Source organism: Stegodyphus dumicola, chromosome 3 (assembly GCF_044657685.1).
Source record: "Stegodyphus dumicola isolate Sdum_Otavi_A_Nest chromosome 3, ASM4465768v1".
Taxonomy (NCBI): Eukaryota; Metazoa; Arthropoda; class Arachnida; order Araneae; family Eresidae; genus Stegodyphus; species Stegodyphus dumicola.
Genome location: NC_140770.1, coordinates 143,078,124 through 143,222,302, shown reverse-complemented (window position 1 = coordinate 143,222,302; position 144,179 = coordinate 143,078,124). Strand labels below are relative to the sequence as shown.

The window sequence follows — 144,179 nt, the reverse complement described above, 5'->3', positions numbered from 1 at the left end:
TCTTTCAAATTTTCATTTTCACTCAGCTTCATAACCTCTTAACTTTTGCCAGCAAGATCATATAATATTTAAAAACAGCATATCTTCAGAATTAAAAATACAGTGCTATAGAGGGTCACCATATATATTTTTGTATCCGCTATATTACCTCTTTAAAACTTAGCTGCTCGCGGCCATTCACATAGAACAGTTATTACAAAAAATGAACGTATGTAATGATTTCAGCTTGTGCCGTTTCATAAAAGCTAGTGCAAGTTAATGTAAATTCATAAAAATATTGATTATTTCTAATTAGACACCTCATGATTTTAATACGTGTTTATTTAAATCCAACATATTAAAAAGGTAGAAAAAATGTTCTTAAGAATTATGATTTTAAAGCTCGTTTAGTTACTTTTAGTTTTTATAAAATCGCTCTCCTATCTTCCACATTTCCATTTTCAGCCAGAATGTCAATTTCTAGCTCGCGTGGTATTCAATTGAAGTAGAAAGAAAAAGGAGAGTAGTTAAAGGAAGGTTTTAGAGTGTAGAATTAGAGTGCGTTCTGCCTGCCTGAAGGCTTCATTGCTAATTTGATTCTCTTGCTAGTATTCTGCGGCGCTGTGTTATTTTCGACGTTAGGCTTGTTACACTAATCCTAGGTCAAAGCCAGCTTGCTCGTTATTCCATTTATGCAGTCCTTGGCTAACTGACTTTAGTTCATTCATTATCTTTGATTTAACCCTTTGCGGCACACTGTGTTCGGGTTTGGACACACCTAAAAATTTCCTTCTGTACGCACAGAAAAATTAAATGAAAAAGGATTTATAGGTTACTATAGGTTACCCTGAAACTTCTTTGTTTATAGTAGATGACAGCTCAACACAAACCAGTCCATATATTTTAGCCATGTCTAGTTTTTTAAGACCCTCAATTTTCAAAGAAATCTTACAGATTTTTTTAGGGTATAAGAGGAATTGTTTGAAAAGAAATTTCTATGTTATTTTTTGGCTGTATTCTAATCTCCTTATTCTATATCAGTTTTAAATTTTTACCTTGAAATCTTGCCTAAAATCAAACGGCGAACCCTAAGTGTGCCCAGACAGGGCTCACCGATAATCTAGGACAACTGAGAGTTTGTATTCTTTGTTTCTATGCATCTCATCGGTCAGTTCATTGACAATAATGCTCGTTTCAACGCTGTTTTCGAAGCTCTATTCAATCAGTGTGCCACTTTGGGCACACCCACATAAGTACTATCTTCATAAAGTTTTACTTGTGTACTCCTCTAGGCCTAACTAGACTGCCTACTTTTTTTTTTTTTTTTTTTTTTTTTTTTTTTATCAAATCTCCGACTTTAAAATTTAATTTTGCCGGAAAGGATTAAGCCATAATTGTTGTCTTCCGTTAGCACGAGTGGTGCTGTCTGTTAGCTTTTATCTGAGTTTAATAGAACAGTCCTTTACAGCCTTTTCCTATCTCAGTGGTTCTTAAAAGACACAACGATAATTCCTTTTTAGTCTGTAGGGTTTATATTTATTTTAACTAACATTTATTTTAAATTTAAACTATCTTTCCTGTCAAGCCTTACTTTCCCCTGGAACTGCCAATGCCAGAATATGTAAATTTTAGTAGAACGCGCAAGGATTCAAATTATCAGCGGAAGTATTCTGATTTAAATAGAAGGAAACAAGTTCGGTGAGAGTGAGATTCTCTTACTTAGCGAGCGCGGAGGTAGTTAGCGAGAATTGAAGAACCCCGCGTTGCGGCCTATGTGCTTGGCGGGAAGTAGTGGCAATTGTTCCAGTGAGCTTCAAGTCTGCTGAATTAGCAGCGGTATTGTAAAACGCGGTGAGTTAGTTATTTTAGAGAGCCTCGTAGTTAGAATCTTGTCTTTACTTTCTTTTCAGGTTATTATTTTTATTTGACTGCCGAGTTGGCACCGTTTGTAAGCGTCAAGAGAACGCAATTGTAATTCATTACGTTGAATAAAAAGGGACTTAAACCCTTCACAAGCTTCTATCTTTTATACAAGTTTTCACAGTCACCTCTTGGTTGCGTGCAAGTTGGAGGCGCGCAACGTTATATTGGCGCCCGAACACTTATCGAACTGAAATGGCCGAAAACTGGATGGAAGCCGCTGGACAACACCAAGAAATGACAACGCAGTTAGACGGATTTGGATACCTGGTCCAGACTTTGAGAGCATCAATCAAGCCAAACGTCTATTTCGACGGAAAAAATTCGGTGTCCGTATTTTTAGAAGGTATAGAAAACCACTTTCAGTTCTACCCTGTGCCTGAAAGACAAAAAGTTGCCATCGCCACATCAGCACTAAGAGGACAGGCCGCGCTATGGTGGAAAAACATAGGAAAATTTCTTCTAGGTGAATTTGGAAGCCCGACGTATACATTTGAAAATTTCAAAAAATTGTTAGTAAAGGCCTTCCCCATAGTGAAAGATCGCGCACGGCTGGAAGCCGAGCTATATAGTTTCTCTCAACGGGATACAGCAGGTTTGACGGACCTTATTTTACGAAAAATCAAGCTAACGGATATGCTGTATGGGAAAAACCCCGATGCGGAGATTATTGAAATAATATTACCAAGATTGTTACCCGCTGTCCAAGACTACTTTGAAATTAGAAACCCAAACACATTGCAGGAACTTTTCGAATTGGCGGTGAAGTTTCAAAATCGCAGAATAGCGGAAAAAGCGAGAGGGGAAACATATTCTCAACATACCCGAAGGAAGGAGGAAACCAGAAATGGAAATCGCTCATATGGGGGAAAGAACTATCAAGCTAACGCATCGAAACTCGAAGGTCAAGGCCCAAAAAGTAAATTTGAAAATAAGCATCCGCGTACCCAGAAGACACAGATTGAAAGGAAAGCTTTAAACGACTAGAGGGGCCTGTGAAAGGGAGGGTCCAGACCCCGGAAGTTTAAAAAAAACCCTCAAATAGACATTTAAATACAGTCATCGTAAAAAACTCACAGCTACCAATTATACAAGTCCTGGTTGGCGATGTACCAGTAGAAGCCCTCATCGATACAGGAGCAGAAGGAAATTTCATGAGTGAAAAGTTCTTCAAAAAGAATTTTTATAGGATACGACTCTTTAAAACCAGAAATACGGAAATTATAGCGGCGCAAGGAAAAACATGTCACTGCATCGGGAAAGTATCATTAAACGTACAGGTAAAAGAGGAAAATCTCAAAGTATTAATTTTTGTGGTGAAACACCTGCAACACTCTCTTATTTTAGGTATGGACTTTTTAAGGGCCGCGAGGGCCAAATTGAATTTTCAAGATAGTTCCCTGGTGCTGGAGATGGACCAGAGGGTGGTGGAACCTGTGGAGACACCTGAATTGGACCTTAGCCATTTGAATGACCAGGAAAGCAAAGCAATACAGCAAGTGGTGAGTAATTTTTCTCATTTGTTTTCAGAAAAACCAGGAAACTGTCAAATCGTGACTCACAAGATTCAATTAAATGCCGAAAAACCTTGTAGGACTAAACCGTATCGCTACGATAAACAAAAAGACTTAATCATCGAAGAACATATTCAGGAGATGTTAAAGAATAAAATAATAACGCCTATAAATAGTGAGTACGCGAGTCCAGTCGTACTATGTAGGAAAAAGAACGAGTTTCCTCCTTCGGATAAAAGGGCTTGGAGGTTTGCTATCGATTACAGAAAACTAAATAGCATTACTAAATTTCCAGTTTACCCTTTGCCGGTTATAGACGAGATCATTAGACAGATCAAATCGACAAGATATATGTCTACTTTGGACTTAACGTCTGGCTACTATCAAATAGCTATGAGACCCGAAGATATACACAAAACCGCGTTTATAACAAAATCGGGCACTTATGCATTTTTACGCATGCCCTTTGGGTTGTGTGGGGCCCCATCAACATTCCAGAGAGCTATGGACATTGTTCTAAAGCCTGTCCTAGGAAAATCAACTTTAATTTATCTAGATGATATAATTATAACGAGTAGTACGTTGGAACAACACATTAATGACCTCGAACAAGTTTTTAAATTATTAAAAGAGGCCGGTCTTACAATTAACGCCTCAAAATGCAAGTTCGCAACTAAAGAACTTAAATATCTCGGTTATAAAATTTCGCAAAAGGGTATAGAAACGCAAGATTCAAAAATAAAAGCTATTAAGAATTTCCCACCGCCCAACACCGCCAAGAAACTTTCGTCTTTCCTTGGATTATGTTCTTACTATCGATCTTTCATAAAAGATTTCGCTAATATTGTTGAACCACTCTTAGTAATCAAAAGAAAAAAGAGTAAATTTACGTGGACAGCGGAAGCTAACACAGCTTTTGAAAGATTAAAAGAAGCGCTTATTAATGTCCCTGTTTTAAAATTCCCTGAGGGGGACGAAAACCTGGAAATTGCGGCAGATGCGTCAGACTATGCGGTGGGTGCGCTTCTTATGCAAAATAACCATCCGCTGGCATTTTTTAGTAAAACATTGAATCAGACACAAAGGAATTATACAGCTACAGAAAGAGAAACATTAGCCGTATTAATGGCTGTACACAAATTTCGAGTTTATTTCGGCAAATCGCCAGTAACAGTCTTTTCGGATCATGCGGCTGTTGGTAGACTTTACTCGGGGAAAAATCTAACGCCCAGGTTAATAAGATGGGCTTTAAAACTCCAAGAATATAATATCACAATAAAATATAAACCGGGTAAGGAAAACAATGTAGCTGACGCACTTTCTCGTATAAAACTGGACGATGAAGGAAATGAACTTAAATGCGCTGTGTTGACTTCAAAAATTTTAGATTCTAGAGATACGGTTATTACTGAACTGAAAGCTGATCCTGAATTTGGAAATATCTATGCTTATTTGAAAGACCCCGAAAGCTTTGAGAACACAGATATCGATGCGATAAGAAATAGAGCAAAAAACTATGAAATAATAGATAATTTATTATTCTATACGAAAACAACAAACGAAAATCTTGAGTATAAGCCAGTCATCCCAGCCTCGCTTCGATTAAGCATTTTAAGGGAGTTGCACGAAAAAAAAACAGCGGGCCACCTCGGGGTCAGAAAGACTATAAAAAGGGTACGCGAGGCGGTATATTTCCCGCAATTATACAAAATAGTAACGGCGTATGTCAGGTCCTGCAATCAATGTCAGTTAATAAATGATATTAATTACAGCCCGGCCGGGTACTTAAATAGCATTCGCGCTACATTTCCGAATGAAATTTTAGGAATAGATCTCCTTGGTCCCTTCCCCCAGAGCGAGTTAAATAAAAATCGTTTTCTTTTAGTAATAGTAGATCATTTTTCAAAATGGATAGAAATTGTTCCTCTTAAACGCGCGTCAGCCAAAACAGTCGCAGATGCATTCTTACACAGATACATTTTAAAATACGGTGCACCGATAAAAGTCATTAGCGATAACGGAAAACAATTCATTAGTCAAGTATTTGAAAACATATGCAATGGACTTGGCATACGCCATATCAAAATGGTTCCGTATAGACCACAGGCTAACATAGCAGAAAGAGTTAACAAAAACATAGTAAAAATAATTCACAGTTACGTGAGCACACATCACAAGCGCTGGGATGGCTACATAATGAATTAGCTTATGCTTTAAGAACGGCACATCATGATACTACGGGAAAAACTCCAGCAGAATTATTTTTAGGCAGAAAGTTAATTACGCCTTTAGATAAATTATTCTTTGTGCAACAAAGAGAGCAAGAGTTTAAACAGAAAGATGTGCAAAAACTTATCAGGCGCTTAAAAGCTCGGATACGGCAAGAAATAAGGAAAACCTGTATTACGATAGAAAACGCCGTGAAGCAGATTTTAAAGTTGGGGATACAGTATTGAAGCGGAAATTTTCTTTATCAAGTGCCCCAGACAATTTTATGGCAAAGCTAGCTCCAAAGTGTGAAGGCCCCTATGTAATTCAGGAAATCAAAGGGGTAGTATTATATCTTAAGAACGACAGAGGGGAAATCTGTAAAGCAAGTCCCGACCAGGTGAAAAAATACTATAATCCAAATGATTTTGAAATCCTTAAAAGTTTCTTGCAGGACTCAAGTCTAAACGAAATAGAAGGGCCAGAGACTGCAACAACTATTCCACCACCCAAGAAACGGAGAACTGAAGAGAGACCTAGCACTTCTACAACCCGGACGTCGGTTGTAGAAAAAATGATTTTCAAACTCCGGCGTTTAAGAAAAACAAAAATACAGATGAACCGGGTAAAGAAACCGTGGTAAAGACGAAAACACCACCTACAAAGGATGGCAGGAGAAATTACACATCAAGGAGAACAGAGTCAGGTGCCAGCAAGGCCGCCGTTCCGGAAACTGAAACGACAACAGGAGGCACAAAAATACGACGAACAGAAGAAATTCAAGAAGGACTCCAGACCGGAGGACGTCAACACCAGCCGTCCCAGGCAGAAACGCAAAGGCCAACAACCAGACGATTACTCCGTCAAGAGGCCAGCATGTAGAGGACGCAAAAGAAAAAGCAACGGGGACGACACTCGGAGATCAATAAGGAGAAGATTGACATCCATGAAACCTCTAACTTGGGATCAATTTTGCCAAAAACGGATGACGGAATTTCAAGCATCGAAAACTCAAAGATAAGTTAAAACCTTCTATAAATTTTTCTTTCTGTTTTGTTCCGAAATGTTATGCATAAGTACGAAGTTCTATGTTTTGACGAAAGTCAATATGTCTCGGTTGAGACTTAGTTTTGTTTTACTTTATTTAGCTAAGGCAAAAGTATTATTTTCTTTAAGTGTAAAAGCTAAAAACAAGCATTTTCTGTTGGTCGAAAGACTAATTCTGTTATGTTAAAGCCAAAATTTGGCCGAAGATAAAAATAACTTCGTATTCTTGTATTAATAAGAATTTTAGTTTCAGTGCTGCCAGCTTGGCGAAGAATGAGTAAAGTAAAAATTTATTTTCTCTTATTCATTTTATGGTAAATTGTAAAAAGCATATGTATTAAAATTTTGTAAATGTATGTAAATACTTGAAGGTTATGTAAAAGTAGAATTTAGTCTAGAAGCATAAAATTGTAGATGCTAAAAGTGAAGCTTAAAAGCAATGAAGTCAAAATTTAAGTAGTAAATTGTAGATAAAGTCATGCTTTAGAGCGAAAGCCTGCATATTTAAAGATGAATGAGGGGGAAGTTAGAATGAATGTGTTTTGTAGGGTTCTCCACCTACATTTGAATTTTTAAGACTATTAAAGTAGCTCATTGAGTTGTAGAATGTCGAGTAAGGTGTGTCTATTTGGTTGTTGAATTCTAACAAATCATGGTGGTTAGGGGAAGTGTTGTAAGACTAAAACACGAATATTCCCGTTTGACACCACACACGGTGGAGAGCCAGGGTAAAGTTAAATTAATGCTTGAAAAATTGAATGAATGTGAAGTGAGCAATAACTAAGAAAAACGAATCGTTTAAAAACAAATTTATTGTGTCAAGAAAGTGTAAATTATAATGTATGTAGAAAGATACTGATACTTATTCCTTCCAGATGCTGGAAGGAAAGACCAAGATTGATTGATGAAGTCCAGGAAAAGTTGCTGTAAGAAGAAAGCTTTGTAACGAGCAAAAGAATTTTAATATATAATTGTTACATAAGATTTTTTTTTTTTTGTGTAAACGAAGCTTTCGCCAGTTAGTTCAGAATTAGATAAACTTACAACAGGTCGTTTGTAGGACCTGCTTCCAAGTTTTCCAAATTCTGGCAGCGGCAAATGTAGGGTTTATATTTATTTTAACTAACATTTATTTTAAGTTTAAACTATCTTTCCTGTCAAGCCTTACTTTCCCCTGGAACTGCCAATGCCAGAATATGTAAATTTTAGTAGAACGCGCAAGGATTCAAATTATCAGCGGAAGTATTCTGATTTAAATAGAAGGAAACAAGTTCGGTGAGAGTGAGATTCTCTTACTTAGCGAGCGCGGAGGTAGTTAGCGAGAATTGAAGAACCCCGCGTTGCGGCCTATGTGCTTGGCGGGAAGTAGTGGCAATTGTTCCAGTGAGCTTCAAGTCTGCTGAATTAGCAGCGGTATTGTAAAACGCGGTGAGTTAGTTATTTTAGAGAGCCTCGTAGTTAGAATCTTGTCTTTACTTTCTTTTCAGGTTATTATTTTTATTTGACTGCCGAGTTGGCACCGTTTGTAAGCGTCAAGAGAACGCAATTGTAATTCATTACGTTGAATAAAAAGGGACTTAAACCCTTCACAAGCTTCTATCTTTTATACAAGTTTTCACAGTCACCTCTTGGTTGCGTGCAAGTTGGAGGCGCGCAACGTTATAAGTCTTTAGAATTCTTGCAAATTTGATGTTACTTAAGAACACAAGCTCTACATGTTTTTAAATCTCTTCGTGTATTATTCAGTAACCTGCCAGATTCAATTTGAAAGTATCGTAGGCTTTAATGAATGATATATGGAAGATATATTTCATTTACGGTAGCGGAAACATATTGTTTTCACAGAGCCGAGCTTGCTAATTAAACTTGAAAGATAAATATCTTACGTTTTTCCGAATGGCAAGAGTTTCGCGGACTGGAGTTAAAAACGTTTAATTTCGAACAGTGTCGCTTTCGAATTGTGGAGTTTGCTAATAACAAACTCATTAAATTCTTACGAAATGTGAAATAAACAATAAAAAAACGAAATTTAAAATTCGGGCTTCCAGATACACATATTCGGATGGAGGACTATGTTATTACAAATTTGATGGCTCTAGATACCTTCGTTTTTCATAATGCGAGGAACATATATGGAGATTTTTCATTATTATATTTGAGATAACAATTTGAAAGTGATACGTTGGTTATAGTAAACCAGCCCAAAAGGCCAATTCAGCACTAATAGTTCCTTTGGGCTAATAATTAACGATTTATTTTGATGAGCAAATTTATTTAAGAATAGAAGACTTACTTTTGGGCCTCCCAAACGGTATAGTGGTTAGCGTCGCTGACAGTCGTACCGAAGGGCACGGATTCGAATCCCGGAGAATACACGGATGTTTGTAAAAGCATAGCATCCGTGCGGCATGTGTGCACCGTAAATAAGTGGAGAACCGAAAGTCCTCTCGAGTGGTTAGTGGTAAGGAAAGGGGGGTGGAAGACCCTCGGACCTGTGCCCCGGGGCTCTTTTCATCAAAATTGGGGGTGGACCTGAGCTAAATCGCCCTGTCACCTGCAAGGTGCTCAAGGCTGTTGCCAATATATCTTGCACTCTTTCACACAAGAAATTTCGTGGGCTTGGACTGACTATAGCTCAGACAAGTGAGCATTAGTCAGCAACAACAGGACTTAATTTTAATGAACGAATTATTGTAGGAATTACACATATACCGAAGAAAGCTAACATATTCAATTATTGTCAGGACTTTTCAGAATGATACTGAAGCCTCTATTATTTGTAATCTACTCACGAAGAAAAAAACATTATGCGAAAAATCGGGCTTTTTTCCTGCTGGTTATTGACAAAAACAAACGCGAGTTATTTGAAATATATCACAATGTTAAAGAGAATAATATTAAACAGACACAAACAAAAAATACATCCTTCTCCGCAGGTTATTCGGAGCTATTTCACTTACAGATTTAAGTAAATTGTATTCTGTAGATTTAAAAGTCTTCTATAAACGATAATGTATTTAAAGAAATGATGGATTATAAAATAACTGTAACATTACTACTCTCAGCAACAGTCTGCAAGTCGAAAGCAGCACAGCGGAACAACATCCATCATGGCGCAAGGGTCGCCATTACACTGTATAGAGCTTTTTTTTAACATCTATTAGGAAATACGTAATCCGCGAATGCAGCTCTCACAGCTCTGTTTACAAGCTTGTACATTAATTAGAAAGATAGGAAATACCTATTGCTAATGGATTCTGACGCAATAACTCCTGTATGAAATATGAAAGACGTCTGAAATGGAGTAACACTAAATCGAAGCATATAACATTAATTTTATTTTTAATGCGCGAAATGCGTTAAAAATAATTAGTGTATCATAATACTTATTTTTTTCGTTTTTAAGTTTTAATACGCGTGCTGAATTAGTTATTCATACATACCAGAATTTTCGAACACAACCGCGTTTTGTAACTTTGCTGTTTTTAATCACATTGTATGGTTCAGTTATGCGCATTGAATCACACGGTATTTTCTTAGCGTAACTATTCTTTTGAAAGCTGGGATATGCGCAGCTCTAGAATGGATTAAGTTTGTTGCAGATATATGTTAAAGTTCTGAGCAGCTTAGTAGATATATGACTCAGTATTAAAATTAAAAGTTAAAACTGTTTTGAGAGATGTCATACAGTAATCCCTTGCATAAAACAATTTTATTTTCTACAAAAAAGCGAATTTTATAGCAATTAATTTTTAAGCAAAACATATACGCAAAAGTAATGTTACCCATCCAACTATATTTTGATCTATTTTTACTTCCTTGTACGAAGTAGAAAGGAAGTATTGTGATCTCGAAAAATTTCGGGTATCATATTTCAAAGAAAATATTCATTTTGACGGCTATCGAATACAATTTAACGATGTTTTTGCTTGACATCTGCACGTAAGGACAGAATAAAAGACTCTTTTCCCCAAAAAATTATAAAACTGATTTAAAATGAATGCTGAAGAGAATTTTTCGTAGCGTTTGTGCTTACGTACGTACGTATCTCGCATAACTCAAAAACGAGTAGGTGCTATAACATGTAGATGTGCACCTGGTATTTTGGTTGCAATTGACCTCACCAAAACTGTATAAATATATGTATATATATATCCATTCTGTTATTCGGCTCAGTGAGCTCACTTTCTTTATTCTTATATATTTATAAATTGTGCATTTTTTGCTTTAAAAATGATTGAATTATGTTGTTCTTATCTTCCGGTTAAGGCTTTCATGCCTTTAGTAGATCTGCATGCAATATTTATAGAATTATCAACAATATTTTAGTGCGGCTAAGCCTAAGTATTTTTACCATGGCGGCTATGTTTGTTTACATTTCAAACTTGGCAGAAGAGTGGGTTTGCTTCCAATCCAGAGAAACTAAACTTCGCAATAACAAAGATAACGCCTTCATTTATTATTGCGGAATAAATCATGTTTAATCCATTCTTGTAAATATTCTCACAGCTCTTATCCAATAAACTCCAGTAAGAATTTATTGGAGGAAATAAGTGTTTAAGATTTACTTCGTAATTTTTAATATAGATATTTTGAGTTTTTATGTATTTTTGACTTGTCGCGAAGTGAGAACTGAATTAATTGAGTGAGAAATACTGAATCGTCTCTGTAAAACTGTTTCTTGTTTTTGTTTGTTTAATTTTTTTTAAACATCGTTTTAGATTTATTATAGTATTTGAATAGAACATATGGCAACGATTAGATAATTCTTCAAATGATATAAATTTTGTGCATTCTGAGTCATAAAATGAATGAAATGTAACGCTGTTAAGTGAACCTAGCGCCAGAGTGTCGCTATGGTAAACAAATATAGTTAATTTTATATAGTGCATTTATTCTGTTGTGGTTTATGCGCTATCGACGAAGTAGATTTAATTCAATCCAACATGTTTAAATGAAATGCAAGAAAAAATGGGTATAACTTAATATTCAGTACAAGGAAGTCATGCGGTGCACACATCATATTTTTATATTTTCTTCAAGTATGTAAGGTATTTTCACCCTTCTTTCGGAATGCCGTTGTTGTGTAAATGGGAGCATATTAGAAGCGTATTGCAGAGTTCGAGGCCTGGTGAAGGCATTGCACTCTTTTCACATCTCTTACTTCAATACTTATGCAAATATAAAATAAACTAAGATGAAACTAGAGATTTAAAATTTTTTACTACACAAGGAAAATTTAATCTACAACTTCTTATTTTATTTCTGTGTTTTGGACAAAAGTATATCTAAAGTAGTAAACAATCTTTCGTTTTATTTTCAGACGTTTCCTTACAACAGTGCTAATCGCTCGATGAATTTGATTATTTGTTATCAGATTTCATTTCAATTTCATACGGTGTAGTATGCTAATTGTATGTCCATAGAGCTTCTGCGCATGGGCTAAAAACTCGATCCATTTGCAATAAAGGGGTAGTCAGCTTTTTCGCGATGCGTCTCTTTAGTTCATGTTTTGATGAGATGTTTTAATTTTTTAATACTGCACAGCATACAAGCAATTATAAAGCGTGAAAAAACGCTCAGAATATTTCCAGTGAATAATAAAGAACGGATGCCAGTGTTTACATAGGAGGGGCAATCTTAGAAATATTCCTTTTTACTTTGAAATGGGAGTCGAATTTTTGTGGCACCGCTTCCAGCAAAAACTCTACCATCAGTGGGTGAACTACAGTTTGCGTTTTCAACATTTCAGATCTCGAAACATTATCTACAGCTGTTTTAAATTCATTTAACTTCTGGAAGAGTTTTGTTTTCCATTTTCTCGGCAGGTGAAATGAACTGCTTTCATCTACCGATTTTAACAGCGCTCAGTTCCTCTCAACTTGCTTTTCCCTTCCTTTTAAATTCTTCAGGACAAAGTTTGAATTCTTTTTTTTTTTTCTCTATGGAAATATTTCCGAGTATCACTTTGGGATATTAAATATTTCCTTTAATTGCGACTTATTAGGTGAAAACGTATAGACAGATATTTAAGTGTACAAATGGGAAAATGCATGCTGACCAACCGTAACTGTAATCTCTGTAATATATTGATTCCGTGGAGGCACTTAAAATGTACGTTAAGTCTCGTGGAGCTTGGTGATCGATGTAGAAGGGTGGGAGATCTCCGAAAGGATCTCCTTCAAAACTGCGACTCAGTTGCCCAAAGTTATTCTCTCACCTAAAAGTGCCCAAGTCTCATGCCAATGATAGAAACAATTTTCGCCATGAGAAAAGTAGTGGACTTGTTCTAATGTTACTGTCATGAAAGTCACAACAAATATTGCCAACGAAATTTGCTCCTTATTATGTAAAAATGGGTTGCTATAAATAAAAACATGTTAATTCAAAACCATGTAAATAAGGGATTTCAGCACAGACTTACACTATATTTCAGCAGGAAAATTTCAAATATTTTCAATGCATGAGTTTAAGAAGCAAGGTGTGACTTTCAAACGAGTATTTGTGTAACATATGTTTTCCCAAATTTTAATTTTTTTATAAATAATTCTATAGGTTAATATTTTGCTAATGTATCGCTGCGATGGTGCACATCATTTATTGTAAAACTGAAAATAACTAAAATATAAAGTATATAATGCTATAAAGTAAGAAATTATATAAAAATAAAATTATATAAAGTAATAAAATATGTAAAGTAAAAATGTAAGATAAATGCTATTTATAATAATATTTGTAAGATAAATAGATTTGATAGGGTTGACAAAATAAAATTCTTCATGAGTTACTTGATACTAATGACACTTGAAGGCTCGATATACTTGGATTGTACAGAAGTGATTGACACAACGGCTCTCACAATGAAACTGTTACACTATGGGAAGGGAAACAAGTGAAATAGACAGAAGGGGATGTGAGCTACTCAAAATGCATAGATGGAACTGGGCGCAAGCCAAACGGTATACGTCAGAGCTCGTCCCTTTCGCCGTCGTCATAGAGAGCGTGGACAGCAATGATGGAAGGTGATTATCACGATCAGCGTTTGGACATCGTGGTTCCTATGGAAGGAAGGGATACAGGTTAGTGAGATCCATCGTTGCATAGTGTCGACGTGCGGGAACAAAGCACCCTCAAGGCGTACCGTATCCTGTTGGTTGGTCAAGTTCAGCAGTGGAGCGGAGATCGCAGCCAAAGGTGTCAGCGCGGGACGACCAGCAACATCGTATACAGCAGCAAATGTGGCAACCGTGTCGGATTTGATCATAGAGAACAATCGCATAACGTTTAATAAAATGCAGAAGAGACAGGGCTTGCGCAAGGAATATTGCAGGCGATTGTGCATAGTGATTTGGAGATGACAAATGTGTGCAAGTGGTGCAACGTGGGTGGACCTCAGGTCTCGAACCAAGACCTCGGACTACGCCTTGCTTAACAACATGAAGGACGCAGTCAAGGGTCGACATGTTGAATCTTTTGCCTAATCGTATGCAATTATCTATAGGTGGTGCAAAAACACCCCCACAGACTGGTTTATCAAAGCTCTTCAGGACTTCCCAGCCAGATGGCATTAGTGTATTGACATGGGCGAGGATTATTTCTAACTGATGTGCTATCAGTGTTTTGTTAATAAATTGTATTCCGCTCTGTGGCAGCATTTGTGTCATTCATTTCTGTACGACCTAAATATAAAACATTCACTGAGTTGGTATTTAGAGAAGTTCTTCCTGAAGTTCTTCCTGAAGCAGAAACTGATAATAATTAAGATAACAACGGACATATCGACTTGCTTACTAAGCATTACACTTTCTCTTCTAAATCTCAAAGAAAAGAAGAGATAAGAATCATCGACCTACCAAAGATAAGAATAAAATTTTAAAGTGAAAATTCTAATAGGAGGTTTTACTAGTAATAGTAATGTAAATAATGTAAAAACTTGTAATTACGTAATAATTGTAACTGTAATAATCTAAAAAATAATAAATAAGCATATCGGCGATTTAAACATCCATCTATGGTTCTGCGTTACGTTGCCAGGGTGTTCTGTGGTTCGACTATGGTTCTGCGATATGTTGATATCAAAAACCTGAGTTTTAAATTTAGATCTATAATTTCCTTACACAATATAAAATAATTTTTTAACTTGAGGTTATTTTTGAACAAAAGATATTTTAAAGACTTTAATAACAATGTTTTTAAGTAAAGTTTAATTTACTATTACATAATGCGATTAAAAGTTTACACAAGTTTTGCAAAAGAGATGCGTAGAACTCTAAAATTTTATTTATGGAGTTACTATTTAACGTATTTCCAAGGATATGCTTTTAAAAGAAACCACATGTTGTGCTTTTAAGAAGAATATTGACTTCCTGCGTTACATAGAAGGAAGAATGCTCAGGGCTCGTTCGACTAAAGAATCGTTATGCAAACGAGGAAGAAAAAGAATTGTAGTAAGATTTAGTTTCAAAAACATTGCGGCAATAAAGAAAAATTCAAGTATGTATTGTGACACAACTTTTGATGCACGAGGATTCTAATAGCTAAATTCTCCTTGAAATTTTCATAAAGTTGCGAAAAATGTCTTAAAAATAATTCCTCAAGTGGAAATTAACCTTATTTCGTTTTCTGTTGCCTATGCAATAGATCATTGTTGTCAACCTGAGATACAAATCCCAAATTTCGCAAGAATTTCAAGATGCATAAATTAAATGTTATAAAGGAAGTTGTTGACCGACCGTATGAAATGGTAGAAAAAGACAGACGGCAAGGAGGGAAAAAATTAGATTTAATAACAATAATACTCCATTATACTGTATTGCACAAACGTAAAAGATAGTTAATTGTGGATGCATTAAAATTATTCCCTTGATTCTACAAAATATAGTTCAGTTAGTAAACCGCAGTTTCTTAAAAGCAGTGTTCTAAAGATTTACGTTACGATTTACGTTTAAAATTATTACACTTATATTTATAATAATTTTTTAAATAGGAAAATTTTTAATATTGGTTGATCTTTTAAAATTTTATTTTTAAATAATTATGAATCCGAATATCTTATTGCGGAAAATTAAAAATCACGAATCAGAAACTATTAGAAACGATTCAAACAAAAGCACTGCTAATAATAGACGTTATTATAAACGGGAAATACTAAAATATTATTAAGAACATGAAAGGATAACATGAAAGGACTTACTTTATTAAACAAAAATGATTAATCATTAATATTTGAAAGGTAAATGAAAAGTTCTTATAAGACGTAGAGTGGCAATATGGTGTAATTTATTCGGTCCGTCAATTTATCGTGACGTATTGGAGAATTTTGTACAAAACATAACCTGACTAAAAATGCTTCCGCAGAATATTTTTATTTATTACCAGATTTCTTCAATATTTTACCCGCAATTTCATTCATTTCAAAATAATATTGAATATCATAATTAAAGGTTATTTAGTATTGATTGAAATTTTAACAAGTTGTAGAGACATTAGGTATTTTTTGGAAGCCAAAGAGATGAAAATATGCAACCGCCTTCGCCGGGAATCGAACCATGGATCTCTGGAATACCTGCCCAGCGTGCAGAACCACTACACCACGAAGGCACGCTATGGAAGTGGGAGAAATACCTTATAAAGTAATAACGAATGTCAAAATATCAGCTTCTTGTTCATTAAATGTTCTTACTTTAAAACTTTGATGTAGATGTGATTTATTCCAGAAAACAAATACAAAGGTACTTTATAGTATTCAGGTAAAAGTTTATTAATTTCGAAATAAACTATTTCCGTAATTTTATTTCTTTTTTAAATATCATATTTAAAGAGAATGTACATTTAAGGGTAATACCAGCTGTTCCGATGGGCTACTCCGAGGAGGTGGAACTGGAAATCTCGTAAACAGTCGGCACTGATCGCAACTTACTAATCGCAAAGAAGCTAATTGGTATAATAGATGCCATGTCAAAGAATTAAATCCCAGATGTCATGCATGTTTGTTATTTTAATCCTCCCAAGTCCGGGTATTTGTTACTACGGTCCCAGGTACGGGTTTAATATCTCCAGGCATAGGTGGATCTTGCTGTAAGGTCTCCAGGTATGGATGTTTGTTACTGTAATGTCTTCAGAATAAGTAAATCAAACGTTTATTGGTAAAGTTCTGAGAAACAGCAGAGAATGGATAAAGAGCATGAAATTTTTGGATCGATCGAAACTAGGATAAGCTGATTATAAAATTGTACTGCTAACCATTGATGTTCAAGACCTTTGACCAATGACAAGCCAGTTTCTTGATTAATCTTAAGGTTTATTTCTCGTTATTCAACAATCTAATCATTGATTGGGCATGAGGCCAATAACAACAAAAGTAGTATGCATTAAAAGTTTAATTAAAATTAGGACCATCAGCGGCCGAGCAGTAAAAAAGCTAAATACTGATAGTTTCGTCACTTTTCGTGGTTTTCTCCATGGGTAACTTGTATACGAGCCAGTTGCCCTTAAAAAGTCCTTCACGAATGCCTCCCTCTACTTAGGCAGATAGCCCTTCACTGCTTTGCTATAATTAAATAAACCAAATTAATTAAAATTCTTTAACTATTTTCAACTGAAAAATATAAACTGTAACATTAAACGAATTTAACTTTTCATACTGAGTCGATCTTTAAGATGGTCAACGAATTGGAACATTTCATTGAATCCTCGAGATCGGAAGGCAGGAAAGTCAAAGGTTTAACTCTCTTGTGAAACAATGAAAAATTATGGTGACGAAGATTCTTTTCCTGTAATCCGCCATCCCTTTTTTTTTTCGGGTTTCCTGATTCTCGGATGTTTTTATTGCATTTTCATTTGTGGATTTCATACTTTTTAGACATTTCATGAGAAAACTAAATTGTTTTAAATCTGATTTTAATCTAAATGAAATATAATCATTTATAAAGAAGGAAAAAAGTTTTATTTTTTGCATTTTGTTCTGCAATGTCGTCGTTTGTGTCGGTCCTTTGACCTAAAAACTGAGAACTGATGTTCTTTCCAGTCTTATACAGTTTTCCATCGATTTCTTGTAATATTTGGAAGACATATACAGATACAGTTATAAATAGGGCCGGATTCAGTTACATGTAGGGATCATTATAGTTACTTAGGGACCAGACCATACAGTTATGCAGGAACTGGTCGAAAACGTCTCTAAATAATCGCCAAGTTTTTGGACTTTCGGCGACTTTTCGCTAAATTTGGCGACGAAAATGAGTCGCCAGAAACATCGTCGGCTTGATGAGATAGTTATTTATCTCAGTGTTAAATGGATCTTCCCCTGTAATCTTATTTTTTCGGCAGAGCTTTGTTGTCTTGAGGCATTTCGTATTACAGAATATACTACGATTTGCATATAACTTAACTAAAATTATTTGCATTTATGCAAAATCCGTAATAATATGATGCACTGAATACTACAATAAAAAAAATCATTTATAAAAGAATAATAGCTATTTTCTTTACAAAAGAATGTATTTTAATTGCAATAAAAGAATTATACACCTCCTGTGTTCCTCCGTTCCTATAAATATTTAACTTAAAAATATTAACATATAAAGAAGTTTTTCTGAATTCATGCGATTATTTTCGACATTTCACAGAAGCAATGCAATTTCCCAGGTAATCTGTCAAATAATTCTACGGGGGAAAAGTGCAGAAATAAAAAAATTTCTTGCGGATGTTCCTTCTCTATAACTGTTCCATTAATGTATTCTCCTAAGCCAGTCTACAATAGGCTAAGTAGCTGGAAGGATTATTTCTATTTTACCAAGAATAAAACGCTTAAAAATTAAAATGATAAATAATTTTCCTAGCTTTTTTTAATTGACAAAGTACAAATTAACTAAGCACTTTGTTTCACGTCACCTCTAAATGCATATAGCATAGAACTCTTAAATCGTTCTGAAAGTTGTTCACAAGGTCTTTCTGTAATTAAACAGGGAAATATTACAGCAACAAAAGTGTAAACAAACAGTGAAGCAGTGAAAGCATCTGTCAGATCTTTATTTAGGGCGACCTAGAATTTCCGTAGGGTTAAACGGCACTCGTGCACTGGGTCAAGTTCGAGTTCTTGTGACCGACTGCCGGTGACGGAGTTCATGAGCGGAACGTAACGTGATGAAATTGGTAATCCGATCCGCTTCCGACTCGCAGTTTGCAACATCAGGTACATTTTGTGAGAAATCCTAGTGGATTTTGAACTCACGAATAAGTTATGACTAAAAGATAATCTCTTTCCTTCAAATTGAGATGCCATTTATGTGCTTTTGTGAGGAGTTATTTTATAAAAAGCACATACAGGAAAAAATGGTTATCACTTCAGTACAACAAATCGTAATATGCAGGGTGGTCCTCGAAAAACTTCCCAGATGTAGAAACACCTATCGGTATATCCGCCAAACCAATCGAAATGAAATTTCGGATATCGTTATTTAAAGGCATCAGAAGGTCGAGATTGGGACGAATTAAAATAATCGAGCAATGACTGTTACAGTTACAACGAAAACATTTCCAAATTTTCGAATGGCAACATTCCTTTTTTTCCAGCGCAAATTGATCAGCGCATTAAAAAACCATAAAAGACGTTGAAGCGACATGCATATGATGAATAATGTCGGTGTAAAAGATCTGCAGAGAAGAACATTGTTCAGGACAGATGGCAACACAAGAGACAGAGAGAGAAAGGGGGAAAAAACTTTTATTGGCGTTACAAGTCTTCAACTTTTACAACGTATCAAGATAGAGCCATCTCCCGTAACTTTGCAGTTTCGTGACCACCACGATCCCCCGACCTCGCTGAGAGGGATTTATGGTTCTGAGGTTATCTGAAATATAAGCTGCATACATCAAATTCACGAGATTTGTTAGGATTAAAGGATGCTATAGAATGTGGAGTTATGCAGATTCCTCCTGCAGTGTTTCCTTCGTCATTGTTTCAAACATTTCCAGCATGCAGTGCAATTGGTCAGAATTTTTGTTATTCATATTTTGTGCTTTTATGATATTATGAATAAAACAATTATTCATATTTTTAAATGGGTAATTCGAGGGAAGGACTGGAACAGTGACATTTATGATAAGTAATTTCTCATGTAAAATTATTAACGTACAGTGAAGCTTGAATCCACCTTGGTAAATCTAATAATTACGCGTAATAGTAATTGTAAATAAAATCTTAATATGATTTTTAAAAAATTAGATTATCATTCACTTTCTCTTGTAGATCTAATGACAGATTTTTTGTTCAAACGGACAATTTGCACTGAAGGACTATAATTTTCGTTTCGTTTTGGCATTTTGCATTGATTCACTATAAATGTCCAATTAACTCAGATTGTTGTCAAAAAATATTATCGCCTTGTATTATATTTAAAGAAATTAAGTAATAAAGAATCTGTATGTATGTATGCTTCTAGCATTGCGATAAAACAGCGGTACCTAGAGCCATCCAGTTTTGATTAACGTACGTTTCCACCCGAATATGGGCATCTGGAAGCCCAAATTTGGAATTTGTTTAATTATCGATTTCATATTTTGTAAAACTTTAATAAAATTTAATTAACAAACTCAACGATTTCAAAGCTAGCAATGGCAACACTACTGGGGGGAAAACCTTTTTATCTTCAGCAGCGGGGGGCGCGGAACTGTGTATGAAAAATTCTAAAGATATGCTCATTTTAAAACTATTCTGCGACATTGCTACTGAACTGAATTTTATGGTTTAAGTGCAAAGAACATGATATTTAATAAATAAAGGTACGTGAACAAAACGCCCCTTCGGGCGTAATTTAAAATCTGAAACCTTGTTCCTTTTCTGTCAAATTCTTTAACTTCAACTTACTACTTCTGGCCAGAACGAAGTCTTAGAATCACTCTGAATACATAATGAGGAAGAGCAGTATTTAACTGCGAAGTTCTACTTGATGAGGGAGAGAGAATCAGAGTTTCTGGATTGCGCGGGTCTGCCTTTTGGCTACTCTCTCTCAAAACACATTATGTTTCGGCTACGCGGGACTTGACGTCTGAAGGGACAATTCTCAGAACCCGTACAATTCCGGGAAACACACGTAGCTAGGTTACCATTCTCACTTACTACGAAGACTTGAACGCCAAACAGTAATCGATTATCGCTCAAATTGGGATCACGTGATCCTTCAGAAGCAGAACTTTCGCCTGATTGGTTGTCTCTACCCGGGACCCGAGACATTTTTAGTGAGGATTGAAAAAATCACGCTTAGCCGCAACATTATTTCAGTAGCTAGGCGGGACTTCGCTTCCAGCGCGGCTCTCGGAAAAGTCTCGTCTAGCAGGGACTGTAGCCATATGTTATAACTTCTTGACAAACATTCATTCCGAGATTCCAACCTGGGCCCTTCGGCACGGCAGTCAGTGACTCTAACCACTATACGGTTGGGCGGCGATAAAATTCGGTGTCCGTTTTAGATTTTAAAGAAGAATGTTTTAAGCATTAATCCTGGGTAGAAAAACTATTTCAGACTGTAAATCTCATGTTATAGGATATTAACTTAATACATTATTGTTCAGAGCAGGAGATATTAAGTATGTTAAAATACTGTAGAACCATTAGGGTTTTGGACGCTAGAGAAGTAAAAAGTATGCAATGCTCTCGCTGGGCTTCGAACCCTGGACCTCTTGAACACGCGACGAGTGTGCTTCCAGTTGCATAACGAAGGCATGCGGAAAGGAGGGAGAAAATACCTGATATACTTCCCCTGTTAAAGGGCGACTGGGGATCAGGGGATCCAGTTGCTAAATCCTGGTGGTTACGAATTATCATCCGCCACCTGTTTAGTTCAGGCCCCACTGCAATGGCATTAGGTTTTCTTTTTCTGCTGGAGAAGCGAAAAATATGCAGTGAACTTGACGGGACTCGAACCGTCGAGTAAACTAATCGTCTAACTTATATTCAAGCTCTCTGTATGAGTCGAGCCGAACTCATACAGAGAGTTTGGACTTAAGCGGTCACAAGATGCTTTAGGACAGTCCCCACCGAGGCTGTGTTTGTCTTGGCCGGATGGCCGCCCCTTTCAATTCTCTACGAATTCTTTCTGGACAAATTCTTATTACGTACCAACCGAACTGATTTTAAAACATATAATGATTATATTGTTACAAAGTATGTTTTTGAGGGTTGTTATATTCAGCTTTTGCACCCGTCGAAAAGAATTGGCTTTTCTTATGACAAAGAGATTGTTGATTCTAGTGCATACGATGTATATACAGACGTGTCTGGGATTAAGGGAAGGATTGGAGCAGCATTGGTTGTATATTATTTTGGTGTCGAATTCGAGTGTATGAAATTTAGATTAAATAACCATAACTCTGTCTTTCAGGCAGAGTGCGAGGCTCTACATCAAGCCTTAATTTGGATTAACAGATGCGTTGCTTTTCAAACTGCGATTAATATTGACACAGATTGTTCGTCGCTGCTTCAGTCTCTCTTCCGCCCAGAAAACGCCAATGCCATCATCTTGAAAATCAAAAACTGTTTACAAACTTTGAACGGGTATTTAGATGTAAAACTGCACTGGATCAAAGCTCATGTGGGGCATATTGGAAACGAGAAGGCCGACTGTCTGGCCCAGGAGGCAGCCTCCGATATGGATATTCCCTTTATTGAAATTTCAGGATCTAAACAGATGGCCATCACACACATGAAGAAATTTTACATTGACAAATAGAAATCCTGTTGAAAAATTCACCAAAAAATAAAGGATATTTGAAAATTATCAGAATTTCTAACAAAAGGGCAATTTTTAACAATACTGATTGAAACAAAATCCTTACTGGCCACGGAAGATTTCCCTATTATTTTATGAGATTCAACTTGCAAAATAATGGACTTTGTGCTTCTTGTAATGAAATTGGAGACGCGAAACATTTTGTGGAGGATTGTTCTATTTTCGCCGATCAGAGGAAGCTTTACAAGATTGATAATGCTATATATAATGATAATTATGATACCAAGGCTTTTATATCTTTTGCACAAGATTTCCTTAAACTTATTAATGCAAATCGAGGTGTAATTGGATTTCTGATCTGATGTTGTCCTTTGGTGTTAATTTTTGTTTGTATGTTCGTGAGTGCTTTTTATATGTTTTTCCCTATTTTTATTTAATATTTGAGTAATTATTTGTATCTTATTTATATTTTTTATTATGTATTATTTATTTTATATCTGATGTTCTTTTTTTTTTTAGGGTCACTCTTTTTTTGACCATGAGGCTACTTCGTGGCCAGGTGGGTCTGAGTGTACCTATAATGCATTACAATGTATTACGGGACTCGAATCCTATACCCCTGGCATACGCTTCGAGTATGCTTCCAGTTACACAACTAAGACCTTCGGGAAGGAAGGAGAAAGTACTTGATAGACCTTTGAAAGCAGTAGGTTGTGCACAAATGAATGAGATATTTTCAAATTTGATTTAAAGATCAACTATTGCCTTGCTTTGCAAGTGAGCTTTGATTTCATTGTTTTAATTAAATTGAGCTTTTCCTTTTAATTGGGATGATATTTCAATCTTTCCTCAAAACTATTGTGGGTGATGAATTTGATAAAGCCAACATTAGTTCGAATATATATTATTATAAAAACAAACATACATATTATCTGTTTAGGAGCAAGGAATAATTTACATTTCGGTAAGTTGATAAGAGTTATTTCCATTCACTTAACAGTCGTGTAATTAAGCTGCAAAATACAATACATATACAGAATGCGAACGAAATACAAATTGTATTTACTGAAGACAGAATATTAGAATCCTATGCACTTCATTCAAAAATCATTCGAAGCTGGAAAATTTAATGTTAGCTTTTATCTCGATATTCTAATAATTTAAATCCTAATTTTAATAAAAAAAATCAGTTAAAAGTTTTTAACTCAGAACTGTTGAAAGATTTTCTGTTGCATACAACTCAAAATTGTGGAAATCCTGTAGAAACAGTCATTAAAAAGAAACGCAATTGTTGCAATTTCAGTGGTATTTCCTGAGTATTCCATTTTAAATTATCTCGAGAGAATATGATATTTTATGGTTAGTGTTTATCTGTGTGTGCTTTTGAAAAATTACTTTCTTTCTCTATTCTCTTTGATTTAAAATGATTCCATGAAAAAGTAAAAAATTTGAGTCTAAGCAGAAAAACATTTTTTGAAATTATCTTGAAAATAAGAAGTTCAAGACGTGCACACTCTGCGGAAAAAAAGGGAGAGGGGGCAGTTCTATATCTCTCGTTCTACAGGGACGACTTACGATATACATTAGATTTATACGTAGCATTGTTCTAACACAGGTATTTGGGCACAAAATCAAACTTTCTCTGAAATGACATACCTATGCTTTTCCATACTTTGATTTTAAGACTCAAATTATGCCTAAATGTCAAATTTTGAAAAATTAGGTGAGAAACTAATAATAAACTAATAATAAATTTCATATATATCTCGAAGTCGCACTTTCGAGACATGAAAAACACGAGTTAAATTTGGTCCATCGGTCCAGTAGAACGAGATATATAGAACTGTCCCTATTTTGCGTATGTGTGTAGAGAGTACATATTAAAATATTTCTAAATTATTTCTCTTTCTATTTCTTGTATTCTAAGTAGTTTTATATATGATTGAGAACATTTTTGTGTTCTTATTACTATTTCATAAATTTCAAGATTCGTCCAGATTTTCGCTGAATTTCCAATTATAGAATAAAACTATTCTGTCAGAAAATCTGATCTTTACCCTGCGAAATTCAGAAAATAAATTCGAAGTTCAGATTCTTAATCTTCAATGTGTTCGTAAATTACGATACGCGGACTTTCAGAATAAAATTAAGGTATGACAAAACGGATTTGTGGAATCCTTTTCTTCCCTTTTACGAGCTTTTTTTTCCTCGAACATTTTGTGCTCTACCATGCTTGGATAATTTAATTCACTTCACGTTTTTTTTACGTCATTTAGACGCATACGTAAAGCTGTTCCTATAAATTACGTTGTATGCTAATAGACGAAACTAACATAATGGAAATCAACGAAGGAAATAATTTTCTTCCTAAAATGTTTTTTCAACTGGAAACTTTTACCACTTACTTCTCTGTATTTCATTAGTTCTAGTCTTTTAAATAATTAACGCATTACTTTGCACCACGTAATGCTCAACAAGCAATACCCTGGAATAGTTAATTTTTTTCCATATTAAGTTTTCTTTGCATAACAATTATCCTCTTTTGGTTTCTTCAATAATATTTTTCTTACATTAGCTAAGAAATGAAATGATAATTAGGAACAAAGCTTAGTTCTTTCTTCGGAGCTATACTCATTTAAGCGTAAGAATAGCATTGTAAAGATAAACACAGCTGCATGACAAGAACCATTTATAACCCAAGAAAATTAGAATGAGTATGTATTAAAATGCATAGTCTACTTTAAACAGAATTAGATGTAAATTTTTAATGATATATTGCTTGGAAGAAAGCAGTCTGTTTTGTAAAACGTTTTGCGTCATTAATTGTTATTACGAAATTCCAATATAAACAATAATTCTTAACATTTTTTAAGTATAGGTAAGAAATAGCTTTGCGACATATTAAAATCAGATGTAATCAATGCGGACTCGAGTAAATTTAAATAAGGATGAATGCTTTGTTAAATGAAGCGAGGCAAGTGTTATGTAATAAACCCGTGTCACGTTGCATCACGTCTGTGTTTACACCTTACCTCATTTTGGTACTCTGTTAACAAAGATATTACTACATTGTTTATTATACGATTATTGAATAAGAAATGCAGTCATCTAAACACAACTGAAATCAAAGCTGGCTTATGCTTATTAAAACGACGATGTCAAATTTGCTTAATGTGATAACATATTTGAGAAACATGCATTGCGTCTATACAGTACACTAGTGTTTGTGACACTAACCGGCTCACACTACAGTCGAACATCCATTATCCGAATAAACTGCACCGAGGCCAATTCGGATAACGAAAGCTGGGCTGATATCCACTTAGAATCTAACCCGCATGCGGATTATACACAAACAAACATAGATAGGTTTAAGTTGGGTTGATTTAACTGAGAAAAGCAAAGTAGTTAGAAGGTTTCTGGCCGATGGCAGGGGATGCCTTCGGGAAGAACATTTCAAGAAAAGTTGGCTCCAGAGCCTTATTGGCTGGCAAATTTTCAAGTTTCATTTGCTTTGGTTTGTTTAATTACAGCAAAATACTCGAGGGCTCGTTGCCTAAGGGAAGATATGCCTTTATGGAGAACATATTGAGAGAAACTGGCTCGCTCGCATACACGTTACATATAGGGAAAGCCATCAAAATTCCCATTCTCCGGAATTCAAACCTGGACCGAACTACCAGTGTTCAGCGACTTTCCCCTCAGACATTGGGGCCTTAATGTGCTTTAATCAGTTGTTTGACTTCATATCGGCATTTCCATCGGGAAGCAAACCATGTAAATTACTATAAATTCATCATACAATTCTTCGAAAATTCTTTAAAGCGTTTGCTCATAAGATAGGTCCAATCGAATGACTGAAATTTTCTCTCATTTGTCGAAGCAACAAAAGTAAAGCCTCAGACGTTCATTCCCATTTTTCGTATTTCATATTTTTTTCTCTTCTTTCGAAAACGATTCCCGAATACCCACTCAATTCCTCATCCGACTTCTTACAGCAAAAGTATAAGTTTGTGCATTACTTTTCCTATTGCTCATGTGTATACACATACATACATATATGTGTTACACTGTATAATATAGTGGGGTGCGTATTGCACGCATATGTGTGACATTTTTCGATAAACATGTTTTTCGATTATTAGTTCGTATCGAGCAATAAAAATTATATTCAACTACAATTATATTGAATTATATTCATAATTATACTTATAATCTAAAACTTATATTCAACTCTCTAACTACACAGTAAAGACTTCACAGTATTGTAATAATGCGCAGAACCATCGTAAATCCTTTGTAGCCTATTACAAGTATGCTATACAGTGTGTGCATATATATTCAGGTAGGAAACGAAATATTGTAATTCCAGATTAATATTCTCAATCGAACAACTGTCAACAAATTATAGAGCTTTTCTTCATCGTAGAATCAAATGGCATCACCCCTTCCTAAAAGTATTTAATATTATCCAACCATTAACACTTTTTTGTGAATATGTGTGATGTATGGGTAACTGCTTCCTTCTCTGAGATATCAGGATATTTATGAATTAGAGTCACTGAAATATGCAGGAAAAAAAAAGTCTCTCTTTTGAAATTTTTCAATCTACAGCATTTTCCCAACTAGAATACAAAGTTTCATGTGACATGTGATGTGTAAATAAAGACAGATTGTATTATAAAAGTTATAAGAAGTCTTTGCCATCTTCTTGCAAAGGAACTTGTCTGGGCTTTCGTGTCCTCAGTACTTGGGTCTTTTCATTCGTAATTTATTCTCCGGAAGGTATTTTGTGTTTATCTTTCCATTTGAAAAGCAAATCATTGATAACCTTAAATCTGAACTTCATCAGTTGCTCGGCTTTTAGTCTTGAGACTTACAAACTAATCGGGGCATTATGTCGATTATGAATGTCCTTTTTTATGATGCCTCTTTTCATGCTTTCTTTCAGTCTCTTCTCTTTATTCTTTCTTCCAATGGCTTTTTTCTGCAGATATTTTAAACAGTATTTTCTTTTTCAGATTCGCTTCAGCTACATTTACGCTTCCATATAAATTTGCTTTAATTTTTTATTCTTATAAAACGCTTCCTTTTCTCTATTAAAATTTATTTACCTGGACTTTGAAACGTTACCTGGACTTTAAACGTCTCAGCAAGATCTACTTGAATACATTATTTTAACTTGTATTCTAAGTGACATTTATTTTTTAATTTAATTGGAGATCTTTGAGTCTCAACACCAACGATAAATTAAAAATAAAATACGTACTGTAAAAATAAAATATGTATGTGGCAAAGCCACGAGGGCTGTCTCCTTAAGAGAAGGAAAACCTTTGTGGAGAATTTTATAGAGAAAACTGGAAACCATGTAAACGTATTCATGTTATACATGGAAAACCCCCTTCGAAAACCAAGCGTGCAGCCAGCTCGCTGTCTTTGAATCAAACCCAAACCAAGTTGAACTACCTGGTGTCAATGAACTACTTGGGGTCATTGGGAATCAATCGAGGGGTCAATGGTCTTAACCACACGCGTTAGATGACATAAATATATCCAATGTGGGGATCATGGACACTGAACTTCTAAGGGCATTCTTTATGTGATATTACCGCTGCAATGTTTTAATGTTTCATAGCAATGAAAATGATTGCCTCTGTGAAGATAAGTTTACTCCAGATTTTTAGAAGCCCTATGGAGCTCACCGTCACTTAGAAATATGATAAAGTTCTACTTCTAAACTGTGTAGATAGTTACGATTTTTGTTTACAGTTTCTTAAACAGTTTACAGTCTATTTAAAGGTTTTCCTTTGTGCAGTGCTTTTCTCATTTGTTCTAGAAATTCCATGCGATTTTTTAAATGCCCTATATTAGACAGTACCATTGCTTGTATGTCGGAGAAGCATCTACTTTTGAATTTGAACGCAAGAAAATCGATAGTGCAAAAATGAGACAAAAGAAGATTAAGAAAACTCAAATTTACAGTATAAATATCTTCTGGAAGAATTGCGAATGTTAAGGGATGAAAAAATTATGAATTTGTTTCTTATCACGGTAATCATTTATTTTAAATGTATGCATAGGTGAGATTTCGATACGCAGCTCATAATATTTTTGGGAGATATTCCATTTTTGGTGCCCCTTTGAGAATTTGTTTTAGCTCCAAATATTGCCTCACCTAACATTGCTATCTTGCAGAGTGGAGGGCAATAGGATTCAGATCCTCGTCCGCTACCTACAGCAAGAGATACTGAAACAATCCAAATAAGATCAAAATTAAAAACGTTTGATAAACAATAGAGCAGATAAAAATACTCGAAAGGAAAACTAACGGTCAAGTTGATAGAAGACGGAATTGTCTACAAATTAAATATTTGTAAACATATTGAAATTTGTTCATGTCCGGTTTCATTGAATACTTCTTCGTGTACTGTTTAAGTAGGCGTTAGCTATATGCGGGCGGGATGTTGTCCTCCATAAATATCGCATCAGTCCTACTGCAGCGATAAAAAGACAGAAGAGGGTGTAGAATTTCGTCGCAATATCGGATGGTTGTGACGGAACCACTCGAAATCACGTAGAATCCAGTGGGGTCGTTCGTTAGTATTCCATCCCATGCAAGTAAGCCTCGTTCTTTGTAATGGTCTCTTTCCGCGATGTTTGGAGTCTGATTTTTGACTTTCAGTTTTGAAACGTATCAAAAGCACTATTTTAAAATTGCCGATATAAAATGATAAAAAGGGCGTCACATTCCTGCGCACTGACACGCTGGCATTCTCTTTCTTAGTCGATTAAAAGTAACCAACTCAGAAACGTAATTAATTATTAACGAATTAATATCTGAAGTGGGCTAGAATAATCATTATTACATTATATTTCATATAATTCAAACTCGTTGTTTTCGCTTTATATTTATATAAATACATCAAATTTATACAAGGCATAAATCATTGCAGGGGTTAAAACTATATGCCAATTTAATTAAATCAGTTTAACAGTTTTGTGTATGATTTCGTGGAATTTAATACTGCAAGAAAAGAAAAAGGTATATAAAGCCTTGCGATTAAAAAACTTAAACTGTACATAAAGCTGCACTCTTAAAAGAGAAATCGATATAATATAAAATTTCTGCGAATCGGTTTACTGCATGGAGTTTTTGTAATTTTCTATACGTATGACCTAAATACAATAGAAATTTCACCACGAAGTCATCCCTCTCCTTAGGCCTAATGTGCGAGGCGGCAGATTACAGCAGATTGCAGCTTAGCATTTAGGTGTCTAAATCATATAAATGCTCTAGATATTTCATTAGGAATACCAAATTTTAAAAGCTGTGCTATTTTAAAAATTCTGGTCGATAGAGTAGGATCAGATATTTAATTATTTAAATCAGAATAAAGTTTAATTCAATCATATTTACATTCAGAATTTGTGTTAATATTTTAATGTTGCAATTATTAGTGCGGAAGAAAGCTTCAGAAAATCTTAAAATAATTAAATAAAAGTTACGCAAAGTCTTCTATATTAATTGTATTATTACTATATCAGTTCAAAATTATATTTTATTTTAGTTCAAAAGTTATTTACTATTTATAAAAAAGGTACTTTAAATTTTAAAATTATAAAATATTACATGAATCATTTCGTAACATTATTTGCAGAAATTAAAAATTTTTTAAAATAAAATAAAATTTGAAAGCTTTCAGATTTTATATTGCGCCCAAACGGGCATTTATTTTCTTTTACGGACACATACACGTTTCGATGGACAAACGCCGTTTTGGGCTAAATATATTTAAAAACAGCATATCTTTAGAATTTCCGGTAGACAGTCTCGTGCACTGGATATAAAAAATGTTTTATTCCCTAAAGTGTTACCACTGCTCGCTTTGAAATTGTTGAGTTTTTTAATCAAGAATTCGTTTAAAATTTTACAAAATATGAAATAGGCAATACAAAAAATCCTTTGGCGTACGTACCCGCTACGTAATTTAAAATCTGAAACCGTTCAAATTTTCTTTCTGTTGTTTATTAATCTTTGGAATTAATTTAATTACTTTTAGTTAATGTTTAGTTTTTATTAAATTGAAAATTACAAGACATGAAATCTTCTTCATTTAAAACACGTTTTTGATTGGAAGTATATGTCTAAGAAGAAAGGTTAGGAAAGTAATAGCCGGAAAGGGCTTTTGCGGATACGTTTGGTATGCATTATGCGTCCAAAATATTCAGATTGAGGTAAGTTTATTGAAATTACCACTCTCCGACTTAGGGTAAAACCAGAAAGCGCATCTGGAGGAAGTCGGAACTAATTGGAGAATCGAAACTGCAAACGGAGCTCTGATTGGTCTACCTAAGGAAATTCTCTCCATTACGTATACAAACTTTCACTTGGATTTCGCGGAACCTTAACGGAAATCTCCTTGTTACGACTATTTCTCGCAATATGTTTTACATTTCAACGAAAACATCAGAAAAACTGATACAGCTAGTTGTCACGTTTTCTTTCTCTCTCTCTTTTCAACTGTCATTGAAACATAATTAGCTTGAATGCTTTACATAAAACTAAAGGCAATGGGTTTGTTATGGGTGATTGCTTCTGCTCGCGATTCAACATCTTCAACGAATCAATTCAATTTGGAATCGAAGAAAAATTAAGATAGGGTGACGAATGATTATTTTGAAACGGTGAGTTTAAAAAAAAATGATCTTTGGTCATTAAAGAGTGGAAATTTAATTTTTTTGGTCATTTCATTTAATGGGATTAAGAGAACACTGTTTTAATTTGTTTCGGATTTCTGGGAAATTACAAAATTGCACTTCTAAATTTCATAATTTTCTTAGTACATAAGTAACAATAGTAAATAGAATCGATATTGGCTGAGTGAGAAATTAAAGGAAGGGGAAAGGGTGCCGGAGGGGTGATCAAGGAAATTAACAATTTATAAGACAATAAAAATATCTATGAATTAAGAAGCTCTTGAAAGTAAGAATATTAGGAACTTACAGAATGGAACAATAGTGTCAATAATTTAGTGTTTAAATGGCATTCTGTATCCTTTATTTTGGCAGACACCCTATCTCCTTCGAAAACAGGAAATCGTCCAAACGCGAAAATAATCTTTTTTTATCCTGAAAATAAATTTTGATTCCTGAAAAATATAAATAACACAAAATATATTTCTCGAAAAGCTAACTGATACACTAATTCTCCATTAGGCTTATGGAAGCAGGAACCGCGAACAACTTTTGCTGGAACTTGAATTCCTGACTTTCCGAATACTAGGCAGACGTGCTTTCCAATTACGCCACAAAGACGAGCGGTAAAGAGGGAAAAGTACCTTACAACATTATGTATAAAGGTTTTCAAAACGCTAGTATCATATGTACAGTATGCATCATACTTGCACATTGCGGATATATATAATATAATGTATGTACTAATGTAATATTGTGTATTGTAAATAAACTGTATGACATTAACTTAATACCTACATATATACATCCATATATTCTAATGTTACATAATATTACATATACTATATATATAAAAAATCTCTGGTAACTGGCAACTAGTTAACTAGTAATATCAAAATAACGGCCTTTTTTTGAAGTTCTAAGTCCCAAATTTAAGCCTATAAAATTAAAAAAAAATAAATAAATAAATAAAAAAAATGAAATAAATGAAAAGAAATCTGGAGGGTTTCAGATTTTAAATTACGTAGACCTTTTTTTTAACGTTTTGTGTGCTACCTTTGTTTATTAAATATCATGTTCTTCGCACTTAAACCATATAATTCACTTCAACAATATCGAAAAATAATTTTAAAAATGAGCATGTCTTTGGAATTTCTAATACACAGTTCCGCTCGCTGGAAATACAATTTTTTTCTTTTTAAATCCCTTACAGTGGTACCATTGCTCGCTTTGAAATCGTTGAGTTTGTAAGCCAAAAGTTCGTTAAAAATTTATAAAATATGAAATACTCGTAGATAATAAAACAAATTCCAAACTTGGGCTTCCAGATGCCCATATTCGGGTGGAAACGTATGTTATTCAAAATTGGATGGCTCTAGGACCGTTGTTTTACACAATGCGAGAAACATACATATATTTATGCGGGTTCTTCATTATTTAATTTCTTTAAATATAATACAAGGTGATTAAAGTAACCAAAACTTTTGGCCTTAGTAGTGGTCAACGGTTGGAACGGCTAGTGCCCGCCTTTAAAAATAATATATATATATACATATATATATATAATTAAATTGGTAAGGCCTTTTCGAACAAGTAAAATATCACAATAGGAAGAAAAAAATTCAAATAAGAGATTTGTATAACATATATCGATCATATTCTGGTTAAGTGAAAAAGATCAAAACAGAGGGTTGTTGCAAAAAGGGACGACAAAACGTGGGAAACGAGAACACTTGTAATATATTATTAGCACCAGGTAATTCATCAAGATTACAACACGCTAAAAATAGGAAAGCACAGTGATTTACAATTTATTTGAAATCAATTTAAGTCATAATTACCAAAATGGAAGTAACGGAAGTTAATATTACGACGTCTTTATAAAAATTCTAGTTTGTTGTTTTATTTGTAAAAATTAATTCGAGAAACAGAATACTTTCAGCTTAAATATTATTGAAACATTACCGATGAATGAAATTGTATATATATATATATATATATATATCCTGAAATATCATTGTGTATAGATTAATTCATATTTTAATGTATAAAGTATAAAAGTACCATATAATATCCACGCAGTAAAACATATTCTACATCTTATGCGACATTAAAATTTACTTGAAGTACTTTAAATTTCTTTATTACCTCTTCTCGTCATAGTTTATATCTTTGATGGGAGGTTCGCAAACAACACCTAGTTTATATCTTTGATGGGAGGTTCGCAAACAACACCTAGTTTATATCTTTGATGGGAGGTTCGCAAACAACACTTCGAAAAAGGTTTAAGTGACATTAATCATAAATTTCAGAAAAAAATAATTTTTGTTTCGTAATAAATTGCAAATTATGGAAAACCCCACTACGGTGTATGAAAAATAGAATAACTCTAAACCCAAACACTATTATTAAATTCTTAAATAAAAAAACTGCACGACATACCTGTCAGTATCTCTGAGATGTGACTGTTTTGAAACGAAAGTAAATTCTTACTTTAAGTGTCATTGAAAGATTTCTTCTAACTAGGCAATTTTTTCAAATCCATTGAAAGAATATATCTTCTATGTCCTTGTCGACTATTTGTATAAATTTGATGTGAGACAAATCCTAAATGTCCTCGAATTCGAATGCGAATTCTAAAATGTTCTAAATTTTTCAAACTGAAAAATTCATGAAAGAATAATTATAAGAAAAGAACTTTATATTAAAACCATCTAATGAAAGCAAAATTTAAAGTTCTCGTTTAGTAAAATTAATTTAAAGATACTTTTGAAATTTTACTTATATGGGTTTAAAATATAAATGAAATTTAGTAAATTTAGAAATTTAGTGTTGAGACACATTTTTACAATGTAACTTTGTAAGTCATTAGGTTAACTTGAAGAACCAGGAGACGTGAAAAATGAGCAATGCATTCGCCGGGATTCGAACCTTAGTCCATTTCACCACTAAGGCGTGCGGAAAAAAAGGAAGAAAATATCTTATAACTTGACTTTTTGAGCTTTTGCAGCTGAGGATGGTAGTTCGGTAAAACCATCGAAACTAGTCCTGTGAAAATTTTAAAATATAACTCTGCTTTTTGTTGTTTGATTTCTGAACTGGTATTTGTTCGGCGGGTTATTGTCGGAAATATTTGGAAGCTGGAAACTGTAAAGCAGTTTAAGAGCTTTACAATTTCCAGAATATTTCTAAATTAAAGCGAAAGTTCAGTAAGGATGATTACTTCAAAAATTAACATAGATAAATTGTAAAGTTGAAATTGTTAATGTTGTATAGAGGTAAGTAAGAGTTTAACACTCACAGTTGCTAAAGGTAAATATAATAATGATCAAAATTCCATTACTATTGCGGAGAAGGTTTGTCCTAATAAATTCTTCAATTAGGCGTCAATAAAATCAATCTTAAGTTTCTAATTAAATTGCGCGAAGACTTGGGATTCTGTATCTGGAGCCTTTCGAATAATTCCTAAGGCTGAAAGTAATTCATATTCAAGAACCATTTTAGTGCTCGAGAAAGCTTAATGAATGATTGTGGATATACGAGTATAATAATATACAATTGTGGGTTTTTTTTAATGTCTTCTTTTATATATATACGAGGTGTGACACAAAAAAACGAGACTAAGTATGTAGCTTGAAAAAAGAGTGGATTTGGCAACAACTGTTTTGATGACGTCATCCGACACATCTCCTCTATCCATGAGGTCAGTTTTGACTTAACCGATCACACCAGTTGGGAGTATAGTGTCATTGAGTGAACACGTGCAACTGCATTCTGACGGGAAAATGTCTAATATAAAAAACGAACAGCGAATCAACAACAAGTTTCTTGTGACACTTCGGAAATATTTCAGATGTTAACTGAGGTTATGGAGATGAAACTTTATCTCGTGCACGTGTGTTTGAATGGTATAAGCAGTTTTGAGGGGGAAGGGACAAAGTGCGCATGTCAAGATCAAAATTTAAGGCAATGCTAATTGTCTTCTTCGAGATTATGATTGGAATTATAATGATTGAGTGGGTTCCTAGAGATCAGACTGTTAATCAACATTGCTACACTGAAGTACTAAAAAGACTTCGTGAAAAAAGGCTATAGTTGTGGAGTGATGGATAGCTGTTGCACCAGGACAATGCACCCGCTCACGCGCGCCCTATCTGTCAAGCAGTTTCTGACCAGCAGAAAGATTACTGTGATTGAGCATCCTCCTTATTCACCTGATTTGGCTCCATGCGACGTTTCTTTATTTCATAAAGTTAAAAACTTGCTTAAAGGGAAGCCATTGTACCTCAGTTGAAGAGATTCAGGCAAAAAAGGTGAATCTCTCGAAGGGCCTTCCAAAACCCTCGTTCCAGAACTGCTACCAGCAATGGCAGCACCGAATGCGGACGTGTGTGAACGCTGAATGGGATTACTTTGAAGGTGATAATATCACGGGAAACTGATTTTGTAAGTACAATGATTTATTGGAGCAGTCTCGTTTTTTTTTGGGTCATAGCCCGTATGTCAACAAATACAGAATGTGTTATTAGAACCGGCGCAAGTTTAAACAAAATACTTGCAAGTAATATATGAGTTTCCTGATACATGTTTTTTGTTTCCCATTCTATCTTATCGATGAGGTTTCAAAGAATGCAATGCCGAAATAGATTAGATTATAAAAAAGGGGCCATGAGAAGTGGAGAAGGAATATGATAATCTACTCCAGTTATTTCAAACGAAGACTTACGGGCCGTATGTGGCCCTCGAAGCAATTTTATGAATCTCTCCAAAGCATCTCTGTTTTGTATTTGTTGCAAATACAGTTGTGGGAAAGATGACAAGATTTTAGTTATTTAAATCCGAGTTAAATTTTTTTTATTTCCATTAAAAACGAATACAAATAACGCATAAGATAATCTATAAATGGAGCTAATTAGAAAGTATGTTTAGACAAATATGCAACAAGCAAAATTTAAATTTTAGTTTAAATACTTTTGTTTTGTTGTTAAAAAGATTTCAATTTTCTAATAAAACAATCAAATATCTGTCCCGTCAGCTGTTTTCAGATCGTGCAGTCGACCCGCATACAACTTGAGTTTAAGACCCTTGGTCTACTCCATCTGTCCCGACCCCTTGATTACCCTTTCAACAAAGGTCCTTTTCCACATATGTTAATGCCTTTCGTTCTTCTGTATAAGCTTTCGTTTCTTAATGGAGTTAATTTGTGAATATTTTATATTTGAAGAAAACTGCATAGTTTAGAAGATATTTCTTGGACCATTTCTTCCGAAATATATCCAACAAATCTTTCTGCATCCTCCCCCATGCACGAATGGTCGGCTGTTCAGGGCAACTTCTACCCAAACTAATGCAACAGAAAATGCTTTCTCATCCTTGGTCAAAGGAAGACAAAAAATTTCTTAAACATTGTTTAGCTAATCCTATTAAACGCTCCATTACCAAGCCGCCTGTGGTCAATAAATTTCCAGTAAATACAGTTTGTAGCATAAAACATTTGGACTGTATTAGCGAGAACAATTCCTTGTTGGAATGGAGATGTGGAAATCGCGGAAGGGGGTGGGGTTGCTAGTATAGATGGTATGATAGATTCCTCGTCGACCGATAAACTTCTGAAGTGGTACCATGAACTTATCAGTTGTCAAGTCTGAAACGAGCTCGAGATGCAAACTCGAGCGGTTTAAACTCCTGAGTACCATAATTACGCTGTATTCAAAGGTTGCGTATTGCGTGAAAAGACAGGGCCAACATAATCTATTCCAGTTGTAGTGAATTATTTGGAGGGTGTCACTTATTTTGGCGGCAGTGGAGTTTCTGTTTGTTTACCCGGTAGTGCTTGTGACAGTTTAACGTGCATGCAATTGTCGAAGTGTCCGTTTAATGACATTACAACCTCGCAAGGCACAGTAACTACTAGTCTGGGAAGAACTACTAGAACACTTACATGATTTAGACGAATATGGATGTAGTGAATCAGAGGGCAAACATTTGGATGGGCCCCATCATGTAACAGAGAATGTCATATGTTCACAGATCCTGCTGCAAACTAAAGTATGCGCCCTAAGCGCTAAAGATTATCTTTCAGGAATGGCTTGAAACCAGCAATTTTTGATTTTGTAGGTATGTAAGGATCTTAAGTTTTACTAACGTTTATTTTATTTTAAATCTTTACTATCACTTCTTATTTTCTACTTCCGGCCAGAATTATTTTTATGCAAACGTATTTTTGCGTTAACGTATTTTTATGCAAAATTTGTCTGGCGTACGCCAAGTACTTAAGTTGTGGCTTTTTGCCAAGCGAAAGAGAGGAAGCAGTAAGTCGGAGCAGGCAGCTTACCTTAGAAGTTTTACTCAGTTGCTGGTTGCCTTCCAGGCCAGAGGTTTAATCCTCTTGATAACTTTAAACGTATTGTACTGTTAGCAGTTCTCTGTACTACATACGGCTGCCTGTTAATATAAGGCCAATCTTCCACGTTATTATTTCAAAGTTAAGTTAGAGTTTAGTTCTATTTTTATATTCTTACGTTTAGACCACAAGTAGTGGATCTTTGTATTCCGAAGTACGGAAATTATTGTAAATAGAGAAAAATAAAGGGTTTTGTATACCCTTCTTGTGTATCCTGTCTACTTCCCACAATTATTGAACATAGCTTTAGTAAGCTCTCTGTTCCGAGTCAGGTCCTTGCATGTTCCCGAAGAGGGTAAGACGGAACATTGAACCTGATAGTGGCGCCCAACGAAGAAGAATAACCATGGCCGAGTTTCAAGAAGAACCTGTGCTGCCTGCAGAAGCGGCTCAGAATCCAGAAATGCCAGCTGCCGCCCTGGAAGGATTTGGTTACATCGTCCAGACCATGCGCGCTTCGATGAAACCAGAAGCAACATTTAATGGAAACTCACCGGTAACCAGTTTTTTGGAAAAATTGGATGACCACTTCATGCTCTACCCCGTGCACGAATTTCAAAAAGTTACCTTAGCTACCAGCGCTTTGAGGGGCCAAGCGCTTAATTGGTTCAAATGTATAGGCAGAAGTCTCTTGGGTCAAGCAGGAACTCCCACCTATACTTGAGAAAATTTCAAGACTGCCCTACTAAAAGCCTTCCCTGTTGTAAGGGAACGTGCGAAATTAGAAACGGAACTTTTCAGTATATATCAGAAAAGAATCGAAAATCTCTCAAGCTTTATTTTAAGAAAAATTCACGTGTTCAAACTCTTGTATGGAAACCGTCCGGATCCTGAAATAATTCAAGTGATTTTGCCGAGGTTACTGCCCCAAGTGCAAGACTTTATCGAATTAAGAAATCCGACTACACTGGAAAAATTATTTGAGCTAGCAATCCAGTTTGAAAGTAGAAGAACGGCGGACATTAAAAGAAGACGCCAATATCAACAGCGAAACCAATTTGGTGCGCCAAGACTACAGCAAACTCAAGCACACGGCTACGGAAGCAAAGCGAATCAGTGGGCAAGGAAACCCGAGCATTCAAAAACAGCCGGCGAACGTCGACAGTTCAATAGCAATCCAGGAAAAAAGTCTCAAGACCAGTGGAAAAGAAGGAAAGCACGGAAATGAAAAATAATTTAAACTAAAACGGATTTCTGCTGACGGGAGGGTGCGGAAATCTGAAGGCCAAGAAAACCCCTCTTCCTTCAAGTTAAATACAGTAATGGTGAAAAATTTGACTCTTCCGAAGATTGAAGTGTTGGTGAATAATATCCCAGCCACCGCACTCCTGGATACAGGCGCGCAGTGTTCCTGTGTGGCAGAAAATTTTTTTAGGAAGTATTTTCGGAAATACCGCATATATAATTCGGATAATACGACAGTATTAGCGGCGCAAGGAGAACTATGTAAGTGTATAGGTAAACTACCGCTGTATGTCCGTATCAAGGACGAACAAGTAAAAGTTATGTTTTTCATAGTAAAGAATCTGCAAGCACATATTATCTTAGGGATCGATTTTCTTTCAGAGGCACAAGCAACGCTAGATTTTAATGAAGCATCCCTTAATGACAATGAAACCAGTTCGTGAAGAAAAGGCTGAACCGCCGATGTTAAATCTTGACCACCTGCCTAATGACGAAGAACGAAGAATCCGACAAGTGGTAAGTGAATTTGCTTCGTTATTTAGTGATATTCCAGGATTTACTCAGGTTACTAACCATAGTATTGACACCGGAGATTCAATGCCAGTTCGCCACAAAGCATACCGGTATGATAAGAATAAGGAAAAAATTATAGAATGGCATATCACCGATATGCTACGTAAAAAGATCATAACGCCCATCTCAAGTAGTTATGCTAGCCCGGTGGTTTTATGTAAGAAAAATAATGACTATCCATTAACACATCCAAAAAGGTGGCGTTTCGCGATTGACTATCGTAAATTAAACTCCATAACTAAATATCCGGTATATCCGTAACCTATTATTGAAGAAATTCTAAGGAACATAACATCCATCAAATATATGACGACTTTAGACTTAACGACTGGTTATTTTCAAATAGGGGTTAGGCCTGAGGACGTGCCTAAGACTGCTTTTATAACCAAGTCTGGCACTTATACATTTCTGCGTATGCCGTTTGGCCTTTCAGGGGCACCGGCAACATTTCAGCGATATATGGATATAGTGTTAAGGCCTGTTCTTGGAAAGTCCACATTTATCTATTTAGACGATATCATTATTACTATTGATAATTTCGACCAACATGTACAGGATTTAAGACAGGTGTTTTCTTTATTAAATGAGGCCGGTCTGAAAGTTAATGTCGAAAAGTGCAAATTTGCAGCCCCTGAATTAAAATATTTAGGTTACAAAATATCTTAAAAAGGAATCGAGACAGATGAATCAAAAATAATCGCTGTACAAAAGTATCCGACTCCAAACACGGCAAAGAAGCTCTCTTCTTTTCTAGAACTTTGTTCATATTATAGGTCCTTTATAAAAGATTTTGCAGCTATTGCTGAACGATTGTTAAAACTAAAGTAAAAAGGCAAGATTGTCGTGGACGGCCGAAGCCAATAGTGCGTTCGAAAAATTAAAGCAAGCATTAACGCAAGCCCCTGTATTGAAATTTCCTGAAAAGGATGAGAATTTAGAAATTTCAGCGGATGCTTCGGATTATGCGGTAGGAGCGGTACTTTCGCAAAATCAGCAGCCCGTGACATTTTTTAGCCGAACTTTAAATCAAACACAAAGAAATTATTCCGCGACCGAGAGAGAGGCACTTGCAGTTCTGTTAGCAGTGCAAAAGTTCCGAGTGTATTTTGGAAAGGCGCCAATAACAGTGTACTCTGATCATGCGGCGGTAACTAGATTGTACTCAGGGAAAAACTTATCCCCAAGGTTAATAAGATGGGCACTCAAGCTACAAGAATATAATCTGGTAATCAAGCATACCCCCGGAAAGGAAAATATCGTAGCAGATGCCCTATCAAGAATTAAAATAGATGAACAAGGTAATACTGTAAAGGTGGCAATGCTCACAGCATGTACAATAAATTCCCGAGAAACTGTAATAACCGAACTGGGTAAGGACCCTGAGTTTGGAAGCATTTATGAGTATTTAAAGGATCCTGAAAATTTTAGCCACCAAGATATTGTGGCGATAAGAAATAGGGCGGCCCATTACGAACTAATAGATGGTCTATTATTTTATACAAAAACTACGAATTCCAACAACGAATTTCGACCTGTTATCCCAGCTAGTCTTAGATTAAATATCCTGCAGGAGCTCCATGACAGCCCTTTAGCTTCTCATGCTGGTATTCGAAAAACTATCCAACGCGTACGCGAGGCAGTCTATTTTCCTGAACTGCAAAAGTTAACAAGGGCATATGTTCAGTCCTGCCCAACATGTCAAGCAGTTAATTATATTAATTTCCGCCCGGCCGGGTTTCTAAATAGTATGAAATCCGAATTTCCGAATGAAATAATTGGCATCTATTTATTGGGCCCTTTCCCAAAAAGTCAGTTAAATAAAAGTCGCTATCTCCTTGTTATGGTTGTTTATTTTAGTTAATGGACCGAAATTGTTCCCTTAAAACGAGCCTCCGCGAAATTAGTTACTGATTCTATTTTAAATAAATATATTTTAAAATACGGGGCGCCCCTAAAAGTTATATCGGATAATGGTCCTCAATTTGTATGTAATATATTTGAAGACATGTGCCAAAAACTGGGCATACGTCATTTAAAAATGGTCCCGTATCGGCCGCAATCAAATATAGCGGAACGGGTTAATAGAAATATAGTGAAAATTATCCGTAGTTATGTTAAAAATTTTCATAAAAGCTGGGATAACTATGTGAATGAATTTGCTTTCGCCCTTAGGACCGTAAAACATGATACAACGGGCAAAACTCCTGCTGAGTTATTTTTAGGCAGAAAGATTATAACGCCGTTAGATAAATTATTTTATGTGCAACAAAGAGCCCCAGAATTTAAAATGGGTGATATAGAAAAACTAATTAAGGAAGCAAAGAAGAATACTGAAGTAGCACAGAGAAAACAAAAACTCTATTATGACTTGAAACGACGGGGAGTAACCCGGATAGGGTTACTCCCCGTCGTTTAGGGATAGTAAGTAGGGGATGAAGTTTTAAAAATTAAGCATTCACTTTCTTCAGCACCAGAAGATAAAACCGCCAAATTTTTTCCACGATTTGAAGGACCATATGTCATAGAAAAAATAACTCAGGCTGTAGTGGTGTTAAAAGCCAGGAATGGTGAAACATGCTCCTCAAACATTGATCAAATCAAACCGTACTATGATCGTAATAAAATGCAAATATTCAAAGATCTTTTGCAGGATCCGGCACGGCAGGCACGGCAGGCACAAGCTCCAGAGGTGGAACAACGACAAGTACAAGGCCAAGCCATTAGGAGGGAGGAGCAATTGAAAAGAAAGTTTTGCCGTTGGAAAATTGAAGGTAACAAGAAAAAGAAGCCGTTCCACCGACCACAAAAGAGAGCGCACGACCACCCCCAGAATGAAGAAGGGAGAAGTACGACGAATGCAAAGAGAGCCAGGAGAAATAACGGCAACTATAACCCGGCTCCCAAACGGAAGATCTACTCATCCGACAGGACTCTCCGCAGCAAATGTCGCCGAACTGCGGAAGGGCCACCAGCGACGGAGGAAAAGTTACAAGGAAAATTTGAACGGCCAGCAACGAGGTCCAAGCAGGAACGCGAAAGAAGTTTCCCGGTTCCGCCAAGACCAGCTGCCATCAAACGGCCAAGACCACAGGCAGAGGCGAAAAAGAAGGTATTCAAGGGTGACCGAACTGGAAAAAAAAGAAAGCTTCTAGAGGAAGGCACTGAAGGGCGAGCCCGCACACGAAGGAGGATAAATCAAACAACAATCTACGCTACTTTCCTGGACTGGGCTCAGAAAAGAATGTCCGAATATCACAAAGATAAGTAAAATTTTATGTTACTTTGCAAACTTAAATTAATCTTTCATTCTTACTGCAAGTGGCAGGTTTCAAGAAGGTTTACCTCATGCGAGGTCTACCTTTATCGCCAAAAGGGCGAGAAATGAGTTGTTACCGATTTTGGTATTATGTTTTTCAATTACTCGCGCGTAAAATTAAAGTTGATGTATAATAGCGTTGTGTAAAGACTTAAATATTGTAAAAAGTTATGGTATAAATTTTATTTAAATCATTCTAGCAAGAAAGAAGTTTTAGTCTGAAAGACTTTTTGAAATGTATTATTTCAATGTAGAAAGAATTGGCACTTGCTTTGAAAAGAATAGACGTTAACCATGTACTACTAATGTATGTTTTCAAGTGTATAAAATTAACGGCATGTTAATATGTTCTTATATACAATGTGAACTGCTATTTTAAATGTTAAGAAATACCGTGATATGGTAAAAGTGAAAGTAATGCCAAAAATTGTTTTTTATTCGTGTGACTGTAAAAAGACCAAATCATGGTGAATATGTGTTAAAGGTTGAATGAATATAGTTAGGCTCTCTGACGCTACACTTCAGAGTTAGCCACCTTCAGAATAGTACCTCAGGGTTTAGAGTTGAAATTAGGGTGTGTTACGAGGTCTTGGTATGTTGAATTTTTAACACGTTAGTGTTTTGATTGTAGGAGGAAGTGTTGAACACGTACACATCAACACATTCGTGTTTGGTGTTCTTTTACAACACATGTCAGAGAGCATGGGGAGAGATAATTAAAATAGTCATGAATGAAATAAGAATTTTAAGAGAAATATAAATATGCATGTTACTTGCCATTTCATTGTGTAACATTTCACTGGAAGGAACCAGATTTGAATAAAAGCTCCTGTTTAGATGCAGTACAGATGAAAAAATTGCGTGTCCTGGGAGCTGCTATTGTAAAAACAAATTTCTTTCTTTTAAATTTCTAGTTTCTAGGCAGAAATGTTTGTGAAAGATTGGCCTCGCGTTAGATTCTAGAGCTAAAAGTTTTCAACAAGGTCGTTTTAGACCTCAGTTTCAAACTAATTAACTCTGGCGGGAAGTATGTAAGGATCTTAAGTTTTACTAACGTTTATTTTATTTTAAATCTTTACTATCACTTCTTATTTTCTACTTCCCGCCAGAATTATAAGCATTAACGTATTTTTATGCAAAATTTGTCTGGCGAACGCCAAGTACTTAAGTTGTGGCTTTTTGCCAAGCGAGAGAGAGGAAGCAGTAAGTCGGAGCAGGCAGCTTACCTTAGAAGTTTTACTCAGTTGCTGGTTGCCTTCCAGGCCAGAGGTTTAATCCTCTTGATAACTTTAAACGTATTGTACTGTTAGCAGTTCTCTGTACTACATACGGCTGCCTGTTAATATAAGGCCAATCTTCCACGTTATTATTTCAAAGTTAAGTTAGAGTTTAGTTCTATTTTTATATTCTTACGTTTAGACCACAAGTAGTGGATCTTTGTATTCCGAAGTACGGAAATTATTGTAAATAGAGAAAAATAAAGGGTTTTGTATACCCTTCTTGTGTATCCTGTCTACTTCCCACAATTATTGAACATAGCTTTAGTAAGCTCTCTGTTCCGAGTCAGGTCCTTGCATGTTCCCGAAGAAGGTAAGACGGAACATTGAACCTGATAGGTAAAGCTACATTGTTTTGTAGAGCCGTATTTCAGTTGGGAAATATGTTTTCTGAGCATAATTATCTTCTTTTAGTTTAGCTGCAGAGGGATCAAAGAATGGAAGTTGCTGCGATTTACAGTTGCGAATAATGTAGAAAACCTAGGCTGTCACATTGAGTAGTTTGATGTAAACGCTGAATCGAGTAACTTCTATGACAGGATTAAACTTAGTGATACACAGAGATTGGAATTTTCTCTTTTCTTTTTTCCACTTCAGCAGATAAATGATGGTTCGTCAATAAGGATTTCGTAGGTCAGGCATCTTTATAATGCGTTAGGTAAGGTGCTCCTTTCCAACATATTGCTAATCTGGAGAGCTCTGTTGTTGAAGTACCATGTGAAAGGTGATTTGCTGAATTTTGATTACCTGGGCAATGACGCCATTGTACTGAGGGAATATATTACAGGATTTCATTAATTCGATTATGGACAAACATTTTCCAGCAGTTGAGATCCCTAGAATATTAATTAGGCTTTTTAATTAGGTCGAGTTATTCCAAAGTGTTGCTGTACTATAGTCTAAGATAGTTTCTTTACAGACGTAGTGTAGCATAAGAGCTTTGATCACTATTACCAACAGCTGTAGTCCAGGAAGAGTTAGTGTTTCGAGAGGGGTAAGCCTGTTACGATTGCATAATAGTCGAACCTTTGTGACACTTTGCTCTATGAAACGGACGTATAGCATTGCTCCATATGCTCGTTCGAATGCATTGCAAAATATATAAATATTTATCTAAGAAGAAGATGAAACTTCAGTCCATCTTGGAATGCATATGGTGTTTAAAAGTAGTAATTCAGTGGTACATTTGTAGCATTGTGTAGCGATAGCAGGGGAAGAATTCCATCCCACAGCAAATCCATACAACCAGGTATTCTGAAATAGAATTTTTCCTACAGCTGCTGCTGGGGCAAAAAAGGCTAGTGGTTCGCCGAATTTGGAGACCGTTCTAAAAATAAACATTTTCTTGTAGTCTTTTCTGTTAGATCATAGACACTACTTTGAACGTCTTGATAAAATGCGTCTTCTTCTGTATTCCAATTGAAACTGAAATCTTGTGCCCCAATTTTGAATTCAATACCCTCTTATTTCCAAATACTTTTGAGTGTTTGTGAATTTGTGGCCCGTTTCGCTAATGGCAAACTAATAAGAGGCATGAAACCTTAAAAATAATAAAGAATGATGGTTTCATCTTTAGAATTAACTACATTACAAAGTCACCAATGAATACGTTTTTTGAAGCTGTTTTGCTGGTGTAGGATGAGTGATTAAGGGCGTACTTGCCAATTCGCATAGAGTAGCAGACGGCAAAAATGGCGCTTGAAGTTAATCCAAAGCGCAGTCGTGAAAACCTGTAAGAAAGAATTTCTTCTCACAGAGGTCTTTCGCTATCAGCTTCATGTTCTGTTCTGAACCTCCTCAGATAAGGTCAACCGCATAAAAGCTTGACATCCATCACATGTGAGTACTTGTTTGTGAAATCGAAATTGTAGTAATATAGCTAAAAATATCTGGAATTAAATTAGGACTATCTTCAAGGGCTTTATTTTGAGAAGGATTTCCTTGTGTTTGAGAAGATGCATCGAATATATAGTAACATTGTTGCAGTTGTGTAATTTTGTTTCTCCATTTTTCCGCTTTCGAAGTGCAGTAGGATGTAATGTTTAGAATTTCGGACAAGCGTATTACAAACTAATTCGACTGAATCAACAGACAGTTTTCTGCGTGAGATATGCAAACGTACTAGAGCCACATCATAATTCTAGGAAGATAGAGTGGCATCTTGTTTCCATGGTAACTTGCCAACTGGACGTCTGTCTGTTATTTTGTAAGAATCGAAACTTATCAAAATTTCTATATAATTAGCGGACATTTCTTTATTTTTGAGAAAGTTTAATGTCAATGGTGTCTGAATCCCAAAATCTTCGAACATCTTCACTCATTTTATGAATGACAATTGATATATTAACATTAGGAATTACGGATAAAGGAATAACAGCAATTTTGGTAACTACAATCCACTAACAATTCAATCAAAGATCGAAAGCTCCATGGAAAGGGTTTCTGTTAATTTGACAGGTTGCCCGAAATTTACAACACTGTAACAGAAATCTGCACCAGTCAATACTTTAACAGGTTACTATGTTACTACAAAGGCAAAGCCTCTACCTCCCCCCGGCCGATGATTAAGCAACAAAGCTTTTAGAGGCCAGCCCGACAAAACAAAAACGAACTGAAAAAAAAAAGGAATAAATAGTTGAACATGTAATAAACACATAAAGAAAAGAAAACAGATACACATGATTCACACATCTACTCCAGCTAAGTACCTCTGTGCGTTGATAATATTCATTATTTCTCCGGAATAAAGCATTATTTTACTATAGTCCTTAAGATCTCTTGGAAATTCGATTTTCATTTTATCTCTAATACTAACAGTCAGGCCGCAGGTTTCAATGAAGTGAACATTATCATCTCTTACTCACATAGCCGACCAAGATTGTTTTCATGTAAGGCAAATCTATTCAAGTACATGGGAAAACTCCCATGTGCCGTCAAAACCTGATTCAGATATATATCACTATAAATCTGTATAGTACACATATAAATTTCCCTTCCTCCGAAGATTTCCGATTGTTTTTCCATTTTTCACATATACTATTGTATAAAATTCCGATAGTCTTTCTTCTAGAGGCCTGCAGTTTAATTTCTTCACAGTTGCCAAGTGTGACTCCTTTTGCCAGTGCGTCAGCGCTCTCATTACCATGGAAACCTACATGTGCCTTAATCCAATGCATCTTCGTATTATATTTTGTACGTAGATTTCTATATTTAATTTTGATATTCACAGTAAGTTTGTAAGGATTATGTTAATTTCATTAACAGTTAAATTTTAAGTTAAAGTTCCTTTTCTGTCAAATTCTTAACTTCAACTTACTACTTCCGGCCAGAACGTAGTTTTGGAATTTTTCTAAATACTTAATGAGGAGGAGCGGTATTTAAACCGCGAAGTCTACTTACAGAGTGAGAGAGACTCAGAGTTTCTGATTTACGCGCGTCTGCCTTTTGGCCACTCTCTCTCTCAAAGCTGTAATTACGCTCGGCCGTACTCAGGCCCTTGATAAGCTTCGTAGTCAAATAAATTTAAGGGGTTAACTCGATTCGAATCTTGATAGCTTAGACTAGATTTCTTTAGTTAATCTTAGTTTTAGTTTAATTTTTAGTCTTTTAAGTTCAAGCCCAAGTATCGGCTTTGATTGTACACTCCAAGACATAGTTTTGTTAAATCTTATTGAAATAATAAAGGGTTAGTTACTCTTCCATCTTGTTGTTTTTTGTTACACGAATTTAAGCGATTATTTGCTAACTACTTCTTAAGATTCGTCACTTTCTACGGTAACTGAGAATTACACTAGTTAAAATCTTACAAGTTAATTATCAAACCCAAGTCCAGAAAGTGATGGCAAGGCCGATAGTGCATCAGAAAATATATGGACACATTGACCACCAGATAATTTATTTCGATCCAGGTCAAAGCCAGGTATTGCATATTATTCAAGCTAGTACACTGTATTCGTGAAATTTAATAAGAAGTTTTTGTGGTCAGTCTCAGTTCCGTAATAATACACTACAAATGCGCAACCAACATTTCTTCCTAGGCCCGAACCATGAGTATAAATATATTTTTTTACAATACATAACAATCGATCATAATTTAGTCCAAATTTATCTGCAGGGTAAATCAATTCAAAGCAAAGTCGGGGGGGGGGCACGGGATAAATTACTTGAACGAACCGGGTAAAATGGAAGCAGGTAGTAAATTTAACTTTTTCTTGTTCTTAGTGCGAGTGGTGAACAGTGTGATTACGAGGTACATTTATTAACAGAGTACAGATAACAGTTCTTTTTTCCAAAGCCAAATGGGAATGAGAAAGAATAATTAGCATATTTTACTTGCTTCATGAGTTCAATTAAATAATTATTAGTAGGAATATGAATACAGCATTTAGGGATCGAACGATAAGCTTAAGTAGTGTTCCTCCCTTTCATTCTACTAAACTAGGTGTAGAGGAACCGCCGGAACTACTAAACTAGGCTACTCCCTACACTCCTGCAGGTCGCCTCCTTACCAGCTGTTAGCCGGTGAGGGGGTGTACCTGGGCGGAACAGGCGAAGTACGTCGGAAGAGTATGGAGTAATCTCCTGGAAGGATCACCCACGGCTATTCCATTATGCTCAGCAAAGACCTGCAGGCAATGGAGCAAAGACAAACTTCTTCCCTTGGACTTCATCTAGGGGCACCCCTAGGTGAAGTCCAAGGGAACCCTTGCGTTTTTGACCAACAGAAGCTGCTCACTTCCACCTTCTTTTGGTTTTGTTGGCCAGGTTGCATCGGACTTTCTAAGAAAGAATTAACATCCGATCCTCACACTGTTATTAATATTGATTTTTTAACGGTCAACAATCTTCTGGAGCTGATCTGACATACGTCATATCTTTCGGGGATAAGCAGCAACACAACACAACACAGGAACCTAGTGAACCACTAAGCGAATAATCGCTCAAGTCCAGGAACAAAAACGTAAACTCAAGAAGGGTTTAATTACCCTTTATTTGCTTCAAATAAAGATATAGAGTCGGCCCCTTTCTCAGGGTTTACAATAGAGCCTCCACTTGGGCTTAAGCACAAATGTAAGAAATAAGAACTAATCACTAACTAAAGCGATTTAGCCGAAGCTAACATAACTCTAAACTAGTTGGCTCAAGCGAAAAGACACGTTCGCTTACGAAAACACACGTAAGCGAAAAGACACGTTATTACACGGGCCGAGCGTAATAACAGCTTAGAGAAACGTAGGTCAAAGGCAACCGCGCGCTGTTTAGGAGTCCTAACTCTCTCTGGCGAAATCAATTGAACCTTTGACTTAAATGTTTTCTACTAATTTGCATCTAACGCGATTCTAAAAACTCATTCTGGTAAGGAATTGTAAGCTGAAGCTAGAAGACATAGGAAAGGTGCATAAACTTAACTGTTATAAAATTAGGATATACCTTACACAGTATCAACGGTAGTTCCAGAAATTCCGAACTGGAAATTGCAACTTAGAAGAGAAGCCTCTTTCTATAAGATCTTACCAAATCCTGGTGAAACAGAATCCCATCGCAACTAGAGGAGGTAGCAGAGACGAATGAAAGTCTATTTTAAATTAAAAAAGTATTTTGTTTATCTTAATTTTGAAGATAAAAGAAGTATAAAAATGCCGCATTATTTATGGGTTGATCCAAAATTTTATTATTTTATTCTTGTATATCTTTGGAAATCAAACCATTTGTTAACTGCATGATTATTTGTATTTGATTTATGTATAAAGTTTGGTCCTTTTCCAGTAGTTCTTTCAGGGTGTGGCATTTTAGCTGTTACGCAATATTTACCGCTTAGGAAAATTTGAATTATATCTCGGATAATTGCAATTGTATGAGAAAAGTACTTTTAGTTTTGGTTCGGTAAAACGTTTCCGTTTCCAAACGGACATTTTTTGCTATGAGATTCATAGAAAATTTTAATTTTCCCTTAACCTTGTTGAAAATTATGATGTGACAGGTAATTTTGTTATTCTACGTTGTTTAATCCATTGTTTAGACAAGAAACATATGACTATCACGTATCGTAAATGTCTCATACACACTTTATACAAATTTCTTTGGTTGGCTGGGAGAAAACTATATGAGTGCGGAGAGAGTATCAGTTTCTGAATTGTTAGTTCAGGAGCGACTTCGGAAGACTGACATATCCGTGAGAGGTTTTCCGCTTAGATGCGCTTTGCATTACATTATATTTAATGTTCTTAACAATTCGAAGTGTATTTTGAATGTAAAGTGTACAAATGATTGTACTCAAATGACGAAAATATTCATGTTTCAGCAATGTCAAATTAAAAAAATAATAATAATTCTTGACAAATAATGAAATCTGACTACATATATAATAACAGCTTACATATGTATTTAGTCTAATAATAAATATCTGACAATATTTAATGTCAGTTTACTGCTGTAAATATCTAACAATATTGAACAGCAGTTTATTTTTGTAAATATATAACAATATTTAAATTAGTTTTTTGTCTTAAAAGAAATATTTAATAGGCTGTACAAGGAAGTCACCTCATCCTCAAGATGTTAAATTACGATGTCCTCAGGCCATCCTAAGTATGTCCCGGGATATTGCGACTTAACTAGGACATTCTGAGGATGTTTTGTGCTATGGGGGTGGTGTCCGCATCAGATATTTTAAGAATTAAAAAAATCAAGAGGAATCGCAACGCATTTTCAAAATTATAAGAAAACTTCAACCGTTATCGTTATTTTAAGTTATCGCATGATTTTAAGCAAACTAAGCTGCTTTAAGAAAATGGACATTTTTAGACAAACTGTAATTAAAACCTGTTTTTCGATGCAAACAATTATTAAATTCTACCTTTCTTTTATAAAGCGGGAAAACATGGAAATATTTAATACTCTCCAGTCTCGCTAAAAATGCTTTTATTAGTAAAAGATACAAATGATATTCGAAATCCTTTTAATTTCTGAACTAAAAAACTTAATAAAAAAACAGTCCACCAAGAAGAGACATTCAAAGAAAAACAGGCAGTAAAACTGAATATTAAATAATCTGACATCTCAGTCCAACCGGATTTGCCCGCCAGCGGCCAAGCGGTAAATTCGCTGAATGCTGGTAGCTTCATCCGGGTTCACAAGTCGACTGCAGCTTGCCGGAAAGGAACTTTCGATGTTTCCCCCACGTGTTTTAAAAACAACGCTCGTATGCTTTACTGTAATACTAAAAATCTGATCCATGCGGAGACTTCAAAAATTCGGATAATGGAGTTCCCTTTTACTTGCAACTAAATTTTATAGAACATGATTACTCTTTTCATTTTCCGTTCTTCTTATCATTCTTCTCGACAGATTTCAGTCTTCCCGTCTTCATTACCAAAGACAGAGACATAATTCACATCAATTTTTAAATATTTCTTTTGTATGTGAAATCGTCGCCATTCTATCCAATTCATTTCTTCAATTTCACTATTTCTCACTTTGTTAAGGATATTAACTTTCCTTTATTGTCAAAACAATCCGATTCCTATTGGTCGTATACTAACTACTTAAGCATATCGCACTATACTTTTGAGGAAATGTTACGCATTACATTAGAAAGTTAATTGAGTAATTCATTAGGAACTTCACGCAAAAGTCCCTACGACGTGCACCAAAAGGCTAAAAGAGAGTAATTTAACTGTATTATTCTGCATGTTAAAGGAAAAAAAATATAATTAGTTAATTCAATTAACTTAAAGACAGCTCATTTATTTAATCTATTTTTAGAAAAGAAATCCGTTTTAGGACTGAATTACGATTCACGGAATAAGCAAAGAATAGTTAGCTTTACAACAGCTAAACCATTTTTCTGTTAATGGTTTTGTCGGACACCACAGACCCGTGTACATACTACACACACTGATCTAAATAAATGTTTTTCCTAAAAGTTATAGAGTCATTAGGTTACACGTGCAACTGGATCGTGAAAATGTACAATGCCTTCGCCAGAATTCGAACTCCGGACCTTCCGGATACGCGTCGAGCGTGCTTCTAGTTACACCTCGAAGCATGCGGAAAAGTGGGAGAAGATACCTTATAAAGTATATACTGGAATATATTATATTTTTATATTACCGAAAATCTGCATAAAATATTAAAAACATCAATAAATCAACACAATTACTTTTTAAAAAAAGTTACCGTTAGGCCCAAAAGGAAAATAAATTATTCGGATAACAACAACTCCGGACATCTGAATTCCAGATAACTCTCATTCTATGATATTTATAAGCTCAAAAATGCAAATAAAATAAAAATAAAGTAAAGCTGCGGATAAAATATGGTAATACACAGAAAAACGTTCAGATGTTAGGCGAATTTTTCAAGTGAAAAATATCTTATACTATCGTTTATATTTTAGTTGTGTTTCTATTTCGTATATTTCTAAGTGCTTTACATTATTTATAGCCAGTGACTTGCCGGTCTTGCAATAAGAAATTTGAAAAGGACGTATTTTATTTTTACTGAGTTAGTCTCTAAAACTATTATATCACAGACTTAAGAAAATTAACGGAAACGGCAAATGTACATGCATGTAACACATTAATACGCATTTTTAATTTCTTAATTCGAGGAAAATATTTCCTCCATAAAAGTACAAAAGGTTAATTTTCTTACGTAGATAATCAGATAATCACAAAAGAGCGGAATAAATAAGTTCCTCCTCTTCTGGAAATCACTGACCTCAAACCACCAACGAGATCAGTTTCGGTAATCACTGTCAACAGTTCGCGAATCCATCATTAAACATTGTTAGAGTTAATCTCTGTTAACTGATTCTAAAAGTGTCGCTAGAGCGGTGGAAGTTACAGTTAAAGCACGGGCTACGGATCCCTACACATTGAAGACGAATTGCAAAATCCATACACACTTTCTCTCCGCTGAGCGGGAAAATAACAAAAAAAGTTCAATTCTTACGTTATTGCTGAGTGGTTGGACAGGGATTGTATTATACGTCGTTAGCATACGCCACCTGGTGGCTGAGGTCGGTTAGCTATGACAATTGGTATAAAAAGGCACATTTCTGCCTAATTCGATTCTTATCGAACAATTTCTGTGGATTTATTGCAAGTTTAAATCATCAGGTACGTGGATGTTACTTTCAATATCAGGATGTATTTTGCATATTTTGTGGATATCTCGATTTAATTAATTTAATTGGTTAATTTTCAATTTCTGCTCATATTTGGTGATTAGATTACTTTTATTGAGAGTTAGTAATTAAGCTCTTAAAATTGAAGTTTTTAAAATTTTTAAGTTTCTGATCGTTTTGTACTTTTGTTGTATATTTAAAGCATTGTTTTTATAAATGTTTTATAATAGGTGTAGTAGCATGACAATATTTATCAAGTTTTGTTTTTAAAAAATATGAAGCTTTTAAAATGCAGTTTCAAAATTTAACCTTGTTTTTTCCCTTAAAAATTCAACAAAAATTCTTTAAATTTTCGAATTAAGGAAAAGAATCTGCAAATAACGGCAAAGTTAAAAAAATATTATAGTGTTGGGATGATTAATTTATTGATAACAATTACATTTATTTCAATATTCTTATGCTTGGTATAAATCATTAATTAATTATTTTATACTAAACTAACTAAGTTAGTTACACAATAATGATTATTTAAATGGAAGCTTTATTCATATGTAAAACAATAAAAGTACCGTATTCAAAATCTAAACGAAAAAAATTATAATAAAATATTTTTATACGAGGACTAAACAGGAAAATTTCTCCAGGAAAAAATTTAGCAGTGTCTTTATCGTTTGACAAAACCTTCCATTTTTAGAATAATTTCCTTAAAACCGCCCATTTTATAGTGCCCATTTTATTATCATGATATTTATACGAAATGATTTTCCTTCAACATTTCTCTGAATTTTTATTTATCGGCAAAAAGTAATTCGTGTTCTTAGTTTTACACTCTTTGAATATTATTCTTCATCTTTTTAAAATAAAGAATCTGCATGCATGTATTTGTATGTTCATCTTATGTATAGAAAAGGCGGCTATATCTAGTGTCACTACATTTTAAACTCTTCATGATCCTCAACCCGAACATGTGCACCTCGAATCTCGAATTTAAGTTGTTTTTCATTTATTTTATGTTTCGTGCAAATCAATGAAATTTTGATTAAACAACGCAGCAATTTAAATGCAATGTATTGTCACTCTTCAAAGAGTAAGATATTTATTTTTCGAATTTAATCAACAAACTCAGCGATTTAAAATAAATGTTTTGTCTCTTCCCTGAACAAAATACTTTTATCTTCCACGCGCGATTGTGTTGCCATTCGGTAATGCGTAAGATATTTATGTTTCTTTTCGAATTTAATTTTTTTATTGTTGATTAAAACTGAGTGATTTAAAAGAAATAAATAGAATCCGTTTTCACTGCTATTATTAATTATTAACGGGACTTTTAAATTATATTAGTTACTTTCATTAAGATCATTATCTTAGCGGCCAGTTTTAAAAAAGTCCGGAATCAAAACTTCCGTGAACGTGTTTTTGTTGATGGAATCAATCAAGCTCATATTTATTTTCCTTCTTTTTTCCTTTCCATTAATTACATTTATTTACTTGTCACGTAAAACTGGGGTTTCGAAGTGTTTTGGAATGTTCATTAATGTAGCACTTTCACAGATGTAGCATATTTCATAAACATAGCACATTTCTGGAAGTTAATGTGTGAACTTGGAAGATTGTAATGAAAAGTGAAAGTCCGTTTTAAAAAATGATGTTTACCTTTCACAAACACTCAGACTTACTATATTTCTTTTAGATTGCGAATTATAACTTTAGCATTTTTTTGTTGTTGTTGGAGATAAGAATGATATCCGTAAAATGAAACATAACGGTCTACAAGGAATGTGGTATAAGACTTTAGAGAATGTGAATACTTGTAGCTGAGAAGGTGGGTATGCGAGAAATGACCTAATTCAAGTCTGTTGGAAGGTTAAGAGCTTGGCGTAATAAAACTTCGGAAACATGTGTTTGTTTTTAAAAATGCGACAGAACAAGGAAAGTCTTAAAAGCATGTTAACCTGTCATCCAAATTGTAGACATTGCTAAATTTTCATAGGATTTTAATTCGCGGATTGATTAAATCTTCGCGAATGAAAAATACGAGGCCTATTTCATATGCCTTTAATTAAGTATCATATAAATCAAACTGTTAACAATATTTAGGCATAAAAAACATTATCAAAGTAAATAAAAGTTATTTTTTTCTAATTATAGTGTTCTAAGTTCCCATTTTAATTATACATTTCAGTTTTATGATTTGGAGATCACTGGCGGTTTGCAAATGACTACCAAAGTTGATTCCACTGCAATGCGTTTGGTTATATGCATAATGTATGCACATAAAAATGCAGTATAGTTTATTAAATACATATGTATTAAATATATATGAAATGTATATGTAATAAATATAGTTTTAAACACGTATAAAATGAAGTGAGCAAAACTCATTAAGGTTAGATTGGGTTATTTGAATATATCAAAGCACACGAGGGCTATCTGCCTAAGAGGAAGGGACAGCCTTTATAGAGGACTTTCTAAGGGAAATTAAATTAACGTTACCCATGCTGAAAATTATGAAAGCAACCAACTCGTTCGTCTTGATTTGAACCCGGATTAAACTACCAGCCTTCAGCAATCTTAACCGCTCGGTTACAGGTGGAGCAAAATCATTAAGGAACTGACTCAAGTTGATTTTATTGGTATATCAGTTTTAGAGTATTAATTTCTAGAATTGAAAACGCTGCTCTTCAAGGAGGATTATATTACTGCAATGTGAGAATTAAAAAATTTTCTTGTGGATGCAGCTTTGAGTTTTTTTATAAAATGCTTCTGTATGATTACACCAAAAATATTTCATAAATACAGTAACTCGGTTTATTAAAAATAAAAAAATCAAGAAAAATAAAAGGCACGCATTGATGGGATCCTTCTAAGATCTACATCGAGCATAAAAAAAATTGAGGAAGGACAACTGTTTAGGAAATTTTTCTGTTTCGTCACATGATATAAAACAGCCAATCAGCAAGTCGTACTTTTGGATTATAAACACAGAGAGTGCTAACAAAGATCTTCCATTCGAGCTCTTTAGCTCGATCCTGGTAGCGATCTGGTTGAAAAACTTACAATATGCATTCTTTTTGCCGAAGGGAGGAAAACATCTCTCTTTCAGTGTTACAGCTCCCCCCAAACAAATTGCAAAAATTCTTCCTCCATAGCAGATGGACATGTGTTAGTTCTGTTAAACAAAATGCCTTGTATTCGCATTACACACGGGGACACCAAGAAAACTATATCCTTGTTTTCATCAAAATCTGAGTGGACTACCAGTATTCTGCGGTTTTATCCACTCCGCCTGTGATAGTCGTTTTCCCTAATGTAAAGTAAAGGGTCAACTACTTAAACTTCGTTGTTGGTGTTGTGACTCAACTCACCGGTCCGACAGCAGCATCAGAACAAGTCCACGAAATTTATCGTGACAAGGAATGCAAGACTGCGGCTGTCGTTGACAAGAGCCTTGCGCATCATACACGTGACAGCACGACTTCGCTCAGTTCAGCCCCCAATTTTAATGGAGAGCATCCCGGGGGTAAGATGGGTCCGAGCGTCCCCCCCTCTTCTCCTACCACTAATCTCTCGAGAGGACTTTCGGCTTGCCGCATATTTTGAGTGCTTCAATGCCGCACGAAGACTATAAATTTACAAAAATCCATGCCTTCTTTCTGGGATCTGAACCATGGCTCTTCGCTATGCCAATCAGCATCACTAACTATTATCCCGGCTGGGCGGCGAACAGACATCACGAATGCACTGCATAACGATGAACACAAATGATCCTTTTTTTTTTTTTTTTTTTTTTGATAGCATGTCTTTACGAACAACATTTTTTGATTACACCAATATTCCTGTTCTTTGCTTGATAGCAGAAACCCTTTTTACCTCGTATTTAGACGTTATTAAAACAGTCAATTAGCATAGGAAAATTCCCAACATTATAAATTATATATTTGCTGTTTTTTATAACCTTGTGGAAACTCTAATGACTACCTATTTGACATAGATTGTAATTTGAGACCGTTTAACACAATTATTTTATCTAGATGTAAGAGAAAATAACGATCCTATTGAAAATAAAAGAGGTTTTACGTTCTACCAAAATCTGACAAATAAGCTTAAACATCTAAAGACATTTTAACTCTAAAACTACGGTAACAGTAACTTCAATATTCTGTAAAGAAATCGAGACGCTAAATTCAAGGTCTTTCGCTGCTTAACCTTCAAGGAATTCTTTTTTCTCTCTCTCTTTTTTTTTTAAATCTTTTTTTCACGCTCATACCATGAATTCTTCAGACTCCGTAAGTTATCTGAATATTAAGATTTCAGAACAAGAATGTTAGCTAGAACAGCTTAGCAAGTACAGTCAAAACATTTTCGCATTTTGAAAAACTGCAAATGGTAAAGCTCCCAAGAATGCGTACGTCTTCAAAGAATACATATAAAAATATTCTAAGCTTTGCAATTAAATATATTCTCAAATAGCATAAAATTCCAAATTCATTTTGAGAATATATTTTAGAAGAGCTAACTAATAAAATTCCTTGTTGTACTGAACTCATGTGTTCATAATAATCTTGAATTTTAAATGAAATATTTTGAAACTGTATTGAGCACAGTAAAACATAGGCTTATGAACATAATTTGTTCCTAAAGATAATTCGTCACCCGAAATATTATTTGTAAGCCGAAACACTTTTCCTCATAGGAATTTAATGCAAATTGAATCAATCCCAAATGATTGCTTAGAAAATAATACTCTGAATGTATTCGTATGCTTGAATATCCTTCAAGCTCTCTCAGGACCTGATCAAGACAACCCTTTAATGGTAGATATTAGAGAATTATATAAAGACTTGAGGGAAGATCAAAATATTGTGTTTAATTGGGTGAAGGCACACGTTGGACATTTTGGAAATGAGAGGGCGGACGCACTGGCCAAGGAGGCAATTACCGACGTTAATGCTCGTGATATTGATGTACAGGGATCAACAAGGAAAGCTGTGACTATTATGAAAAATTATATTTATGATAAATGGAGGGAGGAGTGGGAAAGGTCTGATCGAAATAAAGGTTATATGAAATTTGTTAAACTTAAAAAAATTTATGTTATTCAGACATTGACGTTAACCAAATCATTACAGGTCATAGCCGTTTTCCTTTCTGTTTTAAAAGGTTTAAATTACAAGAGTCTGACCTCTGTGATATCTATAAAGAACCGGGCACTGAGGAGCATTATGTGGAAACATGTAAATATTTTACTGATATCAGGAACGAGTTTAAGAAAAATGATGTTTTTAATATATATGATATTTTAAATGATTTTTAAAAGACTGAAAATAATTGCCAGGAAAAGGATGGAGAAGATTAATCGTGATAAGCCTGCAGTAGGGATTTTAATTTTAATTTTGTTTTTTAGTTATGTTCTATATGTCTATTTGTTGAACGTGTTGTTTCTAGCTTGCTCTGGCGCAGCCCTCAAAAAGGCCATAGGGCGACATAAAGTCTGCCAGGAGGGTCGGGCTGCGTCCCTCATCTTTCTCTCTCACTCTGAATGTAAATTTGTATATAGAATATTAACATACGCACAGTATTTAACATAACACTAAATATATAAAAATTAGGAGATCGAATTAAATTTCACCGTATTTCTACGAAAGAAATTTGATGACATGAGCAAAAAACGATGAAAAAAGTAGTAGTGCAAAATGTTATTGTTTGAAAGGGAAATTCTATTCCGTTTATTATTTTTTCCGTTTAATTTGCGGGCTTTAGCCATTTACAAACATTAGCCACTACTAAAACCGGAAGCGGTGGTCTCTTTATTATGGAGGTACCTAACAGGTGGGCCGCTGTTGTCTGCTATGAAGGCACACACAAATTAGATAAATGCCCTCTCCGGGATTCGAACCCGGGCCCTTCGACAAGGCAGTCAGAGTCGGCCCAGAGGGGCTAGGAATGCCCTTCTGGGCGGCATTCCGTTAAAATAACTTACAGCTGCTACCTTTCTGGGTATTTTTCTTTTTCTTTTCTTTTTCACTTTATACCGGTTCTCTTTACCTGAGAATCGATGGGCTCTTTTCACATTAAAGATTTGCTTCTGTCTACGCTTTAAAATATTCCTAGATCAAGGCATGGCTTTGTTATTTCAAATATTTATGCTTCGACTTACTACTGCTTTATCAGAGTGATACTATTCTATGAACTTTTGCATCTTATTCTAATTTACAAAATTTCGCAAATCAAATAATTAAGAACATTCTCCCTTCCTTCGGCCCACCAGCGGCCAAGCGGTAAAATCACTGAACACTCGTAGTTCCGACTATCGTTCGATTCCAGGCAGAAAGTCTGGCTGTATAGGGGTTTTCGAGGTTTTCCTCATATGTAACGTGTATACGAGCCAGTTTCCATGAGGAACTCCTCCACGAAGACATCCCTTCGCTTAGGCAGATAGCTCTAGTGTCCTTTGACATGATAAACTAAACTAATCCAAACCCAAATCTCCTTTCTTTTCCCCTGAAGACATTTCGTTCACTGCATTAACTGCATTTTGTAGTGTCATGACTAGTTGCTAGTTTGTTCGTTCGTAGCTCGACAGATCATTTATCATCCGAGACATGTTCCATTTGGAAAATTTGTTCGTATGCCGATTTGTTAGTGATTCTAGGCGTTCGTCAGTCAATGTTCTATTGTATTTTGTTTTGGGTTTTACTCGCCTTGAATCCAGTAGTCATCCTACAAATTTTAAATACGCTCTGAAATACAAGATTCATCACTTTTTTTTAATTATACCCTCTTATCAGTGGTGTACATTTGTAATTGTCTTATAAGGTATTTCTCCCGCCTTCTTAGCATGTCTTCGTGGTGTAATGGTCAGCACGCTCGACGCGTATTCGAGAGGTCCGTGGTTCGAGTTCCGGCGAGGGCATTGCTCATTTTTCATCAATCCTACCTCGAAATAACCTAATGTCTCTACAGTGGTGACCGAACTAAAAGGTGGTAAAACACCAGTAGCTCTTTAAAAGGGGGAGTATATAAGGTATTTCTCCCGCCATCTTAGCATGTTTTTGTAGTGTAGTGGTCAGCACGCTCGACGCGTATTCGAGATGTCTGTGGTTCGAGTGCCGGCGAGGACTATGCTTATTTCTCATCTATCCTGCTTAAAGTACCTAATGTCTTGACAGTCTTCCATAATTTACATTATTTAGTATGTTTTGAATGTTTCATTTGTTCGAAACAAAATCAGATGTAATCAACAACATTGAAATATAAATTTTGGTACATACCAGTTATAAAGTATGCAAATCAAAATACTAATTTTAATTTTGAGGAATTTCTTTCGGTTATCTCCTTTTTCATTGTAAAATAGTATTTGCTTATAATAAATTGCTCTCCTTTGCGTCATTTCAAAATTAGTCCATATTATATGTTTTTTACTTCCTTGTACGAAGTAAAAAGGAAATATTGTAATCGCGAAAAGTTTCAGGCAGCATATTTCAACGAAAATATCCATTTTGACCGCTATCGAATGCAATTTAACGATGTTTTTGCGTGATATCAGTACGTAAGGACAGAATAAAATATTCTTTTCCTTCAAAAAAATTATAAAACTGCTTTAAAATTAATTCTGAAAAGAATTTTTCGTGACGTCTGTACGAACGTATGTACGTACGTGCGTACATACGTATCTCGCATAACTCAAAAATGAGTAGCCTCAGAACGTTGAAATTTTTTATATAGAACTGCGATAACATGTAGATGTGCACCTCGTATTTTGGTTGCAATCGGCCGTACCAAACCTATATAAATATATTTATATATTTATATCCACTCTGTTACCCGGCTCAGTGATCTCAGTTTCTTTACTCTTATATGTTTGTATCTTATATGCCTTTAGTAAATCTGTGTGCAATATTTTTAGAATTATCAGTAATTCTAAAAGTTGTTTAATTGCCGCGAAGCCTTTTTTTAATGGCGGCCATTGATGTTTACATTTGAAACAGGAGACTAGTGGATTTGTTGTCAATCTAAAGAAACTTAGCTTCGCAACAACAAAGATAACGCATTCATTTATTATTGCCAATTAAATCATGCTTAATTCTTTTTGGAATTTTTTCGAGGAAATAAGTGTTTGAGATTTACTTCGTAATTTTTAATATAGATATTTTGAGTTTTCATATATTTTTGCCTTCTTGCAAAGTGAGAACTGAATTAATTAAATGAGAAATACTCAATCGTATGTGAAAAACTGTTTCTTTTTTGTTTTGTTTGCTTAATTTCTTTTATACATCATTCTAGCTTTATTATAGTATTTGAATAGAACATGTGACAACGACTAGATAATTCTATTCTTTAAATGATATAAATTTTGTGCATTATGATTTATAATATGAACGAAATATATAAGTTAACTGTTATATAATTATTGGATTATATAACAGTTAACTTAGTTTCCGTTATATAATTATTATATAAGTTAACTGTTATATAATTATTAATACTGTTAAGTGAACCTAGCGCCAGAGTGTCGCTATGGTAAACAAATACTAGAGTGAATTTTAAAGAATGCATTTATTCTATTTTGATTTATGAGCTGTCGGCGAAGTAGATTTAATTCAATCCAATAAGTTTAAATGAAATGCAAGAAAAAATGCGTATAATTTAATATTCCAATACAAGGAAGTCATGTGGTGTACACGTCAGATTTTTTCATAGCACTCATTACGCAGGTATTCACATAACGCTTCAAGCGATAATGATTTCAAATCTGGGAATCGAAACTTAATGTTAAATATATAGAATCAAAATAAAGCTAAACTGAGACTAAATCATCCTGAATCGGTAGTCGCGTCGCATTTCTGTTCTCCACTTTTAGCATTAATTGTGAAGAATGAAAAACCTTTTTATCCCCCGTAATAATAGCTGCGAAAAATACTTAGGTTGAAAGTTTAAATTAAAAGAAAAATTACCATTATGTTCTAAAGAATAATTCGTAAAATATCAATAATATTAAAAAAAAACTGCCTGTTTATGAGGCTGGTTTAAATTATGGCTCATTAAAAGTCTAAAATAAAGAGATACCATTTTTATTCATATTAAAAATATCTTACACAAATCTGATGTATTATATTTCAAATTACAAAAAAAAAAAAAAAAAAAAAAAAAAAAAATGCCTAGACAAATGTTTTCCTAGAAATTTACGAATTACATGTGGTATTGGGTTATTAAATGAATAGTTAAAAGCATATTTAAAAACTGCGTTTTTAAAAATTGTATTCTCAAAGAAATATTATGTTAGGCTGCCGTATGCCATTTAAAAAAAAAATGTATCGTATGCCATTTTTAACAAAAAGCTCGAAAATTTATATTTAGTGATATTCTCAGATTAATTCGATGTACCACTTCTTATATTATTTTTAAGTCGACCAAAATTAATTTTATTTATGATTTTTTTTGTTTTCATAGGTACGATTACAAGAGTTTGAACAGTTGCTGGTGCCATTTCGTCTGCAGCAGGGATCTGATGTGCCACAGTGAAGCCAACTACAAGGCTTGCTGCCCCCATCGCTGGCTTGCCTCCGGACCTAATCCTAAGTTAAGGATATCCAGGACTTCCATTGTTTCAACCTTGACCTTCAGTCAGGTGAAAACTTCACCTTTACCTTCCCAGTAAGTTCAACATACCGGAATACCTCTTTCCACCATCGGAACAGCGGAAGTCAGCCAATCAGCATTATCATCTCCAAAAGCAAAATAGCATTCTAACAAAGTTATAAATCAAAAAAACTCAGAGCAATTCATCACCAAGCGGATAAAATCAAAATTATAACAGCTTCATTTGTATCGCCTATGGGAAAAAGGAGAAACCCGGCAATAAGCTCAAACTGTCTCCAGAACTCGTTTTGACAATTAGAGATGCAGTAATACCGTAAGAGTAAAATTTGGAAGGAAAAAATAAAAAAAACCTTGCCGCTGTTATACACTTCATTTTCGAAGGCCAAAAACCGGAGATACAACTTTTCCTGCTCAAAAACCATTCTTTCTCCAATCTGATCTGTGTATTTAGCAAGGAAACCAGAATGGCCAGTCATTGAAGCTCCGACCTGTCCCCACATTCACAACTGCATTGAATAATTCAAAAATATAACACTTCATCACGAATCCATTCTGTTCAGAACTCTCAGTCAATCATGAATTTAACAAGTGCATCGCTGCTAACGGATACAGCACTCGAAAACTCAACAGATTTCGAAAATGAGACTTTATTAGGGAGCTTCGAGCCCCTCGCTGTGATGCCGGACCCCGTTGTCAAGCTTGCCCATGATATTCTCATCTGTGTCTTGTTAGTGTCCGTCATGTTCGCTATGGGATGTCATATCACATGGAATGAAGTAAGTTCTCTTGTAATTCTTCTAACTATATAATTATTCTAAATTTGTAAAATGAACAAGTTTTAAAAAATATGAACCATTCATGACAAATCCTTAGAATATTTAAAGGAATTAAATTATAATGAATTTTATAAACTCTTAGACTATTTTCCTGATATGTGAAATTTTTATGTTATGCAAAATATGTATCTAGTTTTTTAAAACTTTATTTTTAATTTTTTAATTCTTTCATTTATTTGCAGTAACGTAATATTACCAATTTGCCTATATGTTTCTCTGTTTATTTATTACTGATTGTTACGAAAAACGTATTCCTATATTCTGTCCCAGTGCAACAATCATTATTTAAATATAAAAGACCCATTTTACAATTAGCGCGATTTTCGGATAGTGGAATGAGTTTGCAAGATATTTTCATTGCAAGATAGAAAAAGCTGTATGATTTCATAACAATCATTTAAATTCACATAATGAAATATTTAATTTTTATTTTAGTATATTATATTATGGAATATATTGAATTAGGAAAAAAGTACGCTAAAGAATATATTCATTATCACTTTCATTCTTAGGAGATTTTTAGTACCAGCGATAAGTTAGAAAGCTTAATTTTACGTAATCACGAATACTCGTTAATTTTCCAAAGAAAATTCTCCACCAGGCATCCCTCTATGAGGCAGATAGCCGTATATATGGTACAAAAAATATATACTTTTTCAAGATTTTCTTAAAGAACAACATATTTTTTTATTTTTAACGGTATGAGGTATTGTTAGCATCTAATAAATATGTTAAAATATGTATAAGATAATGAGAACAAGCAATGACAGAAGCTCAAGTTATGATTGCACTAACCAGTTTAGTAGGTTTTTAATATAGAAATAAATATATTAATGCTTACGCTATGAATGACAGATCATCCTTTATTCAATCAAAAATGGTAATGGTAATTACATTCAAATTTTAAATATGTCTGTATTATTTTTAATTGAAATCGTTTGAACAACCCATTCTAAGATATTTATTTAAAATGAAAAGGTATTTATCAATATTTGAAAATTCATTAAAATTTTGTATAAAATGAATGGCAATAATTCCTTTTGTTCCTGACCAGTGTTTGCGAATACTTCGACAAAATAAACGAATTAAATGCTCTATCTTATGTTGCTTAAATTAGATCATTCCACAAAGCTGATGCTCATAGATATTTTTGTTTAGTTTTCTTAGTGAGAGATAATTAAATGTGGATCAAAGTATTGAACCTAAGTAAATTGTTTTAAATATCGATGAGAATTCTTCAATTTACTAAACTTTAATTTCATATCTTTGGAAGAATTCTTAAAATCTTCTTCAGTAGTCAATAAATATTTCAAAGAATCTACAACATTTAATTCGCTCGCCAGACTTTCCTGTTAATAGTTTGAGATGTAGGCTATCGAAATAACAGTTTGTGAGGGAAGCTTTTGACAATACAGTAGCTTACCTTAGCTATAAAATGTAACTCTAGTCGGTATAGTGATTTAAAACTGTCTGCTGCCATATCATTGGGTTTGAGATCGAATTCGGGATACTTCTGTACGCTGTCTGTGCGGCATATGTACAGCAAGTGTGCAGTGCTTATGTGGCAAGCAAGCACATAAATACTGGCGGACCCAAAGGCCCTCTCGAGAAGTTTGGTGGTAGGTGATCGCACTTATCGATATAGTGATTAGTATACCTGTTTGTTGTACTGTTCAGTTCAGGTTCGAATCTTGAAGATGGCATGGTGTCTGTGCGAGAGTGTTAGTACTCTAAATACACGGATAGCCGAAAGTCCTCCCCTGTGGTTTGGTGTCAAGGAGAAAGAGGTGGGAGACATTTGGATCGTCTCCTGGTTGTTTTCCATCAACCTTAAGAAGGAACTTAACAGCTCGTGCTGCGAGACTACACTTGTACGACCAGTGGCGAATTTCCAGTGTCTCCCACTCATACCTGAGCAGGTAACTGGTAAAAGAAGAAGCAAAAGAATTCCTCGGATCCGTTATCCAGGTGTATTCCATCAAAACTGGAAGATATGTTTCTGTTCTTGCGGTGGTAAAGTTGTTTCCCCCTCTGGTTCACCATGGGCAGCATTCTCAGTGATTCAATGCCATTGCAGCCCCCACCCCCATTCGCGGCAGTAATTCGTGTCGTCATCACAGCACAGCATTAGTCATTTGAGGTTACGCATTAAGTCAGCCTTCATTCGCATGTTTCTCATGCAAGGAGACATGCTAAATGGAAATGAAGCGGGAAGGAAGGAGGGAATTAAGCGAGCCGTCTTTTTCTCCGCAGCTGTTGTTTTGACGGTTTACGCGTCAACTCGGGCTGCGGAAAATAACCTTGAAGTTCCTAATTTAAAGTAATATACTATAGAAGGGGGCTATAAAGCTGCGAGCCATTCACTAGGATCAGCTGTAATAAATCACAGATTTAGCCGCTAATCCACAAACCAAGAGAGAGAAAAGTCTTAAAAATATATAAACGTCTGTAATGTACATTATTAATATGTAGCATCGTTTTATATACTATAATCACAATTTAGCTTCAATTAACGGAGGAATAAAATTAAGATTGAAATTCCACAACTTTTCATTATATATTTAGAAAAAGAAAAAGGTAAAACATGGATAAAATACTGAAAAATGATAATATTCTTTTTAATTTCCCAAATTTCATTAATTAAAATATAAAAAAAGCTCTTAATTTTTTTTCTAGTTGTAGATCATTACACGTTTGTTTATTTAAAATTTTAAACGCGCATAGTTCATTCAGAATCCCATCTCAAGGAATTTTTACTGATAAAAAAATTGAACTTGATATTTGAAATTAGGTGACTTTTACTACTATTTATAATAGATATCAATGAAAAAATGCGGTTGTGTGTTTCAGAGTGTAACGAAGAAAAAATTTTGTGTTTAGAATTAATCAAAGGAGCAAGCTTCTTTTGGCATATATTTTAAATAAAATTCTACGAATTTCAAAAATCATCAGACAAGGGTTCCTCTTCTTCAGAAGGAAATAATTAATTGATTCTTTCTTGCAGTTGACACATATTAACTGATACCTAAATTTTAGTGTAATAAGAGCGTGGTATAAAAGTTTCATGACTTAATTTGCCTTTTCCTCTAAATAAATCAGTATTAGATTATTTGATACACAGACCGCGCATAAAGGCACATAATGGTTATCTGCTTAAAGGGAGGAATAACTTCTTGGAGAACTTTCTAGGCTAATATTCACGTTACACATAGAGAAAACCATGTAAGCAACCTGCAGCTAATATGTTTATCTGGGTTCATACCTAGATCGAACCACTACTTGTGATCGGTGATCTTAATCCTCCTTACCATGCGCCTTCTAGATAAAATTCGAAATCTGAACGTGGTGTCCGACTGGCAATTGCCTACCAGCGGCCGAGCAGTAAAGTCGCTGAACACTGGTCGTTCGGTCCGAGGTTCGAATCCCGCGAACGGGTTGGCTGCATGGGTGTTTTCGTGGTTTTCCCCATGTGTAACGTGTATACGAGCCAGTTTCCCTTAGAAAGTCCTCCACGAAGGCATCCCTCCCCTTAGGCAGATAGCCCTAGTGTGCTTTGCCATAATTAAATAAACCAAACTAAACCAAACCGGCTGGCAATCGGAAGGTCAAGAGCTCGAATCCTGGTGAGAGCACCGTACATTTTTCATATCCCCAGTTTCGAAATAAAATACCTAATAGACTTTACAAGTGGTGGACTGTCGATAAATCAAACTGTACTGCTTAGGTTTGGTTTTGGTTTAACGGATTGTGGTAAAGCATACAAGGGTTATCTGCCTAAGGGAAGGAAGGCCTTCGTGCAAGATTTTCTAAGAAAAACTGGATCCCATACGCGTTACACATGGGAAGACCACGAAAACGCCCATGCAGACAGCCCGTTCACCTGGAATCGAACTCTTGTCGAAACTACCAGCATTCAGCGATTTTACCACTCAGCCGTTGGTGGGCTTTGTATGGTTCAGTAAATAGTCTAATTGCAATAAAGGCATTGTACTATGTAGGATGTGCAACAGAAACGTAGCTTGTCTTACGCGAACATAAGACAAGGCAGACACTGTCTTTTGATGCACTATACATAGAGGAGTGAATAAGGCGTCAAAATAGAGCTGGAACAACAAATGCTTTATTTGACTGCACCAAGACCATGGACAGACGGCAAACAAAAAGGAAAGCGGAGGCGGTCTCCTCCAAAACGCAGCATCGATACTGAAGGTGGGTGACATTTTAATGGCACACCCCTGCATAATATGATATACAGTAAAAATACAGTAAAAAAATGTAATATATATCTTACTGTAAATGTAATACAATCAATTTGTACAGAAAATAATTTAAATGTTTTATTTTGAGACGAATTCCTCCTTAGTGACAAAAAAAGAGGAAATGCAAATATACGTCCGGAAGGAATTTTGCTTACAGGAAGTTTAGTTTGGATACGAGAGATTTACAGATTGCTGAACAACTCTTTCATCTGAGCGATGCGGATATCTGTCGAGAATGTAAATATAGCCTGCTCCGTTATCTTGAGTAAGATCGGGATGGAGAAGAAAATATAATTTCGTATTTGAAAGAAAAATTATTAATATTTCTTAAATAAGCAGTTGATTTCAGAGCACCGTATTCTTTATTTTAACTAAAAAAATTCACTCATAGCATTAAGTATTTTACTTTGGGATTAAATTTCATTCCTAAGCAAAATAAACAAAAAAAAGTAATGAAATAAATAGGCCGTAATCGGTCTTCCTGGCATTACAATCCACAGTTAATACATCTGCTGTAGACAAAGAGCGGGAGAGTGGGAAAGTCGCTGAACAGTGGTAGTTTGGTCCGGAATTTGAACCTCGACGACATGTAGACGAACATGTTTTTCTTAGAAAGTCATCCATGAAGGCATCCCTTCTCTTAGGCAGATAGCTGTCGTGCGCTTTGCCTTAAATAATAAAACAAATACATTTGATGTTGCGTTTCCCTTTTTCACTTAACTTAAAGTACAGTCTTTTGCATTTAAACAGCTAATGATACGATGGAAAGCAGATTCTTTTTATTAAGACTAAACAATTGAAGTGAACTAAGTAAGAAAACGGAAGTCTAAAAAACTTCATACTGCAACGTAACACTTCAGATAGTTTGCCAGCAAAGAATTTTAAAGGAAAATATGAAAAATTAAAAACAACATCACAAAATATACAATATTTCGCTTCTGATCTTAGTAATAATAAATACAAAAAAATAGATATTGTTATTGAATATACGCTCCTGACCATTAAAATTGCAACACCATGAAGGAAAGCTTACAGATCCAAGACCCAAATTATCAAACATTGTAGTAAGAATGGATCAGAGAATTCAAAATATTTCCTTCACTACATCTGTATCTTTAGTCCAAATCCTTTCGAAAAATATTATAAAAATCTAACCGAGTAGAATTTTTGAGTTCGGATAATTGATCCTTCGCATAATAAAGACCCCCACTTTCTTTTAGGATTTCTGTCTACGCTTGAATAATTTTTTTTCTCCGCTCCAACGAGCGCAAAGGCAAGAGTAAACCACAAATTCCCTTCTTACCCACGCGCGTTTCTAAGAATTTCATTTGGTGTTCGAATGTTTTCGACGATCCATTATGTGATGAATGAAATAAATTCTTACTTAACTTGCAATATTTCCTCTGAAAAAAAGCAAAAAAAGAAATGGAAAATTCTGTATGAAATTAAAGGCAAGGTCGAACTCCTTTTGAAATATCAAACACAGAAAGCTTTCGGTATTTCATAAACAACCAGTTTACTGTACCAAGTTCACTAGCACAGCTATTACGGATGAGGATTTTTGCTTTTTAATTCCTTTGTTTTGAAAACTTATTGCCCTTGCCTATGTTGACGAAAATTGATGCTGAGTTACTTTACTTAGATTAATGTGAGGAATCAGGTAACGCAGATTTACCTTATTAGGATTAGTTTTTAGATAGGAAAACACTGCTGATGTTTAATTAAAATTATTAAATTTTATTATATACTTCATTTGATACTACTTATAGGCAAGATTGTTTAGTCATGTTATAAGGTATTTCTCTCGCCTTCTTGGCATGACTTCTTGGTGTGGTGGTCTACACGCTGGCCGAGTATTCCAGAGTTCCGTGGTTCGATTCCTGGCGAAGGCGGTTGCTAATTTTTCACATCTCCTGCTTCCAAAAAAAAAAAAAAAAAAAAAATCCTAATGTCTCTACAGTGGCGCCCTAACTAAAAAGGGTGTTGGATGATGATTCTCCACACCCAGGATTTGGCGATTGGGTCCCCTAAAAACCCCAGTCGCCCTTTAAAAGGGGGAATATATAAGGTATGTCTTCCACCTTCTTGGCATGCCTTCGTGGTGTTGTGGTCTGCACGCTGGGCGGCTATTCCAGAGGTCCGCGGTTCGATTCTCGGCGAAGACATTGCTAATTTTTCAATTCTCCTGCTTCCAAAAAATACCTAATGTCTCTATAGTGTTTACGTTTGTTCTCTGACCAAGAGTACTACAGAGTTGTTCGCACATTTTTAGAGGATTTTCATTGCAGTTATAGAATTGTTTTACCTAAAAGTTTTGTGTTTTAAATATTCTGTTTGATAACCTTTATACTTCACTATCTTTACACACCATCATTTCCAAGACAAGCCTTTTGTAGTATCGGAAGAGGTATTTTATCCCATTGCTCTAGAACAGCTTTCCAAAGTCTAAGGAGGTTGTAGGTAGATGTTTCGACAACCCGCCTTTTCTCAAAAATACATTACTGATAGATTAGAAGATTTAATAGGGACATGAGTGAAGGGTACGGCCTTGATACCCATTTCTTGTTCCATGTTTTCCTAGGAAATTGACAGTAGATTTTGACGTGGTCTTGATGCAGTTCTATTGATTGATTGCACTGTGTATAAACAGAAGGTATTTCCCGTTTGAAAATTGGATATAAAATATGTTTTAGATAATATGTGGAGTTGAACTTAATAATTTCTCCATCCTGTTTATTTTCAGCTTGCCGTTATAGGAAAAACCAGCAAAAATTATAAATCCCTTAGAAAACCTTTCTTTAGATTCTTTGAACAAGGGTTTAAGATTGTTTTCCTCCTCTTTGGTGGCAATAAATCGATCCCTTTTGTTGCAGTGATTTAAGTACATCCAAGATTCGTATATTGTGACAACATTTTTCCATTTTTGTCCGGATAAATGTTTCTCATAAAGAATTCTGTAGCGCGTTCTGTGTTCGGTGATTTACAGTTCTGTGTTCGGTGATTTATGTGGAGAAAGACAATGCACATTGTGTTCTTTCATCCTTTTTAAGATTAAAATTGGCATTAAACACTTTGCTTACAGTTGACACATTTAATTACAGTTGAACATTTTAATGATTTTGGAACCATCCTTTGACTTGGCGGAGTTTCCTTTAACATTAAATATCTTATTTTTGCAACACTAGAAACATTCCATTATTTTTTTTTTGGATACGTATTTGGAATAATTTTTCCACTTGGAGCTAAATTTTGACATTTGTTTCCTTTGTTGTTGACAACATTATCTGTCGTAACTTTAGATATCGAAAAACCACGGCTTTCACTATGTTTTTTAATAAGCTTCTTCGAATAATATTCTTTCGAATAATTTTCTTTCGAATAATTTTCTTCGGAAAAGACAAAAACATAGCCTTCCATCCATCGCTTCTTTAAAAGCGATATTTTGCATGAAAACAAAACTGCCAAGTAGCTGACGATAATTTATACTTTCAAAAATTTAAAAACAGAAATTTCATTCAGAATATTTTTACAGCAAAGCAAAATCGTCTACAAAATACGCGTACAGCCTCCTTATGCTTGTACTGTACAGGATTTTCACATGGTCTTAATATACGCCTTAACTTAGCATTGCACCTCGGGGGAGTTTTGATGCTTTTGAATTTGTTTCATGAATACAAATTCTTCACTTTCCCAGAATATATAGGAATGTCTGTAAAGCCTAAAGCCTCCTTAACTTTTTCTTCTTAACTTCTTAACTCTTCTTAATAGAAAACGGCTACTGTGCCAAGAATAAAAATAATGGGAAGAAATTTATACCGTAGAATAAAACAATGGGAAGACATATATACTGTTTGAAAATAAAAAAATGCTTTGACAAAGGTTATGACAAAGGTAATAGAAAAAAGGATTGATTCTATTATAACTTATCAGCAGTATTTAGCTACGTTAAAGGATTGTTAAATTTTCAGCTGTAACCTATTCATATATATTTCAGTTATAATACAGTTCATTAAAAATAAATAAAAAATTTCCAAGCTTTCTACATTTAAACTCATAAAATATCTCATTTAAAATTTATATAAACGGCAGATTTTTTATTAAATTAATCAAATCACTAGCTAATCAAATTTGCAATGTTACGTATTTAGGGAGAAGATAATATGATTTATATCTAAATTCATAAATCAATAAATTTCTACGAAAATTCTCTAAATGTTATCTTTGAAAATTCGTTAATAGTTTTTCAAAGAAGATCAAAGATAAGAGTTTTTAATTTAAAATTTAAAAACTTTACATGTAATTAAAGATATTACTTTTCAAAACCTAACTTGATAGAATGGGAGTCGTAAAAATATTGGAATCATGAATTAATGTCGAAAATAATAATATCTTTAATTACAATTAACGCTATTACTTTTCAAGAACTAACGTGAAGAAATGGGAGTCATAAAAACGTCGGAATCATAAATTAATGTCGAAAATAATAACATCTTTAATTACAAATCTCAGGATTTTCGTTTAATAGAACTTACGTTATATGTCAGTGAAACTCATTGCTCTGAAGTTCTTTTTAAGTAAATCTAAGCCATCTAAAATCGCTTTAGAGGTATAAATTGTTGCTTTTTCTCAGATGTTTTTCACATGCAAGCCTGGTAAAAACGAACATGCACAGAAATAAACCCTGACAGCTCATTTTTATTTACAATTTAGAACCTCTGGAGCCATAACGTTGTAGCGATGATTACAAATTACTATATTTGTTTGAGACAATTCGATATGACTAAAAGTTTTTTAATTCGCGTGCGCTGGATATAGAAAATGATGGAAATTTACAGGTTATCCTTGTGATGAGCTCTAGTTCCAAACCAGTCAGATAACATGACCCTGACGGAACTCAAATCATACCAAGACGACAGGAATGCGAGACAGATACTTTATCCTTGATAAAAACTGAAAAATAAAGGCTATATTACACGCATATTTTTACAGAATACTTTTTTAAAAAACTTGCTATACGGTTGTTGATCTTTACATTCCAAAGCAAGACTCAGCCATTGGTTTAAGCTTTTTTTTTGGGGGGGGGGCTTTTTTTTTTTTTTTTTTTTTTTTTTTTTTTTTTAAATGTCTAACGCTTTCTTAAAGATATTCAAGCAGCTCTGGGACTCTGTGAAGTATGATGTAGGGTTCTGCGAAATTAATGATAAATTAAAGGCCATTTAACAATTAAACATAAAATATTACATGGAGTTTATAATCTGCTAGTCTAATGCAAAATTCGAGATTGGTCATTTCTGTTGCATAGCTTGTGTACTTGTAAAAGTCTTGTGTTCTTAGAGTTAGAAGAAGCGTTAAGTCAGTTCTTAGAGTCAGAAGAAGGATGTATAACATGCTTTTATTTGAACTCAAAGAAGTAACAATGACCAAAGTTGGGTTTGCTCAAGCCAACTCTTTTGGCTTAACTGAAATACTTAAACTAAATTCAAATGTAATAGATTAGCCTAAGAGCTCACGGGATAAAGTAACGCTCAGAAAAGGCTATGGTTTGTTGAAAAACTCGCGAGACAAGCCGAATGGCTAGTAGCACGTAACGCCACAGAATCAAGTCGCTAATAATCACGGTACAACATGGCCTGAAGTAGACACAACACGCTCTAAAATTAACTTGCGAAACCTTTCGCTTAAGAGACAGATGTGTGTGTGTGTGTGTGTGTGAGTGATTATGGCAAAACCTCGAGGGCTATCTGCCTAAGAGGAGGGATGCCTTCGTGGAGGAAAAGAGAGAGACAGAAAAGTATTTGAACTTAAAATTAACTCTTGGTTAAAAATAAATAGATAAACCTCGCATTACTAAATAGCCTTTGTAATTGCTATCTAGAATTACATAATACACAGTTGTATACTGCACAGCCACATGCTTAAATACCATGGAATAATAATTAGATTCTGTGATTACTTTGGGTTTATCTAGTAGTACGAATTGACCACAAACACTTTATTATTTTCTCCGAATGGAATGGATAAAAGGCGGATGTAGATTTTGAATATGAAACGTAATAAGAAATGTATTTACCTCTCAGCTGAAAAGAGGGAAAAACTATTTTGTAAGAAATCTCTTAACATAAACTGTTGGACTAACTGTAACAACAAGGCTGCGCTCTGGTGAGTAGCCAGAGAAGTACTTCAGTAAAAGCCAAGGCTCCCACTTGATAGGTTCCAGTAAGCCAAGGCTCCCACTTGATCCACCAGACTTTTGCTCTGTAATCTTTCTTAAAGTTAAATGTAATGTCCGTGCGTAACTTAAACCTGTTAATAAATACTTGTTACACTATACAGCACTCTTCTATGACCCTATCTAAAACGACCCCTTTACAATTTGATTTTAAGAAAATAAAGTCGATTGCTTGAGGTCCATCATTTTTACCTCTTATGTTAACGTATATATTTTATAGGGTTTTAACTGTGTAATATTAACTGAGACAATGCCTGTGAAAGTTTTAAATAAACCTTTTTGTTTAAGCTTCAATTTAATAGAAGACACAGTTTGAGCGCATAAAGAAAACTCCTCCATGTGTGAGTATTAAAATAACATAAAGTGAGACTTACAATTTAGAAAGAGATCACAGCTGGAGCCTAAACAGATTTGGCCTAAGATTTCTCAAAATTTATTGGCTCGTTTTCACTTTGGCTAGCGAATGGCTAAAGCGTAAATGCTAAGTGGCACACCTGAGCGCTTATAAATAAAATCTGTGATATTTTAACTTGCATTTGATATGGTGCGGATATATGGATATAAACCATCGACAATAACATCAAAATTAAACGTTACGCTTTAAATTTTGCCAAAATTTATTACGATGCACTCAGACAAAATATTTTAATAGCGTGGCCTATGTCATTTTTCCTTCAGTTCAAAGTAATAAAAACAAACAAATATCTCTTTCAGTAAGTTTCTGATAAGTACCCGAAAAAAGAGAATTGAATTTTCAGTTACAGTTTTAACCGTGTACCTAGTTTCGGTTTATATAAACAGTGGGAAAAATAATACCCCTTATAACCTTAAAAGCAAAGTTGATATTCTACTGCAAATATTTCGCAGTAGACCTACATTTAATATTATAGATCCATAACGGATATATATAAGAATATTTTTCCCTAGACATAGTTTCTAAATATTAATATTTCAAAATTCTTTCATAGTCTTCCATTTCAGCTAAATGGTTATCTGTAAAGTGATATAATTTCCAGCTATATTTCTAGGAAATAGGAAATTTTGAGTATATTTTAAAAAGGACTGAACCAATGTTTCATTAAACAAATATTAGTTATGAATGACGAATATTAATGACCAAAATTTAATACTAATTATTTGTTGTAATTATACGTATTTCGTATTTTTAGATGAACAGTTCATAGTTGTAAATAAAAAGTAATTAATACTTCCCTCATAATCTATTTCGGCGATGAAAAACGTGTCTTTATGTAGAACTGAATTCTTGTGCTCGTTTATAAAATTAATTAAATGTCCGAACCGAAGTTTTAACAGATGAGGCATCCAGGTTTTTTCTGATAAAAACGTCTCTACAGTCATAATTTAATTCATATTGCTTCCACCCCTAACTGCTCTGATCCAAACATTTTTGTTACTTCATTGTAATTTTAACATTAGTAATAAGGGATTAAAATATCCACTATACTTTTGCTGACACACACTGTTCTATTAACCAAAGGCAACTCCCACTATGGCAGAATTTTTTCGAATTTTGGATAAATGTATGGTCGTTTATAATGTCTTCTATCTCTTATGGGTTCTTAATTGACAATATTTTGTTATCCATTTGTTCTGCGAGTCCATTAAAACCCTATAAGTTGCAAGGATGTATATATACGACCTAGAATACTTTTTTGGGATATCTGTAAGAACGTATATATACGTGAATATTAAAATATGCCAAAGAAATTAAGACAATGCATCAAAAGAAAAAGAGTTTTTACATTAAAATCAAAAACATAATTTGTTCTCATAGCCGTTTTGTGCTTTCTTAGCGAAAACCCTGACCGCTCAGAGGGTTAATACTGCATTACAAGGCGAACCCAACTGAATTTCTCCATGGCAGGCAGAGTTTCAACGTACCACGCAGGGCGCAGAGAGAAGAAACGGAGACTGATAATTGTCACTGGGAGGGCCGTCACTTGGAGGGTCATCACTCGCAACCTTCCTTACGGGCAGTATATATTGCTATTTCAAGTAGCAGGAACCGGGTCCATGTATTTTATACCCCCGGTGTCGAGGCTGCCTAAATACAGATCCTAACCTTGGAATCCTAACCTGAATCCTTGGAAGTGCTTCAAATGAAGTGCTCGAATGTAATGAAATATTTCATCCCCACCCGCAATGTGAACAGTAGATGGTTCCTCTTAACCCTTTCTTCAAAATCTCGCTTGTCTGATATCAGAGCAAGCCCATGAAATTCATCATGGCAAGGAGACAAGATTGTTCTTGTAGTTGGCAAGAGCCTTGAGCACCGTACAGGTGATATTACGACTTCTGTTCAGCACACAGTTTTGAATGACAGCACCCTGGGAAGGACGGATCCGAGTGTCTTCCACCCCTTGCCCCTACCATCAGCCTCTCAAGAGGACTTTCGGCTCGCCGCATATTTAGAGTGCCCTCATGCCGAGCAGACAGTATACATTTATAAATATCCATGCCATCTCTGGGATACGAACCCGAACTCTTGGATACAGCAGTCAGAATCCCTAACCAATATCCCGGTTGGGCGGCGAAATAGAAGTGAAATTCTTAGGAATCAGCCAGAAGAATCCCCAAACCTAATTCTTAATTTGGATTTTTTCTTGAGTTCTTGTGTATTTTTCATGTATGATGAATGAAAAATTTCTCTTGGATGTCTGAATATTAACTTATGATGCGAGTTAAGTCCTCCTGCAGGCTTATGTGACGAAAGAAAGCATGATTAATTTATGAATATCCTGAAACTGCTAGCCAACTGCCATCCCGAAACTGCCAGCCAGAATCCCTTTTTAGTATGCATACTATGTATCAACGCATCACTACCAGACAATGAATGAGATGCAAAAGAATCGCTTCTGTGTAGTCCTTTGTTGTGAATTTTATTTGACTTGTTCGCCCTTTGATCTTCATGAAAAACACTTGCTGCAACAGGTAGCCTGTCTTACATTTTTTGGTTCAGTATTCCAACCTCACTTACACGAACTTTCACCAAGTTCTGAAAATGTGTAGTTCAAGGTAAAGACGAATTAGTCTTTCTTTTTAGTAACAACTAACAATAAGATTTCTTCTGCGACATTATGCATGTAATTTTCCTAGCTATTCAAATACGGTTTTAAATGGATACGGAGTCTTTAACACTGTAAAATTTTGTGCGCCAAGTCTTAATAATTTTACTGCTATGTTTTTGGTTAAATAAGCATTGTAAATATTGAAAAGGAGTATTAAAAGTATGAAGCTTATTTACCGTTTTCGGCGTATTTTTTTTAATGCTTCTTGTTAAAGCTGAATGCATAGATCGAAATTATTTTCCTCAGTTTTGAAAGTAATTCTGCCGTGCTCTCATATTTACTTTTATTTTATGGCGCAGGAATTTTTTATTTTATTTTATGACAGAGTATAAATACTTTAAATAACCATTCTCATAGTTGCTGAAAGCTCCGAATTTCTTAAAGAATTGAAAGAACTGTAGCATGTATTCTATTATTTTACTTATGATTTTTTAAAATCTTATTATCAAAACAATCAAAATTAATGCAGTTGAAAGAAAATGAATTGACTGAGTATCTTTTGCGTTTATCGACCCGTTTAACATGTTATTTAACATACTATTACAATACGAAGAATTTCATAAAATATTAAAATAAAGAAAAAATATTTTAATAGTTTAATAGATAGTAATGGACAAAATCAATTATTTTGATTATGTTTATTAATTTTGGGTCTATTTTTCATTTTGTCAGTATAGCTTCGATTCGTTGAAATCAATGATTACTTTAAGGAATATCTGAAGGGTGCACCTTAAACAACAACAACAACAACAAAAAAAAAAAAAAAAAAAAAAAAGAGGCACTCTTATTCTATACCTTCCGTTCTAGTGGGCCGATTCACGAAATTTAACTTGTGTTTTTCATGTCTCGAAAGCGTGACTCAGGATATATATGATTTATAAATATAGCATTTATCTAACGTAAGTATTCTGACACAAAATAGGAATTTTTTTCTGAAATAACATTCCTATTTTTTCCTTATTTCGACTCTAAGACTCAAATTATTATACCCAAATATTAAATTTTGTAAAATGGGGTGAGAAACTTACCGAGAAATTTACCTTGGCTTTCTTTTTTCAGTTTACGCCAAACATAATTCACTGGCGAAATTATTAATTTATAGTAACCTATTTTTCTTTCCCTTTTTTCACTAGGCATGAGAGGAAAAATAGGTGCATCATTTATCCTTTCGAATAATTTTAACAAAGTGCTTAAAGCACATATCTTAAGTTCGCATATATCTTAGGAAATTTTGAATAAAAAACTCTAATTTTTTGCAAGTATGCCTAGAAATACATCTACTTTAAAGTGAAGGTAAAACTTGTGTAGCTTATGATTCAATGTTTCCTAAAAATTTATAAAAATTGTTAAAAAAAGTATAAATTTAAAAAGAATTCTTCAATATTTGCGAATTTTACTTGAATATAAACTAAATTTTGAATTATGAAGGAGGAATTAAGTGGGCTTATTAAAAAAGGAGATATTATAATATATATATATATTATATATATTATATATTAATCATAATTTTTGCAGCATATTGCGCAAAAAAATTTTAAGACCAAATAGGTCTTACTGCACAGTACTTACTAGCTTTTCAATTATATATATATATATATATATTAACTGCAATTAACATCAGACAGCCCCATAAAACACGATCATAAATTTTTCAAATGTGTAGAGTCATTAGGTTTTATGGAGCTAAATGTGAAAACTGTGCAACGACCTGACCGAAACTCGAACCCTGGACATCTCGAATACATGTCATTTATGCTTCCAATTACACCACGAAGGCATGCAGAAGGGAGAAAATACCTTACAAATTATTTAGGGGGGGTATATGTTCTAAATCAGAGGTTTCTCAACCGGTGGTACGCGAAGATATTTTAACTATTAAATTCAAAAATTAAAACCCGAACATCCTGATTGAGTTTTTTTCTCTAACACTCGTAAATTTATGCGATCTGAGCTTTGTTGAAGAGTGGTGGAGGTAGTAGTACTTAGTAGTAGTTGTACTAAAGTTGTTCAATTTTTGTTTAGATGGTACGCGTGTAGAGTCATTAGGTTAATTGGAAGCAGAAAAGATGAAAAATATGCAACCGCCTTCGCAGGGAATCAAACCACGGACCTCTGAAATATACCGCCTCAGTGTGCAGAACCACTACACTACGAAGGAACGCAAGGGAAGTGGGAGAAATATCTTATACTCGTTAGTATTAGTTAAGGTTGAGAACCACTGTTTCTAAATTATAATTTTTTTATATTTATATTATAAGTTTATCTAAATACGCGTATTTTATTTAAGTAATTAACGAGTAAATGATAATCGTTAATTACTTAAATTAATTACTCGTTAATTACTTACATTACGAGTAAATGATAAACTATTTATTCTTTAAATGTTAGCTATGCATATTGAAGAGTTTCCTGGAGGGTATAGTGTATTTATAAAGAGTCAGACACCATAATGCACTAGAACCAGGATGGTATTAATTCGTGCTTCTTCAATTTACTTGGCTCTGCTGTATTTCAAATTGAAGAAAAAACAAAAAGAACAAAAAAAAAAAAAAAAAAAAAAAAAGCATCTACCGCAAGTCATACCATTTTTTTTCAACGTAAGAAAGAAGGTTAATGATTTGTCTATTACATAATACATAGGTAGGCATGCTTGGCGCCTTTTCAGAAACTGGCGCCTTTGATTGCGTCAAGTCCGAATTCCATTTGAAAATCGATTTTTTTAATGCAGGTTTACCATATATTTTTGGTGGTTTTATCTAGCTATTTTATAATAGCGTTGAGTTCTTTTTATAAAACAAAATAACGAAATAAATAAAAAAAACCTTTTTCTACCATTTTTGGTATATACTGTTGACTAAATCAGCGTATCGGCTAAAGCAGTTTTGCTTCATTGTCATTCAAGGGAAAAAACATTATGCTTTCTTGTTGGATTGATTGTTGAAATAGCTATTAAGGCTAGTTAGTACTTTTTAAAGTAGATAAAATCGTACGACAGACTTTTGAAAGACAGACTAAAACAGCATTTTGTCTTCGATAGCAACTCCGTTCAGTATTGTAAGTAGTATACTGTTGGGTCTGTCGCTGAATCCCAAAGAAGGAATAATGTCGTAGGTGTAATAACTGTCTACTCCTTGCGTTGTAATCTTGGTGATCAGATGTCTGATAGAAACCGACGGGTTCGGACATTTCAAATTAATTCTTAACTATATTCTGTTTCTCTAAAACAGGCCAGCTCTCCCCCATCGCGATCGTAACTAGTGTCGCCATCACCGCTTAGCAGTTGTTTTCCCCCACCTCACTTGAGACTGTAGTTCAAGTCAACCTTTATTTGCGCCCATTTCACGAAGCGAAACATAATAAACGGAAATGGAGTGGGGGAGACGAGAAATTAAGTGATACATATCGTCTGCTACAGCTGTCGTTCCCATAGTAACGAGAGAAGGCGGGCGGCAGAAAATGACCCTGAAGTTTCTATTGTAACGTAACAAGCCTCACCAGACGCCCTGTCTTTGAGAGGATAGAACTATTGAAAATAACTTTCATGCGGCTTATATTGCATAATAATCTAAACGGAGTTCTTATTTCTTGTTGTTAATTGTTGTAATTGTTATTCTTCATATAGTTTTTATACGATTACTTAAAACTGAATTTGCAAGAAATCTGCTTGCTGCTAACATGAAACTAAACATTTTATTTTTAGTCATAAATCCAGAGCAAGAAAAATGAAATACATTATGTTAAAAAACAGAAATTCATGTATTATTTAATTATTCGAAGGAATGTTAAAATGAATAATGCAAATGAAGGTCCATTATATAACATATGCAGGTAAATTCGTTACGTAAGCGAAAATACTACAATGCGGATATGTCGCCAAATGTGGGGTATCACTCACACTAAAGACGTAATAAAAACAGTCAACCCTTGAGTATTAGAAGAGACTGAATTCAAATCAATCATAAATATGAAAGATGATAGCTGAAATTCCTGCTGGCGAAATTGGCGAATTTCACTAGCGAAAGGCTGCTTTCTTTTATTTTTTGGGGGTCAGTTAAAAGTCTTGAGGCACTAATAGAAATAGTTTTTTTTTCTTATTGAGTATGTAACTTAGTTTCCGTTTGCAGGAATGATCTTGAATGGCCTTGGCTACTTTTAGTCGTTTTGATGAAAAGCATTTATTACATAAATGATAGTGTCTTACTCTGTCGCTTTACTCTGTCCTTGCATTTTGGTATACGACCTTGGAAATTTTATTATTATTTATTCTCTTTTTGTACTTTTTCTGGAAAAGTTTTTGCTTCGGGCTAACTCATAATTAAGAAATATTAAAAATATGATTTATATGCTAAAAATATATTTTATTTCTTTTCTAGTCTGCTTAGTTAAGACACGTATCTTCTCGGAGATCTGAATGAGGGAAGACTAAATCTTTCCTTCTCCTTAAACGATGCTAGAACTTCTAAAAAAAAAAAAAAAAGAAAGAAAGAAAATTTAACTCTTATACTATTAATGTTTTCCAAAGTGTACAGATATGTGTTACGCGTTAAAAAAATGCAGCGAACATTTGTAAAATTGGTCTTGTTATTTATGTGTACATTCTGTCCAAAACGTAATGAGAATCATACATTTCTTGCAACATCGAAGGCCCAGCTTTTACGTTACTTAGCCAATTTTTATACAGGTTGATAAGAGTTGTATAAAAATCCCAACAGGACTTTATAGGTAGTCCTGTATAAAGTGTTTCGCTATAAAATTCTACAGAAATTCCATAAATCCTTTGCAGAACAGACTTCTATAGATATATTACTTCGAAAAATTATGTAGAAATTTTTAAAGCCTTTAAAATATTCTATAGAATTAATCTATTCTATTTTATGGTATTCTGTAGAAATCTGTAAAGTTTTTAAACTGTGATTAAGGCTAAGTTTTAGTTTCTGATGGTATTATATACGGGATATAGAACAGCAAAAATAAATGCTTTTTTCGTGCGTGTTGAATAATAATTTTCGAACAAAAATTCTTGCCTTTATTCTTCTAGCTTAATGTTTTTAGTGTTTAAAATTATGTAACATCTTGTGCAATTTTTTTGTGCAGTATTACTTTCATAATATAAAAATTAAATCTTGCAAATGCGTAAAATCAAAATCATAAAATTAGTTAAAAGATTAAATGTAAGCTCTTAAATTATAAAACATTAAATTCCGAATTTGATGCTTTTAATTGTTGCATGCGTATCCTTCCTTGTTAAGAGAAATCGTTTTTTTTTAACTAAGTGTAGCTATTATTTAAATTGCTTCTAATTTTATTTAAATATTTTTTTAATCTAAAAGATATTGAATTTTTTATCACTGTATAATATATTTCTTCCGCTTTCTTAGCATGCCTTGGTAGTGTTGTAGTCTGCACTCTGGGTGCGTATTCTAGAGGTCCGTGGTTTGATTCCCGGCGAAGGCATTGCTTATTTTTCACTTCTCCTGCTTCCAAAAATATACCTAATGTCTCTACAGTGACGCCCAAACTAAAAGGGTGGATGGTGATCCTCCACACCCAGGATTAGGCGATTGGGTCCCCTAAAACACCAGTCTCCCTTTGATAGAGGGAGTATGTAAGGTGTTTCTCCCACCTTCTTAGCATGCCTTGGTTGTGTGGTGGTCTGTTATGGTTCGATTTTCGGCGAAGGCGTTGCAACTCATTTTTCATCTCTCCTGCTTCCAATTAAACTAATGTCTCTACATACTTACCATACTATTCTAACTTGGCTACGTGCCATTTATTTTACTCCTTTCAAAAACATTTTAAAGGACATACTTTGGGACAGTTAATAACGTTAAAGCAACTGCGATAAAGACGAACAGTTTGTGAATGAAAGCTTCTTTCATTATTTTTAAGGTTAACAGCAACGCCATAATTACTGTGTTCGATCACAAGATTTTGGAAGTTATTTTGGAAGTTAGAGTTGGGCTATAGTTGCGTGTGTAGTCAACAATCTCTTTAAAACAGTTTCAATACTTTTGGGAGAGACTGTATGTATTTAAGAGTCTAAAATTCACATTCAGTTCGAAATAAGACTTCATAATTTACGGTATTAGAGGAATATTTCATGTCCTATCATTTTCATACTGCTTAAAATTCTTATTAAAAACCATACTTACCATATCTTTAAGTTCAGACATAGTAATTTTCTAGTAAATTGCTTAACCGAAACAGAAACTGAACCATTTCTTTATGCGTTTTAGCAGCCGAACGGATAAGATTGGGAGTTCGACCCGAGTTGCAATTATAACGTACGCTGTATGGTGAATACGAGCCAGTTTCCTTCAGAAAGTTCCTCCATGAAAGGCATCCCTTCCTTAGAAAGATAGCATGCTTTGCCCTAATATAATAAGCCCTCTTTCTTAATACTAAACTTTAGAGAAAGAAAAACTCATTTGTATTTCGCAAGCACGTACTTATCATTGTATTGTTCAATAAAGAAAACTTCATGTAAAAAAGATTTGTGTTTCATTATTTCACGCAATTAGTTTCTTGACTGTGAAATCTGTTTACTGATATTCAGCATTGTTTTGTTCTCCTAAAGCTTGACGATTGCTATTCTTTCAAACAAACTTGCTTTAATATCCTTTTTACATAACCAGAGTTTAAGTTATTAATATTAGAAATTGCTAGTAAAGCACATTGCTAATAAATACGAATTAGGCTCAGCGAATATATAGATTAAATACATCTCATATATAATTTCCACTAAAATAATGAATCCAAATTGGTAAAGTCTTTTCAGTAATTGTAAAACAATTCGCAGAAATTGAAGTAATATTAAGCAAATATAATACTGCAATGATTAATTTAGAAAAAAGAAAAAACAAGCACATTAATTATTAAGTATTAGCCAGGCCTATACGCTTAACCAATTACAAAATATGTACGTGAATGTTAAATAAGAGATATAACGGTTAAATATTCGTCACCTCAAGGTCGAATGTAGAAAAACCTCGGCGTTTCTTCCGCTCTACTTATTTCGTTTAAAAAGGGATTTTCCCAGCACGTGGCTTGTTGATTTTTTTCTGTGTAAATACGATAGATTTAAAAATGCAAATAAAACGCATTTTCCCATGTAGAAACATTCATCATGCAGACATTTAAGTGAAAGAATTATGGGAACAAAACTGAATAATTTAAATTTATTCCTTGCCATTAGGGTTAGGGAGCTCTAAAAGACAATTCTGATGTTTTAACACCTCAAAAAGTGTTCCTTATTTCTTAAGTTAGCGGCTACGGTTAAAATTATATACTTGATTGAACGTACATACTAATCGAAGATACTTAAGATCCTTTAATTACCTTTGGTTTTACAAAAACGCGTTTTTCATCAACGTAGTAGAATATATATATATATGTGTGTGTATTTCTTAATAACAAGAAGTGTTACTTCAAATGAGTAAACAAAGCAGCGCTTATGAAAGGATTATTAACTATACAAATGTAAACTATGAAATGACATATTTATTTTTTTATTTTTATAACCATATATACTTTAAAACGACATTGTAACGTCAAAGAAAATTACGGAGAAAAGTATTTCACATAATTTAATTATATATTATAACAAGTGTCATGATCGAGTTAAAGCGATCAGAGGATTAAATTTACAATAAAAAAGTAGATGATAAGAATTTCATCATAATGCAAGTGGTCTCAGATTTTCCAAGTTTGTGACTTTTTATGTAAGAGAAATCCATTTACTCGTATTTCGCGAATAGCTCTAGATTTATAGCAAAATACATATTCATAAATCATTTTATGGGACAATTGTTCTTTTCGTATAAACATGTCAATATAGTAATATAATAAAAAGCTAATAATTCCCAATGGTATAAAATCTAAAAACTGGTAACAGTAAAATACGCACCAAACATGGCATAGTAATCTTGGCCTTTCATATCTCTCCATCAACAAAAAAGCGACATACAGTTTAGATATTCTGTCTTATCAGAAAATATAGCCTACAAGTGGCTAAGTGGATAACACCGCTTAACATGGGTAGATCCAAGGACACTATGCCACAGAGTTTGCCCTTGTGTGACGTCACTGACTTATAATCTGCTCAAAAGCAATTCCTTTTGTGTCTTTTTCTCCCACCTTGGGTAAGTAATCGACGTCAGTACTGGGAAGAGCCTAATCTTGTTTGTCTAATGACCTTGCTAGGGTTCAAATTCCGGTGAACTAAATTAGGCATTGTTGTGGGCTTTCTCGATGTGCAACAGTGACTACGAACCGATTTTTCTTAAAAGATCCTTTAGAAAAGCATCTCTCCTCTTGGAAAATAGCCCTTCTCTGCTTTGCGATAAAGATTAAAAAAGCTGTCGTAAAATACACACAACTATTATACAGAAAAGCATCTCTCCTCTTGGAAAATAGCCCTTCTCTGCTTTGCGATAATGATTAAAAAAGCTGTCGTAAAATACACACAACTATTATACAGACTTTCATAAAGGTAACATTACTTAACCCAAATATAATATAGTATTAGCACTAGTGAAACAACTTATTTACGCTTCCCTTTTTAACACATTTGGTGACCTGTAAAATCTGGTATAATTTACTCTGATATATTAAATACTAATTCTTAATGATACTTTTTGAAATGTTTCATGTTCTCTCAATAGCATTTTTACTTTTATGTATATTACCGACAATATGTGAAAGAAGATATTGTACAAAATGCCTAGACAATACATTACTGGTAACATATACCGCATTTGTTTTCTGTTAATGACAGGAAAATTAATAAGTGATTATGCTTGTTTCTAGAAAGTAAGAGTTGATTTATTTATTGCAGGTATGGAGTCATATCAGACGGCCAATAGGTGTGATGATAGGGATGTCCAGTCAGTTTTTCTTGCTGCCTCTTGCAGCTTTCACTATCATCCTCTTGTTGCGCCTTGACCCACTGTATGCAACAGGCATGCTGGTGCTCGCCTGCAGTCCTGGTGGTGTCACCTCCAACATATTCTCGTATTTCTGTGATGGAGACATTTCTCTGAGGTAAGACAGCTATGTATTCTTTGTGTCTAGGTCTTAGAGATTTAGAACATAAATGTAACTTTTCCCAAGTGCATTTAAATGTTTTTCTAAGTACATCTCTGTTTAAGTCATAGGGTCTTAACTTGAGAGATGGACTATAAGTATGTACTTATAGTGATATCCTTATCTTTAATTATTACAAATTAATTCCGAATTTCATGACAAAGTTTAATAAACAGTTATAATCAGAGCTATAGATCACATCCAAGATGGCATCTAATATTTTATTATCGAATAAGTTGGAGGACGGAAAAACGGCGGTGAACGGAGAAAAAGCTTTAAAAAGTAAATGACAAACCAAACCAAATTTAGGAAACTATGGCCTGTATGTGCCAATAGAAATCTGGACAAAAATTTTGATGCACATACATAAATACAAATACTAAATAAATTTCTCGTTTCGAATGTACCACCTCTACCGTGTATTCTTTATCAATTAATAATACACTGACTACCAATAAGTATTTGGACACCTGTGATAGAAACGAAAAACTAACTTTATTCAAAGTCAATAGTTGGTAGAGCCTCCATGAGAGGTAATTACAGCGTGGAGCCTCCAGGGCATACTTTCCACAAGTCTTTGTATGGTAGCTAGTGGTATTTTCTTCCACTCGGCTTGGAGAAGACATAGAAGTTCCTTCACCGATTTTGCACGGGTAGTGCACCCTTGAATTCGGCGATGCAACTCGTCCCAGAGGTTCTCGATAGGGTTCAGGTCTGGACTGTGGGCAGGCCAGTTCATTCGATGAACTCTATTGGCACCATACCAAGCCTTGGTTAACGTCGAAACATGACAACTGGCATTGTCGTCCTGAAAGTAACAGAGGTCCAACCCGTAAAACTGCCACAACGTAGGAAGCACATTGTAATCCCAAATAGTGCAGTAGGCATCGGAGTTGAGCTTACCATGATGGGGACCAAGGGTCCCAGCCCATACCAGGAGAAACACCCCCAGACCATAATTCCACCTTCGCCGAACTTGACTGTTGGCACAATGCATTCTGGCAGGAAACGTTTTCCAGGTAGAAGCCAGACCCAGACCCTGCCATCCGAACGGTAAAGGGTGAACCTTGATTCGTCACTCCAAAGAATCCGTTTCCACTAATCTACGGTCCAATTTCGATATGCTTTGCACCACATTAACCGAGCAACGCGGTTGGACGTTGTGATCAAAGGCTTATGGGCAGCAGCACGACCATGAAAACCAAGCAGATGTGCTTCCTTACGGATGGTATTCAATGAAGCAATACTCCCGGATGCCTGTTGAAACTCCTCGCGGATGAGGGCTATCGGTTGGGTGCGGTTCTTCCGAATTTCTCTGAACAGCACTAGTCGGTCTCTATCCCCTAGTTTCGTTGGTCTGCCCACTCGGGGCACATTCCTACAATCACCCTCACCTTCCACTTCTTAATCACATAGGCCACTGTGGATATTGGGTACTTCAGATCGCTAGATATGTCTCTTAAGTATCGGCCACATTCGTGATACCCGATAATTATACCTTTCTCGAAATCAGAGAGCTCCGAACTGCGAGGCATCTTGCATGCGACTAAAGCCGATGCTGTTTCCTACACGATATATACCGGCGGAGTCCGTGGCGTACCTTGGGACCGCAGATATCGTCATTTGCATAGGTGTTCAAATACTTATTGGTAGTCAGTGTATGATTATCTTTAATAAGGGGTTTTGTATAAATTTAATTTGATAAAAGTTATTAAAAGTCTCAAGATTTCTCTACTAGTTTATTAGAAACATGTAATTATTTAATGTGATTTAGAAAGGATAATTTTGAAACACTGAGGAACCTTACCCTTCAAAGGAAAAGTAAATGAAGATTTACATATTCTTCCTAAATATTGCGTTAATATCATTGAAGTGATGTTAAATTTAGTATGAATATATTCTAGGATAATTGAAATTTTCATTAATTAGGAAAAGTATTTCTAAAATATACAAAATAATTGAAAATTTTATGGATTTCAACAATAAGGGGCGAAAAGTTCAGCTGTAATTAAACAAACCTCACGAGAATGATTAGCAAGCTAACTGATTAATATTTACTTTGCATAAATCGTGAAAATGCAAAAATACCATGAATTAAGGATCTAGCGATTGAAGGCATGACAAGATTGACAATAAATGATTTAATCCACTTAGCCAAACATTGACCTAATTTCAAGATGCTTTACGAATAACCTTCGTGTTTAAGACAGGTTAGAGAGACAGCGCTGTTGGACATTGTCCGAATTCTGTCTCATTTTGATTTGAAAATATATTTTTGTTTCTGAGTAGCAAAATATTTTGAGTTTCTTTCTTCAGGTTATAGAGACATTAGGTATTTTTTGAAAGCAGGAGAGATGAAAAACGAGCAATGCCCGGGCCAGAACTCGAACCACAGACCTCTCGAGTACGCGCCGAGCGTGCTGACCATTACACCACGAAGGCATGCTAATAAGGCGGGAGAAATACCTTATAAAATAATTAGAATTTTGTTCCACCCAGTGGCGCGCACTAACAATTAAAGGCTTTGGCCACTACTAAGGCCGGAAGCAGTGATCTTTTTATTATGGAGGCACCTAATAGATGGGCAACCATTGCCGTTTATGAAGGGACACACAAATTATATTCATGCCTTCTCCGGGATTCCAACCCGTACGCTTTGATGCGTCAGTCAGAATCACTAACCATTTTCACGTCTGGGCGGCATAATTAGAAAAATAATTCCTCATGCATTGCTAGTAGAATATTGTGGTAATGAGCAGGTGGGATGAAAAATCTGTATCCTAATAACAGCGCCCGACATAAAGTCTGCAACTGTCTGTTGCCACTGAAACGAGCTCTTCACGCATTCTTTTAGGCTTTGTCCTAAAGAAAATTAAAATTTGTCTTCCTAGCGCAATTAAAAACTAAATGGTGATATACCTTTTTTTTATTTTTGCTTTAAACAAAATACTTTATATATTATTGTCCTTTCCATGGGCAACAATCCTCTCCCCCCTGAGGAAAAGTAAACCTTTTACCTGTTCTCCTTATTCGTAAAAGTCTGTTACTATAGCAACCAAAAGGGTAAAACTTTCATATTTTCCTTCCTACTTTAAACGTATAATGTCTGTTACTATAACAACTGTCTCCAGTTAGACATGGGCCCACCAGTGGCAGAGCGGTAAAGCCGCTGAACACTGGTAGTTCGGTCCGAGGTTAAAATCCCGCGAACGGAATAGCTGCATGGGCGTTTGAATGTCTTCTTGATGTGCAATGTGTATACGAGCCAGTTTTCCTTAGAAAGTCCTCCATGAAGTCATCTTTCCTCTCGTGATAAACAGACAGTGCAATTTACTATCTTAACACACTGAAATCTGTGCTAGCATCTATCGTAATGGTTGATATCCCGTACGATTAGTAAAACCTATATGGAAAGATGTGTGAGAGAGCGACTCCCAGCACGTTAAAGAAAATAATTTTTCCAGCCCAAAAGGTGAAGTTTTCAGTTATATTATTTTTCATATAAAATCAGCTCACTAATAAAATGCAGCCTAAGACTTCATATTAAAATATAACACTCAAATGAACAGTTTGCCACTAAAAATTTTAAAGAATTAAGAAATCCGATGGATCTTAAAAAGCTAAATGAAACAAATGATTTTGTACCAATAGATGATTTTGTACATATTAATTACACACAAACTGCTGATGTTCATAAAGTTGTTTGTTAGATACATTAACAAAATCAATGTCAGTTTGTCTCAAAAAAATACAATCTTTAAAATGTAACATTAGAGAACGAATTTTTAAGTAGTTTTTAATTTTATTGCTAAACAGTACAACATTTTAAATTGCAAATTATTCCACTGTACGAACATTATTTTTGAAGTTTTAAGAAACTGATGTAAAATTTGAAGGTCCTTTATCTGAGGCAGTTTTTAGAATCTAGAGTAACATTAGCATTTATTATAATCTAGCCGTTACGCAGTATGCATGAAAAGAACCAAACGTAATTTTAAAAATTACTCAGAAAAGCAAACGAACTCGTTTTAATACGTTGTTCTTAAAAAGAAACTCGAGTTCATTGTTCTAATGCAGACTCATTTTGTAAGAATATCATTCCAGGAGTTTTATTTTAGATGTGGCAACAGCTGCAATGATTTTGTTTATTAATGTCTTTTTAACGAAATTTTGATCTTCTATAGAGGACATTATACTCTAATGGTTGATTTACGATAAATAATATTATAAAGATTATGATTTGCAAAAATTTATAAGTGTCATAATATGGCAAGCGATTATTTCTGAATTAATTCTTCCACTCAACCTTCGTCATCAATGACTGCTATGATCGATGTTAGAGGAACGCGCAGCGTTCAACCTCATTTTCCAATCTCTTCACGATCTGGAGGTTATTCGATCGAGGTAACTTACATAAGTTCTCGACTCGTGACAGGAAATGTCTAATATTTATTTATTTACTTTCATTAATTATTCGAAATTCTCTCCCTTGACTTCTTGATGCTATTATTTGTCATTAAATTCTTTCCAGAAAGAATATTTGCTTTAAGGGTAGGCTGTAGATGTTGAACCGGCATTCTAGAGTCATAGTAGAATTTAAGAAATCAACATCTTTACAGTGATTTCGCATGTGAAAATGAAACAGGATCTTTCAAATTTATTGGTGAAAAAGAGCTGAACTTGGGCTATGGACGAATTCACTGATGAAGTCCAAATGTAAAAGCGTTTATAAAAACGGAAAATAACGGCTGTTGGCTTTAGGTAAATTAGGTCGGTTGTGTATGGACTAAAAAAAACTAAGAAAACACTTATGCAGTGACTAGTTTCTTGCAAACGATATCTGTCATAACAAGAGTGTCTTTGAGGATGGCTTTCCAAAGGAAATTAGCTCGTATTCACATTACACACCAAGATTAATATTAAACCATATTTAAACTCCTCCGCTAGAAACCGAATCAAGACAAATTGTCAACATTCAGCGATTTTATCCAAAGTGCCGCTATTAGGAAGGTAAATTCAATCTCACTACTGTTCAAAATTTTATGCATTTATTTGTCGTTAATAATACTGTAAATGAATTAATTTGTATAAACAATTGAGATTTTCAAGATATAAAGCGTGAAAAATCAGGTTGCATTTGCCGGATTCAAACCACGGATCTCCTGCTTGACAGCTGTGTTAATCACCTGCGTTAGGAGAAGTACGGGCAAAAGAATACGATGCTTCTTTACAAAATCATCAAAAGAAAATTTGTTAATAGGTTGCTAGCATTTGGAATTACATTCACCAAAGTAATTGTATTTAATGGCTTGGTTTGGTTTCATGAGATTATGCCAGAGCCTCGAGGACTATCTGCCTAAGGGGATGGATGGCTTTGTGGAGGAATTTCTAAGAGAAACTGACCTTGTATACACGTTACGCATGAGGAAATCCTCGAAAATCCCCAGACAGCCAGCGCGTTCGCCTGGAATCGAACCCAGGTCAGAACTAGCAGTGTTCAGCGATTTTAACGCTCGGCTTGTTTTTAATTAGCTATATCATGAATTAAAAACATTTTAATTGAATAAGATTCAAATGTTAAAAAAGTACTATTCATAGGAATTGCATCCGTTGTAGGTTTAAATAAGTTTGTTCATCAACAGCAAATAATATAATTTTTAAAGAATAATATCTTACATTTTTCCGAATGGCAACAGACTCGAGTGAAGAGTGAAACAACGTAAACTCGCGTTTCGTGGTCCAGAGGACTCTTTATGGTTAAATCAGACACACTTGATAATACACACACCGAAAAACAATTTTTTTATATATAAGGTGTTTCTCCCGCTTTCCTAGCGTGCCTTCGTGGTGTAGTGGTTCTGCACGCTGGGCCGCTATTCCAGAGGTCCGTGGTTCGATTTCTGGCGAAGGCGTTTGCTCATTTTTCATCTCTCCGGCTTCCAAAAATAACCTAATGTCTAAAAAAGCGCCCGAACTAAAAAGGGTGTTGGATGAGGATTCTCCACACCCAGAATTTAGCGAATGGGTCCCCTAGAAAAAACCCCAGTCTCCCTTTAAAAAGAGGAGTATGTAAGGTATTTCTCCTGCTTTCCTAGAGTGCCTTCGTGGTGTAGTGGTTCTGCCCACTGGGCCGATATTCCAGAGGTCCGTGGCTCGATTCCCGGCGAAGGCGGTTTCTAATTTTTCATCACTCCTGCTTTAAAAATATACCTAATGTCTCTACATATATATACATTTTTCTGTCAGCAGCAAGCAAGTAGTAAGAGAGTGCGTGAAGTTCAGAATCAAATCTTAATTCAGATTGAGTTAGTTTTGTTTCTCAGTGCATTTTGATTAGATAATTAATACTGCTGTAAAATTATTATTGACTGTTTGAATTTTAGTTACATTTACATCAGAATTATGTAAGAGTCATATAGATTAGTATCGAAATGACGCAGAGCAAAGACAAGAAGAGATTACTATATTTTGAATAGAGAAGGGAAATTAATTTACGCTGCTAATTTAAATTATAATTTATTTTTTACATATTCTTTATTTTTCTTTGATATATATGTATGCTAAAATAATTACATGAAAACATATAGCATACAAATAAATAGCAGTTTGTTCAAATTTTTCTACAAAAAAACTTTAGACACTTTGATCCAAAAAGGACATGTTTCATTAATACAGTACTTACCTAAATTCTAAATTTTCTGTTGTTGTTATCAATCTTACTTGCCCTACAAAGGTTAGCACAAACCCACAACATTCATCATGACAATGAGTTAAATGCGCCTTTCGATGGCAAGAGACTAGAACACTAAATAGAGGACAGCTCAACTTCAACTCACCCCCAATTTTGAAGGAGAGCACCCACTGGGGACGAGTTCGAGGATCACTCACTTCTCTTCAATACCAACGACCTTTCGAAAGGACATTGGGCTTTCTGCATATTTAGAGTGCCCCATGCCGCACAGATATTATACATTTACAAACATCCGGGATTCGAACCCAGGTCCTTCGATATGGCAGTTAGAGTTAGTAACCACTTAAATTTTCTATTTCACGTAAACGAAACTGCTTACAAGAAGATATCATAAGAAGCTTATATCAACTTTATATTTTGTATTTCAATACGATTGGTTACTTCAAATTTCAAATCGACAGTCTAACTTAAACTGAAAATAAATGTATTCTTTTTGGAGCTACACGGGAGAACTTCAAAAATAAAACGGGTGCACAGCACGTGATGTTATTTTTCGCAATTTAGAAACTTTATTACGTTTTGAAGACAGAGATAATCATGCGCTATTGATACATATTTTCCGCTGTTAGTTCTGAAATACCTTGCATTTCATGTCATCATATTGCAGAATACTTTTAAATTAACTTCCGCGTTCCACAAAATTCAAAATAAAGCAGAAAAATTAAGCAGAATGAATAAATGAAATAAAGCAGAAAAAATTCCACGCAGAAACCATCTGGGACAAGAAAGCAGAAAACAAATATCTTTTGAATTGGAACTGATTTTTTAATAGCGAAAAAATTTACAACCTTTGCGCAAAGCTACAAGATTTTTACCTTCAGCGACGAGAAATAAACATTTTTCAAAGTGTTGCCATTCGACATAAAAATTTTTTTTATCTTTCAAAATAATTTAAAATTGCTTAACATATTGAGTGATTTAAAAACAATGAACACGCGTCTTAGTAATTTAAATAGTTATTACTTTTTTAACATAAGTAATATAAGTAACTGATGTTATTTAAAGTAAATTAATTTATGGAATATTTGAGCATTATTTTAATTAATGGAATATATTTTAAACGTCATACTACATTATGAATTTTAGTTGAGGGGCTCTAAGAGGTTTTAAAATACGTATTTCTTTCCTAATCATAAAATTTTCTTTCAAAATCAGTTTTCATTATAACTTTTAGTCCACCAGCGGCCGAGCGGTAAAGTCGCTGAACACTTGTAGTTCGTTCCTAGGATCAAAACCCGCGAACGGGCTGGCTGCATGGGCGTTTTCGCGTTTTTCTCCATGTGTATACGATCCATTTGCCCTTAGAAAATCCTTCACGAAGGCGTCCCTTCCCTTAGGAAGATAGCCCTCAAGGCTTTGCTTTAATTAACCTAACCAAACCAAATTATAATGCTTAATGATGCATTTTAAACATAAAATCTGCTTAAAGCGAACACTCTTGAAGTAATTAAAATTAGTTTCAGCCTTGATAGCAATAAACCTAACTATACCTGTCAGGTAAGATTTTGATGCTTTAAAAAACGAAGTTTAATGTATTTATATGACAAACTATAAATACTAATCGCCCATTAGAAATATCATCGTAAATTTTGTTTTATCAAGTTTACATCAATTACGTATATATTATAATTCTTCATCCATGCTCTGCAAGTTAAGTGCGCGTTTTCCTTGAAAGTCTACCTTACGGAAGTTATGTTTGGGCGTGGTTTTTAAAAATTGATTAAAAAATTAAACAAACGTAGTTGAGAATTTCCGATATGTGTCATTGAAAAAGAGATAAACTAAGTATTGATTTATCTGAGGGACGTTCTTGTTTGTTTTTACGCTTGACTGTGTAGCTTGTCAGCTACCACCGCCGTTACGCTGAAATTCGAAACTTCGTAAATTAAATGATTAACATTTGATCTTCAGCAAAAATAATGCCAATTTCCGCAGAAATGAAGTTAAATAATCAGGTTTTCAACAGAAATCTTTCTAACTTATCTTCTCTGAGAGCGGAGGATAAAGTATAACAGGGAATTTTCATGCACAAGCTTAAGAGCTACAGCCCAACCACCGATGGTACAGCTGCTTTTGGAAGTGTGCCAAGAAAGTTTGATTCCCATTTTATGCGAGAGAGAAATGTTTCTAAGATGACTCTTCTCTTGTAAACATTGAAATATTTTCTTTATTATTCACTGGAAATGTTATTTGTGATATCACGGGTGCATACATTTTCGGTCATAGACTTTAGTGAAGAAGTAAAAGCGTCCAATGGTGACATATTTACTTCTTCGCCTAATACCATCTCAGTACGCATTCAATCACCCAGTGAATGGTACCTGAGGATGTCATACCCCTCTTTCTTTACTACCAGATTTCCAAGAAGAGTTTTGTGCCTCTAATTAAAAACTACCGTTCATAAGTCAAAGGCAAACCGAGCAGCCAAACCGGTCACCTTGAGTACGAAGAAACGTGGTCTACTCAGCGTCCTCAGAGGGGGGGGGAAGACAGCAAAGCCAGGTATGTATAACAAAGTATGAGAACAACCAGGCGCCTGCTGATCACCATAAGCTGTCGCTAAGGCCACATCAAACTCCCTAAGTCCACCCACAGGAACGTTTCCCGAAGGACAGCAGTAAATACCAAATACGTAACGTCACCACAGCTAAGGGGCAGACAAGACAGTATCAGTAAAGAGGCTATCAGACATGGCGACAGTCCCTGCTAGACGGGACTTTTCTGAGAAACAAGATTCTGGTTTAAACGGAAGGATTGATAGAAATAGAGCTCCGCTGGAAGCGGAAATCCCGCCTAGCTACGGAAAAGATGTAGCGGACACGCGGTATTTTTTCAAGCCTCACCGAAAATGTCTCGGCTGAATCTCTGTCCCGGGTAGAGATCAACCAATCAGACGAAAGTTTTGCTTCTGAAGGATCACGTGATCCCAATCTGAGCGATAATCGATTACTGTATGGAGTTGAAGTCTTTATAATAAATGAAAATGGTCACCTAGCTACGTGGGTTTCCTGGAAATGTGCGGGTTCGAGAATTGTTACTTTCGACGTCAAGTCCCACGTAGCCGAAAAATGTGATTGAGACCTAAGGCTCCTGCCGAGCCTGGACCTACCACAGAATAAACGATGGTTCTAGTCCAGTGAATACTGATTTTATTTCCCTTGTGCCAAGGCTGCCTAGGTACAGATCCTATCCAGCACGCAAAAGGATTCCCTCCGTCGACGCCGAAAATTTCCAAGAACAGAGAGATCTGTGGCAAATAATTGCTTAATTTAGGGAAGATGGCCGCGGGTAATCATAGAATAAAGTATTAGGTCAATACAAAAGCATATGTACTATACATATATTTTGCATACATTAATACAAAGACACATTTTTTATTCGATGCCAGGGGTAATGTCTTCCTTTACGGGGAAGGCCTATGGTTCTTGATTTTCATTAATAAAGTTGATAACTTTACTTAAGAGGGAGGAATTCACGAAGGATTCTTTAGAAACTGGCTCGTATTCTTTAGAAACTGGCTTGTTATACATAATGAAATATCAAACACCCAAGAACGGACAGCAAATGGTCGGTGGTCTTATATACTTCGCACTGATAGAAGCCAATTTATTAGACCCAAACTCGAATACTGTAAGCTAAAATGCTGCCTAGCATTTAAACAAATATTTAAGTTCTCTTTTCTAGAAAAAAATTTTAACTGCTACTTTCTAGTTTAAAAGGGGAGAGGGGCGACGGAGAAATACGCTCTTTACATTTTATTTTTAATTCAGTACTCGAGGTACAGGACAACAGAATAGGAATTCTGAAGATAAATTAATAAGGTATTTTTCCCGCTTTCGTAATGTAGTGGTCAGCACGGTCGGCGGATATTCGAGAGGCCCGTGGTTCGAGTCCCGGCGAAGGCGTTGCTCATTTTTCATCTCTTCTGCTTCCGAGAAAACCTAATGTCTCTACAAGTTATGTAAAAACACGGTATTTTAATTGCATTAATTATACTAACATAACAAATGTTGTAAAATACTAGTATTCTACTTGCACATATTGATGAAATCAAATATTAGATATTGTATTAAAATCTTTTTGCTTTTTATAACACAAATTATTAGTAAGAAGATTATAAATCTTAATGAGCTACTCTAATACACTGATTTTCATAATGTGGAAGATGAATTAAAGCATCTTAATCCAGTGGAAACTAGCAATAACTTCCTGTTTTGCCAAGCCGAGGTACTTTTCCAAAACAAAACACCACCCATTTACCAGATTAATGAAGGTAGTTTTTAATTCTACTGACTGAATCTAATCCAAATCTATGTTTATTAAAGCAGCACGCAATTCTCATTAATTCAACTTAGCAAACCTCTTGCGCAAGAACTGCGGAATTCTTTTTCAGTACTGAGCCTTGAGATTTGTTTGTTTGTCTTATCAAGTGTGTATATCTTTTACCCCGTGAAGCTATTACGAAAATGAAAATTCCCCCATCAAAAAGTAGTTAATCTCTATAAAGTTATCAATAAAAGTAGAAACCTACCTAACATTTTTTTTGCTTGTTTTGATAATTAGTGCTAAGCGTATGTCCTTGTAATATCCAAATTGTTTTCTTCGTCAGGTAATTTTTTAATATGTCAGGTAATTATGAGAGAATGAGGATGAGACATTATTTTGCTTGACTATTATAACTATGAAGAATATTTGCCTCGCAGATGGTGTTTTTCTGAGCAGCCTATAAAAAAATTTTAATTTCGCATGTTTTTACTAATCCGTTCGTAAAAATTTGCTAAAACGTATCACATGACAATAATTTTTAAATTCGTAGTTTACTTTATTTGATTCACTTCTCAAATTGAAATATAGTGTCTACGACTGACAATTTAAAGGACACCTATTCATACAACCGTTTCGAAACATTGTTTTTTAAAAGGTATACTGCGCAAAAAGAATGGGACAGAAAAAAAAAAAAAAAAAAAAAAAAAAGGAAAATTCTATATCTCTTGTTCTACTGGGCCGATTGACGAAATTCAAATTGCGTTTTTCATGTCTCGAAAGCATGACTTAGGATATATATTAGATTTATATATAGCATTGTTCTAACATAGGTATTTTGACACAAAATCGGACTTTTTCTAAAATAACATACCAATCTTCTCCCATATTTCGATTCTACGACTCAAATTATGCCTAAATATTAAATTTTGTAAAATTTGGTGCGACATTTACGGAGAAATTCAAAAATTTATCTTGGCGAATTTTTTCAGTTTGCGCCAAGAATAATTCACTTTCCGAACTTCTTAATGTATAGCAACCTATTTTCCTTTTCCTTCCATTGTGCGGGAGTGACAACGTTCCTACCTTTTTATATTGTTCATGAGCTAAAAAAAGTCACTTCGTTCCTACTTCCAAATAATTTTAGCAAAGTGCCCAAACCACATTTCATGTTACTATCGCTTTTAAGAAATATGCTAAATTTCAAAACGTATGTAAATTCTCGTATATCTTCGGAAATTTTCAATAAATTTTCAGTTTTCAATTTTTTGGAGGTATGCTTAGAAATACATCTATTTTATGATGATGGTAAAAATTTTATAGTTTATAACTCAAAAATTTTCTCGAAAAATTTCTAAAAAATATTTAAAAATACAAATTTAAAAAATAAATCATAAAATATGGGCGAATGTTATTTGGAATGAACCTAAATTTTGAAATGTGAAAGGAGGAATCAAATAAGTTTAATAAAAAAAGAAATATTTGTATAATAATATATTAATATTAGATTAGACATTTAATATATTAATATAAACCTTTGGAAATTCCTCCACAAAGGCATCCCTCTCTTTAGGCAGATAATCCACAAGTGCTTTGCCATAATTTAATAAACCAAACCAAACTAATTCTTTAGGTAAATAGATGTAACATGCTCTGTCATAATAAAAATAATCTAGTTCAATCCGTATTTAATTTCGCAATTTATTTACACCTAAGCATATATCATTACTTGACACAAAACCCTTGCAAACGTCGTGATGTTTCAAATGAAAGTTTAAAAGAGTTCTGCCTTAAAAGTAGTGCACCCTTAAAAGTGCCTACGTTGCTTACATTATATTACATATATACATTTAAAAGCGTTTACATTGCATTTAAATGTACTCTTACATTGCATTACATTAAAGTGTTTACATTTCATTTAAACGTACGCTTACACTGCATTACATTAAAGTGTTTACACTGCATTTAAACGAACGCTTACATTGCATTACATTAAAGTGTTTACAATGCATTTAAACGTACGCTTACATTGCATTACATTAAAGTGTTTATAATTATACTTAAAAGTGTTTACAATTTCAATACATTATATTTGCAGATAAAAGGGCTAACAATTATAATACATTTCATTTACACTTAAAGATGTTTATATTGTCTACATTTAAAAGTGGCTAAATAAATTAACATTGTACCAAAATAAATTTCAGATCTAGTAATATTTAAACAACATAAATTCTTTTTCAAAAATTTGGTTTCTGGAATGGACATGGGTAAGACTTTTTTGTGATCCTTTTGTTCGGGAGGAGGGAGAATTCTTATTCTTGTAAAAGTGACGGAGGGCGAAAAGCTATTTATCATAAGCAATCAAAAAAAAAAAAAAAAAAAAAAAAAGGGAAAAGAAAAGAGTAAAAGACAAATAATGATTTTATGCGCCCTGTGAGGTCATTCCATTAATTACTACTATAATATAATTAATACTTTGCACTAAGACTTATTTCCTTAGTAATGGAATATGATAACTCTTTAGCTACTGGCCATAGCATAAGAGATAATTACATATGATTATTAGTTCTTTTAAACCTCATAAAGAAAACTGTATCGCATATAAACAATGCATAGAAAGTGCGTTTACAATAAAAGACCGTTAAGAAGAAAAAGAAACACGTTTTATTTAACAGACCTGGTTTCAGTTTTTTTCAAAAGAACCTGAACGACTACTTATTTTTCAACTCATGTATACCGGCTTTCAACGACATTTGACACGTGACTATAGAAAATTTCTTTGATTTCTGAGTCAAAGGAGGGAAATATATAATTGTCAGAGGAACAATTGTGTGATGCATCGCTTTGTTTAGCTTTAAACCTGATAGTAAGTTACATAGGATTTAAAAACACATGAAATGAGAGCAAATAACTTTCCATTTTCAAATGTCGCTTTACACGAGGCTGCAATGAAGGAAAATTCAGAAGATAAAAGGAAAACTTTCCGCTGCTCATTAGCATCAATATATAGTCTTAAAACTTGGCATTACATTAATCAGTATTACGATTTTAGCTTCCGGAAACCTTGACCACATTTCTATTTTAAATAAATTATTTATGTTTATTACCATACATCGTCATTGACATGGGGGAGCAAGAACTCCATATAATCTCTCTTTATAATATATAGCACCATGCCAATGAAGAAGAAAATAATTAGATAGTCCCTCATTAGTGATTCATACTTACGGATCATTAAGTATGCAGCTACAATGAAGTATCTCATGACGACATTTCTCAGACGACCGCTTCTGAAAATGACCAGTATTTATATTTCTGAATGCATAATTCTACACTGGAACTGAATATCACCTCTATAAGATGACCAATCCCACAGATGACCAGAATCATCTTGAAAAAGGGGTAATTGCTTAAATTACTAATGTTAAATTACGAAGATAGCTTTCCAAGCTTGTACGCAAACATCTGAAGTAAGAAATAAATAAGTTATAAACTGAATAAGTTATAAACAATGCAACAATGAAAATAAAATTATTTTAAAATAAGGAGAAGTAACCTTTTAGAATAAAAAGAAAGCAAAATAACTTCAAAAGAAGAATCTATGCTATACAAATGTATGTGTAAATGCAGTTTTTGAAGTTAAATAGAGCAAAAAAAAAATATTAAATACAATGCTAAATTTTTTTCTCCTGAAGAACAAGAAATTGAAATTATGTCAAGCGTTTTAGCAAATATAAATCGACCGTAATATATAACCATATATATATATATACATATATGTGTGTGTGAAAGATAAAAATATGTAATTATAATTTTTAATATGTAAGATAAAAAGTAAGCAACTCTAATTTTCTAATTAGTAAGATAAAATATGCAGCTTTAATTTTTTTAATATGCGAGATAAAAATATACAACGATAATTTTTAAACATGTAAGATAAAAATATGCAACTATAATTTTTTAATATGTAAGATAAAAAATATGTGACTATAAATTGTAATTTAAATTAACAATAGCCCTTAATTTCTCTTTTTAATTTGAGTACTTCTACTCTCTATTCTAAAACTAGCAATAAGTTCTATTTAACGGAAAGTAATAACTTTTTCTGGCTGCGGCGTTTTTAGGTCAGTCCATACATATGACTTAATAATGCTGACGACGTAGCTAATTGGGAAATCAAAACCAAAACTTTCTCTTAATAAGCTGCCATACTGGAATAACTGCGCACTTTGCTTCTTCCTCTGTCCTCCCTAAGACGCTGCCCCGCTGCTCTCTTCCTAGAATCACCCTGTATATATATATATATATATATATATATATACAGGGTGATTCTAATTTTTTTTTACAAATTAAGAGAAGTGGCAGTACTCATCCAGATGAGCAATAATTATTATAGAACATAGAGTCGCATTCCACTCTGAGAAGCAGGAAAGAGGAATATTATAATTTCAATCTAAACTTACAACAACGTTGGGAGAGCGAATGAACGAGATTAAACGCAATAGTTGCGCAATCAGTTTAGTGAAAAACTAACAGAGAGTGCACAAAACGGATAAAACTGAAAACGTGGCGTCCGAGTGCTAATTCGAGCTCAGACTTTGATGGCAAACACTCAAATGCATATATTACCTTTGGTTGGCAAGGTCTCACCCTCGCAAACAATTGCAACAAGTTAGTTATCTAATCAAGGGCTGAATATTATCAATTAACTCCAACTTCCGCTGTGTTCCGAGATTGGCATGAAATGTTCATGTTGTGTTCCAGCTGTCAGAAATTCGTGTGCCGCAGAAGGGCGCTTCAAGTAGAATGAGGGCACCGCAGTAAGTTCAGGAGGACAGGATAGAAGATGGCGAAGGGGGCAGTTTTTTCCTTTCCATACAGAAGGTTTCACCACTGTCTACTCAATGTAAATGCGAGATAAGTTTCCTTAAAAAATCTGCCACGAAGATATCCCTCACCTTCTGTAGATAGTCTCTGTGTACACTACTATTTTAAATTTAAATAAGAAAGAAACGTAATATTCGTCACATTAGAATTTTAAATATTATCACATAAAAATAAAAAAATATTATCACATAAAAATATAAATATTATCACATAAAAATAAAAATATTTAAAATTTATTAAATGCTCTTCAATTTATTGATTTTTATGTTACTTATGAGATGTTCCATGTGCATTGCTACTATAACATTTTTATATAACATAAAAATACATAAAAATATAACATAAAAATATTTACTATAACATAAAAATAAAAATATATTTATGATGTTCCATGTGCATGGTTACTATAACATGTCTATATGACATAAAAATACATAATAATATAACATAAAAATAAAAATTTTACACAAAAATACAACATAAAAATAAAAATTTTACATAAAAATATAACATAAAAATAAATGTTAAAAAAATCTGAAATGTTTCAGATTTTAAATTACGTCCAAAGGGGCGTTTTTTAACATTTTGTGTGTTACCTTTCTTTATTAAATATCATGTTCCTCGCACTTAAACCATAAGATCCAGTGCAACAGCAATATCGCAAAATAGTTTTAAAACGAGCATATCTTTAGAATTTCCGATACAGAGACTCACGCGCTGGAGATAAAAATGTTTTTTCTGCACAACGTTGCCATTGCTCGCTTTGAAATCCTTGAGTTTGTTAATCAAAAATTCGTCAAAGTTTTAAAAAATAGGAAATCGATCATAAAACAAATTTCAAATTTCAAATTTGGTCTTCCACATGCTCATATTCGTTGGAGGATTACGTTATTCAAAATTCGATGACTCTATGTACCGTTATTTTATGACAATGTGAGAAATATACATACATTTACGCAGATTTTCATTATTTAATTTCTTCAAGTATAATGCAGGACTCTAACATTTTATGGCAACAGTTTGAAAAGTGAACCGACATTTATGAGTCCGACGCAAAATGCCAAAACGAAACTAATAGTCCTTCGGGATTCAAATCCCTTTGGACTAATAAAATTATTTAAAATTTATTAAATGCTCTTCAATTTGGTTTATTAATTTTTATGTTACTTATGAGATGTTCCATGTGCATTGCTACTATAACATTTTTATATAAGATAAAAATACATAAAAATATAACGTAAAAATAAAAATATTTACTATAACATAAAAATAAAAAATATTTATGATGTTCCATGTGTATTGCCACTATAATATTTCTATATGACATAAAAATACATAGTAATATAACGTTAAAATAAAAATTCTACATATAAATACAGCATAAAAATAAAAATTTTACATAAAAATATAACATAAAAATAAAACTATTTACTATAACATAAAAATAAAAATATTAAAAATTTATTAAATGCTCTTCAATTTGGTTTATTAATTTTTATGTTACTTATGAGATGTTCTATGTACATTGCTACTATAACATTTTTATGACTAATCTTAAATTTTGCGTGTAGGTACTTAACATTTCAAGGTAATTTAACAATTCACTCTTACGTTTTCAGAGAAAAGTTTAAAATCTTCTTTCGTGTTCTCGCTATGATTTTAAAAGAGGCTTGATTGCATCTATAGGGCTCATAATGAACGAAATTAAAAGATTTCATTCAGTGTAGAATAAAAATCTGAATGGATTCAATACGCAATATTTGTAATAACATTTCATACTTAGTAAGTGTCAAATCCAAATCAAAACGAACAATATTTCGAAGCATTTCCCCCTCCCCCAATCTAAAGTTTACAAAACCTTAAACCCTTTATCGCTGTATAGAGATTTATTACATAATTTATTTTTAAAAGTTTCAAATTTCCTTAGCGCTTAAGTGATTGACTAATATTTCATAACCAAACCACGATGACACTTAGAAAATGAGATTCTATCTCATAGATTTATCTATATCGTATTTTGTGGTTTGTTTAATTCTGAATTAAAGTTCACGCATTCATTTGATTATCATCAGATAAGGAATTAAGATTTACGTTTTATGGTACAAACCTCTATCGATATTGAGACCTACAAGCCGAATAATTATTGCTTTTGAAATAAATATTACAATTTTTTAAATCGCTTTCAGTCTTAATGAAACACAGAATCCCTTGCTGTCGTAAGTAATTGAGAAATGGGAGAATTATTACATTATTTAAACGTACGCGATATGAATAATGGTTGAAGCATGATGGTGCTAGAAATAACACAACACTATTTTCTTTGTAACCACTTAAAGGCATTTCGAAATTGCAAATTTCTATATTTTGTAACATCCGACAAAACGTTTCGAACAACCTTCTCGAAATTTCGTTTCGAAATCAAGAAAGCGAAAAGAATAAAATAAGATTTAAAGCCGATATAGAGCATAACCGTTCCCGAATTAGATTTGCGCTCAGGTAGTTTTGTGTCAAGTTCAATTACAGAATAAATCGGGGAGGCAAAACCTCGGCTATTTTGAAATTTGTTGATAAACATTACTTTCTGTTTGTCGCATTAATTCCTTTATTTTCTTTATTCCTTTATTTAATTTTAAATTCTTTCAGCTGCGAGATTTTTGTTCGTTGAGTTGCGCGTTGTGTTTCACACTTGGGTGCTCTGCATTTGCCCCCTGAATATGAGATTGCAAATAAACTGCGACAATTATCGTTTGCATATTTAACTCTCTCTCACACAGTGATGTGATGAATTATTGTATTTATTAGCTCAGAAGGGCTATTAGTCTCACAACGGGCATTTTGTGACTTATCATTATAAACGGCGAAGCACTTTTGAAATTGCTGCCACCAAATATTAGCTCCCTATATTATATTTAAAGAAATTAAATAATGAAGAATCTACATGAATGTATGTATGTTTCTCGCATCGTGAAAAAACGACGGTACCTAGAGTTGTCAAATTTTGAATAATGTAATCCTCTACGCGAACATGAGCTCCTGGAAACCCGAATGTCGAATTTCGAATTTGCTTTATTACCTATTTCATATTTTGTAAAACTTTAATGAATTTCTGATTAACAAACTCAATGATTTCAAAGCGAGCAATGGCAACACTGTATGGAAAAAAAATATTTTTATCTACAGCGAGTGAGGTTGCCTATCAGAAATTCTAAAAATGTCCTGTTTTTACATTTTCTGATACTGTTGTTGAAGTGAATTTTATGTGGTTTAAGTGAAAAGAACATAATATTTAATAGATTAAGGTAACACACAAAACGTTAAGAAAGCGCCCCTTTTCGTGTAATATGAAACTGAAAGCTTTGAAACATTTTTATCTGATTTATTTTAAGTTTAATTTTTAAGAAAATTAATTTAAAAAAATTAGCATTTTATGTAAAATATTTTTTAAATTGAGTATTTTTTTCTTAAACTATGTAAAGAGAAATCATAAATTTGAAATTACTTACGTGTATAACAGCTTAGTGTAATTTTATTTTGTGAAACTGAACTCCAGTTACTTGGAATAGCTCTGACTATAAACTGATATCGATATTAAAAGAATTTGGAAAATGCAGTAAATAAAAATATTATATATGATGTATTATTTTTATTTACAAATAATATTAAAAAACTAATAATTTAAAATATATAGGATTATATATTTTTCGACAGTCCCAAATCCATATTTCTTTAGATGCAGGTGAGGGGAATTTTATTTTTTGTTTATCGTAAACATGCAGTGAAAATATGTTTTTATTTCAGTAAAACAGAATACGAAATACGCTTTCTTCAATAAAAATTAAGTAAGAAAATTATTTCATGTACTTCATCATGCAGTATTTTAACTAAAACTAAAATTAGGAATTAATTTTAATTGCGTTTTTTGTATTACATTTACTGCATTTTCTTAAAACAAAGCGCCAAAATATACTTTTATTTACAAAATAAGCTACGGAATTACTATTATTTGCCCAAAACTAAACATGAATTTTTGTTTTTATTTTACTGCAGTAAAATTAAAGAAAAATATATTCTCAATTTACTTAAAAACAAAACACTAATATACAAAACTAAGCATTGAACTTGCTCTTATTTGAATAAAACAAAACATATACTTTTGGTTTTACATTAAAATTTAAATTAGGCTGCATTAAAATTAGGCTAAAGAGTAATTTTTATTTGCTTAAATTAAGTAAAAATATCAAGTCTTTGATGAACAAATTTAAGCGAAAAAATTATTTTTATTTACCTAAAAAGAAGCACAAAATTTTAATTTAAACATTTATTGCATTAACATTAAACGCAAATAAATGTAATGTTTATTTCAAGTCAAGATAAAAAATGAATTTTCAACAACATCATTAAGCGACGAAATTATTTGTCTAAATATAAATATATATTTTTTAGTTTTTTAGTTTATAAAACCAACTTTACTGATTTTATATTTCTAAATCATTAAACAAAGAGCATTTGGACCCTAGACTCTAAAATGAATCTATAATCTAAGAGAAATCTTTAGGTATTAAAAGTTAATTAAAGCTAAAATTAAGCTATTTGGCAATGAAACGAAAATTAAACGTTTTTCTGTAAAACATTTCGTTGAAAATTCGTTTTCTACAATTCGTTTTCCATGTAAAAATGATAACTTTGTGCGTTACAACTTCAAGTCAGTTAAAGTGAAAATTTTTTATTACAATATTTTACTGTATAAAATAACCACTAGATTTCTGGATTATCTTGATCTGCATCTAAGGTTTTGTAAAACCTTACGACATGGATCTACAAAAATTTAATACATTTAATTTTTCAGAAGAAGATAACAAAGCATCGCGTAATTTTCATACATTATAGATTATTGACACTTAAATGTAGAATACACATAAATGAGTTATACATTAATCAATACCCATAACTGAAATCTTAGCTCTAGCTGTCTTATAAATTTAAGGAACACTAGAGCACGTATTACTAATCGTTATATAAAATGACGACGATGTTATACTGGTATATATTGGAGAATTTTGTATGATGAAATATACTGGTAGATTCTTGCAATTTATAGTTGTATGTTAAACTGTTGATAAATATATGGCTTTTAGAAAGTTATGCTATAATCGTGCAGTGCAATAGCGTCAATATGCTGTTAAAATGTTATCACATTTTTCTTTTACATAAAATGGCATCATGATTAAGAGGTTGATTGCGCATTCAGGAAAAATTCAACATCAATTAAGCTCATTTTTCTACTTCTTGATGTTGTAAATTATGATGCTAGAAGTTACATGACCTGTGATTGTGTTTCTAAAACTTTAAACAAATGCTAACTCTTAAAATTAAAAAAAAAAACTTTCTTCCACTAGTAATATATTAAGTTGCGCACGCTGAATTACTACATTATGATTTACCTTTAGTGCCAGCACTTTAGGTGCATGTAATATAATGCATATTTTAGATATTAAAAGCTTTTTAAGTCCTTTCTCCGTATCAGAATTTCCCTTTTACAATCCTCCTGATATTAATGAGAAGCTGTGATTTTCTTTGATGTACCAACTGATAGAAAAGAGACAACTTTATAAAAACTCTTATTAAAATGAAAGGCTATTTTATTATATATATATTTTATTCCACATAATACATATTCTATATGAAATTACAAATTTATAAAATATTAATCTTGAATACCTATTACATTATCAGTTTAGTAACAATGTATCCTGGACGGATACATTGGACAATGCATCCTGAAGGTCGGTTAAGTAACAAAGCATTCCAAAGGAACAGTTATTAATCAAATAGTTCATGATAACCATTTATAACAATGCGTCCTGAACGTAGGCCATGTAACAATGCATTCTGGAGGTACTGCTATTAATCAAAGAGATCATGATAACTGCTTGAAAACTTATTATATAAAAAGGCGTCCTGAAATTCGGTCATGTAACAGTGCATCCTGGAGGTACTGCTATTAATCAGAGAGTGTGTGATAACTGTTTAAAACATTTAATACGTAACAATGCATCCTGAAGGTCGGTCATGTAACAATGCATCCTGGAGATACTGCTATTAATCAGAGAATGCATGATAACTATTTATAACAATGTGTCCTGAAGTTTGGCCATGTAAAAATGCATTCTGGGGGTACTGCTATTAATCGGAGAGCTCATGGAAACTGTTTGAGAAACTTAATATATAACAATGCATCCTGAAGTTCAATCATGTAACAATGCATCTTGGAGTTACTGCTGTTAATCAGAGAGTGCACGATAACTGTTTGAAATATTTAGTATGTAACAATGCATCCTGGAGATACTGCTATTAATCAGAAGAATGCATGATAACTGTTTACAACAATACACCCTGAAGCTCGGCCATGTAACAATGCATCCAAATGGTATTGCTATAAATCAGAAAGTGCTTGATAACTGTTTGAAAAATTTATTTCTTTAATACCTATAATCCTATGTCACAATCATATCGAAACTCACGCTTTCAAATTCTAAAGCTCTAGGGATGAGAGATTTAAAGAGAGATCATTTATATAATTTTAATATGTGAAATAACTTTTCTAGTAAATAGCTTTAACTATTATTTCATATTTACTTCTAATTTTTTTCCTTATGCTCGCGAATAAAATGTTATGGTAAATTAATTTTAAAAAATTGCTTTTCATTATTTCCTTCATTATTAATATGAATGGAGAATGCGTTGCATTTATTCCATCTTCTGTCACTACAACTATTCTATATAACTTTCTGTTTTCTTCTAATGAATTTTCTTTGTTCTTTTGCTTTTTGCATCTTTAACGTTTTTTAAACGTAGAATATTTAACTTATTTAATTCATAGCCTTAATAAAATTGCAATAGAAATTTTGAATATCAGCAAATGACTCTGTAAAATGTGTAACAAAAATACCTATAAATGGCGTAAAGGTGTCAACTTGTAAAATGCGTAAAAGTATAATATAGATAAATAGCATGTAAAGACATAATATCTGCAAATAGGGATGTAAATATATATTACCTATAAATACTTGTAAAGGTGTAATATCTGTAAATAGGTTGTAAATGTGTAATACCTGCAAATAGTTTGCATTCTGTGTAATTTAAATGGAATAATGTTTCAACAAAGGGTGAAATACAAAGCTACTGGCAAAACTATGTTGAATAATATTATTTAAGTTTAAAAACAGTGGCGGATTAAAATGACACCAAGTAAACCAGGAAAATGTTTCTAAGTCAAAAAACTTGTAACAGTATGAAAATGCATGTTAATTATAGGTACATTTTATAGAAAGTATAAAAGTTATAGATGTAAAATTAATGTCTGCTTAAAATGCTTTAAATACTACTGCCAGACCGTGCAACAGTTTCCTAATTTACCAGTTTTTACGAGTTACAATCATGAAACGAATATTGAGGTCATGTTGAGATGGAAAAAAAAAATTGAAAGTCTATTGCAAAACAGATATTTAATATTTAGATCAAGGGAAATGCGCATAGACAATAAAAACTAAATTAAATTTTCACCAATGATAACAATATTGAACAATTTAGGTGTTTTTCCTTTTGTTTCCGTTTTCGAATAAGGTTACAATTGAGTATTTAGATATCACAGGTACGGTTCCATCGTTAAGAAAGTCTCATAAAAACATGCATTAAAGCAGGTAAATGAGTTAACACTAGCTCTTTCTTAAGATTTAATCGTGACTTTATCTTTTGGATTAGTAATGACATATTCATTTGAAAAGTTTATTTGAATCATGTCTTTTGCTACTTTACTTACTTTAGAAAATGCTTTTACAAAATATTGCTATTTTTTTTTCTTTCTTTAGAAACTGCGAACATTGTGGTGATAAAATTTGGGGAAGGGGATGTTTGCTAAAAGTAGAATTAATCTAAATGTTCTCAAATCAACAACCTTAAAAGTAATGGTATTCACAATAGTTCGAACTAGGTGCATATCGTTGCGAGCGGGCTGTCGGTGCGTGTGTTTTTGTGGTCTTCCCATTTGTAAAGTGAACAGGAGAGTTTCCCTCAAAATCCTTCACAAAGGCATGCCTCCTCTTAGGGAGATAACCGAAGTGTGCTTTGCTATCATTGAATCAGTACACTCCAAATCAGTTCTTAAAATATTTGATTTATTTTAGCATCATCTCATCTTAATGTGTTATCACATGTAGATTTTTTTTCTTTACTTTTAACCCTGCTTCATCCAAATCATCACTTATATAAATTCTATTTTTGCTATGATTAATTCTTTCGCTTTTCATAATAATTGATTTAATCGAAGCTTACCAAACAATGATATAGTAAGCTGCTATCGTAACTTGCGCAAATGGGGAAACTTTCTTTTTGAAACAGGCCCTACCCTTGGCCTGATTCCTTTGGGAAAAAAAGGAAGAACAAAATCTGAATTGCGTGCAAAAACGTACCATTTCCTCGCAAATGCCAAACGAAGGAAAAACTGTGTCAAGAGACCCTTCTATTCAAGGTCAGCTGAGCGTTTTCGGGGGATGGGTGCAGAAGTACTAAAATAATTCCAAAAGAAAGCGATGCAACAACGTGGAAGTATGTTTCTGTGAAAGTTTGCATATTTTTAATACCTTGCAAATTTAAAATTTATTTAGTCTGAGGTAAAGACGGTATTTACCATTGCGGTGTGGGAGCATGTTACATGAAATTTCGAGCAGGACCACTTCTTCTGGAGCTTTTATACTTTTGATACTAAGTGGCATGAAAAGCAAAAACGTCTACGCTTAAACAATATAATGCGTAAGTAGTAAAATAAATCATAAGAAGCATTATTAAAAATTAACAGTCGACCGGATGAAACAAATATGATTAAAATCTTTTTGTGTAAAAATCACCTGATCATGCCTTCGTGGTGTAACAAGAAGCACGCTCGACGGGTATTCGGGAGACAGTTAGTTGATTGTGGGTGCAAAATTCAAATCTTAAGATTAACATTTAAAATGTTAGAATTTCCATACATCTAACATAATACCATGCAGCCTTGAAATTAATTAAAAAAATCGGCCTTGAAGAAAACATACATAATCTTTCATACGATCTAAAAAACAATTCTAATTAAAATGCGTCTTGCTACGTAATTTGATTTCCTCTGATTCTAACTGAAATCTCCAACGCGATTTCATTAAGCTAGTGACTTACTTGTAGAGAGGACAATGCATGAATTAGAACCACTTTCCAGTCACTGATGGCATTTTGAATCTGAATAATTGAGTGCTATGACTATCTACAGCAAACGGTTCAGAACTTAATCATTTAGAATGTAAGGCAATCTATTCCTAACTTTCCAAAACTCTTTTTCTAAGGCTAGCACTTTAGGACCATCAAAAAACCATTCTTGAAAATATATCTAGATTTGTAAATAATCACAGTCTAGTAAGGTCAAAACGAAGGTCGGGAAGTGTAATTGTGGAATTTCGCTGATTTGCAAACCAATTTACCAGTTTCATCTGATATGCCGAAGCATATTTTTAGGTTGGTGCTCAATTAAAGTAGAATCCCTAGAGGTATAGAAGGACCACTAAAAGAGGTCATGGGGTTAGAAAGCTAGGAAGAAGTGGAGGGACCAGAACTCCACTGCTGGGATTTTGCAGGTATAGTCCCACTGCTGAAACTGCTACTGCCAGTTCCGTCCATGGTTTCAGGAAGAACACCCCTGGAGACCAATTCGGAGATCTCCCGACCTTTTCCTTACCACTAAACCATTAGAGAAGACTTCTAGCTCACCCGTACTTTCAGTATGCTACACAGACACTGTATTTTATACATATCTAAGCCAGGATTCGAGCCCGGACCCAACGGTATAGCAGCTAGCATCGCTAACTACTGTACCAAACAGCGGACATCAGGATGGGGCAGATTGAAGCAAGGCTGGCACTTAAGCAGTCATATGGCTTGAAAGTCTAGACTTTCAAGCCATATAGGCGCACCGCATATTTTGAGTCTTCCCTTTGCCGCACAGACTGTATGCACTTATATAAACAATGCACCTTGTTTATAACCACGCCTGTAAATATTTACACTGACTGCCTGTCATTTCTCCATGAGCTGCCCCACCCAGACAATTTCTGTTCATTAATTGTCGAAATTAAGAATCTTTAAAAACTTTGAGTTCATATTTAAATATTAAGCTACATTGGGGTAAAGTCCCTATAGGCTTTATTGGTAATGAGAGGGCCGACAGCCTGGCTAAGCGGGACGGTCTCAAATGCAATTGATATTGAGGTAGCAGGTTCGAAGAAAATTGCTATACGAAGAATGAAAGAGTTTTACGTTAACAAATAGAAAATACAGTGGTTCTCTTCACCTAAAAACAAAGGATTTATGGAACTAATTAAAATCACGAATAAAATAATATATGAACAATATTGACGTTAAACAGGTTTTCACTGGACTTGGTAGGTTTCCGTTCTAATTCAACCGATTTAATCTGCAGGAAAATAAACTATGTAATAGTTGTCAGGTTGATGGTGATGCTAGGTATTTTGTGGTTGATTGTAGTTTAGCAGCCCCTATTAGACAGATTTTTAACATTACTGATTTTAATGTAAGTGTCATTAATTTTAAAGTTTTTAAATCATATAACATTTCTCTAGTGAAGTTTATTAATGAAAATAGGGCGCTTGTAGGAATCATCTGTTAAAATTGAATTCTGTATTTATATGGATTTTGAGATAACTGCGTTGTTCTATGTCGTGAATTTGTAATTGTGGTTTTTTTTTTTTTTTTTTTTTTTTTTTTTTTTTTTTTTTTTGTCTGTTTGTAATTTTGTGTTAGATGTGCTTACTTATTTTTAATTTAGTATTTTTGTTTGTTGTTTAAGGGTGGCTGGGTTGCTGGCTGCCCTCGCTTGTAGAGAGATGGGGCCCCTTCGTTTGAGCTATGGGGACACTTGTGTCCATGGTGGGCTGAAGGAAGCCTCCTATTATTACAACAGGTGGTTCAAGTGTCTCCATCTAATAATTATCCAGATACATCAACGACCGACAGGGCTCTAAGGATCTCCATAGTTCGTCGCACCCCACATTCAGCTCTCTGCATACCGCAGGTGCTGCCACCGCCAGCGGTACTTGGGTTATTGATTAAAAACAAACACTAGCGTCTCAGTTGCATCTGAGATATACTGCTCAGTTTAAAAATACCTTCATTATGTTCACTCATATATTCAAAGCAGACACTGGCATTTAAATGAAGCTAAACTCAAGTACGAAAAGATATTAGGGTCAAAACAAAAATTGCGTTTGATTTCTCACTGAACTTCGAAGCAAATTTCGGATAAGGAAATGGAAATGTCCGCTGCATAGTATTTTGTGACATTTATCAGCTGCTATGAATGCACTTGAAAAATTATACGAGAAAACTTCACAGGCCTTCAGAAATAATAACAGTAATAAAAACCATCTCCTAAAGAAAAGGAATCCAAATTTGTACTGGGAGGGAAGAGGGCTGGTTGGCTTTATGCCAAACATCAATTGTCATATTTTCATCACGTTATCTGATCATGGTACCGAGATTTCGAATATGTATTAACATGAATTTTTTTCCTAAACTCATTTTGAGCATTCACTGTATCATTAGATCTTTTTAAACATTTTTACACAGGCAAATTCCACACTTCTTATTTGAATTCAGGAAAAACATCTGCGAAAATGAAAAAGATAAATCGAGCTGTTCATCAGTAAACAATTGACATTAGTATATGGTTGGTTAGTTGGCTAGTGTTCTGACAAGTCAAGTGGATCCATGTGTGGAAATCTGAGCTTTTGCCAGTTCCACAATCTTTTCACTGTATAGCTCTCTCTGGAAAAGAAATTTCCCCAAGCTTTGTTGAGCTGCAAGTATTGCCGGACAGGTGAAGATGTGTTCAGGAGAAAACTCCGTTTCGGGGCAGTTTCTACAAGTTCTAAATGATCTGGTACCATGCTCATTAATTTTTCTTCCTTTAAAATGGAAGGTTATCAATATAGTAACGGTCTTTGTAATTTCTTTGTTTGCATCAATCTAACATATTTGATGGTCTTTCTTAATATATTTCTCTTTGAGTCTATTCCGGCAATGGCATTAGCATCTTCAAAATTGACACGGGAATTGAGTTGTTGGATTTCTTGCCTTTTTAAACAAGTCATCGTCTACCTCGTTTTCATCGATTTCAACATGTGCAGGTATCCATTGCATTATGCTTGTCTTTCCCATCTTGTTGATTGTTTCTAGGTGTTGCTGTACATCCTGGGTGAATCTTGAATGTCCTTGCAGTATTCCCTCTAGGGCAGCTTTACAGTCACAGTAAATTATAAGTCCTCTGGCTTTATCATTATCATAAGTCGATATAAATTCTCGCGTCTCCTAGATTGGTCTTAATTCACATGTGAAGTTGGAAGCGATGCTGCTTGCTCCATGGATTTGGAGTATAGTTGCCCCATTTGAGAAAGTTGTAGAGACATTGGGTTTACTTCGGAAGCAAGCAAGAGAAAAAATTAACAACCGCCTTCGCCTGGAATCGAACCACGGACCTCTGGAATACCGGCCCAACGTGCAGAACCACTACATCACGAAGGCGCGCCAAGAAGGTGGGGGAAATACTTTAAATACTCCCCCTTTTAAATGGCGACTGGGGTTTAGGGGGCCCAGTCGCCAAATCCTGTTGGTGAAGAATCATCATTCACCACCTTTTATTTCGAGCACCGCTGTAGAGACAGTAGGTTTATTTCGGAAGCAAGCAAGAGAAAAAATTAGCAACCGCCTTCGCCGGGAATCGAACCACGGACATCTGAAATACCGGCCCAGCTTGCAGAACCACTACACCACGAAGGCACACCAAGAAGATGGCAGAAATACCTTATAAAGTAATGTGAATACTGGCTCCACCCTGTTGGATAGTTTCATCTATATAATCAAGTCAATTCTTAGGTCAACAAAGAAAAATTTTAAAAATACAAAAAATTGTTTTAAATTAAAATTAAAAAGTTTTAAAATTTAAAAATTAAAAAAATCAAGAAAAATAATGTGTGAAAAAACTGTATTAACATCAAATGTTATCCACTACAAGTTTAAAAAAATGAATTTGAATTTGAGTGATGAATAAAAAGTATTTTATCAACAATTGAAAATATGAACAAGATATAGGGAGAGTGTGAGCTAATAGTAGGAATTTAATAATACTATTTCTACAAAAGCATGCAGATGTTAATAATTTATTATACATTGTAGAGACATTAGGTATTTTTTTGGAAGCAGGCAGCAAACATCAACGCCTTCATCGTTCTATAACGTTCAACGTTCGTCTTCAACGTTCTACAACGCCTTCGTCGGAAATCGAACAGCGGACCTCTCAATTACGCCCTGAGCGTGCAGACCACTACACCACGAAGGCACGCCAAGAAGGCGGGAGAAATATCTTATACATTTATGAATTTGTGCCCCCTAGAATTCTATTATCAAGTAGAAGCGTCTATACTACTGATGTTTTTGCGATCAGATTTAAAACGTAGTCATTTCAATGTAGTTCTTTCCTGGTTTTTATTCATCCTTCATACATCAAACTGCTGTGCTGGTGTTTGTGACACTGGATGTTGTGACATAAGTAAGCGATTATACAATATGCAGCATTTCATTAGACGGTTATTTTGACATACTAAGTCAGTATCACTTAATTATGGTAATCAATAAGTTGTTAGTGAGATTCATTGCACAAGCGACTTTAATTGGCATTTACTGAGTGTAAACACGTACTAGGTTATCAGATGATTTTCGCAAAACTACGCAGTTGTTCGTTATAAAAGCAACGCAAGTATCATTGACAAGATCAAGCAAAACAGTATTTTTTCTGATATAACTGAGAGAAAAATTTTGTTTCACTTCTCTCTAGGAGTTTCTTTGAAACTGCACAATAATGGAAAATCTGATGTTAAATCTACTTAGCTTCCCAATTTGGTTTAATTACGGCTGAAAAAATTTCGATCATTCCAAATAAGGACGGATAAATCAATCAAACGCTGATGTGAAAATCAAAGCATCAGTTTGACAGCAATAAATGCACTTCTGTTGCTTCAAACTGAAATCTCCAAGGTAATGGATTGTCTTCTAATCAACCCGATGGTAAAAGTTAAGCAATTATGAATACAGTTTAGAAATCAAATCTTTTCACGCCTCAGCAGTTTTTGTTGCCTTGGGAACAGAAGGAAGTATCCAATTAAAGGTAATGAACGACCTCGTTTCCAATAACTCGTACCGAATGACAGCTGTAAACGATACGTGGAAAATATACGGGTGCATTGACTCCAGTTTGATACAGAGGTTATGCCGCAATCATAGCGTCGTAACAGGCAATGTAACAGCAGTGTTTCTTTTAACTACAACTAGAATTACCATAATTTTATCGTAACATGTAAATAATTAATAAGAAATATATCTCATTATTATCCTTCAGTGTCATATTTTGAGTGGCATTTTTATGAACACACGCAGAGGCGTTTTCCGATGTTTGCTTTGGGTAATGTAACTGCAATACTATAGTTCGACCGCCTCATCCGCGACCATGAGCGCAAACACGCATGCGCCATTCGGACCGAATTATTCTCAGAATAGTGGTGGAAGGATGGGGACTTTCTTTCCCTCCAGCATAGCTCTTTCCGGAGAAGACCTTTCATGTCGCAGCAAGTAATATTGCCCCTTTTGGACGAGTCTATGTGTTTTGGCAGAATGCCAACCAGGGTTGCGCTTGAGACGGTCGAACTAAACTTGTAGTATTCTTTCATTAAGCAGATAGTCCTCTTATGGTGTTGTTGTTATGACGTATCTCACTTGTCTGATAGCAACATCAGAGCAAGCCCATGGAATTCATCGTGGCAAGAAGTGCCAGATTGCGCTGTCTTTTGGCAACAGCTTTGAACACCATACTACTCAGTTCCGCCCCCAATTTTGATAGAGAGCACCCTGGAAGAACGGATCCGAGAGTCTCCCATCAATCTTTCGAGAGGACTTTCGGCTCGCCGTATATTTGTCTCCATCCCGCACAGACACTATACATTTACAAACAGCCATACCTTCTCCGGGATTCGAACACGGTCCCTTCCGGTACGGGAGTTAGAGGCACTAACGACCATCCTGGTTGGGCGTAGTACTCTTATGTAACATTCAGTAACGTTTTTTCGATGGATAAATGGGCCGATAAATTCTCGATGGCCATTTAACACTAGTCCTATAAGATAGTAAAGTAAGATAGGCATAAACTAGAAATCATCACATATTCAATACAATCAGTCTGATTAATGACTTATTAATAGCATAAAAGACTAAAAATCTTAAAATGTTCAGATTTCAACGACAGCCCAAAAGGATTTGCTAAGTTTTTTTAAGCTTTCGCTGAGCTCGCAATCTACCAGTCAGCTGTTTCACTCACTCTCCTGTTAACCCACTTCTTTTTTGTCTATTTAGCTTTCTTATTAAGAATCATTTTCTTCGCACATAACACCATATACAATTCAACAGCAAAATTGTAAAAATTTTAAAAGCAGCATAGAAGCATATGCTTAGAATTCCTGATGCATTATTAAGTGATGCCATGTGCAGTTTTCTTAGTAATATAGCTTGCAAAAAAAAAAAAAAAAATCTTATTATTATTATCGTTTTGTGCGTTAACTTTATTCATTAAATATCGCACTTACTCTACGAAAAATTCAGTTCAACATAAAAAATCACAAAATATTTAAAAATAGTGTATCTTTAGAATTTCCGATAGAGATTCTCGCGCGATGGAGATGAATGTTCCATTCAGTGTTGCCACTTCTCGCTTTAATATCGTTGAGTCTGCTGATGAAAAGTGCATTAGTTCAAAATTTTACAAAATATGCAATTTAAAATTCGGGCTTCCTGGTGTGTATGTTCAGGTTGAGGACTGCGTTATTCAAAATTTGATGGCTCTAGCTTAACATAATTTTTTTCACAGTGTGAGGAATGGGCATTCATTCACACGGATTCTTCATTTTTTAAATTTTTTAAAAATAATACAAGGCGATAATACTTGCTAGCAACAATTTGGAAAGTGATTCGTTGCTTATAGTGGACGACTTAAAGTCCCGTTTCGAGAACAATGTTCCATTAGAGCCAACCCTCTTTTGGGCTAATAATTGTCAATTAATTGTTTTAAATCTATAAAACTAATGAAAATATATGTATATATTAATTTTAATCGAAAATTTATAACACAAATCTATAAAACTAATGAAGGAAAGTGTTTTTCTTAATTTTTATTGAGAAGAAAAGAAAAAGGAAAAAAACAAAGAGAAAAAACTCTGAAAGTATTCAGATAATAGCGTTGCACCAGAGAGTTTTCGGCACACATTTTTGGATTTTTATTATTAACTTTTATCTTTTTAACCTTTCTTATACAACATTTCTTCTTACTTACTCCGCATAAAATTTAATAGCAAAATCACAAAATATTGGAAAATTCTTTAGAATATCGGATACGGTGTTGCCATCCTTTTTTAACAAATGATATATTATTTCCTTAAAAAAATATAAGGCGATAACATTTGGTAGAAACATCTTTTTGTATGTTCTTTCATACTTTTTTTTAAAATTTTCATTATCTTTAAAAATAATACATGGGGATAGCATTTGGTGGCAACATCCTTTTATCTATAAAGAGATAAGGATAAAAAAATAAGAATAGAGAATAATAATAAATTAATTTTTAATATAAATTATAATTGAATAAATTAATTATAATTGAATATAATAAATTATAATTGAATATAATTAAATAATAATTGAATGATAATGTTTAAAATTCAAAGTTATGGTGAAACGTAAGGTAATATTAGCATTATATACCGCAGATTTCTTTTAAATGTATATAAAACATTCCGTGAACTACTAAAAATTGATTAAATTTAATGTTTGTTCATTTATTGATTTAACTGAAAGAAATCAAAATTCCTGAAAGCTTTCTACCCAAGGGAACGAATGTCTTCATGGAGAAATTTCTATTCAAACGAATGTACAGCATGAAATAATAGGACACCGACCTCGTTTTTCCGGTGAAGGCTCTGAAGAGTTCGAAATAAATGAAGAACTAAAATATATTCTTAGTTAGAATTTTGACGAAAAATATGCGAATATATAAGTTATTTTAGTTAAAAGTTCAAGTTTTCAAATGTCAAAGTAGTTGTAAATAATTAACGTAGAATTAATTACACATTTAATAATTAAAATTTCACCATTTATACATGTGTTTATTTGTAATGAACAATTTAAAATTTTCTAATATTAATTTTAAAAACTAAATTTTCTATCTAGGGAATTTGTTATTTATTTGTATATTTTTAGAGAACATTACTGTTATTTTTGGATCGTAATGAAAGTTAAAATAATTATTTTCAGCTTAAAACTTGATAAATTTATAATACTCTTATGAAAAGAACGTCACTCACGGTAAAAGAATGCAAGCATTATTTGAAAGAAAACCACACAAAATAACAAATTCATGTGTGCGGCCCTTTCATAAATCACACACTTTGAACTGTTACTATATATAAGATGACATGTTCTGACACTGTAAGAGCAACAATATGTTCAGCAAGGCCGCCATTTGACATTATAAGGCTGCTTTCACACATCCGTTTGTTTGGGACGAACAACAGTTTGGGACAATTTTTCCGCTTTGTCACAACAGCCAATCGCCACAGATTGCTTTGAGGTTAACACGGGGAAAACTGGTTCTCCATTGCAAACAAGCTGATAGCTGAATGGTTGAAAACGAACAACTTGCATTTTTTTTCCGAAAGGAAGAAAAAAATCGCACTTCTTTCTTTCAAGAGTAAGCCAGGCAGAAAACTTGTCCAAAACAGTAGTTCGTGTGAAACAAGTTCGTGTGTGATATGGGCTCATTAGAGACATACTTTTATGGGCAGTGTCAAGACGATATGTACTGTGTCTAACAACAAGGCCTCTCGAATTCAGGGAGTGACTAACCAATAATCCTATAGCTCCTCTGATATCGCCTTCAACTATAACGAATCAGAGGACGTAAGATATAACAGAAAAATTTAAAGGGCGTGACTAATTCAGTCTGCAGACTGTACTCCACAGAGAAAGCGCAGAAAATTCTCCAAGGCTCTCGGTATAGACGCTCACTAAAGACGAAAGAGATTCTTGCCACTAGCAGGATTCCCACATAATGAGGACGATAATTTAACCTTCTCGTAATTTGCTCCTATGCATTTAATATTAATTGTCAATTGTCGTTACTGTATGGTTTACAGAATTATCGTAGATGTATAATAAATGTTTTTTTAGTTCAGTATGCTAACCTAACCTAATCGCAAACCATTCAGCTGCCAATCACCTGCATGGAGTCGCCCCAATAGAGCCCCAGTTCCCCACATCCACCAATAATAATTACATAGACATTGATCGAATAGATGCTTTCGAATCTAATGTGAAACACTCTATTCCCAAAGAAATTCCATCGAAATCAGCTCATAATTTTCTAATATTCTATCAAATGTTTCTGCTGTTTTCTTATCAAAAAGTTTAGTTATTTACATTACTAACTTCGAGGATTTTTATCATTTTTTTCTTTACAGGCTTTAAAATTATTTGTTATAAAGTGAATTATACTTTTTCAGCGTGACAATGACCACGTGTTCGACCATCGCAGCTTTGGGAATGATGCCCCTAAATATGTGGGTATACGGTCAATGGCTAGAGACAGGAGCTGTAACAATACCCTACAGCAAGATGTCCATCTCCCTGGCATCCGTAACGGCCCCTGTTGGAGCAGGCATGTTTGTCAGATGGAAGTATCCGAATGCAGCACCCTACATTACAAAGGTACATTAGAATACTTACTTTTACACTACTGTTTTACAAAATTGCTATGTTAATGTTTACCCCAAATACAATGTATTTGAATTTTAAAGACAATAGAATCGGAAGATATAAAAAGGGGCTATTCACGAAGTCAAATTTTGCAGCAGCAACAAAAAGCTATCCCATTCCTGAGAAGAATGTCAGAAGACGTTTGGAAAACGACGAATTTCATGGATACTAGTTTTATCGATCTCATAAATTTTTGTTAATTTCTGATATTCTTGTAAAGAATGGGAGAGGTGTTTTTGTTGTTGTGTCTTTGAAATTTGACTTTTGTCACATAGCTCTTTTCTACATGTTCCGATTCAATTGAAATGTGAGAACTATTCAAGTTGTGAAGTTGAAGTTGGAAATAAGTACATTTCTCTCAAATTTCAAAATCTCGCCCCGCAATTAATTACGAAGATAATAGTGCAGAAAGTTCAAGGCTAAAACATTCGTCACTAAGCTGCACGCAGATGACTACTCAGAGCCAAATGCATAATGCCCATAGAATTATAAATGTAATAATTGTGTAAATATATACAAAAATTTTCAATTAAATTTACTAGAAATTATATGAAATGGGTTCTTATGAACCATATCAGTTAGAGATACTAAAGAATATCGATATTGAAAGAAGTACATGTGTGTTGCTTTTATAGTTTAACTTTTAAATAATTACGATGATTTTAATTTAAAAGATAACTTAAAGGTTTTATTATATGTAAAACGGTAACTCTAGCCGGGCCGCGCACCATTGATTGCTTGAAGTAGGATTGCATAAACCTTTGTTACCACATCTAGTTTTTATATTTTTACGCTCTTGATAATAGCAAAGGAACAAAGACATTTATTGGAATAATTAACACCAGATATCCATTGAAGAATTGAAATTAAACTTAGCATACATTTAATAGAGATACTGTGCATTATTTGAAATACAAAATACACTCATGTCTATAAATTAAGGATAATGCAAAATCAGGCAAAGGAAGAGTTAGAAGCAAAATAAATTTGACTTATTTGTAAAGCTTGTTTATTAAACAAAAGATAAAGAGCAAAAAAAAGATGCTATATGTTTGATATTATTAAAAAAATTAGCGATTTTTTCTCTCTGGAATAAATTACAAAAAAAAAAAAAAAAAAAAAAAAAAAAAAAACTATGTACAAAAAAACCATTATTACATGGTTGGTATGATTGTATGTCTCCCAGACGATGCAATACAGTCCGTACAACTCCTAGGCATGCTGAGTATCAAATTATCGATCTGATCTTGGGGGATATTACACCACTCAAAAAGCAATGCTCTCCGAAGTTCCGGTAGACATGTAAGAGGAGGTTGACGGCTGCAACTCGTCGGCCAAGCATGTCCCACACGTGTTCTACTGGATTCAAGTCCGGTGAGAATGCAGACCAGTCCATACGGGTGATATCCTCCGATTGAAGGCATTCTCTTACGATGTTTACACGGTGAGGACGGACGTTGTCATCCATAAACACAAAGTGTGCGCCCATGGCGCCCCGAAACAAACGTACTTGTTCCAGAATGACGTCCCGATAGATTTGGCTTGTCATGGTTCCAATTTGAACATGCAGGTCAGTTCTGGAACACAGAATAATTCCCTCCCAAACGAGCACTCCTGCACCCCCGTAACGGTGTCGTTCAATGATGTTTTCTTGGTGGTAACGGGAACCTGGAGCTCTCCATATGAAAGTCCGGCGAGAATCAGACTGCAAGCTAAACCTGGACTCGTCGGAAAACATCACAGAAGCCCACTGTTGCGGTGTCCACAATGCATGCTCTCTACTCCAGGCTAATCGCAGACGACAGGGAGTTGCAGTAAGTGGAACGCATCTGACACGTCTACGAGCATATAGACCAATCTGCCCTAAGCGTCTATACACGGTCTGCCTTGAAATTGTCGTACCAGTGGCTGAAAAGAGCTGACGAGACAGGTCTGAGGCTGTGCTCCGCCTGTTTCTTTTGACAGTAACTGCCAAATACCGGTCCTCACTCGGCGTTGTAACTCTGGGGCGACCTGTGCTGTAACGTCCACTCACATTACCATCATCTTGGAATCGTTGCCAAAGCTGGCCACTCTGGGCAATTCCAAGTTCGTCTGATACTTCCAGTTGGGTACGCCCACATTCCAGACGGCCGATATTCTACCATGTAAAAAATCATTCAAATGCGTCTTTGTGTCATAACTATTCGGTTATTACACTTAAATGCTTATAAAGCGCCTGCGAACAATTTTACTTCTTTGCCTGTATTCCTTATATATCACTCTCTCACACTCTCGCCATTGTGACGTACCATTGGTGTCATCTGGTTATTTCCTGAAATTTGCATATGATTCTTGAAGATATGTGTAGTGATTTTACAGGTGATATATTTATTTTAGAGTTTGATTTACGCGTGACTCCGAATTATCCTTAATTTATGGACATGAGTGTAGTATAAACTTCGTTAAATGAAAAGCAAGGTAAGAAAAAGTTTTAAAAAAATGTTTTTTCGTTGAAACGGTTTTTAAACTGCTAAGGAAAATAATGCTTCCGTCGAAATGATGAAAGATGCAAATTTTTCAGCAAAGCTTCTGACCTCCTTCTGAATTCTAAAACAGTTTAGGAAGCTGTCGTAAAGCTGCTGAGAAGAGTCTGGCTGGAGTTTTTTTATTTTTTTTTATTCGTGTACCAAGACGATTTTAAATTCCTGCATAGTTTGTGATGAGCGATTTCGATGTGCAACTCGTTTATTAAAAATATTCCAAAAATGCTTCACGGCATTTGATTATGGTGGATATGTATGACATCCATGCGATCACCATCTTTCCTTTCTTGTGTCTCGGGGCACGTCAGCTGTATTGAGTTGGCAGGCATTGTCATTTGTCAACAGAAAGTCTGGACCACTGCATCACGATAAAAACGGACATGGTTAAGGGAAATCTCGGTGCAGCATCATTCGTATGTTGATGTTTTATGTAGGTCAAAGGATATAAAGTATTGTTCTACCATTGTTCCTAATGCCCCCTCGGAAAACTTGTATAAGTGAATATGATCCATTCGCCAGAATCTGGCAGATACGTGATCATCATTAATAAATATCGTCGTTTGCTCAAGTGCTGGACGCAGATGATGGTGACAAATTGCATCATCCTCCATGTCATAATGAGAACGCTGTTACGTATCCCCTGCGACGTTAGGGATAGAAGGTACTGGAGGTACTAACCATAGGTACTAGCCATAGTCATGAAATATGAATCTCTTCACCAAAATCAAAGAACCTCTGCGCAGAATCCATTACAACAGTGAATCTGTGGTACTATAGGCTAGTCGCTGCGAGATCTCAAGAGAAGTATACGTGCTGATGGTTTACGACGACTTCCAATAGGTTGGCAGAAGGTGGTAATCATTGGAAGCGATAATATTAATGGACTGTAAGTGTTTGGATCTATGCTTAAAATGTCTTTCCGAAATATCCGCGTGTTGCAATTACTTTTTATCCAACTTTATGCAGATATCTTATGGATTTTACATCATATGGGTACAACCTTTTTATCCAACTTTTACACTTTTTAGCCGTCACAAACGGTCTTTGCATAAAAATTGGAGAACAAAAGTCGCTTTTAAAAGAAAATGATTTGCCTGCTTGGAAAAGTGTTATGTTTAAAAATGCCAAAACGTATCGCACATCACCAATACGTAAGATATGGAAGACTCCTGAAAAGTCATTCTGTATGTAGGTGGATATACATTAAGGAAGTAGAGTGTGTAGGTGGATATACATCAAGGTGATAATCAGCTTCGTGCCACGTATTTTATAGCTGCTCAAGTCTCATGAAATGCATTGCTGCAACAATTCGCTGACAAATATTTTATAATGTGATAGGTATAACATTAACAGTGTACAATAAGTAACGTTGAAGCATTACATTGATTTAGTTACACCATTGATTTAGTTAATTAATTTATAGAAAAGGGTACATTAGTAGTCAGATGGTAAATCTTGAACAAATGTTATATAATACAGTGATGATTGAAATTTTTCCCAGTAAATTCTTACCATCATCATATTTGATATTTAATAGTTCATGAAAGGAAATTCTGAAGCTGGTCTATTTAGTGGTTTGTTAAGAAATGACTATAGCATTTATTTAAATGAAAATCATTTCAGAGAATAGTAAAATGGCTATTTAACCTAACTGTACAACCTCATATTTCTTAATGTGTGGCATAGTTATTGCAAATAATTTAATTGCTGTTACTCAAACTTCAACGAATTATCTTCAAGCCTCTTATACAAACTATTCAAACTATACAGCTTCTCGGTAAATAAAGTGAATAAATTATCTCTTCCATTTTCCGCAAACAAATAAAAGAAAAAGCACTGGTTAAGCTCGTTTACAAACATTTAACAGCTTTACCTGTCCCTTTCTTGCGAACAAACCTTGACACACCTGTTGATGGACATTCCCCACGTAAAAGTTACAGTTGATCTATCAACCGCGACCAAAACCGTTTTAAGTCCAAAGAACATTACTGACGTTACCACTCATTTACCGGTCTTAAATTTTTATTCTTTATTTTGTTTTATCCAAGCTATATCTCGCAGACGATATTCTTCTTCTTTCTACAATAAAGTTAAATGCGTACTGGTTCGTGATAGGTACTTAAACTTTCTTAGTTATTTTTTAAATTTTGAATGAAATTGATATTGTGCATAATATGTATCTTGCAGGGAGGATCTTCTCCTTAGCATTATAATAAACCTTCATGGATAAGTGATTGTTTGTAAGGGAATGTAATACAAATGACATGGAAAAATTATATTATAATTAGTTCTGGTATAAATTTGCTTTGCTTCGAAAGAGTCATGACACGCAAAAGATTATAATAAAGCATTATAATAAAGCATGAATTTAATTTTCCATTTTTCGTTGTGGAAGGTAGTCATTAAATGCATTTACGATTATGGGCTAATATATATAATCTAAGACATATTAGTTTAAAAAATTCAAGAACGGTTGTTTTGTCAAAGTCTGCAGCGCTGTTTTTCATTTTTTCTTCTATTAAGGAAGGGCAACCGTAATTTTTATGGTAAAGTTCAGTAAAACATAACATGCAATAAAAGTTTCAAACAATTCAGTTATAAGTTATAATACCGTTATAACAAAATCAGTTTTTAATTCTATTGACTGATGTTCCCAGCAGTGTTGTGTCTTTATTTAGAGAAAGATGTGAAAGGAGGGAAAAAAATTAGATTTTTTTTTTTTTTTTTTTTTTTTTTTAATGTAAAATAGGTTCGCTTTTTACGCTGAAACCAAAGCCAGCAATTCCCGAGTGGCTAAAGACTGGTAATTTGATCCAGATTCAGATTCCGGCGTAAAGGCTGGCTGAAATTTTTGTTTATATAGTTTACATGTGTAATATAAATACGAATGATTTTTCTTTAGGAAATTCTCCACGAAGACCGTTTAGGCAAATAACGCTCATGCACTTTGCCTTACTCAGTAATCTAAATTATCGCGAGTTACTTTATAAGATCTCGGGTCTTCTTAGCATGCCTTCGTAGTGTAGTGGTCAGCACGCTGGACGCGTATTCCAGAGGTCCGTGGTTTGATTCACGGCGAAGGCGTTGCCCTCTCTCCTGCACCGAATGCCACAATACTTTGTGACTCTAGCTGATAAGTCTAATTATTAAATTAATTTTAAAGATTTTTTATGTCACACACTACATTTTAATAACTTTTATTTTTAAAAAAAATTGGCGTAGGGTATAATTGTGCTATTCGCTGTTTCATATTTTACGAATGTTAAAGCTAAATGAAAGATCATTTTTCAAAGCCAAGAAGACATTGGCATCAAAAGTACTAAAGTATGAAAAGCTTTTATTTTAAAATGTTATATTTTTGTATATAATAAGCGCAATATTAATATAATTATCAAGAGAACTGAAAACAAACTTTTTTTTGTGTTGTAACGTTATACCAAGTTTCTTTGGCCTTTTTTTCCGTAAATAGTAGCTGTAATCTGTAAATTCCGTAAAGAAAAAACTTTCCGTAAAAAAGTCTTTTTTGTATATGTTACGCAAAGTTACAACTATCAGAGCTGGCAACGAACTAATATATACCACATTGGTTTTTGTTTCCCTAAACAGTCATTATAATTTGAGGTAAATTCCATAAATAGTGATCACAATTTCAGTAAACAGTAATTATATATTTGATTATCTCAGGATAAGGTTTGTTAAAAAACTGTTTTCATTTGCTCCTCGTAGAATAAAATTTTCAATTAGTAAAATATTTATTGCCTTTAATAGTTCCATTCTTTTACCTGCAAGTTTTGCAGTTTGAGAAATCACAATCTGTGTTTTATCGACTTATTGCTATTTTCTGAACAGTCCAAATGAAAAAAAAAAAAAAAAAAAAAAAAAAAAAAACAGCATGCATTAAATGATTATACGTTTCCTCAAAAACAAAAAAGCCAACCGAAGCTTTCACAATGAAATTTTTTTCGGTATAAAACCACCAAAATGATCATATTTTTCTTTCAATGGTCCTCTTTGTAAATTTATTTACTTATTCTCTCTTGAATTTAAATGGATAATATTGTATGAGAAGATGATCTAAATCAATAAATTCCTTCCCGAATATTTCTGCAAATCTAGCATATGGAATTTGATTTTTGTCTTTAATAATTCTTTCAAACTTGAAATTTTGTTTTAATTTGGAAATCACATTCATCTACTAGAAAACTATCTCATAGTTACGAAAATATTTCGTGGTAAAAATTTTGTTTACTTTTAGGACCATGTATTATTTATTAGACTAGTTGCAGGGTTACCTTTTACCTGGTATTTTTATTTAAGTAGAATTTAGAACACAAAGGCACTCTGTTGTGCCATAATATAACCACAACTCGTGGCAATACAATTAAATAGAACAGTCAAATTTAAGTTTAAACGTGGAATAGTAGTGGAAAACTACACAATTAGTTAGTATACTAGAACCTGGCTCACTAACTCTACCGGAACATTAGAATTAAAATGTCGGCAGCGAGAAAACGCAAAGTTGCAACTATCAGAGCTGGCAAAGAACTAACATATACAGTGCACGTGATACCAAAAACAGGCTCTGTCTTAAAACTGAAAAACCTGAGTTTAAATACAAGCTATTCATTTACATTCTGGTGAGGAATACGAAAAGGAGAAGTTATAGTAAAGACTGAAAATATAAATAACTGGTTAATTTAGATAAAATTCCCTACATAATTTATCAGAATTCTAGCAGTATTAATACACCCGTCTATTTTTTATCCTTTTCGCTATATACATCGAGCAGAGACAGAAAAGATGGATAGAAATCTTTAAGCCCTACTGCGTAAAATTTAGAATGGGTATTTCTAACTAAATATCTTATAATTCATAATAATTTGTTATAATAAAACTTTCCATATACCATATCTAAGGAACACAAAATGATCAAACAATTCAATTTAAAACCACGAATGAAAAAAATTTCTTTTAATCAGAATTTAAATTAGCATTTAAAATAGTAGTTTAAACTTCTTGTTTAAAAATCTGCAAAGAAAAATCTTAAATCGCAAAAATACCAAAACTGAAAGTAAATTCTAAATATTGAAAAAGTATTGTCATTGATTGCAGATAAATCGACTTATCCAGGGGATAAACTAATCTACCATCAATTAACAACAACTAAATTAAGAGAGTGTTTCATCTTACTTCCAAGTATGCATTAAATTATTTGCTAGATTCAAAACCATAGGCCAAGAATCTTGCTAAACAAAATAGCAAACCAAGCCATTTAAGCCAAGAATCTTGTTAAACAAAATAGCAAATAATCTTAAAATTAAAGTTTCTATTAAGAACACAATTAATCTGAAGGAGACGCTTACTTTAGAAGACACATTCCCTACACTCTCATTTCAATTTCAAAAACACAAAGAAACATATTAGAACGTTAAAAGTTAATTCAAAATCATTTAGTGCAAGTCATAGGCTCTTTAATTTACTTTTAATTACTTTATTTCAAATAACTTATAAGGTATTTCTGCCGCCTTCTTAGCGTGCCTCCGTACTGTAGTAGTCTGCACGCTGGGTGCGTATTCCAGAGGTCCGTGATTCGATTGCGGGCGAAGCCGTTGCTCATTTTTCAAGTTTCCTGCTTCTAAATAACCTAATGTCTCTACAGTGGCGCCCGAACTAAAAAGGGTGGTGGATGATGATTCTATACACCCAGGATTTGGCGAGTGGGTGCCCTAAAAACACTAGTCGCCCTTCAAAAAGGGGAATATATACGGTATGTCTCCCGCCTTCTTAGCATGCCTTCGTGGTTCCAAGTCCGTGGTTTGATTCCCGGCGAAGGCGTTGCTCATTTTTCAAGCCTCCTGCTTCTAAATAACCTAGTGCCTCTACAACCTAATTCCTACTATTTTAACGCTTGTCTAGAAGTATAAGAAACACAGCATATGAGGATTAGTACCACTGCTACGCTGAAATAATTTGTGAACATTTGTACTTTGCAAACCAGAAGTTACACTATCCCAGACGCAAGCGGTTTCTTCGCAAAGCAATGACAGCTGTAAAAAATTATGGTGGATTAGTAACTAGGAGTCTCATGATTTCTTTGATAACATTAGAATAATTTAAATGTGTTTACGAAATGTTTGTCGGTTTAAGAGTAATGAACATCATCAAAAATCTCCTAAGCTTAATCCTTTCTTAGGAAGGTCTACAACAAGAGCATCGGATTTCAGAAATTTAAATGTCAAATTCAAGAGCTTACTTGACCTTATTGCAAGGATGAATGATGCTACATCATGGTTTAAATGTCAATGGAAAATAATACATAAAAAGATCTAGCATGGTAATCTCCTATAACAGGTGTTTAAAAAATTCAAATTAATGTTTGTTTTAAGATGTAAGGTGGGCAGTAATAAAGTAAATTTATAAGGATTATAAATCTTCATAAAAAGTAAACGTACTTGTGCTGTTTTTTGTTTGCAAAACACTCAAGGTTATTTCCGAAATCTGCAAGTTTTATAGAGTAAAAAGGAGAAAAAAAAACAAATTATTTATTGAATAATTGACAAGCGTTATAAATTAAAAAAGTACTGGTCACACGATATGGCAAAAACTGTAGTGCCTTTAAAATGTAAAGTCGAAACAAATGCATTTATTTTTGTTTGTTTAGGCTCTTCATTTATGGAAATATCGGATATTTTTTTCCTGAGACATAATAAGATAAAAAACTTTCTGATATATTGTAATTACATATTTCTAAAAAAATTAAATAATTTTAAATATAAGTTTCTAACATTAACACAATTAAAGACGCAATTTAACATAATATTTGCCTTTTTTTTTTTTTTTTTTTTTTTTTTTTGAGTAAAGCTGTTGATTTTATTTGGATTATTCGAAATTATTGTAAATGATAAAAGAAAACATGCTATTAAATTCACAAATTTATTTTTCATAAAACTAAAGTTAGCAATGATAAACATTTAACAATTTTGAAAAACTAACAATTAAAGAAACTAATTATGAGTAACAATAACTGACGTAAAGTGAGTATATTCTTTCTGCTCATTGTTAGGTTATTTATAATTACAGAATTTTATTATTTCTTATTCTGGGTTTTCTTTTTATTACAATTTTATAACATATAATTATTTTTAGTAAGACAAATACAATTGCTGAATGTGCTTATTAATTACTAATTCTGAAGTCCTTTGTATCACAGTCAGAAGTTTATTTTCCAATTCCAGCTTTCACTTAGGCAGTCTGATTATATACGTATTCTTCTGCTCCGCTTATTGATAATAATTAAATTAAAATCCACAGCCATTAATAGAAAGTACCAACGTCTTTATTCTAAATCTATATTAATATGTTAGATTATTTTATCTTATTGTGTCAATTAAAAGTGCATAATGCAGTATCTATCATTTTACTGTAGAAGTTGCTTTTTTGTTAACTTCTTTAAACAGATGATTTGATAGACGACGGCCAGAAGCAAGGCATAAATTATATGTAATTGCTATACTCGAGAATCTTAAGTTACATCTTCAAATATTTAACTTACTAAATCACTTATGTAACATTAATAATTAGCAAAAATTATTTTATTTTATTAATTAAAACGTATACTTTTGGTAAAGTAATATAGAATATTTAGGTGTTTATTTGATTTGTTAAAAGATCTAATTAGTAATTAATAAAAAATGTTGCATTTAAACTAGGCACAATCATGAGTTTAAAAACGAGTTCCTAAAGATTTTCACTATTCTCACTAAAAGTGTTAAAACTCGAATTCCTGAAGAAATATTAGAATCTCATCCTAAATGACAGATCAACAAAAATCATATATATGTCGAGTAAATGAAACATAATTGGTAAACTTTAAATGCATAAAAATGTTGTCGAACTCATATGGTTTCTTTTAAGTGAAATTTTATTAGTATCGAAATAGCAATTATATACCAAAATTCATACTTCTTTAGAACTTACTTGCAAAGATAATAATTTATTTAAAAGTTTCAGCTTTCTTGCTTTTTATTCAATGTATTAAAAAGCAAAAATTACCCACTTGATAAAAATTATGCTTGAAACTGTAATTGATGTCTAATTATTATTCTTCAGGCGGGCAGCTATGCAGGATTTGCCATCATATTCGTTTGCCAAACGATGGAGCTGATCATCTTTCCTGATATCTTCGATGGCATCGGCTGGCAGTTTTATGTAGCTCTTGTAATCCTACCGTTTGTTGGTCTCTCCTTGGGATACGGTCTAGCTTTTCTCTTTCGACAGCCACCTCCAGTTAGAAAGACAGTTGCCATCGAATGTTCGATTCAAAATATTGGAACAGCCCTCACAGTCATCTCCTTGTCCTTTCCTATAGAGGTGAGTAGTTATGTACACATATCTCATAACCCATTCTTATACAACACTCACACGAGAGCACGGGATGGACTAGTAAGCGTTGTATTCAGTGGTAGCTGGGTAGAAGTCGTTAATATGTTCTAGATCCTTGGACGTGTTCCAGATATGACGTATAACAAACGAACGTTTCCAGTAAGATGTAAAACAATTAAGCCTTTTTTATAAAAAATATCCCACTATTATTATTATGATACTGATAAATACTAATATATGTAAATGAAACACTGGACATGATACTGTATGTAAATGCTGTTTTGCTATTCAGATCAAAAGCAATTTTTCAACATGGCGTACACGTCTGTGATCTTTGTCTGCTAACCAGTTTCATCCTCTTCGAAATGTTTTCCCAATGGCGGGCTTAATTTTTATTTAGAATCTTAACAGCTACATAATTTTTAGAATCATCACAATAATTTGAGTTTTCAAAAGCTGATGTGAGTGAATATTTCTATAGCCATACAGGTCAGTAAATATTATTGATAATTTACACTACGCCACGTAGTTATAATATGGATGGTAAAATCAAAGTTAAATTTTACAAAAATTTTAAATAATCCTCTAATATGACCCAAAACAGCTGGTTTGTAATAAATCTTAAAAGGGTAATGATTAGAACGCAATTTGAAGTTTTTAGATTTTAATTCATTATCTACCATAATAAATAAATTTAAAAATTTAAATAAAAAATTATTATTAAAATATTTCGAAGCCCTCCCCCTCAAAATTTATTCCGTTTAACTGATAAAACTATATCTTCATTACTTCATAAATTTAAAAATCAGCTCAACTCATGCATATTTTTAATTCCTTGTACGAAGTAAAAAGGAAGTATTATAATCGCGAAAAACTTCAGGCATCATATTTCAACGAAAATATCCATTTAAACGCTAACGAATACAATTTAACGATATTTTTGCGTGACATCCGTACGTAAGGACAGAATAAAGAACGCTTTTCCCTCCAAAATAATTATAAAACTGATTTAAAATGAATTCTGAAGAGATATTTTCGTGGCGTCTGTGCTTATGTACATATCTCGCATAACTCAAAAACGAGTAGCCTCAGAACATTGAAATTTTGTATATAGGATTGCTTTAGCATCTAGATGTGCACCTCGTATTTTGGTTGCAATTGGCCGCACCAAAAGTATATAAATATATAGATATGCAGAGGCTCCCAAAAGTGTTTGTACACTTATGATTTTCATTGAAATAGGGCTCTATCCATTAATTAAAAGTAAACTTTCTGAATCAGAATTTAATAATAAGATTTATAATCTATTCGTAACATAATTACATGAAATATTTTTAAAATATAGCGAAATTTTATTTTTAAGAAATTAATAATAAAAAAAAAGAGAAACATTTTATCTCACAAAAGTCTTCGTACACTTAAAAAATCTTGACATATTAGTAAATATTTTCATTTTTTGTTAAATTAATATTAGTAGGATATCCTTTAGCATCCATAACAGCTTTTAAACGTCTGGGAATCGATTTTACTAGTTTTTTTTTTTTTTTTTTTTAATTTCTGTATCAATGTTTATCAATTCTTCCATCATGGCTGCTTTGAGTTCGCTTTTCGTTTTGATGTCGTATTTTCGTACTTTAACCTCCAGCTCTTTCCAAATGTGTTCTATGGAGCTTAAATCTGGCGACTGAGGTGGTATTTTCAAAACCAGGGGACGATTATAGAGACACAACAGGCGAACGTTGAGAGCCGTATACTTAATCATGATTAAAAATAAAGTTGTTTCCAAATTTTGGGCTGATAATTGTAAATTGTCTCTTAAAATATTTAAATAAATAGAATTATTCATTATGCCATCAATAAATTTACCTAGCCCTGATGTGCTGCCATGTCCCCCCCCCCACAAGTCACCTCCACCGCCATGCTTAACTGTTCCAACTAAGTTCTTAGAATGAAGTTCTTCATTTTTTCTTCTCCGTATAGTTATTCGACCATCGGAGCCAAAAATGTTAAATTTGCTTTCGTCATCAAATAGGGCATTATTCCAGTACGTTTCGGGTATATTTATCATTGATTTTGCGAATGAAAGCCTAAGCCTTTCTGTTTTCTCACTAATAATTTTTTTTTTTTTTTTACGGGCAGAACACCCATGTAATCCAGCTTTTCTGAAAACTCGTCGAACAGTTTAAGGTGAAATTGAAGTAGAAAATTTTGCATTAAATTCTGCAGAAACTTTTACAGCACTCAAACGTGGGTTTTTCACAAATTTTTAATAATAAATCTCTCATCACGTTTAGTTGACTTTCTCGGTCGACCTTTTCTTACCTTGTTTTCAATCCGATTTTCTTCTTTAAAGCGTTTTATCACATACTGCACTGTAGAATGGGATAATTTAACTAATTTAGCGATATTTCGAATTGATTTACCACTACTATGGTGAAAAATTATCAATTTTTGATTGCTGTTTGTAATTTCTTTACGACTGCGACCCATTTTCAATAATAAATAGAATATTATGAAGTAAACAATAAAAAATTAAAGCAAGCGTTTTTTTAAATGCCACCACAATGCAAAAATTAAAAAAAGCGGCAAACGATAATTCTAATTTTGATTTTTATCCAAAAATATTTCAGTATACGAAGACTTTTGCGAGATAAAATTTTTATCATTTTTTAATTATTAATTTCATAAAAATAAAGTTTCGCTATATTTTAAAAATATTTCATGTGATTTTGTTACGAATAGATTATAGATCTTATTATTAAAATCTGATTCAGAAAGTTTACTTTTAATTAATGGATAGAGCCCTATTTCAATGAAAATCATAAGTCACTTTTGGGGCCACTGTATGTATGTTGCGGTGAAACACCGAAATCTGGAGAATGTCGACTTTCACCGGTGAATGTCAACATTCACATAGTCTCTTGGTGTATGTCCGAAATATTTTCCAAATACTCTTATTTCTGACTTACACCGGTCAATGTCGACATTCACCATGTACTAATGGTTAATGTTGAACATATAACAATATTATATTTTCTTCTCCGTAATTCAGTCGCGAATAAACGCACTTGAGAAAATAAGAACCTAAAACACACAATACATTCAAAATGAGAAAGGAAAATAATAGAAGTTAAAAACTTACTTAATTATACAGTACGTTCTAAATGAGAAAATAAAATATTAGTAATAAAAAATTTACTAAATTATGTGGTTGAAATCTTATTTATTGCAACAACTTAAACTATTATGGCACTTTATGACCTCTCTTTTCGACTTTCACCAGATCATATTTGTGATTGTCGACATACACCGGTGAGGGTCCGAATATACAAGAATGTAGTGAAATATTCTGTCTTTCACCGACGTATTTGGTGAATGTTGATATTCTCCGGTGAAAGTCGACATTCTCCAATTTCGGTCTTTCACGGTAACATATATATATGGTTAAGATTTTTATGCCTTTAATAAATCTGCATGCGATATTTTTAGAATTATTAACAATTTAAAGGTTGTTTAAGTGCCGCTAAGCCTTTTGCAATGGCGGCAATGTTTGTTTACATTTGAAACAGCAGAATAGTAGATTTGCTGCCAATCTAGAAAAAGTAAGCTTCGCTAAAACAAAGATAACGCCTTCTTTTATTATTGCGAATTAAATCATGCTTAATCGATTCTGGAATTTATTCGAGGAAATAAGTGTTTAAGATTTATTTCATAATTTTCAATACAGATGTTTTAAGTTCTTATGTATTTTTGCCTTGTCGCCAAGTAAAAACTGAATTAATTGAATGAGAAATAGTGAAACGTGTGAAAACCTTTTTTTTTTTTTTTTGTTTGTTTGCTTAATTTCTTTTATACATCGTTTTAGATTTATTATAGTATTTGAATAGAATATATGGGAACAATTAGATAATTCTTAAGATGATAGAAATTTTGTGCATAGTGAGTTAAAAAATTAATGAAATTTAACGCTGTTAAGCGAAGTTAGGGCCAGAGTGTCGCTATGGTAAACAAATAGAGTGAATTTTAAAGAGTACATTTATTGTGTTATTCTGTTGTGGCTTATGCGCTAATGACGAAATAAATTTAATTCAGTACAATAAGTTTAAACGAAATGCAAGAAAACATGCGTATAATTTAATATTCTGTAAAAGGAAGTCATGTGGTGTACGCAACAGATTTTTTAAAACCTTCAAATGGTACAATCAGACAAATATCAAAAACAGTCGCTACAGCATTCCGTGGAAACATACCTAGAAACTTAGCAACCGTAATCGCGTATATGGTACAAAAGCACTCTGGCTTCAAAAAGTTATCATGGTGTACTACATGTAAAAAAAGTGATTTGAAAGGTTAATTTTTCTACTGCTGATGAACAACATATTATCATAATGTCGAAGGTACTAAAAGATCTTAGGTATTATCGATTGGCAACTACGAGCTCTCTCATTTCTGACCATTGCAACAGACATAATTTTATGGTTTAACTTAAAAATTAAATTTTCAAGTTATTATTTAGGCAAAAGCCAATCTTAGGTTGATGTTAGTTGTGTTGAAAAATTGTGAATTTCGAAGGAGAGACGCACAACGCAGGATCCTCTTAATCAACAAGTCGTTAGAAAAACCAAACAGTAACTCATGGCAAAACTTACTAGATACATCCAAATGAAGATTAAATATATTTCTTATTTCTGACGAAAATTTAATTCTGCCGTTACAACGGATTGGATGTTCTACTGCTGAAAAATACCATGAAAGTAATAGTGTTTAAATTAAGGAATGGAATCTTCAGTTTCGTATGAAGTGAATTAGCAACTGAGATTGTTTTCAACCTCAGTAAGACGATTATTTCAAAAAGATATGAAACTACGCTAAATGATGTCTAGCATTAGCTTTGCGAGAAGCTAAAAGCGCTAACAACAATATTAAAAATTTTAGAAATTATAATTTCTGTCTTATTCGAAGTCTTTTTTTAATTAATATACTATTTTGATTTAGCTGAAATGAAAGTTGCATAAGCATATTTTTGCAGCATTTAACTTGTTTTTAATTTTAAGGCTCTTTATTTATCAAAATCTTTATATTTCATTTTATGGCACAGAAAGCTATTGGGAAATACTCACATATATTAAAAACTCACTGCAATAATTGTAGACGTGCGGTTGTTCTGAAATAAAAAAACATTTTCTATTACTAATTCTTTATTATTAGCCCAAAAGGAACGCTAGTCCCGAATGCGACATTAGTCTGAAATCGGCATTTTGCAGCAATCACTATAAACGGCTCATCACTTTTCAGATTGTTGCTACCAAATATTATCGACCTGTATTATCTTAAAAATAAATAATGAAGAATCTGCATGAATGCATGCATGTTTCTCGCATTGTGAAAAAGCAAATTTTGAATAACGTGGTCCTCCACCCGAACATCGACCAATGGAAGCCAAAATTTTCAATTTCGAATTTTTTTATTACCTATTTCATAAAAACTTTAACGAATTTTTTATTAACAAACTCAACGATTTCAAAGCGAGCACTGTACGGAATAAAACATTTTTATCTCCAGTACGCGAGACTGTCTATCAGAAGTTCTAAAGGTCATAGAGTCTTTCTCTTCTTTTCCACATACACTGCAATTAACCTGGCGAATTCTCACACAGGGGCGAATGAAACTACTGACTCAGACGAAGGGCAAAAATAACCCTTTATTAATTGAAAATAGTCAACAGTAGGGTACGGACTTCTTGCGTTACAAAAACACCGTCAACTTGCGGTGAAAACTAAACGTTGAATATGATGTAAGTCAAACCTAAAATAAATAGTGCAGAATAGCACTTAAGTTACACCCAAGAGGTGAATTGACAGGAATCTAACCTGCGTAATACTAATCTGATAAGGCCAAGAGACTTACTAGCGTAACCGCGAAATAACAACGAAACGTGCGCTTGGCTAGCGAAACACGCCCTGAAAAACTCAGATATTCACCCGTTTAAATAAGCACTTCACTTAACTTCAAATTTACATCCTGGCGAGAGAATGTGAGGGGAAGATGAGAAGTTTAGAATAGGTACCAAAGTTAAAATTAATTTGTTATTCAATATAAGGAAAACCCTACAAGATATGCTGTTTTTAAACATTTTTAGACTAAAGGGGCGTTATCCCAAATGCTCTGGAAATGTGTATATGTGTGTAAATGAAGCAAGCGCCTTTTTGGGTGTCATATAAATTTTGAAAGCTTTCAAATTTGTTATTTATTTATTTATATCTTTTTATAGATGCAAAAGAAAGTTCTGGCATTCCCTTGGTTGTATTCCTTGCCTCTCATCACGACAGTTACAGTTAGTTGTGCTCTTTATCAACTTTATAAACGCACGTGCTTCAAAAATAGTTTAGGATCATGCGAAAAGAAGCTAAACGGGTTGGGTGGTAAGTAACAGATTTATATAATTTTTTATAATTTCAAACGAATTACTTGCTTTGCGAAGAAATAAAAATAGCCGAGTTGTATTTTCATTTTTCTCTAAATTAGTATTTTGATATCAATATGTGTTCATAATATAGTCTTATTTAAATCTGAAAATTTGCAATAAAAATTTCTTATTTCTTTACGTTACTGAAGCTCCAAATTGGTCAAAGCTTTAAATTAACATGTTAGCAATAATTAAGTAGTGTTCGATTAAGATTATAGCCTTAATTGAGTATCTTTAATTTACAGACTAATACATACCGTATATTCAGACATATAACGCGCAATTTGAATACAAAAAATTAGATCAAAATTTTCGGGTGCGCTTCATACGCCGGATATTTTTTTTTATCCAATTACTTGGCCACTACTAAGACCAGAAGGGGTGGTCACTTTATTATGGAGGCACCTAACACGTGGGCCACCTTTGAAGGGACGGTCACTTACAACCATGGCTTCTCCTGGATTCGAACCCGGGCGCTTTGGTATCGCCGTCGGGTCTCCTAACCATTATACCGTCTGGGAGGCAATAAGCCTGATATAAAAATGATAGATTTAAAAATAAGGAAAAGATGAGCATACAAAAATTTGATTTCTGCACTTACCTAAATGCTATGACTGGTGATTCTGGCGAGTTTCTAGGATCCAGTTTGCAATACTTTCTTCTAGAATAGGCCACTTTCTTACTTTTTTCAGCGAAGCACATTTATTTTTTGGCATATTAATTATTGTGATGTCATTTTTCTCCACTCACACATAGAGCTTTCACCAATACCAAACATGCTTGCTGCAACACGATTTCCATTTTCTTTCCAAACTAAATGACTTTGCATTTAAAACCAACAGTAAGTTTGTTTCGGTCAGCAGGAGCCATATTTACTGGAACAGTAGATCAATTGTGTTTCAACTAAGTCAAATGCGTTTACTTTGATGTTCTCTTCAAAATCACAGCTTCGAATGTCTAGAGGAAGAGAAAACATCTGACTTCTAATTCCGCGAATTCATTTGGGTCGGAAGTGCATTAGTATCCTAAATGATTTCCCCTTTTTCTCGAAACCGTAGTATGATATTTTTGTGCACACCTGCACTGAATACAACCCATCATCTTTTCAGAATTATTTACTCCCTCAAGCATTTCTCTGACGCCAATGTAGTTCCTCTTATCGCTTGTCAGTTCAGCATACCGTTCTTTGAAAGCCTGCGAAAACTCTTCGAATGAACAACTTCAAAAGATAATAGCATCGCACATGTATCTTTCAAATTTCCTCGTAACGAAAAGGATGCGCGTTATACGGCGAATATACCTCAAAATTAAAAATGTAATTTGAAATTATAGATGCGCGTTATATATCGCTGTGCTTTATAAGCCGAAATATACGTTGTACACTATACAAATTCCTTATTATCTGTAGTAGCTTATATTGTTTGTTAAATGTTTATATCAACTATTTGAATCGAAAGTTTAAGATGATTCATCATATTTCGAAATTTGGAAAACTTCTGTTTCTTATTGAACATTAAATCTCAAGTTATTAGTCCAAAGGAGCAATTTGCCCTGAAGGACTATCATTTTCGTTTTGGCATTTTGCGTTGGTTCACTATAAATGTCCAATTCACTTCTCAAATGGTTGCCACCCAATATTATCTCCCTGTATTATATTTAGAGAAATTAAATAATGAAGAATCTGCATACATCTATGTGTGTTTCTCGCATTGTGATAAAACAATGGTACCTATAGAGCCATCCAATTTTGAATACCGTACGTTTCTACCCGAATATGGCCATCCGGAAGCTCAAATTTGGAATTTGGTGTATTATCTATCTCATGTTTTATAAAACTTTAATGAATTTTTGTTTAACAAACTCAACGATTTAAAATCGAACCATGGCAACAATCTAAAGGGGGGGGCTTTTTATTTCCAGTGCGCGGAACTGTGTTTCGGAAATTCTAAAGATATGGTCATTTTAAAATTATTTTGCGATATTGCTATTGAACGGACCCCACAGGAACCCACAAGTCCAGACACGAAAGATTCGGTGATCTTGGGGGCCAAGGTATGGGACTACCTCCACCTTCATCGCCCTAGAGATTTCGTGGTTCGTATAACAACCCATCCTCTCGGAAATCCATGCTAGAAATGCGAGAATCGACTTTTTTATACCGTTTACAATGCCACCTAGCGGCTCGTCGTTTGTGTTCCAAGCATACATTCTGTGGCGAATATTGCTCGTACAGCTGCCTTCTATCACCCCTAAAGTTTTGCCCACTTGTTCTATTCACCCTGTACATTGCTTTAAATCATAAAATAAAAATAAATGTAGATTTCCAAATAGGAATTATCAGGAAATTCAAGTTATTAGAAGACCCATTAAATTAAAGTTATATAAATATCTTCATTTCTTATAGATCCTGCAGAATTTATATACTTAAGAATAATACAGAAATTCCTATAGAATTTTTACATAACTCTTGATTAAAAATTCTAATCAAAATTCTTACTCAGAGGTTTGCAAGCTCGGTATTATTTTACAGCCAATTTTCTATATTCTGTAATGTTTTTATAGCAGCATAATGAATAATGAGCTATCCATTACCAATACATTTTTTCTAAAGTGTCAGCGTAATAACTACTTCCAAAGTGACCAAAATATAAATTTTGCAATTTTATCCTGAATTATGTTTCGACGTAATGTGCTACATCATGTAAATGTAATTGTTTAGTAGTAATTAATTACTAATTGAGTTTTTTGAAAGGTACCATAAAGGTATTCAAACCTACTTTAAGAGTAACAGTTATTTATAGGCATATAACTTTAGTGACTTTCATTTATAATAAATGAATGTTCATTAACATATTAGATACAAATTAACCATAAAAATAATTAACTGAATAATATTTCATATTTCTATTATTATTGTTACCTTATACATTATGTACATTAAATGATTCTGCTTTTAGTGAAAAGTTATTTGGACGGTTTGGCAGAACTTCAAGGCTCACTCTGAACTAAAAGCATCCCATATAATAGTATCAGTTGGGAAGAAAAATCATGTCACAGCTAGGAGGAATAGACGAGCAAAATGCATGAGAAATGTAAAATACAAGTGTTTAAATAAGAGGAATATAAAAAAAAAAATAACGCTGCATGTAGAAACCAGCGCATTTACAAATGCGTCCCCTGTCCTGAAGCTCAATTTGCGACTATGCATTCTTTTAATACGCGACTTGTAAAAAGCGTTTGTTTCAGGCATTAATTTTTATCCATTAAGTTTGAAAGCCCTTATACTGAACACCCTCTTTTACTGTATGTTTTAGAACTGTAGGATTTTACTGTATTCTTATGTTTTAGAACTGTAGGATTTTACTGTATTCTTATGTTTAAAACTGTAGGATTTTACTGTATTCTAACCAGTTATTTTTAGTTTGACTTTTCGATTTCTCCTGATTTCAGTTGCCTACCCGAATGTAAGTTTTGTACGACGTAGGTATAAATTTTAAACGTGTTTCAGAAGCACTATTTAAACTGCGTTGCAAGAGTTTAAAAGAGTAGTAGCGGACTTAGTTCCGATGTTTATGATGCGAGTTTAAAATTAGCTTTCTAGTTCGGTGTTCGACACCCTTCAGTTTATAATGAGATTTCTTCGCTTGGCTTTGGTGTGTGCAGTCGATTTAGCGTTAAGATTGCTACTGAATTGTTATTCTTATTTTCAGTTACGTAAGCCACAGGTGGTGGGGATTTGGGAGCACACAATGTGTGCAACTGTTTTAATTTAGATTTAAATAAAAGGGTTTTATAAACCTTTCTTCTGCCGTATTTATTCTTAAAGGCATGCGAGAATTCGCTACTTCGTCTTCGACCGTAGGTTTTTAAGAGTGTATGCTCCCAAAAAATACACGAAGACTCTATAGAAGACTCTATAGAAGTATTATTTTAAATGTATCTAATTTATCTCATTTTTTATCCAACATTTTTAAGATAATATTTCAATTGCTTTTTAAAATATGTAAACTATTTAATTTTTTCCCTATCAGTTTAAATAAAATTTTATTTTTACTTGCAGTTCCGATTCCGGTGGTGGAAAAGGTGAATGGGAAACCGGAAGAGATGCAGTCTTTCATCCCACCGGAAAAACTTACGACAGTCTAGATAAACCTCGTTCCTATTGCCTGTGATAAACCAATGCGTTGTACAGTTGCGAAAGCGTGCGCGGGAAGGATTCCTCACTCAGGGATGCAATGCTACGGGTCGCAACATTCTTTTGGACCAAAATGATATATTCCTCACAAAACCCGAATTTATATGTGACACTTAACACCATGAAGAACATTTAATGGAGATGACCTCAAATGGAGACAAAGGGAACTGTTTAAATTAAATAATGTTTGACAGTCTCATCTCATAACAACTCTTCTGTTATTTACAGTTCGTATTAATTTTCAAAGAAAATGATTTTACTTGGCTGATTTACATATTTTGTATGAGATTTACATGACTGAATCTAAACGTTTTCTGTGTGCTTCAGATGGCATGTTTAATTGTATATTGTAAACTAAATTAAATAAGTAAAAAATGCATGAATATAATACATTTTTCATGGTTTATTTGCCTAGAACAGAACTCTCAGCTTATCGGAAGACAAATATTTGTGCAAAATGGCATTGAAACAGTGGAACTGAAAGTGAAAAATAGCCCTTTTTTTTAAGATATTCATTTACAGAAAAGATTTAATTTTTTCTACACTGTGTTGTGTTATATATATTTTTCATTCAATTTCTGCTTGGTGTAGCTATACATTACAGATAATCTTAGCACGCTTTTAAAACGAGGTTTTTACTGCCCATTGTAATGCATTTTATTCCTTGAATTTAGTAAATGCTTGTGAATACTGTCAATGATTATAAATAAATTAATTATTAATATAATTACTTTTAATAAATTTTGAAGAGGATTCCAACTTGTTCTTTGGAACTACTGAAATCACTTTGCTTTTGCTAATACATTTTAATATTTATTGTTTCTAATTAATTTATTTATAATAATCTAAATAGTTTTCTGAAAATTATAATTAATCAATAAACTCCATAAATACATTGCCTACTTTGAAGAATATTTATTAAAAATTTGTTCCCTTTTTTCTTCCATTCCACAATACGCAGGGTGCTTATAAATTACTCACCTAGCACAAAAAAATAGATAAAGAAAAAATATTACAGCATGAAATAAAATTATAATACGTATGGCCATTCGCAGCTTATAATCGAAGATAGAATAGAAATAAAAAAATTTATAAACGACTCTCTTGTAACTGCTGAGGTATTCTAGAGTCTTAAAAAAACGTCTCAAAATCTACCGAATAGTATAAGATTGTTTCCAATGTGAATGATGTAATGCTAATAAACGGAATAAACTATGAAGTATGTGGACTGTATAATGTATGTAAACGTAATAAACGTTGTAAATGAGATGAATTATGTATTGTTAATATGCTCTGGAGAGTTATTAAATGACATGGTTGGCAGGCCTCTAGATAAGTCACTGGGACTGGTTAATTAATGCTTAGATATTAGTAAACGGCTACATTAATAAATGTTTAGAGAAAATTCAGATATACATTCTTTATATTTCAAAAGTGCAGTTTTCGAAAAGCACATGGGTGATTTTATCCATTATCCGTATGTCTTATTACGACTTGTAAAATGCACTGAGTTTACAAATGTATTACAATTATTGGCACCCTGCATATACTAACAACACATTACAGCAGAATCATTCACATCATATGCATAGGTGTTTTTTTTTTCTTTTTGAAATAAAAGCATCATCAAGTTAAATGAAAGAATTATCCTAAAAATACATCTATGTATACATTCATACAATAGTGAT

At 33.9% G+C, this 144,179-nt stretch overlaps 1 protein-coding gene across 1 annotated transcript; it reads left to right on the top strand.

Annotated features, from left to right (window-relative positions):
• Positions 1-52,849: 52,849 nt before the first annotated feature.
• LOC118182091 (ileal sodium/bile acid cotransporter-like) lies at positions 52,850-143,232 on the top strand. The gene is made up of 7 exons (XM_035351378.2): positions 52,850-52,966; positions 62,425-63,350; positions 85,824-86,029; positions 120,671-120,875; positions 131,558-131,818; positions 138,102-138,252; positions 142,357-143,232. The coding sequence occupies exons 2-7, from the start codon at positions 63,150-63,152 to the stop codon at positions 142,440-142,442; spliced, it is 1,110 nt and encodes a 369-aa protein (XP_035207269.1). The 5' UTR covers positions 52,850-52,966; positions 62,425-63,149; the 3' UTR covers positions 142,443-143,232.
• Positions 143,233-144,179: the final 947 nt, after the last annotated feature.

Excerpts from the sequence above, each read along its gene's own strand:
- LOC118182091 (XM_035351378.2), top strand. The coding sequence starts at position 63,150 with ATGAATTTAACAAGTGCATCGCTGCTAACGGATACAGCACTCGAAAAC. Across the intron at positions 131,819-138,101 it reads CCTTGTCCTTTCCTATAGAG|ATGCAAAAGAAAGTTCTGGC; the intron begins GTGAGTAGTTAT and ends ATCTTTTTATAG. Across the intron at positions 138,253-142,356 it reads GAAGCTAAACGGGTTGGGTG|TTCCGATTCCGGTGGTGGAA; the intron begins GTAAGTAACAGA and ends TTTTACTTGCAG.